Source organism: Pinus tabuliformis, chromosome 6 (assembly GCF_031772625.1).
Source record: "Pinus tabuliformis cultivar Carrire ecotype Pingquan chromosome 6, CPIR1, whole genome shotgun sequence".
Classification (NCBI taxonomy): Eukaryota; Viridiplantae; Streptophyta; class Pinopsida; order Pinales; family Pinaceae; genus Pinus; species Pinus tabuliformis.
Window position 1 is genome coordinate 2016348018 of NC_142292.1, and position 144179 is coordinate 2016492196.

General features: G+C 39.2%; 1 pseudogene; it reads right to left on the reverse strand.

The window, feature by feature from the left end:
- Positions 1 to 14861: 14861 nt before the first annotated feature.
- Positions 14862 to 77381, reverse strand: LOC149267340 (putative pre-mRNA-splicing factor ATP-dependent RNA helicase DEAH5 pseudogene; annotated as a pseudogene).
- Positions 77382 to 144179: the final 66798 nt, after the last annotated feature.

Sequence of the window (144179 nt, forward strand, 5' to 3'; positions counted from 1 at the left end):
AGTCCATCACAAGCTCTAACAAAGTGAGAAAGTTCAAAACAGAGTTTAAAATAAAATCAAATTCCAAACATTATGAAAGTGGGTTTTTTGAAATAAAAATTAAAGGCTCCATGAATATAAGTCATTGCTCCATGAATATAAGTCATTATTTCAATTTGAAAGCTCATTTGAGCAAAGCCGTGTCTAGCATGAGCAAGAGAAAGTGGGAGGAATTTGCCAAAAAATAGAGGCGCAACGCATTGGGTAACTGGCACGACGCACATAACTGTCCTGGTGCATTGTGTCGCGATCTTCAGTGAAAATTTACATGGGTGCAGCGCACATAACTGGAGCAGCGTGTTGGGTCTGATGCGCGGTGCATACAGCCAGCAAGCCCAAAAACTTCACCAACTCACTCCAAATCGCCCAAAACATGTGGATCATCATTTGTGCAAGTAGGTTGAGCCTCTATCACTGCTTTTCATCCAATTTTGGTGGTTGTTTTATGGTGATTGTATTATGGTGCTTGGCTAAGAAAATTAAACCCTACCTCTCTCTCCAAAGAAAATAGTGCTAGGGTTTGTATCAATTATTTGGCTGCCAAGTCATTCCATCCCCTTTCTACTCCCTCACTCCATTTTTCCTCATTTCCCTATTCCCTAAACTCATATATCCCGAAATTCACTAATCCCATATCCCCAATTCCCATTTCCCAAATCCCAAATACAAATTCCCAAACCCTAGTCCTATACCAAAAACTCTGAAAACATTCACTAATTCCCTATTCCCTTAACTAAACCATGTCTCAATAGTCCCTAAATCCCTCATTGTTTCCTCCCCCCATAGTCCCTCATATCATTGTTTCCCTTGGTGAAAACAGTCAAAAAACATCACAATCACTTACTTCTCATCAAGGCAGCTCCAAGACCGTTCACCCACTAGCAGAAATGGCATCTGATCCCTCATATGATTATGAAGAGGAGACACATAGTGACTCACCTACAAAGGTACATGCACCCAGGAGGCCTCATAGAGGTGGCAAGCATATTCGAGAAGAACCAACCACTCTTGCTGAGTTATAGGCTTGCCCTCTTGCCATCACTTATTTTTAGCACCAGTCCTGCTATGAATTTTGTGAGAAGGTTGCTAGCGTTCAGTTCCATCATGTGTTGGCTTGTTTGTTTGTGTTGCATTACATGATGGTCAAGCCACTGTAGCTGGTGTCACTTTCACATTAACATCAGAATCTATTTCACTAGCAACCGCATTCCTAACATTGGAGAGCAATGGAACAAGAGGCAACAAATTGATTGGCAGCATTATGAACCATACATCAAACCCAGTTATTTGAGACAACTCAGTGGAGTGTTTCCTTTCTGGTACCTCAAAGATTCTTATGCTCCTTTGATGAAATTGATCATGAAGTATTTCAGCTGTGAGGGCTGGTTTTCCTGTTTATGTGCTTGTCATATCAGGTTGTTGATGCATTTTACCAGGGTGAGGATGATGAACCTCCCCTACTTCATGTGCCGAAACATCTGAAGATGACCACTCTAGTGTAGCACAAGACTCCTCAGAAGCAATTCAACAGTATTTACCATTTTGCTCTCATTAAAATTGTGGTCATTCATCAACTTGGCTTACAGGGCATTACTTGGGAGGACTTCATTTCTCATGAGTTTTTCACAGCTCCTCAGGGGCCTTCAGAGACTTTTCATGAGACAGGTGGACCTTCTTGTCAGCATGAGGGTCATGAGACACAAACCGCTAGCATGCCTGTTTTTGTCACCTATCAAAAGTGCACTAAACGGTTGTTCGCAGCAGCTAAGCGAGTATTATCTCCACCCTGGGTGGAAGGGGTCTTGCTTCCGCCATCAGCACAATAGGTTCAGGACAAAGGAAAGAGGCCACTATAGGATGAAGGACCATCAAGTGAGCATGAGATTGATTTCATTCTCATTGAGGGTGATGATACTGATATGGGCCCACAAAGCACAAATCTCAAAGAAGTCATTCAAGAGCAGCAGGCGGACATCAATGCCTTGTCCCTCAACTTGGAGAGGGCCAAGTGGACAATAAAGTATCTGGAGCAAAGAAATAAGCAACTTGAGGATCAACAAGCTATGATGGAATTACAAATCATTAAAGAAAACCGGCAAGAAATCAAGAGGGCACAAGGCAAGTTGACACCCATTGAGCAAAAGGACGAGGACCGGGAATATGTGTTGGAGAAAGTGAATATTTATTTGGAGAAGTTACTGGAGAAGGCCAATAGGGAGAAAGCAATTTTGAGGTGCATGGCTCGCCATTACATGGCGAGGAATATGAGTTGCAAGGCAAGAATCAAAAAATTGAAAGCAAAGTTGAGAAGGGCATTGAGGAGGCGAAAGGAGCATGATAAACTTCAAATATTGGCTGAGGCTTCCTTGGCCCAACAAAATGCTTGATGGAGAAGACGCAACCCAAATTTCAAAAAATTTGGGGCATTTTTGAAATTTTTGAAATTTTTGGCACAAAAAACACGATTTTCTGCCCCATGCGTTGCGCCACCTAGCACTCGCTTCTGATAGGAGCCTATAAATGACAAAAGCTTAGCATTTTTGGATTTGGCATGAAAAAATATGCTTGCCTACCAATGGCCAAGAAATTTGGACAGGTTTTGAGCCCTCAAAAAGGTCAAAAACACTTAAAAAATGACCTCACTGCCCCTATTTTGACACACAGGAAGCAATGTTGGGAGAACTGAATTTTGGAGGGGCAAATGGAGGCCAAATCGAAATACTCTACTTGGGTTGGAAAGTAGATAAGTAGGCCTTTCCAACAAGCACACTTGGAGTGAATGTTGACACTGGGAAGGCCTTCAAAGGTGGCTCAAAATAGGTGCTACGCATAGAGAATCAGGTGCAACGCATAGAGGAAATTTGGCCCAGTTTGACCAGGAATGCTCTGTTTTTCACCTATCTTTTGCTAGTTTGACTTTTTCACTTGCTTAGTGTCAAATTTGTGATGTAATTTAATATACATTAATGGATCATGATGTAAATATGTCAAATTTTCACTGATGGAGGTAGATTCATCTGTTAAAAAGTTGTTTGAAACTGAATGAATCAATTCCCTTGTTTCTAGAGGCATGTTGTTCTGTTGCCTGATTTCTAGTTCTCAGTTTAGAATTAGTTGAAACAGCTCCTAGACATGTGAGCTCGATCACTAGAGGCTAGGATGAGCTATGGTTTGTCTATATTATGTTGTTTTTTAGTCATTAACATGGTTGGAATTTTGAGAAAGGCTTGAGCTTCATTGTACACTCATATCAGCATTTTGGCTAAGGAATTGAAACCAAGGTTTGCAGCACTCTTTTGTATCCATGTGGCAATTTGTCTTGGTACAATGATTTCTTTTGTAATTTTGAATTTTCTTATGTGTTATGTATGCCATTATTTATCTTGTTTCTTCTTAACTAAACAAACAAGAGTGTAAGTAGAATCCATTGAAATTGCAGTGCTCTACTTGAGGTTTATTTTAGTTTTTTGATGTTTTCAGTTGTTTGGAGAGGATCCATGACCTTCCTTTCCCTCTTCAACTCCTCACCTGTCTAATCCTTCCATCTCATTCAAATTGAAATGCCAAAAACAATTTCCTACCTTGCCCCATTTAGATCTCTGCAAGACTGAGCCTCAATCCCCACACCCAAAATCTACCTTTCCATCTGAGCGAACAAAAACATCATTTTTTTCAATCAAACTCTTTCACACACATACCTAGCCTAAGATAAGTATTTATATTAGTCATATCAAGCCCCAATCGATCATATTTTGCTTATATTGACCCAGAGAGAGCCCTCTCCCAACCTGGTAGGGCTAGCTACCAGGTTAAGCATGGTTTGAAGTTGGTCCTGGATCCTACCTTTCTCAGCTTGAGGTAAATCTAGGCACTAATAGTTGGCATTATGGTTAGAATACTTTGGTGATAATTCTTATGTGGCTAAATGATACATCTTGCTAGTTACTATTGGTTGGTCAAGAGAATGATATTGTAGGTTACAGGTTGCTGATGATGATGAGAAATGCTTATAGTGCAGATCATATATGGTGTATGATAGTTGTTGATGACTATCATGGTCTTGATTAGATTGCTAGTCTTTGATTTGTAACCCCACTATGCATGGGATGGATGATGTAACGCTTCTTACTTTTGAGTCATGTATAAACTTTTGGTATATCCCCACTTGGTGGGGTGGATGAGTCAAAATGGTGTATCCCCACTTGTTTGGGAGATTGATGTATGTATAGAGTCATGTTATGCTTTTGCAGACCTTGCATTTGCTTAGGGGGAGCATGGACGGATTGGTACATCTTGGCATGTACAAAGGGGGAGCTCAATTAGAGATTTCAGTAGGTACTTAGGGGGAGTATGGACAGCAGAATGTATAACAAGGATGAGAATATCTTGGTCCACCCTTTGCCCTTGATGTCAAAGGGGGAGAGTGACTTGGTGTGGTTGTTGCCATAAAGTCCAATGGGGGAGATTATTGGCATTATGATATAGGTGTTGTCCTTGATGGCAACTCACTCAGAGGTATGGTACAGGTGTTTTCCTTGATGGAAACTCACTCATATGACAGATCATAGTGCAGCTGGTCAAGAGCAAAAGAATTAATGATCAGAGAGAGGTATATGCAGGTTAATCTTAATGAAAGTGTGTATACACGTGGGTTAGAAGAACAAAAGGCGTGTATACGTAGACAAGCATGTTTACAGAAGGAAAGGTGCGTACATGTTGGGAATCTATGTTTTGGTCCATGGTATTTGGTCCATGGTATTTTCGTATTGGTCCATGGTATTTGGTCTGAAGTGTTGACCCCACGTATTGGGTCCAAGGTGTTATCACTGACAAAATTTCAATGCTAAATGTCTGCAAATAAGCACATGAACCCTTTTAGCAGTTTCGCAGCGCAAAATGTTTAGGTGGTTTCGTAGCGCATAATTCATAATTTGCACTGGCTGCGCTACGAAATTGGGAATTTGTCCAAAACCATTGCTCACCCATTTCACCTTTGTCCCCTATGGGTTCTGTGGGAATATGATATATGCATAGAAAAGCCTGTTTCGGCAAATTGATGGTGAAGTTTGTAATTCATCTGAGTTATGGCTACAGGTTTGCTTGCCTTCTAGTGAGAGTTTAAAGCTTGTTAACCAGGATAAAAGTCCTCAATCAGTTCCACTGTCAATGACAGCTGAGGTTAATAGAAAGGTGGCTTTTGAATAAGGTGCCAATCATAAGAAGGAAAGCATATCAAGATTTAGAAGATGCTGGTCGTGGTATAGCGCCTTAGAAGATTTATCATTGGAAAGAGAGGATTTTCAGACTTCTGCAAATGCAGAACAAGATCCCAGATGCACTAAGCTTTTTAAGATCCCAGCTTGTATACAAATGAAGCTGAGACATCCAAAGATGAAAGTTCTGGCAAATATGCATAGACAAATAATGTTCCCGAGGGAGATCTCCATACTGGTACACTGGCTACAACTGCCGTGGGTGAGGTTGATGTACTTAAAGGTCTAATGTCAGATCTTTCAGATAAGATCGAAGATATCAAGGCGATGATGTCAGCTCCACCGTTGTCTGAGGTTCTTCAGGCTCTTTATGATGATAAGAACGTTTCTCAGGATAAAAATGCTTGTATAAGTGTGAATTCCTCTCATGAAGTAGAAGCTGGTTATCGACTAAAAGGTAGTGCATATGTCATCTTCAAGTATACATGGTTGTGGGATCGTGTACGTGTCAGTGATGAGCTTTTGAAATGTTAAGATTTGGCAAACATTACTAGCTGTTCGTGCATTAGTTCTTCCGTCGACAGAGGACATAGACACCTGGTTGACATTTGTTTTTCTTTGCCGGAAAGGGGGTCGTATTAGTCAAGGTCATTCCACCAGCACATTGATGCAAACAGTATTGTGACTGTATCTGCTAGAGGCAAAGCAATGAATACGTAAGCAGCTTTTATTCTTGTATATTATACCCCATGCCATCCTCAACTAATTCAGAGCTCCGAGCCTCTGTCCTGCCATATACATATCCAGAAAGTGGCTCTGAACAATACGATTCAATGGGTCCAAATGAATATTACTATGATCCTTCTTGTTACTATGTCCCTTGCTTACCTGAGCATTCTGTTTCATCTTCTCATGTAAATACTTCTGATTACAGTGGTGATTGGTATCGTAAAGTCTATAAATTCAGATTTCCAAGGATGTAAAGTCTCTATCTTTCGGTTACTGCTGAGAAAGAATGGGTAGTCGAGGAGTTGTTCGATAAGAAGGACCACAAACGGGCAGACATCCATGTAGAAAATAGAGCAGTTACCAGAGAGGCGCAGAGGATTTGATCTATGGATGAACATACAGAAGATTTAGAGGATTTGATCCACCAATGTCTACAGAATATTGGAAGCCATGAATTGCTCAATTTGGCTCAGATTCTGGCCTTCGAGTGCCAAATTCAGCTAGAGAGACTCTGGAAAATGTTGGAATCCTCTTGGGAAGCCGAGAGAATAATTGGGTATGTTGACAGTCTTTCTAGTGAGCAGAAAAAGCTGCTCGTTGGGCGTGTCACTCTGCGTTTGTTGAGAAAAATTACTGCTTTCATGGACGCAGATGGGCTGTTAAATTCCAGTAGCTCTGATTGGGATGAAGAGCCTCTGTGCTCTAGACTATTACATTCTATTGGTAATGCCAGTGAAAATATGCCAAGAAGTTTACTTATGAAAATATATGAGAGTAAGGAGACAATATCTGAATTGGGTTATGGAGTATGGGGGGATACAGATGCTGCATTGATGTTGCTCACACTGTACGAAGTTCAGGATCAGGAATGGCATGAAGCTGCTAACGAACATGGGATAAATCCACTTCTTTATAGGAATTTCGTTGTGGGCGAAATGCCCACAGATTATTTTCTGTCACACAGATTCAGATTTCGTCCAGAGTTGATAAGAGAACACTTGTGTGAAAACAGCTAATTCACAAGCGACGGCATCTTGTCCAGCTAATTCACAAGCGTATATTTTCACTGCCAATCCAATAAGTCTAGGCATTGATTCTCTCCTAAGTTATCATTCACCAATTTTTATTAATGATTTTCATGAATCAAGAAACCCAACAGTTTTGTCTCCACCGGCGTTTATTGAGATACTGCAGCCAATCATAGCCAATTTATTCTAGTTTTGGATATTTTATCCTCGGACTACCACCCGCCTACGCCTAAAAGACTATTTCCTTTGTCTTTAAGGGAGAATACGCCTATTGTTTCAAATGCACAGCTTGTAAAAAGATCAACAAGACCTATTAATTTAGGATTAAACTCACTGCTTCATCCCTCCTTAATGGATTTTACAGTTTCTGAGCCAGAGTTTTTTAAAAGATTCATTAGAATATCAGAAGTTAGAGGTTTGTCAGTTACCAACTCTTTATTTCAATGAAACTGCAGCAGTTGAATGTTCTCAAGGTTTTTCTGCGACTGATGATGGTCCCCCTTCAGAAAGTACAATAATAACAAACGAGTATCTTGTAAAAAAATGGAGTTTCCTATATCAAATATTGGAGATGCATCAAAGCCTGAGATGTCCTCTATTTCTGGGAATTTAAGGAGCACTCAAAAGGTTTGACATCCATGAGATTTTCTCAATCTTAACAGGTAAAGTGTTCTGAGATGATGCACAATAAGCTGCAAAACTTCTTGGAGAATTTGAAACAAGATTTTAGGTCTGAACTGAAGGAAAGGGATGAAAGGATTTGTCTCTACAAGAGTCTGTGGAGTGATGCTGAAGAAGCAGTAGATTCTATGTTGTTTCAGATGAAACTGATCAAAATGGAATTTGAAATGGAGAAGCTAAAGATGAGAAACAGAGGAACACTGGAATTTAGCAATAGAGAGAGTGAATTTTCTGCATCTACAGATAACACACTCAAGTTGTGGGATTTTACAAAAGCCAATCCTTCTGGGTTATCCAATAATGCTTATACTCTGACCGATACTGGTCATACCAATGAGAAGACTGTTGTGGGGTTTTCTGTCATGGATGGATATATTGCATGTGGTTCAAAGACCGATTCTGTTTTTGCCTACTACAAATCTCTGCCTATGCCTATGGGATCACATAGATTTGGATTTGAAGACCCTATATCTAGTCGAGAAATGGAAGATGATAGTGGTTAGTTTGTTTCAAGTGTATGCTGGAGAAGGAAATCAAAAATAATGGTGACTGCAAATTCCACTGGCAATATTCAGTTGATAAGGATTTTGGGTTGAAGTTATGTTTTTGAAATTACACAGCAGTTTCGTAGCGCGCTACGAAACTGCTGTAGGTTTTGTTTTTGAACGCAGACATACAGTTTGATGGCAGAAATCAGAAATTTGCAAAGGAAACACCTCAGTGACATGAAAGGGATCAAAGGAAGCTGCTACAGCCATTCAACATACGCCCTGTATACCTTTAACAAAAGGTGAAAGATTTTAACCTAGGTTTGGAATTTTGGGTCATAAAGTCACTTTAATCTCGGTGATTAGGGTTTGGAGGGAGCTGCATATGAAAAGTTTCGGTTGGCACACCTGTTCATCAAAGAAGCTTCCAGCATGTCAGTAAACATATCAGTAACATGGTAATATCCTATATTCTTGGGTTATTAAAGGCTTAAGGTAACTACTGTTGCATACTTGGTGATGGGGGACCAAAACCGAGAATTTAGGGTTATTCTCAGCCAGCACAGAACAGATCAAAGCCTTCGGTGTTCAAAGCCAACATGGGACATTAATTGCTCATTTCATGCCATCTCAGCTGAACGAAGAGAAAGCCAGGTGTCAAAGCTGCAAGAAGGAATCTTCAACGAAGGAGATAGAATTAGAGTTATAATTAAATTAGGACTTTTTAGAACTTCAGTTAGTGCTGATTGTATTTAATAGGTTAGTTCAATAGCGGATAGGGGTAATCAATGGCAATCATCGAGCTCCCCTCATGCTGGAGGTGGAAGCTCTAAGCAGTTAGAAGTATGTGTCTATATAGGGGAGAATGATCTATGTAATAAGGCTTGGATGTTTTTGAAGAAACAGAGTTTATATTAGCTTATGTAAAGACTTGTTACAGTGATATAAAAGACTACTTTTTCTTCTCAGGATTCATACTTTGTTCAGATGCTCAAGATGTATGTGGCTTTGTTTTATCCTTTATGTTTTACAGCTTTATAGATACACAATCACTCTGAATTCACCTAGCTGCTCAGATTTCCTGTGTGTATTTATGAGTTGAGGTTCATTTGAGAAATGTTTTGAGTGTTTAAACATTACATGCCCTGACTTCCATGAATGAGTAGTTTTATGGTTTACTGAAATGGTGTTTGACTCCATGAGCCCAATGGAAGAAATCTTATGTTGTCTGTCCAACCAGCATGTTTATTAAGTCTTCATTTCAAGAGTTAGCCCTATTAGTGTTAATCATAATCAATAGTTTGTTTTGAGAGAGCCCTCTCAGACTAGGGAGGCTAATCCTTAGTCAAGAGTCTGGTCTAAAATAGTTACATAGAGTCTAACTGATAGCAGCCATGAGTACATGATTTTGTGATAACATTTTGGTGCGTCTGCCGGGAGCCTGAAGATTATTCATTCCCGAAATTATGAAGCTGAACTTCTGAAGGTAGCAGGAGCTCAGAAGGTTTTTGAGGCTGAAAAACTACCTTGGCGACTCCATTGTTGAATAATTCAAAATTCATACATTCATGGTGATTCCACTGGAGTCATGAAGGACCCAGAAGCTACCATTCTTAGTTCAAGGTATGCATGCATAGATTTTTCAGGAATTCATGGTTTCCCAAATCATTTTCCCAAGGATGCATATTTTCTAAGGAATGGTCCCAAATTCAATGGAGAAGATTTGAGTTTAACTCTGAAGCATATCTCAGATTTCTGTCATTTTGCTGAGCTTCTTAGAGTTAAACATGAGGATGTTTGCATTATGTTATTTTATGATTCACTTCAAGGGAAATGCAAACAATGGATTGAAAGTTTTCCTATCAAATCCGTTAAGTCATTTCAAGACTTATGGCTTATGTTTTTGGAGGAATGGATAGATAGGTCAGAGGTGGTGGCAAACTCTCCTTCAGTTCAAGGTTTCAAACAATGGAATAATGATCATAGTAATGGAGAAACAAATGAAAATTTTCCTTTGTCCTTGTCCTCATATCTAAAATCCTTTGACTGCAAGGCAGAGGATAAGATGAGATTTTTGGATGAAGTTGCTGAGGACATTGAGAAAGAAATTGAAGGTGTAGAAGGTCAAATTCAGGCATACAGTTTTCATGATCATGATCATTATTCTCAAAAGTTTTCTATGGCAGAACGCAAGGATACAATGCTGGTTCCTTTCTCTTTCACGATTGAGGAACTGAACACTGTGGTTGAAGATCATTTTGTACAGCCGGAAAGTTACAAGAAAAATCAAGCTGATCATGTATTCTGGAATCCTATAGCTGATTACATGGAAGAGTTTTACACTCCAGTATTTCAGTTTTCCTATAAAGACCAGAGACAATTCCAGTGGCAGCAGTCATCACACTATCATATTGGCTCTGAACTCCGATGCAGTCAAAGAAGTCAAATATCAGATAAAACAGAGGAATGGCTACATTGGAAATTTCATATTGATTGAGCAGAAAGAAGTTGAAATTGTTAGGGTAGGTAGGTAGAGGTAAATGCAAAATAAGCTCAAGGTCAACTGAGCATTTTTTCAGTAGAGGTAGTTTTCTTTCTCATACAGTGATCATCCAGTTAAAGCCCGAGGTGAAGGCCCAAGACGCTTGAAGAAGATGTTGGTCAAATAAATTTTTGTTCATCGAAAGAGGATAAGGCACTGGAACTGCAGGTTCTTAGTGTACCACAAGGGCACACTATCCCAAGTGGAGCCACTGTTATCACTAACAAAATTTCAATGCTAAATGTCTGCAAATAAGCACATGAACCCTTTTAGCAGTTTCGCAGCGCAAAATGTTTAGGTGGTTTCGTAGCGCATAATTCATAATTTGCACTAGCTGCGCTACGAAATTGGGAATTTGTCCAAAACCATTGCTCACCCATTTCACCTTTGTCTCCTATGGGTTCTGTGGGAATATGATATATGCATAGAAAAGCCTGTTTCGGCAAATTGATGGTGAAGTTTGTAATTCATCTGAGTTATGGCTACAGGTTTGCTTGCCTTCTAGTGAGAGTTTAAAGCTTGTTAACCAGGATAAAAGTCCTCAATCAGTTCCACTGTCAATGACAGCTGAGGTTAATAGAAAGGTGGCTTTTGAATAAGGTGCCAATCATAAGAAGGAAAGCATATCAAGATTTAGAAGATGCTGGTCGTGGTATAGCGCCTTAGAAGATGCATCATTGGAAAGAGAGGATTTTTAGACTTCTGCAAATGCAGAACAAGATCCCAGATGCACTAAGCTTTTTAAGATCCCAGCTTGTATACAAATGAAGCTGAGACATCCAAAGATGAAAGTTCTGGCAAATATGCACAGACAAATAATGTTCCCGAGGGAGATCTCCATACTGGTACACTGGCTACAACTGCCGTGGGTGAGGTTGATGTACTTAAAGGTCTAATGTCAGATCTTTCAGATAAGATCGAAGATATCAAGGCGATGATGTCAGCTCCACCGTTGTCTGAGGTTCTTCAGGCTCTTTATGATGATAAGAACGTTTCTCAGGATAAAAATGCTTGTATAAGTGTGAATTCCTCTCATGAAGTAGAAGCTGGTTATCGACTAAAAGGTAGTGCATATGTCATCTTCAAGTATACATGGTTGTGGGATCGTGTACGTGTCAGTGATGAGCTTTTGAAATGTTAAGATTTGGCAAACATTACTAGCTGTTCGTGCATTAGTTCTTCCACCGACAGAGGACATAGACACCTGGTTGACATTTGTTTTTCTTTGCCGGAAAAGGGGTCGTATTAGTCAAGGTCATTCCACCAGCACATTGATGCAAACGGTATTGTGACTGTATCTGCTAGAGGCAAAGCAATGAATACGTAAGCAGCTTTTATTCTTGTATATTATACCCCATGCCATCCTCAACTAATTCAGAGCTCCGAGCCTCTGTCCTGCCATATACATATCCAGAAAGTGGCTCTGAACAATACGATTCAATGGGTCCAAATGAATATTACTATGATCCTTCTTGTTACTATGTCCCTTTCTTACCTGAGCATTCTGTTTCATCTTATCATGTAAATACTTCTGATTACAGTGGTGATTGGTATCGTAAAGTCTATAAATTCAGATTTCTGAGGATGTAAAGTCTCTATCTTTCGGTTACTGCTGAGAAAGAATGGGTAGTCGAGGAGTTGTTCGATAAGAAGGACCACAAACGGGCAGACATCCATGTAGAAAATAGAGCAGTTACCAGAGAGGCGCAGAGGATTTGATCTATGGATGAACATACAGAAGATTTAGAGGATTTGATCCACCAATGTCTACAGAATATTGGAAGCCATGAATTGCTCAATTTGGCTCAGATTCTGGCCTTCGAGTGCCAAATTCAGCTAGAGAGACTCTGGAAAATGCTGGAATCCTCTTGGGAAGCCGAGAGAATAATTGGGTATGTTGACAGTCTTTCTAGTGAGCAGAAAAAGCTGCTCGTTGGGCGTGTCACTCTGCGTTTGTTGAGAAACATTACTGCTTTCATGGACGCAGATGGGCTGTTAAATTCCAGTAGCTCTGATTGGGATGAAGAGCCTCTGTGCTCTAGACTATTACATTCTATTGGTAATGCCAGTGAAAATATGCCAAGAAGTTTACTTATGAAAACATATGAGAGTAAGGAGACAGTATCTGAATTGGGTTATGGAGTATGGGGGGATACAGATGCTGCATTGATGTTGCTCACACTGTACGAAGTTCAGGATCGGGAATTCCATGAAGCTGCTAAAGAACATGGGATAAATCCACTTCTTTATAGGAATTTCGTTGTGGGCGAAATGCCCACAGATTATTTTCTGTCACACAGATTCAGATTTCGTCCAGAGTTGATAAGAGAACACTTGTGTGAAAACAGCTAATTCACAAGCGACGGCATCTTGTCCAGCTAATTCACAAGCGTATATTTTCACTGCCAATCCAATAAGTCTAGGCATTGATTCTCTCCTAAGTTATCATTCACCAATTTTTATTAATGATTTTCATGAATCAAGAAACCCAACAGTTTTGTCTCCACCGGCGTTTATTGAGATACTGCAGCCAATCATAGCCAATTTATTCCAGTTTTGGATATTTTATCCTCGGACCACCACCCGCCTACGCCTAAAAGACTATTTCCTTTGTCTTTAAGGGAGAATATGCCTATTGTTTCAAATGCACAGCTTGTAAAAAGATCAACAAGACCTATTAATTTAGGATTAAACTCACTGCTTCATCGCTCTTTAATGGATTTTACAGTTTCTGAGCCAGAGTTTTTTAAAAGATTCATTAGAATATTAGAAGTTAGAGGTTTGTCAGTTACCAACTCTTTATTTCAATGAAACTGCAGCAGTTGAATGTTCTCAAGGTTTTTCTGCGACTGATGATGGTCCCCCTTCAGAAAGTACAATAATAACAAACGAGTATCTTGTAAAAAAGATGGAGTTTCCTATATCAAATATTGGAGATGCATCAAAGCCTGAGATGTCCTCTATTTCTGGCAATTTAAGGAGCACTCAAAAGGTTTGACATCCATGAGATTTTCTCAATCTTAACAGGTAAAGTGTTCTGAGATGATGCACAATAAGCTGCAAAACTTCTTGGAGAATTTGAAACAAGATTTTAGGTCTGAACTGAAGGAAAGGGATGAAAGGATTTGTCTCTACAAGAGTCTGTGGAGTGATGCCAAAGCAGCAGTAGATTCTATGTTGTTTCAGATGAAACTGATCAAAATGGAATTTGAAATGGAGAAGCTAAAGATGAGAAACAGAGGAACGCTGGAATTTAGCAATAGAGAGAGTGAAGTTTCTGCATCTACAGATAACACACTCAAGTTGTGGGATTTTACAAAAGCCAATCCTTCTGGGTTATCCAATAATGCTTATACTCTGACCGATACTGGTCATACCAATGAGAAGACTGTTGTGGGGTTTTCTGTCATGGATGGATATATTGCATGTGGTTCAAAGACCGATTCTGTTTTTGCCTACTACAAATCTCTGCCTATGCCTATGGGATCACATAGATTTGGATTTGAAGACCCTATATCTAGTCGAGAAATGGAAGATGATAGTGGTTAGTTTGTTTCAAGTGTATGCTGGAGAAGGAAATCAAAAATAATGGTGACTGCAAATTCCACTGGCAATATTCAGTTGATAAGGATTTTGGGTTGAAGTTATGTTTTTGAAATTACACAGCAGTTTCGTAGCGCGCTACGAAACTGCTGTAGGTTTTGTTTTTGAACGCAGACATACAGTTTGATGGCAGAAATCAGAAATTTGCAAAGGAAACACCTCAGTGACATGAAAGGGATCAAAGGAAGCTGCTACAGCCATTCAACATACGCCATGTATACCTTTAACAAAAGGTGAAAGATTTTAACCTAGGTTTGGAATTTTGGGTCATAAAGTCACTTTAATCTCGGTGATTAGGGTTTGGAGGGAGCTGCATATGAAAAGTTTCGGTTGGCACACCTGTTCATCAAAGAAGCTTCCAGCATGTCAGTAAACATATCAGTAACATGGTAATATCCTATATTCTTGGGTTATTAAAGGCTTAAGGTAACTACTGCTGCATACTCGGTGATGGGGGACCAGAACCGAGAATTTAGGGTTATTCTCAACCAGCACAGAACAGATCAAATCCTTCGGTGTTCAAAGCCAACATGGGACATTAATTGCTCATTTCATGCCATCTCAGCTGAACGAAGAGAAAGCCAGGTGTCAAAGCTGCAAGAAGGAATCTTCAACGAAGGAGATAGAATTAGAGTTATAATTAAATTAGGACTTTTTAGAACTTCAGTTAGTGCTGATTGTATTTAATAGGTTAGTTCAATAGCAGATAGGGGTAATCAATGGCAATCATCGAGCTCCCCTCATGCTGGAGGTGGAAGCTCTAAGCAGTTAGAAGTATGTGTCTATATAGGGGAGAATGATCTATGTAATAAGGGTTGGATGTTTTTGAAGAAACAAAGTTTATATTGGCTTATGTAAAGACTTGTTACAGTGATATAAAAGACTACTTTTTCTTCTCAGGATTCATACTTTGTTCAGATGCTCAAGATGTATGTGGCTTTGTTTTATCCTTTATGTTTTACAGCTTTATAGATACACAATCACTCTGAATTCACCTAGCTGCTCAGATTTCCTGTGTGTATTTATGAGTTGAGGTTCATTTGAGAAATGTTTTGAGTGTTTAAACATTACATGCCCTGACTTCCATGAATGAGTAGTTTTATGGTTTACTGAAATGGTGTTTGACTCCATGAGCCCAATGGAAGAAATCTTATCTTGTCTGTCCAACCAGCATGTTTATTAAGTCTTCATTTCAAGAGTTAGCCCTCTTAGTGTTAATCATAATCAATAGTTTGTTTTGAGAGAGACCTCTCAGACTAGGGAGGCTAATCCTTAGTCAAGAGTCTGGTCTGAAATAGTTACATAGAGTCTAACTGATAGCAGCCATCAGTACATGATTTTGTGATAACACAAGGTATTGGTTCTACATGGTTTTGGACCATGGTATTGAGAGAGGGCTAATCCTATATAAGGAGAAGATCATTATGCCAAGAGGAGGAAGTGTGCAAGGATTGAATATCTGATGAAGTGTGAGATTTAGTATGCTGGTTATGGGTTTGTGATGCTTTGCGTGATCTGAATCAAGGATGCACCTATGCGGTTGATGATGGATGATGGATCAAGATCATAAGGCTTGGAATGTATTATCATTATGTAGTTTGATCATGGATATACTAGATTTGAATTATTAACGCATGTTTTATTGTATGAATGTTATGATCTGGGTATGACTGATGTCTCGAACAACTGCGAAGTTATGAGTAAATATTTGCAGATCTATACGCAGGTTGGCTTTGGTAAAAGCACGTATGTACGCTGGTTTGGTTCATGATAGTAGTGTATACATTATGAGATATGATATTTAAAGTTGCAGGTTGATCTGGTTATTGTTACAGAGTTCTGTGTTCTACTCAGTGTTCTGGTGACTATGTTTTGTTGATAGGGTTTTAGTGATTCAGTGTTGGGTGATTCAGAAATGAATGATGCAAGTGTATTACAGTGGTGATTGATTTTGTGCTTCATTGTTGTTGATGGGTCCAGTATGAAAATTGGCTGAAACGTGGCCTTCAGATTATGGTGCTGTGCTTTATGAGTATCCAGTATGAAAATTTATGGAACGTGGTCCCTGGAGGAAGAGAGAAGATCGTAGCCTTCTGTAGGCCGGCACCTACGTACTGGTAAACATATCGGCCAGTACAAGAGCCAGGAGGTTGGATCTCCCTTCCAGTAGTAGCTGGAAAACGAGTGAAGGTTGGAGCCTTCAGTAAGCCGGTGCCTACGTACTAGTAAACGGATCAGCTAGTACAAGAGCTAATGGGGTTGTAGCTCCCTTCCAGTAGAAACTGGAGAACGAGAGAAGGTTGTAGCCTTATGCAGGTAGAAACCTGCGTACTGGTATAAGACTATACCAATACATAAATATTGTAAAAAGAAGTTTCTTATTAAAAGAAGATAGAGACGAATTGCAGCAGGTGGTTTTCACCCACATTGGGTTTCCACCTTATATCATGGTGTTCAAGTGTGCTTCTTATGTGTGATGATCTATTCTGTTTTACTACAACTGTTTACTGTTCATATGGTTAATAATGTTCTGATGCACTCATTGAAGATCAACTAACTGAATCATAAGTTTACTAGATATACGCTAGTTGCATTAAACATAGTTGCGTATACACGCGAGTATCCTTAACTGAAGTAGCGTATATCAATTTGTTTATGAAAATAAAAAATATTATTGATTTGATAATACTAATTCACCCCCCTCCCCCCCTCTCAGTGTTATTTCCAACACCCATTGCCCTTGATGTTTAAGGGGAAGAGTGACTTGGTGTTGCTTTTTCCATCAAGTCCAAAGGGGGCGATTGTTGGCATTACGATACAGGGTTTGTCCTTGATGGAAAATCACTCAGATGAAAGATCACAGTACAACAGGTTAACAACAAAGAATTACATATCAGTCTACACAGAATGAAGAAAGTGAGATATACACAAGTTCACCTTGACCAAGTTGCGTATACACGCAAGTTCACTAACCACAAGTAGCGTATACATACACACACACTTTCGTAGAAGGAAAATGATGTATACCTTGGAAAACTAAGTTTTTGGTCTGAAGTCTTTGGTCCATGGTATTTTGATCCATGGTATTGGTCCAAGGTATCTGGTTTGAAGTATTGACCCTAGGTATTTAGTCCAAGGTATTGGTCCTAAGTGGTTTTGGTCCATGGTATTGAGAAAGGCCTAAAGCTATAAAAGGAGGAGAAGATCATTAGGCCATGGAGTGCAAGTATCGAATATCTAATGAAGTGTGAGATCTAGTGTGTAGGTTATTGGCTTATGGTGTTGTGCTTGATTCTGAACCGAGGATGAACCTTAGCGGTTGATGGAGGATAAGATCTAATGATGGATCGGGATCTTAAGGCTTGAAATGAATTATCTTTATATGGTTTGATCATGTTTATTCTAGATCTGTATACTGACGCATGTGTTGTTCTGTAAATATTATGATCTAGGTATAACTGAAGTTTGGAATAGCTGCAGAATTATGAATTAATATTTTCAGATGTATACGCTGGTTGGCTTTGAGAAAAGTGCATATACACGCATGTTCGACACATGGAAGTAGCGTATACCTTATAAAATATGTTTCAGTTGTTTCTGTTTGCTGTTTCAGAGTTCTGGGTTCTGGTTTGAGTTCTAGTTACTGTATTCTGGTGACAATATTCTGAATGATCAAATTGATGGGTTGTCAAAGTGATTGATTGATTCGGTTGTGGTTGGTTCAGAAAGTGATTGGTTGATGTAGATGTATTTGATGATTGAATTACAGTTATGATGTTGTTGATGGATCCAATCTGAAAATTTATGAAACGTGGTCCTTGGAGGAAGAAAGAAGGTCGTAGCCTTCTATAGGTCACAGCCTACATACTAGTAAACATATCGGCTAGCACAAGAGTTAGGGGGTTATAGCTCCCTTCGAGGAGAATCTGGAGAATGAGAGAAGGTTGTAACCTTCTTCAGGTAGAAGCCTGCATACTGGTATAAGTCTGCACCAGTAAAAAATTGTAAATAGATTTTCTTATTATTAAAAGAAGACGGAGACGATAGCAGAAGGTGGTTTTCACCCACATTGGGTTTTCACCTTATATCTTGGTGTTCATGTGTGTTTCTTATGTGTGATGCTTTATTCTTATTTTACTGTATTTTCTAATAAATCTTTGATACACTAGTTAACGTTCAATGCATCATAAATTGGGTAAATCAAAAGTTCTCTGCATATACGTTGGTTTCCTTAAGTACAGTCGCATATACATGCTAGTTCACTTAGCTGAAATAGCGTATATAAATCTGTTTGGAAAATTCGATTATTGATCTGATAATACTAATTCACCCCCCCTCTCAGTATTATTTCCAACACTTATCTTCCACGGCTTTCTTTAAACAATCCATATTATCTTCCATGTCTTTCTTTAAACCATTCATCTTAACTTCTGTTACTTTTTCTGAGAGTGAAATTTGTTGCACTTGGTCTCATAATTTTGATTTATCATGTTGCATTTCTTCCTCTTCTCCATGAGTCATGCTAGAGATTTGAGATTTCTTACTATTTGTTTCCATTTTATTTCTTTGGGGCATCAATTAATGATATTTATGCTTCACTATTCCCTTTGAATTCCTTCAAACTAATTTTTCAAACAAGACTTATGCAAAATTTAAAAAAAAATAAACACCTTTTTCACTTTGTAGGAGCTCAATATTGAATCTGATGTATCTCTAAAATTTTGGATCTCCAAGATTTGAAATTGTGAACTGTGGTAGCCCTTTGAGTCCTGTCTCCAATTCCACCAGTCTGATCAAAATTGGATTCTCCAAGAAAGCGTTATGCCCAATCTCCCAAGGTGTCTTGATTGTACAATGTTTCAGTAGATCAAACTTTTATGAAGTGCCACGTGTCACTATTTAAACCTTTGGACCTGAAAACAATCCTCAAAACACTAATGTCCATCCTCTCTCTGTAGCTTCTTACGAAATTGCAATCTAATACTCAGCGAGAAAGTTATGACGATTTTCACAGGATAACCTGTTTGGAATGTATTCCGAGAGCCTGCACAAATCCTAAGTGTCTTGAACCATATCTCCAACTATATAGCGAAACAAGATCTGAAATTTGGGCCCAAGATTAATTAATATTTGAGTTCAAATTTGTTTTAATTTCAGTGTCTGAACCTTCATATAAAACAACTTATAGCAAAAGTGCCACGGTGACTCATTTGAGATGGAATTCTAGAGCTTGCAAAAACCCTAACTTTTGTAGATCATATCTCCGAAAATGTAGCGAGAGAATATCTGAAATTCATACCTGAGGATCATGATGACCTGTTTTGGAGTAGAGAAACCCTAGAATCCAAAGCTCTGATACTAAATGTTATGAAACCATCTCACAAAAAGATAGAAAAGATAGATCAACGACTTCAAAATCAACCTCTTCGATGGGGAAACCTCCTTTATATTACACAAATGAACTATTTTTGGATGATACAAATGACAACACCTCCTTTCTATATATAGGAGTCTAAGCGGTCCCAATACAATCAGAGTCTACATAACAATAATATTATAGGGGCACAACAATAACAATAGTGTGCTTCTATGGGGTACAATAATAACAACATGGGGACTATATGGGCACAATAATACAATAAGGGGGTTGCACTAATAACAATAAGGATTTACACTAGTAGTATAGGGACCTAACAGGCTCTGTCACACAAGTTACGATATGAAAAATACATAATGTTGTAACTTGATGGAGGTGGTCCCAAAGGTAGAGTGAAATTGTGTGGGAAAGGTCAATAATGTATTGACAAGCTTGAGGAATCCTAACTGTATATGAAATTTTCAATGTTATACCTCAAGGAGACAACAAATGCAATGACAAATACATGTTCCTAGTTATAAAATAGTCAAAATTTCCTCAGAGAATCATTAGTGGCTTGATATAATGATAAAAAAAATATGAAAAACTCCACCAAGAATAAAATTACCAACTTAAAGAAGAATGGTCAATATGAAAGGAGACATTTTAGACCCAATTCCAAAATAGAAAAGAGAATTTTTTATTATAATGTTCATTTGTAATCCATAAAGAGACAAACATTGTATAAAACCCTCTTGTAGTAAGAACTTTGTTTTTAGATCCTAGAGCATCAGGCCATGAAATTAAATAATATCACCACTAAGTGAGTGCTCTTAACCTCCTCTTTCTCTTGATGTAACTTTCATGTTCTTTTCCCCTGAATTTTTTGTGTTGGGGACCCCCTCTTCATGTCAAATGCACTTCAATGCTTTAGTTATGAATAAATGTTGAACTACTACGCACTCAAATGAGTCTCAAACATGGTGTTGTTAGTCCCAATAGTTCACTTTCTACACTGAGGAAGAACATTGATGCATTCCTTTTTCAGATCTTAGGTAGGGGAAGATTGGTTTAAGCCCATTTTTTTATGTATGCTTATATTTTGATATCTTCTATAATGGGTTTTTAGGGATTTCAAGATGATAGAGTGGATGGAATAAGAGCATAACATTGATGATGAAATTGCACTAGTGAACCACAACACTATAATTGGCTTACACAATTGCAATCTTTTGAAGTTATTCATAACCCAACATGTGAGAGGGTATCCTTGACTCTTAGAGAGGATCATATAGTGGTGGGATCCTATAGAGAAACAATATAAGATACAATGACATGTGATATAGATATATGTGGAGGATATCTACGTTCTCACCGACCTATCAAGGTGAGGGACCTCGGTCATGGTAACGAAAGGATGTTTTGTGGGCGAGAGATCCATGGAGGAGTCGATGATAGAGTACTGCACTCCCATTGCATGAAAATCAAGTGGGAAAATCACTATCAAAGATGAATTAAACCTCCCAAGCCTTACAATCTTATTTATATTGACCCAAGTGGCGGGTATAGTGAGTCTACATTTGGCTTCCAAGAGTTAGGTGGACATTGCAGTGAGGTGCATTGCCCCAATGGTGTTAAATTGGTTTGAATTCCTACTAGTTAATTTGAAGGAACAAATGACAAAGTGAAGAACAAGGAAATAGAGTATGTTTAGGTATGGTGGCATCATTGTATCATTATTCTTTGAGGAAGTTACTATACTATAGCCATAAATTTTGACACCACGACAAGGGAGGTAATCATCTCATATGGACAATTGTAATAGATCTGACCTGTAAATATATAAGAATAGAAATATTCTCAGAAATAACAAGATCGATCCAATATAATATGAAAATCTTCTTTATTGATAAAAACCCTTGAGTTAGGGTAACACCATACATTCACTCCTTAAGGAAGGAGAACTCTCCACAAGCCATATGCTTGTTCATACAATATTCCTTGACATATCTCAATGGAGAGTCTCTAGCCTCTATATATGATTCATACATAAAATACCATGGGTCATTACCATGGATCTCTCATAACATATATCCAATACCACAAACTTACCTTATAACTATGGCCCATCCCATTATTACATTACTCCCTTGGGTACCTCCTTCTGTACCCCATACTATCCCCCCTAGGTATACTACATTCCAGCCCTGTTAAACATGTTTTGTCCTTGAAACATAAGAAGAACACAAATAATAAGATCTACTCAAAAGAGTAGTTCACTGGTACCATGCACATGCATCTAGCCATCTAAGATAAAGGTGAACCTTGGATTTAGCTGGTGCCTCACTCGCTTGAGGTGGAAGTTGACCCTGGTGACTCTTCTGTGTTGATGTTTTGTGGCTGGATCATCACCCTTCTCTATCTATCATGCGGGGGTTGTTGTCCTTGTTGCTAATTCGTTGCCATCTTGTAGGTTTTTTTCTTGTTGGGTGATGTGGGTGGTGATATGCTGAAGTTTTAACCAATGGTGTATCTTGCTTTAATTCACCACCTAATTGAGCTTGATTGGTATCTGGTACAAATTGTGGCACCTGCTGTTGTTTCTTATCTTTTAGTATTACTTCAACCACAAATTCCTCATCTGATGTGTCAAACCCTGGAACATCTACTGTTTCAGCCTCCTTGGACTCTACCTATTTATTGATGGAAATATCCTGTAATGTAATTTTTTCTTTTTGTACCAAAGCTTCAACAATTTGTTCTACACATTAATATCTATAGTACCAACAGATTCCATCGAAGGGTATCCCAAAACAACATCCACATTAGCTATATCTGAAGCATAAAAATCAGAATGCAATACATACTTATCCATAGAAATCTTCAAATCTTTATAAACTTGAACATCCGCATTATCAACCTGTCTGTGCTCCATTTCACTAGTACAAAATGGCTAATTAGTTACTAAAAAAATGACTAAAATTTGCATATAAATGACCATTTTTCAGTCGGTGATCAGTAGTAGCTAATTTGCAGTATCTTATAACGCGGCCAACTTTTAGTCATTTTTAGCTTAATCATTAATTGGTTTTCTCAATTTCATCATCTAGTAGTATAATTAGTCATATATTTGGTCATTAATTTAGTGATTGATTTAGTCATTAATTGCCACAATTAATGACCAAATACACAACAAAATATATTACTATATGATCATCCAAGAAAACCAATTACTGACCAAAGAAATATGACCGAAAATGTTGGTCATGTTATAAGATACTGTAAATTAGCTACTAATAGTCATATATATGCAAATTTTAGTCATTGTTTCAAATTGATTAATGACCAAAGAAATATGACTAAATTTTGGTCGTGTTATAAGATACTGTAAATTAGCTACTAATAGTCATATATATAAAAAAATTAGTCATCATTTGTAATCATAAATTCGTTATTTGCATTAGTCATTTATCTTGTTTTGGTCGTTTCATATTCATTAAACGATTAATTTACAAGTTTATATTCATTTCATTTACTTTCATTGATAATAATTATAAACAACTAATTTAGTTGTATATTCAATTTATTTGCGTTCACCATTAGTCAATATAAACTTCTAATTTAGTAGTTTTAGATTGATTTTATGTGTTCATTATTTATCAACATAAATTAATTAGTATGATTTTGCAACTAAATTAAAAAAAATCATACAATGTGTTATACACATTTTTGGGCACTGCAACCCCAAGCATAAAATGTCCATAAACCAAGGGCTCCTAAGTCCCTAAAAGTGTTGTTCTAACCCCTAAAGGAACAAGGTCAACTGATTATAGCTTCTCCCAGCAGTTCTCCATGAAAAACCACTCAAAACTAGTCAAAACAGGATCATTTCACCTGCTCCATAGGCAAAGTGCGTTGCATCTCACCTAAGTACACTCTGTGGGTGCATTGCATTTCAAAAAGCCCTTCTATGGGGTGCGATGGGTGAAAAGAGACAAATGGCAGTGTCAATCTGCGAGGTGGAAAAGCATGGAATCTTCCAGAAACTTCTCCTGTGACACTTGCCATTCTGAATTTGACCAAGGATGAGTAAGGGATCATCAATCTCCAAGTGGAAGCAAGAACTATTAGAGGGAAGACACTAATCAAATCACAAGCTGACTCATCTCCCTTACAGATATCTATATATGGATCCCTCATCCCAGAGATCCAGAGGCTGGAATTTTACATCTTGTAAGGAATTGTTGTTGGTTTCTTGAGGCAACATCATAGTGTTGGGTGATATAAGCTTTACATGAGGTGAAGAAGGGCTTACTTGCTGAGAGGATGATGCTGGGTCAGAACAACTGGTTGTAACTCTCTTGGCTCTTTCTTGATTATCAATAAAGCTATTCAAGTTTGCCTCCATACTCTTGTGTCATTTATGTTTCATGCATTTGTATGGTCAATTTACATCTAATCCTAGATTGTTTATGATAATAGATCCATGTTCTTTTATAGTGTTATGCTACTTTGATTCTACAGGTACTCTATGAAGCTGGGTGTACAAGGAAGCAAGTAGCAAAGGACTATCAAGAGAAAAGAATCGAACTAGGAACCAAGCACAAAACAGAGGTTGGTCTCCTTTATTCTTCTCTCATCTATATTTCATAAAGGAAAACGAAAGTAGCTTTACTTTGTTTGTTTCTAAGGTAGCTACCACACCTTAGTGGGATTAGCAGTTCTGCATAGACACTTTTCCCTGTAACAAAATGGTGACTCTGTTGGGGAGTGACTAGGTTGTTTGTCTATCTACATTCTATTTACTTTTTAAACTTACAGACGGAGCCCGAAGTTGAGCCAGGTAGCTTTCGAACTGCATTTTCTATGCAAATGCAAAGTAGATAAATTCCGCTTCAGTCAATCTCCAGGTTTTGTTTATGAATTAAACAACTGATTTACAAACTCTCTAATTGCCCTTGTGGTGGTGTTGGAAATAATACTGAGAGGGGGGGTGAATCAGTATTATCTTATTTGATCTTTGAATTATTTTAGCATGTCAGTACCATAAAATAATGAGCATGAAAAAACAGATAGTCACACCAAAGAACACAAGATGTAAGGTGGAAACCCAATATGGGTGAAAACCACCTGCTGCAATATGTCTCTATCTTCTTTCAATTTAGAAACTTATTTTACAATGATTTTTTACTGGTGCAGTCCTTTACCAGTACGCAGGCTGCAACCTGCAGAGAGCTACAACTCCCTCTCTCTCTCGTTTTCCAGTCTACTCCTGGAAGGGAGCTACAACCCCCTACTTCTTTTCATAAAGCATCAGATGATCAACAAGTACATAACAGATATAGATCACTACAGATATCAGATCAGCAACAACAGAACTAACCCAGAACACCTTATCAATAGAGAAATTCAATCAACAGAACATCTTAAAACAGAGACGCAGTTTTTCTCTCTGTGGCCTGCGACCAGACGCCGTTAACCTTCTGCTACTCTGCGTCCACACGCAGATATCCTTCTGCTCCGCTGCGTGCCCACGCACTGTTCCTTTGACTGCTCTGCGTTCTGTTGCTTCAGGGACGCACCCAAAGATACTATCGCGCCGCGTCTTTCACTACAGAGACGCACCTAAACACTATCGCGCCGCGTCCTTCTGCTTCAGAGACGCACCTGAACCTTGATCACCCTGCGTCCCCACGCAGGTCTCTCTCTACTGTGCTGCGTCTCGGCGCACTTTCCCTTTACAGTACCTGCGTCCCGGCGCACTTTCCCTTCACTGAACCTGCGACCCTTTAGATATAAATGATATGAAGGCTTCAGGACAAACCCAAACAGTCAGATCTACAGATCTGATCATGCGCCATAGAGATCACAGTCCATTAGAAGATTCGCCCTCTTAGATCTGGACTAGATCTCACCAAATAAGATATTCAACCCCAGACAATTGCTCAATCCAAATGAACTCCTTTGCTTTATATAGGCAAGCTCCTCCCCAAAACATGGAACAATACCATGAGCCGACACCATAGAAACATAAAACCGTCGGCTAGATACCACACAAGAAACCCCCACGTGCTTTTCTCTGCCTTGAAATGTGTGCACTGGGTAGACACACCCCCTGAACGGCTGGCCGGCGTCCCTGGACGCGGGTTCTGCATGGTATACCTGCGGGGACGCACTTTCTGAACCGATTGCCTGCGTCCTTCTTAATTTTTCAACAAACTGAGAGCCTTACCACTGGAGTTGCCATCAAGTACAACATCTGTAACATACAGTCATACCAGATAACATAATGCCAACAATCTCCCCCTTTGGACTTGATGGCAACCTCAACCTCGCAACCTCAACCTTACAAGCTTCAGCTTCATTCTCCCCGTTTGACATCAAGGGCAAAGGGTATGCTCCCCCTTAGCTCATGCTCCTCCAGATCTGCAACAAATAACCAGAAATCCACCATGAAAGAGATAGAGACATATTGCAGCTATTTCCAAGATCTCCTTCTCCATAATGCCAACAATGCATTATGTGCTCCCCCTGAGCCTTGTACCACCAATAAGAAGATGTTCAACAATAAGATGATGCATCAACAACCCCCAGCTTTTGCCTGAGGTATTCAAATGTGTCCCTGGGCAATGGTTTGGTGAGAATATCAGCAACTTGTTCCTTGGAAGGAACATACTCCAACTTGACTTTCTGTTCAAGCACTTGTTCCCGGAGAAAATGGTACTTGATTGGTATGTGCTTGGTTTTTGAATGCATAACAGGGTTCTTTGAGATGCTGATTGCACTTGTATTATCACATAAGATGGGGATTGGTGGAGTACAAGTGATTTGAAAATCCTGCAAAGTCTGCATCATCCAAAGGAGTTGGGTGCAACAAGATGCAGCAGCAACATATTCTGCTTCAGCTGTAGATAAGGCAACGGAACTTTGTTTCTTGCTGAACCAAGATACCAGTCTGGAACCCATAAAGAACGCACCACCACTTGTGCTTTTCCTGTCATCCACGCTTCCGGCCCAATCTGCATCTGTATAAGCATGAAGAGTAAGATCTGTATCTCTAGGATACCATAAGCCATAATTTTGAGTCCCTTGAAGATATTTGAAAATTCTCTTTACTGCCTGAAGATGAGTCTCCTTCGGATTTGCCTGAAATCTTCCAACTATTCCAACTGCATGCATGATGTCCAGTCGGGTACCTGTCAAATATAGTAAACTTCCAATCATAGATCTGTAGGTTGGTTGATGTACTGCTGCAGATTCATCATTTGCACTGAGACTACATCCTGTGACCATGGGTGTACATACTGGTTTTGCATCTTCCATGCCATATTTCTTCAAAATCTGCTTGAGATACTTGGTTTGAGATAAAAAGATTCCTCCTTCCTTTTGTTGGATTTGCAAACCAAGGAAATATGTCAGTTCTCCTAGCAAGGACATTTCAAATTCTTTCTGCATGACCGAGGCAAAGCTTTGACTCATAGCTTCTTCATTGCTGCCAAAAATAATGTCATCTACATACACAACAAGTATTAGCAATTTGTCATTTTCAACTTTTATATACAGATTGCTATCTGCTGAACCTTTTGAGAAACCTTGTTGATGAAGATATTTGTCCAACCGGTAGTACCAAGCCCTTGGAGCTTGTTTGAGACCATAGAGAGCCTTTTTCAATTGGCATACAAGATTTGGATCATTTCCAAGAATGAACCCATCTGGCTGTTCAATGTACACTTCTTCTTCCAAGTCTCCATTCAGAAAGGCTGATTTCACGTCCATTTGAAATACTTTGAAGTTTTGAAAACTTGAGAGAGCAAGGAACATTCGGATGGCCTCAAGTCTTGCAACAGGAGCAAAAGTTTCTTCAAAGTATATTCCTTCTTGCTGCGCATACCCTTTACAAACAAGTCTGGCTTTGTTTCTAATTACTTCTCCATTTTCATTCAATTTATTTTTGAAGACCCATTTTGTTCCGATAACATTCTTATCCTTTGGTCTAGGAACCAGCTCCCAAGTGTTGTTCTTTTTGATTTGCTCAAGTTCTTCATCCATTGCTTTCACCCAACATTCATCTTTGCATGCTTCTTTCACATTTTGTGGTTCAGTAGAGGAGAGTAATGCCAAATAGCTTGAGGCTTCTGCAACTGTTCTTCTTGTTTGTACACCTGCTTCTTTCTGCCCCACAATCTGAGATTCTGGATGATTCTTCTGAACATATCTGGATGGAGTTTTCTCTTCTATTCTTGTCTGCTCCTCTGGTTCTTCTTGAGGTTCTCCTTGGGGTTCTTCATCTTCATTATTCTGTCTTTGAGGGTAGCCTTCATCTTCTTCTATATCTTCATGATGTACTTGCCTAGGAATATATCCCTTCTCATCAACCACTACATCAATGCTGTCAACAATTCTGCCAAGTCTTTTATTGTAGCATTTGTATGCTTTGCTATGTGGAGAATAGCCAAGAAGAATGCCTTCATCTGCTCTAGGTTCAAGTTTGCCAAGCTGCTCATCAGTATTCTTGATATAGCATTTGCTCCCAAAGATTTTGAAGTGCTTTACCGAAGGAGTCCTACCACTCCAAAGCTCATGAGGAGTTTGAGTGTTGTTCACCCGGACATTTGTTTTGTTGAGAATAACAACCGCAGCATGTGCAGCTTCACCCTAGAAAGTTGCAGGAGTTCCTGATTCATCAAGCATAGCACGAGCCATTTGTTGGATTGTTCTGTTCATTCTTTCAACAACTCCATTTTTCTGAGGAGTTCTAGCTGTAGAGAATTCTCTCCTTATCCCATGTTCATCATAGAAATCGAAAAATTCATTTGAAGTAAATTCCCCACCTCTGTCGGATCTGAGGCACTTAATTTTGTGACCTGATTCATTTTCAACCAAGGCTTTGAAGGATTTGAATTTTTCGAATGCTTCATCTTTGTGCTTCATAAGTCCTAACCAGACAAACCTGGAGAAATCGTCAATAAATAATATCAAGTATTCCTCTCCTCTAGGTGTTCTTTTCCTGAATGGACCACATGTATCTGTATGTACTAGCTCAAGAGGAATGCTAGCTGATCCTTCTTTCTCTGGAAAGTTAGTCCTGGTTTGTTTTCCAAACTGACATGATCTGCATATGGTGTTGTCAGGAATTTTGATATCTGGAAGATCGCGAACTGCCTGATATTTGCATGCTTTCCTTATTTGTGAGAAGCTTAGATGTCCCAACCTTCGATGCCATAACCAGTGCTCTTCATCCTTGCTTAGATAGCATTGTTGTTGTCCTTCTTCAAATATGTACAGATTATTTGGAGTTCTTTTGCCTTTGAGTACTGTTTTACCTGTATCAAGATCACGAACAAGACATCCATTCGATTTGAAAATAACCTCGGTTCTTTGATCACACATCTGGCTGACACTTAGAAGATTATGCTTCAATCCATCAACATACAAAACATTTCCAGCTTTGACCTTTCCTTTTAACTGAGCAATGCCTTTTCCTTTTATAGTTGCAGGAGTATCGTTTCCAAAAGAGACTTTCTTTCCTTTTTCTAGAACAGAATAAGATTCAAGTTTTTCTTTATCACCTGTCATATGCTTCGAACATCCACTGTCAATGTACCATAGATTTTCCTATCCCTCTGCATAAAATGCTATTCCACATCTTTCTATTTGAGGTTCCTTTATTCTCCATGTTTTGGTGCTTGAGGCTTGCTCCTTTTTCTGCTGAAACCTGCTCCTGCATTCAGATTCTTCATGACCAAAGTTATTGCAAATAGAACATTCGACTTCATTTTCAAGAACCGAAAAGTTGTTATAGGTCCTTTTTGTCATCCCTGTCATACTTCTTTGTTTTTGAGCTTCCCTAGTCATGATTGTTTTATATGCAACACATTGAGCTGCTTTGTGACCAAAATTATGGCAAGAAAAGCATTGTCCATTGAAGAAGCTTCTGCGGTTATTGAATCTACCTGCCAACTGATTGTAATTTCTATTTTCATCTATTCTTGAACCAAACTGAGAAGATTTTACCTGTGGCTGGTTGTAGCTTTTGTTCACCCTTAAGATGGATTGCCCCTGATAGTTTCTGTTTGTATTTTGTCCCTACTTTACCTGATTATCTTCATTGTTCTTCTGCTCATTTCTTCTTGCCGCATCAAGATAACTTTTTGAGGTGGATGCTTGAGAGGTTTCTCCATTGTAACCCAAACCTGTCTTGTTTAGAGGAGACCGCTGCACATTGATAATCTCATCCAAAGTTTCAGATCCTTTGACAAACTTAAGATTAATAGCTTTTGCTTTCTCAATTTCTTTTCTGAGACCAACAATTTCACCTTCTAGTTTTTCAAGATGTTTTTCTTTTTCATCAATTTGAAATTGTAGAGTATCAATGATCACATTCTTTTCTTCTATACATCTCTTGAGTCTAGTAATTTCATCATAGAGGTTATTCACATCTACAGCATCCTCATAATCATCATCTTCAAATGCCATTAACAACTTATATTTATTACCTTGTTCATCTTCATCACTGTTTGATAAACCATCACTATCTTCATGGGTGTAGTAGCTTTTCTTATTTGCACTTTGTTTCTTGTTCCATCTAGCAGATTCCTTTCCTTTATCCTTATAAGGACATTTTGCAGCATAATGACCTACTCTTCCACGAGAAAAGCATTTGAAAGGTAGCTTACCTCTGAACCTTCCAGAACCCCTTTGAAGATTTCTGACAAAATTTGATTCTTCTTCCTCTTCTTCTGGAACATGGCTTGCTTCATAGTAATATTCTTTGCCTGATGCCTTAAAAGCAGCTTCCCTTCTGTCTGATGGACCTCCCTTTCTCATTTCATAAGCAGTTAGAATTCCATGTAGCTGAGACATAGTGAGAACACGGAGATTTTCCTTTTCTTCTATTGCAGATACTTTAGATTCAAACTTGGGGGATAATGATCTTAGAATCTTTTGAACTACTATAGCCTCTTTTATTTCTTCACCCAAATTTTTCATACAATTAACAATCTCATCTACCCGAAGAAAATAATTAGCCACACTTTCATCATTATACATCTTGAGAGTCTCATATTGAATCCTGAGAGTTTGAAGTTTAGCTTGTTTTACCTGTTCATCTCCTTCATAGCTCGTGACCATTTTGTCCCATATCTCTTTTGCTGATTTGAAGTGCATTACCTTCATGAATTCTGTTTGGGATATACTTCCTAATAGAGTACTGACTGCTTTTGCATTTGTTTCATACTTCTTTTTCTCAGCTGGATCTGTAGGAGTAGCTGAAGGAAAAGCATAGCCTGTTTCTACAATGTCCCAAACTTCTGTACCAAGAGATTGAAGATATGCAGTAACTCTTACCTTCCAATAGTTGAAGTTTGTCCCATCAAAAATCGGTGGCCTGATTGATGCTTCTCTCTCGTAGTTACTCATGATGAACGATCTACCTTCAAGCGATCAAGCTTCTCTGAAGGACCTGCTCCGATACCAATTGTTGGAAATAATACTGAGAGGGGGGGTGAATCAGTATTATCTTATTTGATCTTTGAATTATTTTAGCATGTCAGTACCATAAAATAATGAGCATGAAAAAACAGATAGTCACACCAAAGAACACAAGATGTAAGGTGGAAACCCAATGTGGGTGAAAACCACCTGCTGCAATATGTCTCTATCTTCTTTCAATTTAGAAACTTCTTTTACAATGATTTTGTACTGGTGCATTCCTTTACCAGTACGCAGGCTGCAACCTGCAGAGAGCTACAACTCCCTCTCTCTCTCGTTTTCCAGTCTACTCTTGGAAGGGAGCTACAACCCCCTACTTCTTTTCATAAAGCATCAGATGATCAACAAGTACATAACAGATATAGATCACTACAGATATCAGATCAGCAACAACAGAACTAACCCAGAACACCTTATCAATAGAGAAATTCAATCAACAGAACATCTTAAAACAGAGACGCAGTTTTTCTCTCTGTGACTTGCGACCAGACGCTGTTAACCTTCTGCTACTCTGCGTCCACACGCAGATATCCTTCTGCTCCGCTGCGTGCCCACGCACTGTTCCTTTGACTGCTCTGTGTTCTGTTGCTTCAGGGACGCACCCAAAGATACTATCGCGCCGCGTCTTTCGCTACAGAGACGCACCTGAAAACACTAGCGTGCCGCGTCCTTCTGCTTCAGAGATGCACCTGAACCTTGATCGCCCTGCGTCCCCACGCAGGTCTCTCTCTACTGTGCTGCGTCTCGGCGCACTTGCCCTTTACAGTACCTGCATCCCGGCGCACTTTCCCTTCACTGAACCTGCGACCCTTTAGATATAAATGATATGAAGGCTTCAGGACAAACCCAAACAGTCAGATCTACAGATCTGATCATGCGCCATAGAGATCACAGTCCATTAGATGATTCGCCCTCTTAGATCTGGACTAGATCTCACCAAATAAGATATTCAACCCCAGACAATTGCTCAATCCAAATGAACTCCTTTGCTTTATATAGGCAAGCTCCTCCCCAAAACATGGAACAATACCACGAGCCGACACCATAGAAACATAAAACCGTCGGCTAGATACCACACAAGAAACCCCCACGTGCTTTTCTCTGCCTTGAAATGTGTGCACTGGGTAGACGCACCCCCTGAACGGCTGGCCGGCGTCCCTGGATGCGGGTTCTGCATGGTATACCTGCGGGGACGCACTTTCTGAACCGATTGTCTGCGTCCTTCTTAATTTTTCAACAAACTGAGAGCCTTACCACTGGAGTTGCCATCAAGTACAACATCTGTAACATACAGTCATACCAGATAACATAATTCCAACAGGTGGCTCTAGTAACCTCCTTAGATCTACCCCTGTTGTTGATTTACTGATTACCACTTGCTTGGCCAAACTCCCTGAACTGAACTGCAAACTATGACCCGGAACCCAAGCAAAGTCTCGTCCCTGGCCAAGCGTACTCTCTATTCTGTGAATCTGAAATTCAGCCCACTTCCCGAGTGTAGTAGGTGCATTGCATTTAAAATTCACTGTGTTACAGGTGCGCTGATCGGACTAGGCATTGTTCCTGAATGTTGGGTTTTGTTCACTCTTTTCAGATCTATTCAAGAATTTTGCTGCCTGTAGTCAGTACACCTTTGTTTGAAACCCCTTTCCTTGCTGATATTCTGCCTCCATTGTGCAAAGAACTGTAAATGTTTTTATGTATTTGTTGAGTCATTTTCAGTTCTCCTTTGAGAAAAATTAACGTAATTGTACTGTCGTTTCTTGATTTGAAAGTGTCGCAAGTGTCGTTTTCAGTCATAGAAGAGAATCTGATTGCTCTTGATAGTCGATTACCCTGTTACTGTTGTATTTGATCTGAATTTGTAGTTTTTCTAGTGTCGAAAGCAAGTCTTCATTTCCAAATCGCAAAGTGTTGTCATTGTCTTCATTTTTTATTTTGAAAAGAAACTTGTTAGTAATTGTCGCTTGAAAAGTAATTCAGATTTGCGCATTAGCTTTCTTTTTATCATTCACATATTAAGAAGGCTGAAAACAAATACATGCATGTGCATTTGCATTTATACTGTTTGATTGGTTTGATTTAGGACAATGCATATAGTGTGTGCTCTTTGCTCTTTGTTGAAAGAATTATGTCTTTCTTTCCTTAGTAGCTAGGATTTTCATTGCACAAAGAAGATAAAAGACTGTTTATCATCTTAGATTGCATTTTAGGAATTGTACATCTACATCACGCGGTGAACCTGAAAGGTAAATTTCTTAAGCAAGATCAACTATAAAATAAATTTAATGAATCTAACAACGCTTTTGAACCTAATGCACAACATCTAGAGGTCTAGGCTAGAGACGTATTCCAGCATTGTAAAGCCTGGTAACTGTTGTTCTCATTGTTGGTTGGGTGATTCCTCCACTTTGAGACGATAAGTGACAGTACAGACTTGTGCTCCCATGTACCGTCGAGTATGTTTTGGGAGACCACAATAGGTTTAATCCTTTATCCATAGGAAGTCGTGTCTGCCGCCCTATCAATCGCAATGCACTGAACACAGCGTTTGGGAAGATTGACTGCCATACCCTAAAAGGTATTCTGTAGTTTTGTGACTGGTTTGGTAATCCCTCTGCCTAGATTTCTAGAGCAGTCCCTTTCATTCCTTTTCAGACTCCTTAACGGAAAAGTTCCATCTGAGCACTTGTCACTTCAGGCTCATTAAAAATCGAAGGCGACTAGAGTCATCTTTTGTTTTTTCTCGACTCTTCAAAATTGAAAAAACAAGTTGTGTCAAAAGAATCTAAAATTCATTTAATTCGGAAACATACTTCCCCTTTATTTTTAGTTGATCGAGTAATACGCAATCGTGGAAGAAAGTCAATTGAAACCCCGTCGTTCGCGGAGGCTTACGAGTCAACTGTCTTTGTCTCTGGAATCGAAACTATTACGGACAAACCGAACTCGTTTAGCCGGTTCCAAATCTCCTGGTAAAGTTAGAACAAGTGTTCCAACAACATCAGAGACTTCGGTTACTCCAAACATTTCTGGTATCCCTGCCTTTACAGGAGAATTTCAGCAGTCACCAAAGGACAGTAGTACTAATCCTAGTCTAAGGGTAAAAACTTGTATCACTGAACCAGTTCCATCTACAACCAGTTCGAAGAGTGTTGTTCCCCAAACATCTGTCGTTGCAGATTCTGTACCTTCTTTGGCACCAGAAATATTCTACGGACCTGACGGTCTACCTCTTCCACCTGGTCTGATTGCTATAGAAGAGATTGTGGAGGATCCTCCATCTAGTACTCCATCGCAATTTGGAGTCGAGATCACTCCGTATCCTTCTTCATCAGAAATTAGTCTACCGCCAGTGGAAGCTCCTGTAGAATCGCTAGGTAATCTTTTGGATAGAGTAGAAATTTCTGAACAACCGTCAACATCTAGGACTGTGTCATCCGACACAGCGATGACAGAACTTCCTGCTATCACTCCAACAATGCTCGCCGGTATACCATCTGTCCCAACTAGCTCTCAATCGCTAGAAGGAGCCCACTCAAGGGCTATTTCGACGGTATGGTCCGTTCCTGTTTGTTCATCCGGAACAGTATCCGGAAACTCTTATGTTGAGTCTCAGCAAATTGATCCATTGGGATGTCAATTTGGGCAGTCCGGTCCTCTAGGGAAAACCATTCCTTTAGGTACCAGATTACCGCCGTATGGGGGGCAATATACCCTTTCGTTGTCCCCTCCGGGAGGACAGCCATACGGGAGTTCACAACAAAATTCAAGTTATGCTGGAATTACGTCTAGCAGTTGGGTACCGATACTACCTCAACAACCAAGAGTTGTATATTCGATGCAACAATGTTTACCTATGTCAAATATACCAACTACGCCATCTACTGTGACGGTGTCACAAGTACAAGCACTGCCTGTTGTATGCCAACCTCAGGTTTCTCAGGTTGTAATGCAACAACCCCTTGACCCTGCGACTCAACCATAATCGCCGACTGGTGGAATGACACAGGTCCAAACGGGTACAATTACCCCTCATCTTGGTCAAACAGTTAGTATTGGACAACAGCACATGGCTTCACAACCATGGCTAGTACAATACCAACAACCACAATTCCAACCAGTATACCAAGGATTTGAGCAACAAATCTTTGCAAATAGTGGGCAGCCATATATTCAAAATGGTCAAAATCAACCATTCTACAATGGTCATGCCCACCAACCTTACCAAAGTTACCAGCATCAAATGCATTATGCTGGTATGCAAAGACCAACTGCCCAGGCGATTCCATCTTATCTTGGGTATGCTTCGCCTAACTTGAATCAACAGTTACCCTTCGTGGCAACTTTAGAGTTACTTGATTTAAATCGGTTAACAAATGATCCAATCGCTTACGCCCCTTGGTGGCCAGTGATTCCGCATAAACTTCCATCAGATATTCCTAAATTTAATGGAAATCCGGGTGAAGATCCGTCAAATCATGTGATGACCTCTCATCTGTAGCATTCATCAAACACCCTAAACGATGATTCGATTAGGCTTCACCTTTTTCAGAGGACGTTAACTGGTCCGACAGTAAAATGGTATATCGAATTGCCCAGAGCTTCGTTTGACAACTTCAGTACCCTAGCCACAACCTTTCTAACCCATTTTCAGTTACCGATAAGGTACGAAACGGGAATGGAACTTCTTACCAATTTCAAACAAACAATGGCCACTCACATATCTGATCATATACATGAGTGGCGACGTCGTCGTAGAATGGTAAAAACGTATGTTCCTAATCAGCTTCTAGCTGAATGGTTTATTAAGTCAGCATTGCCTTCCATTACGGAAGATGTAGCAAAAGGGGGAGTCATCACCGAAGAGCAAGTCATTGCTCGTGCGCAATATTTAGACTTGATTTATACTCAGTCTGGCATGTTCTACGATAAAATACCTGATGCTCCCAGACCAGAATTTTCAGTCCCCCCTCCTCCTAAAACAAGCAATGACTCTCATGCTGGCGATGGCGTGATAGGCGCAACAGACACGAAATCGACAAAGGCTATATATTGCCTCGGAACTTCCAGTCAAAATGAAAAAGAGGAACTTCTTGCCTCAGAAGTAAATGTCGTCTCGACAGATAAAGGTAAAGAAACCAAGCAACCATGGGGCAAGAACAAAAGCAAAGGGAAGAAGAAGAAACAGGAGGAATCATCACCTGAAAAATCTTCTACAAACCCTTCTGGAAATAGGAAACCAAATCGTCCATGCTTTATATGCGATGAGGATCATTAGACAGCAGATTGTCCACATAGAGCTGAGCTTAAAAAATTCTTCAAGAATTCAGAAACCTCGACAGTATTAACTAATCCGTTTCCAAATCCAGGAACAAATTTGGTTGACAGTGGAAATGCTTCCCCGTCTCAAGTGCTGATGTTGTCGGTTTCCAAACAGCAAAATGATGCTTTGATATCGACAAGGAACAAAGATTACGGGAATCCACAGCTGTCGAACAACAAGGATAAAGATCAACCAAGTAGTTTGACAACAACTTCGATGGAAGTTGCGTCGCCCATCATTCCTGAGTTGAAAATAAAACTGCCAAAGGGAGTAGTACACAAGTTGACATTTAATCATCGTTCTAGAGCGGCACAACATTATAATATAGTTGAAGATCTGGCCCAATCGCCATCCACTATGTCGACACTTGAGGTACTGCAAAATTGCCCATCCCAAAAGCAGGCTTTATTATCGGCCATCGGTGGGATAGACCCAAAGGATTCCAATCTTGTATCCTTTAATCATAAAGGATATGATCCTCAGTTTCCAGCTCAACTAGCTTTCCTCGTTCAAGTGAAAGCCCTCAACAAAACTGTTCATCAAACAATTATTGATGAGGGGGCATCTACATGTATTATGTCGATGAGTTGTTGGAAAACTTTAGGATCTCCAACCTTGTCGCGATCTTCGACGACATTAAAAGAATTTGACGGACGAACATATACCCCATATGGTATTCTAAGTAACTTGAAGGTTGAACTAGGAGGGAAAAAAGTAGAAATAGATGTTGAAGTAATCGACGGAAACCTCGATTACAACATCCTACTGGGAAGACCATGGATATATTCTATGGCTGCTGTTGTGTCGACCTATTTTAGGAAGATTGCATTTCCCTTTCAAGGAGGGATTACAATCGTCGATCAACAAACCTTCCTCCCCAATGGTTCTCAAGTTACCGGAAGCATTCCAACGATCCATAGAAGCCCCCATTCACTTCAAAATATCGGAGTAGGCCTACTAAAAGACCCTATATCAATGGGAACTTTTGCACTTCCACCTCCCATCAATCTGGTGGAAGTAGAGTCGGTAGGAACCTGCAATATGATATCTTCGATTAAAAAGATCTCAGAAAATGATGTCAACATGGATCATGCACAGGTATTGCCTCCAAGCCCAACAGAAATATTGTAGCAATCAATGTTCCTATCATGGGAGGTAAACCCAAATCAACGCTCATCAAGCGTTTGGATAGATAGGTCTAAGGAATATGGCACCCCTTCAGATCCTTGGTCACGAGTGCACGACACCGACGAAGGAATTGTTCAATCAATGGTAATTGAAGGGGCACCATGGGAAGACTACCACCGTCATTCCCTTCTTCCAGATTGTGAAGGAGATACTCCTAATGACCTTTATCATCCTTCAGTTTTTGATTTTCTATCAAATACTGTAAACACGGTGGATTCCGAACGAAACTTGTCCAACATTGAAGAGACTATCGCCATAAATATCTCGACCAAAACAGATATTGTAGAGAATATTTATGTTGGCAAATGATGTTCTCCTTCAGAGCTGGAAATATATAACGCTCTTTTTCGCGAATTCAGAGATGTCTTTGCTTGGTCATATGAAGAAATGCTAGGCATTGACTCGAGTATAGTTGAACACGAAATCAAGATGTATCCAGATGTCAAACCAGTACGACAATGGCTATGGCAGGTGCACCCCAAGAAAGCCACTGCCATCAAGGCAGAAGTTGAAAAACTTCTCCATGCTGGTTTCATTTACTGAGTTCCTCTAACCGATTGGGTATCAAATATTGTTCCTGTTATGAAAAAACAAGGAACGATTAGAGTGTGCGTAGATTATAGGGATGTAAATCAAGCTTGTCCAAAAGACAACTACCCTACACCCTTCATTGACCAGATAATTGATGAATGCACCAGATGTGAAATCTTTTCGTTTATGGATGGATTCTCCGGGTATAATCAAATAAATATCCGCCCACAGGACCAGTCAAAGACTACATTTATTTGTCCATGGGGCACATTCGCATATCGAAAATTACCATTTGGTTTAAAGAATGCAGGGGCAACATTTCAGAGGGCAATGAATTATGCCTTCCATGACATCAAAAACATCGTTCAACCATATCTTGACGACCTTCCATCTCATTCGCGAAAGCGGACTGATCATCCACAGCATTTAAGAGCAATATTTCTACGTTGCTGACACTACAAGATACGACTCAATCCACACAAATGTGTGTTCTGTGTCAGTTCTGGTTGTTTACTTGGCTTTGTAGTCTCAAAGAACGGGATTCGTCTCGACCCATATAAGGTTCAGGCAATCATAAATTTTCCTCCACCTACAAATTTGCTTCAGATTCAGAAACTCCAAGGGAAAGCAAACTTTCTGAGGAGGTTCATTCCAAATTACACTGAACTTGCTAAAGGTTATACACGTCTTTTGAAAAAGGAAGTGCCCTTCATCTGGGATCAGGTTGCGCAAGCTTCCTTTGATGCTTTAAAAGACTCCCTAATGAAAACATCATTAATGTACGCTCCTGATTATCAAAAAGACTTTAACCTCTATCTGGCTGCAGCTGATACAACCATCGCAATGGTTTTAGTTCAAGAAGAAAACGAAATTGAACATCATATATATGATTTGAGTAAGAACTTAAATGATACAGAAAGCAAATATTCTTATGTTGAAAAGCTAGCATTCGCAGTTGTTCAAGCAATACAGAGATTTCGACACTATGTCCTCTTTCGAAAAACTACCATTTTGTTAGATTGCAACCCCATGACTTATATATTGTCGCGACAGTTGCTGGGGGGCAAATATTCAAAATGGATAGCGATTCTACAAGAGTTTGATCTAGAATTTGTAAAATCCAAGTCAAAGAAAGCCCTGGTTTTCGCAGAATTATTATGCGATCTCCCATCGTTGTCCAACGATGAAACATACGAAGAAACGATCGTGGACGAAAATTTGTTTCTGATATCTTCAAGCAATCTGTGGTATGGGGATATAATCATTTATCTCCAAACCCAAAAATAAAGGCCCAATACCTACCGCTCTAAACAAAAACATATTCGATACCAATCAAAAGATTACATGATCGTCGGTGATACACTTTACCGTCATGGTGTCGATATAGTTCTACGGAGGTGCCTCACCCATGAGGAGGCCGAAAAAGTCCTGAATGATTGCCATTCAGGCGCGTGTGGGGGGCATCAATCTAGTTACACTACAGCGCAAAATTTTTTACGAGTAGGATACTTCTGGCCAATAATGTTCAAAGATTGCATAACCGCAGTCAGAAGTTGCCATGCCTGTCAAATTTTTGATAGCAAAACCACAAGACCACCCACACCTCTACAGCCAATAGTTGCTGTTGGGCCATTCACCAAATGGGGCATCGATTTCATGACATGTAACCCCACCTCGACCGGGGGGCATGGGTATATCATAGTCGCAGTTAACTATTTTACCAAATGGGCCGAGGCGATGCCCACATTAGATAACACAGGTGAAATAGCTACCCTTTTCTTTTTCAATCATGTAGTCGCCAGATTCGGCGTCCCACAAGCCAATGGACAAGTTGAAGCAATCAACAAGGTCCTGAAGCGCATGTTGCAAAGGATGATTGGAGTTCACAAAAGAAGTTGGCACCTAATCCTGTACTCAACCTTGTGGGCTTACCGAACATCGGTAATGAATGCAACCAGGTTTACACCTTTCCAATTGTTGTATGGCCTAGAAGCAATCTTACTAATCTTGTGTGAAATCTCATCCCTCAAACTCGCAATCGACCTTCTCCCTGGGACGTCAGAAGAGGAGGCTCGTTTCTTGGAACTAATCCAATTGGATGAAACCCGTCGTGATGCCGCTTTGGCTAACGAAGCCCATAAGAAACGAGTCAAGGCGCAGTTCGACAAGAATGTCAAACCCCGTGTCTTCTCAGAAGGTGACTTGGTCTTGCTTTATGACCAAGAATCTGATAAATTGGGGGCAGGTAAATTCAAGTCTTTATGGATGGGCCCCTATATTGTTAAGCGAGTGTTAGCAAAAGGAGCCTACGAGTTAATGGATTATGACGGGATTCCACTGGCACAACCTCGTAATGGGTTGTACCTTAAGCGTTACTATGCGTGATTCAGTATGGTAACCTATATGCTTTTGTTACATTTTTGTTTTCGCTAAAGTATTTGTTTTGGTCAAGTAAATCCACTTTTTACATTTGTCGCAGATGTCGAACCTATTGGAATCTTTTGTTGGATATGCCGATGGAGCAAGTCGTAGTTCGCGGAACCTATCTTCTGCGGCCTGGGCCATTTTTGACCCAAGCGGCGTATTAGTAAGTTTCATAGGGGTATGCATTGGTCGGTCAACGAATAACATTGCTGAATATAGCGCGTTGATAAAACTTCTCTCTGATGCCATCACACATGGCATACGCCGATTGGTCGTCAGGCTAGACTCACAACTCGTCATACTACAGCTCACTGGTATCTACTCCGTCCGAAATCCAGCTATCTATCGCATGTTCCTAAGGGTCAATAATTTGGAAAGGCAATTTGATTTTATTCAATATCAGCATATTTCCAGAACCTTAAACACATTAACCAACTCATTGGCAAATTATGTGTTAGATAGACATTTGAAACATGTATAAAACGAAGCATCTCATCAATATTTGCATCAGGATCATGCAAATTAACCAAAATAAAACTCCGAAAATCAAAAATATATATATAACTGTTTATGGTTTACACATAATGCTCTATAACCAAGAAAAAATTGGTCAAATGACCCAAAACTCAAAACGCTAGGGGGCACCCTAGTCTAATGATGCTCGTGATAACAAGTCACAGCCGGTGCAATCATGCGTAAAAGCCTAGTCCATCGTCTTGGCACACCAGTAGTATGCCGCTGCAACCTCAAAGGCAGCTCGTCAGTCCTCACATCTGGAATACAGAGAGTGAGGCCCTCGACCTGATCCTGTAATGTTGTGAGAGTCTCGGCCACATCGAGGTTGCGAAGGATAGCTCTTCCAACAGCCTCTCCTGCTGGGGCAGCAGCTGGCACTCTTAGGCGTACTACTGGTCGAACAGGACCGACATCTGCATGAACACATGAGTTTTGATTAGTCTTGACAAAATAAAGCACAAGGACATTATAAAAGAAAAACGATAAATAGGAATATGGTCAAAGAATTTACCAATGGCACCCCACTGTTCGCCAGCCGACAGTATCAAATCTAGGTCACCCCGGAAGTCCATACCAGCATATGGATACTCGGAATAAACCATCTCCTGACGATCAAACCACCCAAAGAACGTATCAGAAAATGAAATCTGAGACTGACCAGCATGCCTAGACATATGGTTGACCCATCTCTACATACGTGGTTCAGTCGGTGGAGGTAAACCGAGTGCAATATGTTGCAGCTGCATCAGTGGTATCTTTTCCAAGGTGAAGGCAGTTAAGATAGAACCATATCCAAAGTTCTTCAGTATCCCGCTCTTCACCTTGGTCAACTGTTCTTTCATCACAAGGAGTACTGCGTCGCACCAGTTGAACACCTTCGATTGGAGACATTCCAAGGCGTACTGCATATAAGATCGGTTGGCCACATGAAGAGCCGCACCACCAGCCATCCTACCAAAAGTGAACAGAATAGTCCTCAGGGACCTATCAGTGACATCTCGGATGATGATCTTGTCATCTTTACTCTGCTGAGATCCCTCTCTGCAATACCTGCAAACATAATCACTCACAGATTCACCTCCTCGGGCCGAACCTGATAAAGAGATGGGGGCACCCCGCCTCGATAAGCCAGTCAAAAAATAGATGTCCACTACAGTCAAGGGGATGGATTTGCCCCTAATCTGGAACACCTAGCTGGTAGGATCCCAAGCATCGAGCAAATACTGTAGCAAGTTGATTTGTTGTCTCATGCTAGAAATGCGGAAAAACTTCAACAGGCCACAGTTCCGCAGTGCGTTTACTGTAACCGGATCATGTAAAGCAAGCATGTCCTCTTCTTCATGCTCACGTTCTCGCCATGTAATAGTCATCTTGCTCCAAAAAATCTCTGAAAACAAACAAGAGAAGAGTTAGATCCTGATTTGGTGAGAAACAGACAAAATTTCCATCAAAAAACTGTGCATAAATTTCCTTCCTTGCGCTCATCGCACCTACAGTAGTGTTCTGGGTGCATTGCATGTCAGTTGGCCAGTAGACAGGCTAACATCCAACGCACCTTTCGATACACAAAGGGTGCGATGGAGCCAGGGCGAGTTTTTCAAACCCCAGAGGCTCAGAAAAACCAGAAATCAGGCTCAGAATGCAAAATGGAAAGCATGAAATGAAAGAGCTCAGGTTTAGCTCCTACCTGGTCCAGACGGCGCCGAAAATCGTCCACAGAATCTCCCGGAATCAGCTGATGAAAATCAAGGGGGGAAAGCACCTCCAAAGCTCCAACAAGCCAAAGTTCAAATGAAATGGTAAAATGAGAGGTAAAAGCACTTTTAAATTACTTTTTACATAATTCGAGTAAAATATTAGTGTTCTAACTCATTTTTCAAACGTATATTGTTCATTTCTAACTAGTTTGATGAAGCAATTGAAAATGCAGTACAATCTTTGAAAGAACAAAGCTATTTATGGTAAAGTCAAGAAAAGATCGTTGTATCGAGAAATTTTAACGCGGACTTCATGCTCGTTAAAAAATAAACATAAGCAATGAGCAAATGTTTCCCCCCAGCGTTTAAGCTTAATAAAAAAGAACCAATTCCCGGTAAATAATCATCGTGTATGTAGTACTTCAGCCTTTAAAGCCTTGGTCATGTTCCCATCATCACCTCCACTCTGTATTGGCCGATCATTCACCTCCATTTGATTGTTTACCCCTTTTGAGGAACAACTGCGAAGAGTGATCCCGCTAGCCATCCTTGTAACACTGCCATGATTAGAAAATTCCAAACCTTACTTGGAATCAGCTGCTACCCAATTTTGTCACTCGTTCCTCAAAGACGAGTCTCCTTTAAGCTCTTTTCAACTGACTCGTAAAATATGAAAAGATTGCCAAGCCATTGGCCTCTCCAGCTCGTTAAAGGGATCGGAAGTGCTATCCCTCCTTTAGATTTTAATCTTTTTGGAACTAAGGGATTATTACACAAAAATATCGAGCGCTTGTTTTGTTTGGCTCGTTAAAAAGTATCGAAAATTCATCCCTTCTGTATTGTTTTATACTTTTTTGGACTTAAGGGATTAGATGACGAAAAATGATTTTTGGAGTTTCCTTTACGTCCCTTTTCAGACTCTCTAAAATTGAAAAGGACCGAGTTATCTTTGTCGTTAAACTCGTTAAAACTTAATAGCGACAAACTTGTCTATAGCAGGCAAGAACGAGTTTCACTATCGCTAGGCTCATTAAAACATAGCGATGGGTTTGCCCGAAGGGAAAATTATAGAACAAGCATATGTTATCCTCCTCAAGCTTGACAAAAATAAAGAGGTACTGGTCAGCAATGATTGGGGAAAAATTGGGAAGAAAACTTGAAGAAACTTTGTTGGTAGCAAGTCGCTCTTGAACATGACACTTTCACTCCGCATCCAAGTCGGGTTTGGTTGTTTCATTCACCGGTCACATCACCATGGTCCCATCACACCATCCATATTTGGGGTTAATGCTACCAATCCATCATGTCAGTGTCACCGATATGTTCAAGAGAAGTCACTCAGAGAATTCACCTGTGTCTCACCCGCTACAATACATTTATGCTCCATTCTTTCATGACCGCCACCTTGAACCTTATATCACCATATCGTTTTCACCTCCATTAAAATCACTTGCTCCATTCCGTGTCATTGATGTGGGATTCATTAAGGCCCTCTTATGACGGATCGCTTCTTGTCGACATCAGCTCATTATCCAAGAAGTCGATCTAGGGACACCCCTTTCAATACTTTGAAGCTTGCATGCCTCAATGGCAAGTTTCTCACTTCCGGTGACAGGTTTACATCAAGGGCCTTCGATCAAAATATTTTGTGTGGTGTTCGACGCCAAGTCCTTTATTCACACCACGTGAATTGTACTGTAGTACCTTGAGGGTCATTATCATTATCAGTGATTCCTCTTGCGCCTGTTAACAGCTTACATCATTGGCTGGTAATCAGGCGATGTCTTTCCATGTTCGAATCCAGAACATCTCTCACATGGATCGACGTGTGCTTTGAGTGAAGATCGAACGAGATTGAAGACCCCAGATCTAGTTTCATCCATCCGGGCTGTGATATATATTTAGGGAAATAAAGACATCAAATGTACATCATCGCTGCACAGATAATCATCCAATCAAAGGGATGATGGCTCTACCAGAATCATCAGTCTACACTCAGACGATTGTCTGTCTTATGTACATGAAAATGAATTTATAAAGCTGAGCATGGGAATGCCCACCTCAGCTAGATCATGAAAATATTATGAAGATAATGTATTGTATTATATCTTATTACAGGTCTCCTCCCAGCTTGAAAGAACTTCGGACCCTCATGATAAAGCATTTCACCCGACATAAAAAAAGATTAATGACCTCATGCTTTAGGGGGCAACTGTTATAGACATTTTTGGGCACTACAACCCCAAGCATAAAATGTCCATAAACCAAGGGCTCCTAAGTCCCTAAAAGTGTTGTTCTAACCCCTAAAGGAACAAGGTCAACTGATTACAGCTTCTCCCAGAAGTTCTCCATGAAAAACCACTTAGAACTGGTCAAAACAGGATCATTTCACCTGCTCCATAGGCAAAGTGCATTGCATCTCACCTAAGTACACTCTGTGGGTGCGTTGCATTTCAAAAAGCCCTTCTATGGGGTGCGATGGGCGAAAGGAGACAAATGGTAGTGTCAATCTGCGAGGTGGAAAAGCATGGAATCTTCCAGAAACTTCTCCTGTGACACTTGCCATTCTGAATTCGACCAAGGATGAGTAAGGGATCATCAATCTCCAAGTGGAAGCAAGAACTATCAGAGGGAAGACACTAATCAAATCACAAGCTGACTCATCTCCCTTACAGATATCTATATATCGATCCCTCATCCCAGAGATCCAGAGGCTGGAATTTTGCATCTTGTAAGGAATTGATATTGGTTTCTTGAGGCAACATCATAGTGTTGGGTGATCTAAGCTTTGCATGAGGTGAAGAAGGGCTTACTTGCTGAGAGGATGATGCTGGGTCAGAACAACTAGTTGTAACTCTCTTGGCTCTTTCTTGATTATCAATAAAGCTATTCATGTTTTCCTGCATACTCTTGTGTCATTTATGTTTCATGCATTTGTATGGTCAATTTACATTTGATCCTAGATTGTTTATGATAATAGATCCATGTTCTTATATAGTGTTATGCTACTTTGATTCTACAGGTACTCTGTGAAGCTGGGTGTACAAGGAAGCAAGTAGCAAAGGACTATCAGAAGAGAGAAAAATCGAACTAGGAACCAAGCGCAAAACAGAGGTTGGTCTCCTTTATTCTTCTCTCATCTATATTTCATAAAGGAAAACGAAAGTAGCTTTACTTTGTTTGTTTCTAAGGTAGCTACCACACCATAGTGGGATTAGAAGTTCTGCATAGACACTTTTCCCTATAACACAATGTGCATGTTTATGTAATATAAAAACTCAAAGTTACATATGTTAATTACAATACTAAACAATATCAAGTGAAACTATAAATAATTTCAACCACAAATTATATTATATGAAATGTCAAGTATTACAATATGAGTTTCCAACTTAATATTGGTTGGACTAAAATTTACACATGAAATGTTGTTTCATTACTTCAAAACATTATCATTGTGTTTCCAAAGCATTGCAGGTGAATTCACCAACTTTGAAAACTTGACCATCAGTCTCTATGTGTGTCTTATGTGGGATATTGGCTCTAAGGGTATCACTAGACCAATTCTCTTCTCCCCCATTTTGCATTTGTCGCTACAGTGTTATTGTTCTCCTCTTTATTCAATCCTTGCTTCTTACCATCACTATTGAGTTTTTTTTCTGAAAACAAAAGAAGATACAGTGCAAAGTGTAAGCCATGAAAGACGATGAACACTAGAATATAAACTAAAGTAGACTATAAAGAATTTATACGACATATACCTCAACATTAGCAATGTCAAAGCCATTTTTCCCCATAAAAGCAAGAAACTTGAACAAGTTTTCTTCAATTGGGCGATAGTGGCCATTATGTGGCCAGATGACCTGTATAAACAAAGAAAATAAAATGTCACCACAAAGAAAACACCTTAGTAACTTAGTATTCAACCTTTAGGGAAATCATAGGAACAATCATGCCAACTAAGTTGCATGTTAAAAATGTCAAGTTGTAGATAACTTGTGAAAATAAATAATCTGAGATGTGATGTCTAATCCTTGTCATTTTATTCGAAACAAAATTTCATTCTCTAATGCATGAACTTGGTCAAGTATATAAACAACATGTGCTCAAATAACAACATGAAAGTAAACGTTTTCTGATAGTCATGAAAATATTTTAACACAAAACAACTAAAAGTATTTCAATCAATATCACGTAATACTAACTTCATCTTCAAGATTTAGTTGTTATTTAAATGGACCTCATACCAATTATTCTCAATTTCATAGTTAAAATACAAAAAAAAAATGTTCAAAATGCAATCAAAAAATGAAGATAAGATATCATGAAATGGACATTGCAATTATAAAGAAATTATTTATGTGTCCACTGATGTCTTGTTTGGCACTCCTAAAACATTTTCTTGCCAAAATAACCAATGAGGTGAAGGAATCACAACATTAAAAACCATAGGAATCCCTACTAGAAACATTTCCATAGTTGATGGCTCAGGTTCCTGAAGGATCTCCAACAACAATGAATCATATCCAAGTCATGCTCTGCATTGTCTCCCCATCATTTTTCCAAACACATTTCTTGTAACTACCCACACCAGAGTCCTTAACAATCAAAGGAAGGCATTGACATTTGCTTTTATCTTTTATATCTATAAACTTTGAATCTAAAAATATTTTAATACAAAAAAACTACAATACTAATATTATATTCAATTCTTAGATGTAGTTTAAATGGATATGATACCAAATATGTTAACTTTTATAGTTAAAATGAAAAATGGGTGAGTGAGTGAGGCTAATGGAGGACGAGTTTATGTCAATATATAGGCTTATTCAAGGGTAGATGTGGCTCTTCATGTAGGCCGACTTGACATTCTAGGCCAACTTGAACTTGGAAGTATTTCGACACTTTAAAGACAAAATATTTTTTTTCTTTTACAAGATACAATGTGCCCATAGGGTCTTCAATATATGATAATGACTCTTAAAGCTATAAAAAACCCTAGAATCACTCAATGGGTGTTTGACCTATAAATTGAAATAACTTGAGCATGAAACCCATGCTACAATAATAATAATTTATTTCCATTCTATAATTTACATGAATATGTTTCATACTTATGAAGACCGAACCTAGATACACATTTTTTCAACATTCCAATGATCATCACTTTGTGTGGCCCTTTAGAAACCAGTGAAATAATTATACATATTGAAGGCATATTTTCCAATTAGTACTCATAATCTGTCACAACATACTCTTACTAATGCACCATTGCAGGAAAATGAATTTCTTTGGGTACATTACATTCAGCCCTTGAAATATTGTCTGGATGGCTTGTGCATTAGAGACTAGAGGATTTCGTCTATTTCTTAAGATTTTAAATAACCTCAAGTTCTGGTTGGGTGAATTTGGTATTAAGATTTCACTTCATCCTCTCCCTGACTTCAATAAAGTGGCCTTTGAGGTCACTTTAAATTTGGGAGCACTGGGACTGGAGGTGAGCTTCATCTTGTTCCCATTCCTCCATGTGGACATGCTCATAATATCTTGGCATTTTACAGTTGCTTAACTTTCTTGCACTTCTTGCTTTTGGAGAAAATGAGTAAATAATATTGATCACCTATAGATATTTAAACTATTTGTGCCTTGGTACATGTTTTAAAGTGCATTAATGGAATAATCATGTTGGTGGATGCTTCCATATATTTATGATCTAAGCAATTGTTACCCCTCAAAATGCATGTCTTTCTGAGGCACTTTGCACAACAGTGTGATGGACATTTATAGTAGTTATTCAACATTCCAAGTAGTAGTATTTTATATACCTATTGAGGTATTTTCCAAGAGAGTTCAATTGTTGTAGGAAGGGTGTACACTCAGAGGGGGCTTAATACTCCCATTTTCTCCCTCATCCAAAGATAGAAGTAAAATCACTTGCCTTCATTAGATATATTTAAGGAAGGATTGGGTAGCACTATTCTCAAGACTTTCAATAGATATACAACCAAAGACATCAAGCCACAATACAGTGGGGATATAGTCCATTGGGATAAAAATAAATAAATTGCTCATTCTAGGCATAAGGTTGTTATTCTCATTGCTAGCTTTGACTTTCTCCATAATTGTTTTCATGTCTTGATGGGATGAGATTGTTAACGAGATCAAGTTTTAGACTTATCAATAAGGAATATACTTATTCTTTTCCCTTGAGCACTTTGAGTATATGTTTTCCGCAAAATGAGGTCTTTATGCCAATTCCTTGAGGAAAAATTGTCTTTGAAGCCTAGGGCTGACTTGTGTATTTTAATGATGAACAAGTATTTTTATACCTGTTTGGGGGCACCTTTTGGTTTTTTATTCAGTGGTTGGTTCAAAACAAAAGAATATTTATTAGGTGATTCTTTTTCATTTTATTATCTCATATATATTTATCAAAATGGCACCATGGATTAAATCTTTGGAGACAGAAAATTATGATACATGCACACAACTAGGAATCTTTCTTGAGGGTTAAATTGAACGTGTTTACAAAGAATGGAAACTTCAAGGAATATGTGGAGGTGGACATCAGGAAAAATCCAATGATAACTTACATGGAAAGGCATACCGTAGATGTCAAGCATATTGTGGGAAGAAATCTTTGGTTATTTTTGAAGAGTCGAAAGAAAAAAAAACCTAAGGACTGTATCAAAATTTCAACAGCCAATGAATAAAAAAGAATACCAAGAAGCTTGTAAACACACCTATCTCTAATGGTCAACAATTGCTTTCTCACATCCCGGGCTCTCCTTAAAGAGCGTGATTACGCAAAATTTTCAAAACACCAGGGACCTGAGATATTTTTTCCTTCCAGGCCTCATACATGGCTAATAATTTTAAGTGGTGCCCTTCTGGTTGGAAAAATTTTGCCTTTTTTTGGTTAGCTTGAACTTGCTTCTCTCAAGGCCAGTAGAAAATGTTTTGTGTCTGAAGCATTGTTATTATCGTCAAGATCTCATCGCTACAACAAAGATCAAAAATGTCAAGGAGAATCTTTGACAAAGGAGGTTCCAGTGGAAATTCAACCATTTTCCTCCCCAATTTGGTTAGAAGACCCTCCTCATCCAAAGCTCCTAAATTGTACAGTTGTTCCATTGTAGATATGAGTGCTTGAGGAGGAGGGGGATCCATAAAATCAAAGGAGAGGAGGTCATTGAGTCCCATGGCTTTCATGGTGAGTGTCATGAGTCCAAGATTAATCCTCTGTATTTCTAGCATAGTCGTGGGCAACATCTCATTGTGATATTCATTTTCTGTGTATAGACTATAACACTTACCAAGACATGTATGACCAGCACGTCCAACACGTTTCTTAGCTGATGCTTCAGAAATTGGTGGAATGACCAGGGAATCCAAAGAAAGTTTTGGATTGTATACATTCTTCTTAGAAAATCCACATTCAAAAACATAGTAGATTCCCTCAATGGTCAAAGAAGATTCTGCAATATTGGTGGCCACAACCACTTTTCTTTTACCTCGAGGAGCAGGCTCAAAAATTCTTGATTGCATCTCACTAAGGAAAGCACTGTATACCGGTAAGATTATGAGTTGTGCAAGATGCCTCTCACCTGTCTCTAGCATTGAATCCTCCCATGCCAATTCAAATCTGTGGGAATGGAATCCATCATGGTCCTCTGCTATTGTTCTCGAATCTCCCTTCGCTCCTTCACTGCTCTTTGTAGTGAATGATCTGGATTCTTCACAATCTTCACAAGTGAAACATCAATCGAGTAATGAGTCTGCCCCTGTTGGAAAGCACGCTCATCCTCATTCAACTCAATCTTGAGCTCCTCCTCAACAATACCCACGTATTGGTAAATCATAACATCACCATCTTCATCATATATAGGATATTCCATCACATCCAAGACCCTGAATGCAACTAGCTACTTTTATTCCCACTTCTAGGGAGATCTCATTCTCTTTAGGGGCCTCCGGGAAGGCATGTTTTCCTCCTCATTCACAATGGTGATACATGAAAGTTTGGTCCTCTTTGTACAAGGCTGATTGGAATTGAGAGGATTGGCCTTCGGAGCATCATCATCACTTCTTTTCTTCATTGGAAACAGGTCCTCACCGGTTTTTTGATCTACATCCCTTAAGGAAAGGCTCATTTTCTGTCGTGATATAGAAATTAATTTCACCCAAACAGTTTGATCTCTCTTAACGACTTCCTTTGCATTAACCACCCACCTGCTTACAATCTGTGAAATATGGACCAAACTCTATTTCCCTCGAAAAGCATTCAACGAAATAAATAACCATGTATCCATTACCCTGGAAACCCCACCCTCATAAACCCGAAGTAACTCGGGCTCCCTATTATAGTTGTTCTGCTCCTTATTGTAGTTTGGTCTAACAAAGGGCTAGTTTGAGAACCTTGGAAAGGGAAGGTTTCGAAGGAAGTGATGTCTCCCCATGTTGAAAAAAATAAAATTTTCACCATGTTGAAGAAGACCCTAGACCTTAAAGTTGATAAAATGAGTCAAGAAGAAAGCATTTTTGGTCCTCCATTTGAAAGTGATGAAGAAGAAATTGAAGAAAAATTTCCAAGTTCAATGGAACATAGCCTAATGCAAGGGTGGATCAACAAATCTTGTATCATTTCATGTCAGCATTTGATAGAATAGAAGATGTTTTTTATTAGCAGATACGCAGGCTTATTCACCACAAAGTAGTCACAAAAATTCCAACTTGCAACCATCCATATTTTGACATCTCATTGTTTCACTTGTTGATGAAGCACATACAAAATGGATAATGGATTGATGAAGTATTGAAGTGGTTGCAATGGCTACCTAACTTCACCTAACAGCTTAATAGAGCACCAATAGTGCTTTTCTCAATCTATTGGTGCTCTGTTATGATTTTGGCAAAAAAAAAAGGAATTAGATCCATTTCCACATATATCCAAGACGATAAAACTTTTACACACTAATATTAACCTTTAACAAAATATATAGGCAAATATGGGTTCTTCAACATCTTACATATGGATATGGATGCTTAACCAAATTACCACTCTAGGGTCATCAACTTGGGTCTTCAACAAAATACCCATTATCATTAGTTTTGTCATCATTATAATAACTTGCAAGATATGTTTTCTATGGTATAGGAATGCCACGGGAGGTAAAACTTGAAGGGTTCTAATCGAATATTTAGATATAGCTATAGTGAATTTCTCCAAAAAAAATGTTCATGGTGTAGAAATAGTTAACGAGTTGACCTAAGCTAAATCAAATTTCAGTAATCTGAAGAAGTTTTTAATGTAGGAAGAAAAGTATGATGTGGGAACAAACATGTCCAAAAATTTGTACATGGTTAAACCATTTCCTATCCGACCATGTATACAATCAGTGTTGATTCTTCATCATATATTCAAACCAAAAGTCTGTTTAGCTATCATACATTCAACCAATGATGGAAGAAACTGTAGAATTTTGAAGAATTTTTCTACAAATCAGCTAGCTCTGATACCATGTAGAACTTTTTCTAAAATCCGGCTAGCTCTAATACCATGTAGAAATTTCCCACCTGTAGATCACCTTGTAATGCAATGTACTAAAGCAAAACACTTGATCTACTTCTACAAACAATTTAGCGGAAGCTTAATCAACCTTTAGCAATATCAATAAGAACACATATAACTGATAAGAAGGAATCAGTCACACATAACACAGAAGAATTTACCCGGGAAAAGCACCTGCCTAAAACCCCATCTCTGTATTATCATACAAGGGGAAATATAGTTTGAATTACATAAAGCCTTAGCTTGGAAGCTATCCAGCTCTCAGTACAAGCCCTCTGCTGCTAATAGACAATCAAATGCTTCTCACAAACCTTCTCCTCTGCCCTCCAAGCCTCCTATTTCCTTGTGAAATTTTCCTTGGGGTCCAGTGCTGCCACCTGTGTGAATTGGCCTCTTCACACACTCACTAACCTCTAATCTAACTACACGAACCTAAAGGAGATAAATCCTCATCATGGTTGAGCTTCCTTTATAGGAAAAATATTCATCCAACTGATAGTACACTCTCCCTTCTCTGATCTCAACTGGGTCTCTATCTAAACTAACATGCATCAGCTATTCAGGAGAGAATACTCAGTTATCTGAAAATAATAGTTGTCACATGCATGCAAGCATTAACAAACTATATCTCATTATTTTAACAACTTGTTAAAATAATCTAACTAGACTTGACTAAGTTAAACTATGTCAACTAATCCTCTCAATATAGAACTGAACCTTATCTCCTTTAATCAAGGGATAAATTCCTAAATCTAGAGAGAAAATAATTGCATGATCTCACAAAGACTTCAAGTTTAATTTTCCATAACTAATTAACTTATGGAGATTAATTAATTAATATTTTAAACTACTGGTAAGACAAAATTCGTTTTTACTTCCTATATATAGACCAGGGATTGCTTTAAATAGGAAAGGACCCAGAAATGCTATTTTTAGAAGTTTCTATTTTTAGCAGTTTCACCTTGTTGGCCAAACTACTATTTTTAGAAGTGCTATTTTAGCAATTCTATTTTTAGCACTTTCTACATTTAGAATTTCTTGTTGCACACTTTCCTTTCCTTATTGTTTTTCCTTTTTACCCTTCTTTTCTTTCCTATTGAATAGGAGGATCAATGAGATACCTCGGGCCAATTGAGCTCCTCCATCAAAAGAATCTGTGGTCAAATTGTTAGAGGTATGTAATTAATTTAAGAGTAGGGTAATTGTTTTATTTTTAGCAGTGACTGAATTGATTTTGAAAGTATATAGATTCAAAAAAAAAATAAAAGAGTGTGAACTAATATTCGTCTCAACGACCTCTTCTACCCTAACAATGTCCCAAGAACCAGAAGAAATGAAGGAGATGCAAGACAAAGGAAGTTGGAAGACCGTAGAGAAAAGAAAGAAAGCTACAACACCAATCTCGCCAAGAAAGACGAGGAGCCAGACAAGTAAAAATTAAGAAAATTGTAGTTCCGATAGACCAATTTGGTCTGAGTGGACCTTAACCATCATCATCATCATCATCATCATCAATATTCACTAGATTTGATAAATAACTGCTCTGCCTATAAATGACCTCCTTTGCCCAAATGGTGGTCACAAGATTTGATAAAGACTCCACGGCAGAGTTGTAGATTTTCACAAGTGCAGTCATCCTCTTTACATGAAGATATTACCGATCTACATAGTGACAAATACAACTGTAAGAACATGGCACTGTCCGTATCTCTACAAACATGAATTGAAAAGATCTGATCCATAAGCTAATTGACAATTTCAAGAAACTTTTGGTACGGTGATTTTCCGTTTGATTATGTGAAAATCCAATTCCTATCAGTTCCTTAAGCCTTTTTTCTTGGTTGACATCCAATATAAGATCGAAGAAGTTTACTATCAGACTTTTTCAGTTTCTTGGTGGGAATTCATTAATGAATTTTTTTTTGAGATGGTAAATTTTCACTGTTTGAAATTTGTTATATTTTTCAATGTATAAATCTATCAGAAATTACAAAACACAGACTTACCATTACAAAAATTCTTCCCCCAAATGTACGGTTCGTTCAGATCATCATTGGTGATCTGGCTGGTGGACGAAACAAGCCTCTAAAACTGTAGACAAATTTTTATCAAATCAAGGAGCCTGACCTTCCGACCATCATTGGCGATCTGGTGGGTGCCCCAAATGAACCTCTGAAACTGCGAAGGGATTTTCATCAGACCGAGTAGCTTGTTGTCCAGATCATCCTTGGTAATCTGATGGGTGCCAGAAACGAACCTCTGAAACTGTGGAGGGATTTTCATCAGATCGAAGAGCCTGTCTTTCAGATCATCATCGACAATCTGGTGGGTGGCTGAAACGAGCTTCTAAAACTGCGGAGGGATTTTCATGTCGAAGAGCCCGTCCTTCAGATCCGAGACCACGAGGTGGAGTGTAGACACCTGTAGGAATTTTGTTCTTCCATCCAAACCCTTGATGAATATTTGATACATGACGATAGACGGTCTCAAGTTTGAACCCTGCAACGCTGAATTCGAGATGTTTTACTACCGATGGGGAAGCAAACATAATGCAAATAGATCTTATCATAAATTATCTATGTTTTAACTGAAGAAGACTCCATGTCTACCAATATCCATATATCCATGTAAATATATTAGGTTGGTTGGGTCTACTATGCTGTGATGAGTCAATCAGTTTAATAGACAAACTTTTATGAAAGTGCCCATCATAACTATCTATTAATTTAAATAGAAAATGATTAGAGTCGATTAGATTCATAGACAAACTTTTATGAAAGTGCCCATCATAACTATTTATTTAAATAGAGAATGATTAAAATGTTCTGGTTAAGTGGATTAAAATATTTATAATAGGATGCATTTATGTTGTTCTTAAAATTAAAATTGTGTAAAAGAATTTTTCTCTACTAACAATAATGTTGGGGTAAAGTTTTAATTATTTATTTTGACACTTGTAATTTTACAATTTGATTTTTATTTACAATTTAATTTTAATAAAAATTAAATATCATGCAAATTGATTAATTTATATTTTTTTAATAACGAAAATCTTATTATAATTTGGTTTGCAAATTAAAATGGTGTAATTTTTTTTTATCTATTAACAATGGTCTTGGTGTAAAGTTTTATTTATTTATTTTGAAACCTGTAAATTTACAATTTGATTTCCATTTTCAATTTAATTTTAATAAAAAATAAATCCCATGCAAATTAATTAATTTATATTTTTTCAATAACTGGAAATCCTATTATAACTTAGTTTGCAAACGAGAAGTGAGGTCATACATGTCCAACTTCTATCTATCAATGCATCCTAACTCACCATTGCTATTCAAGGAAAACCCTATCACCTGGAATGACCCATTGGTGGTCCATAAAGGGGCGGGTTTTCATGCATGCCACATGCCTCTATGTCTTGGTCCATTAACATGTTTCCTTGTGTTTCCTTAATTTATATTTCAAATAATATATTAAAACCAACATAGATCCACCTTAAATATGGATACATGAGCTGAGAGGGATCCAATTTCTTCACGTGATTTTTTTTTATAAACAGACATTATTTGAATGTTTTGTATAGTTATTTAATCTGTTTTATTTTTAGAGTTTTTAAATTTTTTATTTTGATTGACATGGGCAATATTTCAACTTCGATGATAGACGAACAACACTACACAACATCATACTAGACTGTAAAATGAGACTCTCGACTCAATTAATAGTTAATTTTTTTATTATTTATCAAATTCTATGTTAATACGATTTTTATTTAGTGCAAGATTTGCTAGCCTTACATTGATCAAAACAACCCTTGATTCTCTTGCTATTTCCTTTTCAAGTAATAGTTTCCTAGTTCTATAAGGGCCATACACCAAAACATCGGAGGACTGAGGAACTTGCACTGCCAAAATAAATCATGCCTCTATAATGGAAAATAAAAAGCTCATAAATTTCCTATTTAACCTATTCTAAGCCTCCAACTTAGTCAAAGTTTACATCGATATCATCTTTATTTATAACATAGCAATCTATCACAACATGTAAGAGAAATGAATCGCAATCCAAAAAACACAGTGCACAATTAAAATGACTAACATAAATGACTAATTTGTATTATTGTAGTACTTTTTAAGTAGTCTTATTTTTATTCCTAAACTAAATCAGTCATTCACGTCTAGCCACTTTTAGTTGCATTACTAACTATCTAGTAGTATATTTTAACCCGAGACTAAATTAGTCGGTTTTAGTTGGGTCACTTAAGATTTCTCGTTTTTGGTAGTATTTCACTTGGAATAGTTGTGGTGACTAATGTTTTTAGTCACCTAGTCACTAATTGCACCATTTTCTACTAGTGTTTGTTTTGTTGGAACTTGCAATTTTTTTGCCAAATTAACATTTATAACATTTTGCTTGCAACTAGGATTTATAGACACAATGATTTTCTCCTTATGCATACATCCATGAACTTGTAATAAGGAGATACCAGTATAAAATATCCCCACATGTTTCACATTATCTTGTTTTCCAGCATGAGACCATTTTTCTAGCAATAATTTTTCAAATTCTTCATCGGGCCAGTTTAACCACTTCTTCTTAAGTGATTCCCACCATGTGGCTGCCTCCTCTTTCAACTGAGCCACTATGAAAGTTTTCCAACTTGTTTTCCATAATGACTTATGTGTTTCTATTAATTATTCAATAGTAGGGCCATCATCTTTTCGTGTAAAATATTTCTTGCTAGAAGCCATGAAGAGGGTTTTGAAAAAAATCACTTACTTGGCGAAAATTAAAATGGCTACAGTTCGGTCAATATTGCTCAGAGTTCTTATTATGACATATTTTCGGAAATGGAACGACCATTCTGCATCTTTTCATGTGATAGAAAATCCTAATCTAGGCACTAGAATTTTAGATTCGCGCTGCAACTGTCCCACCGTCACAAAAAATATGAAAAAAGAGCTGATTTTAAGTCAGTGATATCTCCCTCATCCAGACTCCGATTTGACCGTTTTTTTTTTTTAATTGGGCAATTTTTCAAGAGGATCTTAGATTTGCAAATTAGTTTATCAAAATTCCCCAAAAAAATGACCAAAAATAATTGGAGATACAATGTCCACAAATTTTCGCCAAAACATTTCTACAACACAGCCGATTTTTAAATTAGTGATATCTCCCTCATCTAGACTCCGATTCAGCCGATTGTTTTTTTTCAAATTGGGTATTTTTTCGTAAAGAATCTAGATCTACAATTTTTTTCTTAAAAATTTGCACCCAAAATTACAAATATGATCTGCAAACTTGCTGCCCCAAAAAATTCCTGCAAAAAAAAAAAAAAAAAAAAAAATCTCCGCTTTGCCCAAGAACATGCTCTGATACCACTTGTGATAGATCTGACCTGCAAATGTATAAGAATAGAAATATGCCTAGAAATAACAATATTGATCCAATATAATATAAAATTCTTATTTATTGATCAAAACCATTGAGGTAGGGTAACACCATACATTCACTCCTTAAGGAAGGAGAACACTCCACAAGTCATATGCTTGTTCATACAATATTCCTTGACATCTCTCAATGGGGAGTCTCTAGCCTCTATATATGATTCATACATACAATACCATGGGTCATTACCATGGTTCTCTCAATACCATATATCCAATACCACGGGCTTACCTTATAACTATGACCCATCCCATTATTACATTATTCCATTGGGTACCTCCCTCTTTACCCCATACTATCCTCCCTAGGTATACTACAACAATTGAACCAATTTAATGTTGATACTAGGGGGTGGAGCACTGAATCAAGTATATGATGATGAGTACTTTAAATAGGTTATATGAGCAACATATATGGGTCAATGATTATGAATATGCAGGAGTGGCTTTTTGTAGAGACCCTAACTTGATTTTTCCCCCTCTCAAGTAGTGAGGAGATGTGGGTAAGCGAAATGTTTTTTGAAATTTTATTTTTTATGATTTGATTAGTGGTACAATGCACTAAACGTTAAAATTTTTGACGGCATAGATATCGTACCATGGAGACCAAGTGGTGAGTCTCCATATGATTGGCAATGATGGACCAAAGTGGTGGAGCCATTAGTGGCCTTAGAGGATTTGAATGAAGAGGATACTAACCACAATGATTTAAGGTAGGTTCAATAGAACCTTGAGGGGCTTATGATGGGTATACCATTCACCCAACTTGAGGATGTACCCTGACACATCCAGGACCACACTGTAGGTGTGTCCAACAGGATGGATCAACTTCTCCTCTAGGTGGCTTGGATGGTTTTTTGGCACTGGGAAAACAAAGACTATGATGATGATTAGATGTAGAATACTACTATATGTATGATCCTTTTTTTGAATATTTTTGGACATTAGTGTATTAGTTACAGGATTATGAGCCTAGGTTGCGAGCCCAATTTTGGCACTATACTATTTTGTGTGTTTTGGGAAGATGTATGCAAACTAAGTTCTACATATATACATATGAATTTCATTCTTTTATTTATGGATGTTTTCAAGGTGATGCATTGGATCCCATGTGTTTTATGTACATGTGTGTTTATTTATTTTGATGTTAAATATGTGACATGTGCCACTCCAATACATATTTATCCAAAAAATCATTAGATGCATTAGAACTCCTAAGAGCATGTTGATAAATGATATAATCAAATGAACGCTCAAGAAAACATATCCTCATATAATGATAAAATAGCACTGGATGATGGACATGATAAATGTGATTCAGTTTATCATACCATGTCCTGAGGGTCCAAATTGACCATCAAATGACAGACACCTAGAGCTATGGCCCTGGTTAAGAGTTCAATGAAAACACTATATTCCACTATGTTATCATTTGCCGAGCCTAGAAAGATGCCTCTTAAACTCAAAAGTTCGTCAGTGAGTAGAAAAAGTGTGCATGTTGTGGAAGCAATGTTTTCGGAAATATGGCTGGTTCCATTAGAATATCCTACATAAACCAAAACGGATATGGATATTTACAATCCAAGTACCAAACATGATATGCAGTTGATTGAGATTTGACACACATCCAAAAAAAATGTAATAACATACACTAATTACATATGTATAGGGTGCCACACCCAAAGGTCTAATCATATTACTTTCTGAGATAGATCCCATTGCAAGGCTCCAAAAAATGTTCCCATCTTAGTCTTTGAGTACACCCTACCCCCCTTCTTTAACATGTGTTTAACAATGTATGGACCGAGCCATATGGGTTCTAACTCTCCCACACCTAATTGACCATGTATCTAGTCATAGAACAAGACTAAGTGACCTTCGGAAAAGACATGAGGATGAATAGACTTGTCATATTGGAGTTTGATATGCCCCATTGGCCAGAAGAGCATCAGAAGGTTATTCATTTATTTGATCCAAATAAAGGCGGCATTCTTCCTTGATTAAAGAGAAGTTTGACAACATGTTTCAATGAGGGAATCTCACATTGGATAGCATCTCTTCCATGACATTAACGAGTTAGAAAGGAGTGAATCCTATGGAGGTCTTGGAAGAGGTTTGATAAGTCTAAAGGGCTAAAAAGAGCATTAGGTGAAAATTAATTTTGTGATTCATGACCATCTATTGGATCATAGTCTTCAAGGAAAAATTGATGGAGTCTACTTAATTGTTAGCTTGAGGATAGTAGGGATTGCAGTTCTCATGGAATAACCCAAACTAGGTTGCTAATTCAGTCATGATATGGTTGAAAAAGTGAGTTCTCTAGTCATTCACAATCTCTTTAGGGACACCGAGCCTAGTGATGATGTCGTTGAAGAAAAATAGAGCCATGTTGGAACCATGATTTGAATGGGTATGCATAGCCTTGGCCTATTTGCGAAAATAATATGTGCCCTCAATGACATAATTATGTTCAATGAATGAGGTAGGCTTACACTGCATAGAATTAATACCCCATTTATAAAAGGGACCAACAAAAAACATGAAATGGAGGGGACAAGGATGGGCACACATTTTTAGATAAACATATGACAAGGATGGTACCTTTGGACCATGATCATAAAAACCTTGAAGCTTGAAGGCCAAATGTACCCAGTATGCAAGACTTTGTAAGAAATGGGCAACCTAGAAAGATGGTCACCACATGCCCCCACATGGTAGTCATTCAAAACATGTTCAACCTCTTTATGAGTTACGCATCGACATAACACCAAGTCAATCCCATGGCCATATAGGGTATCATGTAATGAGGTATTTTCTAGATTTATGTTGTATGCATTGACAGTCATCATGGGATCAATCAAGCCAAAACTTTTGAGTCTATAGATAGAGAAATATATGCCCATACTATGGCTCAAATATGCTAATAAGTGATAAATGATAAATGACACTTTTGTTGTCTTGGAAAAAACGACAAAATAACACATCGGGCGTCAATAACCAACACGTACTTTTCAATGAAGATCCTTCACTCCACCCGGATCAATGGCGGAGGAAGCCTTTCGACCCCCCCTTGGCCATTTCCCGTCAACGCGAGGGGGAGGGTCTGAAAAGCAGTTTTCATGGCTACCACTTTTTCAACGTGGTGCCTCCAAAATGTTTCAGACCCCCAATACCCAAACCACAAACCATTATGAGACCCACCGCCCCCGAAATCTGCTTGCAGTTTTTCTTCCATCTGACTGTTGACTTATCTCGCACCTTGTGCATCTGTTATCCTCCATCCAATAATGAACCTCTAGGTCATCCATCTATTTTCACTTATCCATTCACCGCCCGCCACGTTATAATATCGTTTCCCATATGCTCCCAAGTTGTTGTTGTCCCTGATTATCCGTTTAAACATCCATTAGGCATTAATTCACATTTCACCTACAAATTGAATGCCTACGACTAGATCTAAACAGTCACTTGAGCCCAATTGAACCTATAAATACTTCATGGATCAAATCTTTGCCACTTTTCACTTCCATCCATAAACCAGAAGCACCATTTGTCACTCTGTGTATTTTCTCCACTATCATCAATTGTAGGTTAAAAGCAGCTTTTGAATGTCCCTTGCAGTAGTGATGGCTCCTAAAGCAAAGATACAGAAGACTGCCGAAGAAGGAAACCCCTCCACAGTCTCCCTTGATCTGGCTCATATGCCACTTTTAGACTCCCTTTTCAAGATCAATGACTGTGAATGTGAATTTGATTTCTATGAATTACATTCATGGTTAAAACTAAAATATATCAATAAGGAGGATTCCATTCACTTCTGGGAGACTCTTCTACCATTATTTTCTTTTCCTAAGACCCATCAATACCCTGATCTAATCTCTTGGCGTCAAGCCAAGTATGACCCTGTGCAAAGAACAGAAATGACTTAAGATGGAAAAATCCTGATTACTATTGAGGGAAATGTTCCCCTAGGGCTTTTGGGTTGAAACCCTAGCAGACTGAAAGTTGTCTATACAGAGAAACACACATTCTCACAGCCATTATGCTATTATAAGCAAATTCTATGATAAGGGGGTGTACCTTAGGTCCTACGTTTGAGAAGGTCCTTTAGGGTCCAAACCCTTCTTCAAGTTCCTCTTGGTCCTTTGTCCTGCAAAACAACCAATTCCAAAGAACACAGTAGTATATGGACAAAACCTTATAAAGAAACCATCTTCATGTTATAAAGAAAAGGTAGTTAGTTATGAACTTTAAACAACCATTCACATATGAATTCCAACATGAATATCATAAACATAAAGAAGATTTATATCAAGAACCAAGACATGTGTTTCTTTTATTATAGACAAATAAAGTACAGAAAAAGAATAATTTCACTTCAGTCACCCTTCACAGGCTCCAAGCAAAGCTTCCTTCTGAATTCGTCTAGCCTCAAGCCTTTAACAAACTCCTTCCATGACTTACTCCATGATGTCACAAGTAGTGGATGAACATCAACACACAAGGAAACAAGGGTTTCCTGTACAAATGGGGGAAGTGCAGAAGGCACAAGGGTCTTCAGACCTGGTCAGGGGAAAAATCTCAGCATAATAACCTTTCTCTCTCTTCTCTCCTCTCTTAGGCCTTCCCATTGAGGTCTTTTTATACCTCTCCCAAAGTAGTTTTTTAGTTGGGAGTTGGTTGGGAACAGTTGGGCCATGGGCACTAACAGGTGATCAGCAGGTAAAACCCGCGATCTCCACTCGAAATTAAGGAGTTTTATATTTTTTTAAGTGTTTTAATACATATACGTGGGTTGGGTATATGCCTACCCACGTATACACGCATTTAACTCAGGGAAATGTCATGTATAAGGGATAAAACACTGTTTTTTAAATTTTGGGACCAGGTATGGAAGGAGCGGTTGCCCTAGGCCATGAGTGCAGCATCACAAACCATAAGAGTGAGATTTGGAGCTATAACAAATGCCCCCTAATATATGAGGTCAGAAGGGGTACATGATGGCTGAAATGTATTAAGCAAGTACATGGAAAGGAAATCTATCAAAAACCGAGGAGGACTTCACCAGAATTCAGCCTGCCAAGCCACAAAAGGAGATCAGAAAGAAACATTTTCTGAGGTGGGCATACCCATGCTCAGAAAAAGTAAAGCATGTCGGCATATCAAATACAAGCGGATCCACTAAGTATACTAGTATAAATGACTGGAAAATACATAATGGATCATCTGATCATGATGAACAAGTATATGTCCAAATATCACATATAAGACTGTCAATGATGCTGAAAGATGCAATGGATCACTGATATCAAAGAGTGATCCCAAAAGGTACCAACTGAACATGATGGAATAGGATGGTACTACACTGCAAACTCAGGTGCCAGCATATAGAATTTCACCATGACTAACTACAACATATAAGGTGGAATGGTATCAACTAGCAGCAACAGGAGAAACTATCAAGTGAACTAATGAATGCTGATACAACCTGAGGTCTTCACCGACCGTCGTGGTACATTTCTACACCATGGGAATAAATGATCTGAAGTCAACCATGTGAGAAATCGTTTGATTACTGGTCATTGATGTATACCGTTAACAAACGTGAGACTACTCACCGATAATGATAATGAGCGTCAAGGTACCCAGTACAATCTAACAAGTGTGAGTAGATGAACTAGAGTCGAACACCTATAAGAATCTATCGATCAAGAGACAATGATGGTTTCCCACTGTCGATAGCGAAGGATTTACCACTAATGACTGCAAACCCCAAGGTACTGCCAAATGGACTCTAGATCTTTTCCCTAGAGCAATGAGTGGGAGTCGATAAGGAAAGATCCGCTAAAAGGAAGGCATTAAGGCATCCTTCATCAATCTAGTGCGAGTGTAACCCATAGGCCAATAATGTGGAAGGAATCAGATGAAAGAGATGTAGTAACCCAACCGAAGTACGTTTCCGGCGTACACAAGATGTGGCTAGCGCACGACAGAAACCCTCTGAACCAACCAATAATGAAAGCTGGCATAGAGGCGAGGTATCCACCAATAGGGTCAAATGGAAACCAAGGTATTGGACGAATCCCAATGTGTGATAATGTAAGCTGATGTCGAACACAAGGGAAACCACTTAGTCAAAGGCCCATGATACTGATCGATGTTGACCACAAGGTGACCTATCAATAATGAAAATAGGGCCAGGGTGCAGCTCTAGACCTATCCTCAGAGCAATGTGTCGTCGTCGATAAGGACAAGACCCACCAGCAAGAAGTCAATGGGGACCTTCTCAAACCGGCATGAGTAAAGGACCAATATAACTGATGTGATGATAGACATGATACTGAAAACCAGGGATGGCTGACTGAAAAATGAGTCAAAAGACACCGCAGAGAGGCCGACCCAGGCTAACTTCCCTTGAACAAAAGCACGACTCAATGTGACTATGTGGCAGCATATGATGACTCTGTATAAGTTTGTCATGCAGGAGGCACGAACAAACCCTCCATATGATTGGAAGAGATAACCAATCAGGGGAGAACTAACTCAATAACAAGGTTAAGGCATACCTAAGTCAAACTAAATCCCGCCCAAATGGAGGAGACTTTGCTTTGAGTGCTTTGTTCAAGGGCGACACAACTGACTCTAGCTGCCAACAATAAATGGAAATATTGTCTCGTTCCCGCTCTTTTTTGGAATATTTAATTTTTTTGTCTTTTTCTGTTAAGCTTGAAAAAGAATAAAAGAATGCTATGGTATAGTGGAAAGAACGAGTGTCGGTGAAACAGATGATCTAGTTCCTGGGAATGGAACGTTCCTATGCTCAATGCAGGGAGGTGAAAACTGGTCAGTGACACTCAAAGGTCTGTTCCTTCCACGGGTCAAGGTGTGTCAAGCTGTAGAAGTCAAAGGTATGCAAGGTTGATTTTGCAGTCGTCATGGTCAAAAGTTGGCTTAAGCATGAGTCCAAGTGAAGTCGGCTCTAGGCCAAAAGGTGCAAGTGGTCGACATGCAATGTAGTAGTACAACCCGACATAAAGGAGCCTGTAGGGTATAAGGGCAGAATAAAGCGAAGAAGCTAAGAGGAATGAGTCTTCAACGCATAAGTCATGGAGGGACTACAGAGGACTCCCGAGCCTACTCAAATCGGAGCAGCATGGGCAACAAATGTCAGTGAGGTGCTAACTACGATGCCCATGTAAAGGATGGCTCTACCATCGTGTCATGATTTAAAGAATCGGCGAGTGAAGATGGCTTACGAACCATAACACGATGGGGTTGACCCTATGATAGATGTATCAGCAAATGGAGGCTAGTATGCATAATGCAACGAAAAAATGGTGTCCCTAACCTATATGCCAGTGAGAAAATGATACCTGCCATGACGGTTCAGCAGTCATGGAACCGTCTCGAAGCTGTCGAAAAAACGTCCAAAATGTTTTGAAAAACAAACCATTCTCGACATTCCAAGCTCCCAAGTTAAAAGTCACATGAGGCCAAACAAAATAAAATTTTGAAAAAATTTTGCATTTTCAAAACCTATAAAAAGGATTTTGGACTCACCATTTTTACCATTTTAGTTTGAGAGCAAAGAGTTGGAGCAAAAGGAGCAAACTTCCTGTACGCCAAATTCAACTGTTCAAATTATTCAAAAACCTCTAGGTAACTCTTATACTTAGCTTGCAATTGATTGTAACTAGCTTTAAGATTTTTAATTAATGTTCCACCATTGAATTTTTTGCCAAAAATTTCACCGCGGCGTATATACAAGTTGGTAATATGAAACCCATGTACACGCGGGCCCTATATGCGACTGTGTGCACCGGGACCCACGTATACGTCGCGAACATTTTTAACCAAAAAACTAACGGTTGAAAATCATTTTTTGCTCAGAATTCCGGTCATGTGGCAACAAAGAGAGCATGCCGTGGTGGATAATGAAGTCATGAATGATCCTGAAGCGTTGGATGCCCTACAGGGATGTGGTTTGCTTAAATTCTTCAAACTACCGAATATGAAGGAAAACACACGTCTGCTTGAGATGCTAATTGATTATTGGGACATCGAGGAGGAAGCCTTTATGATTGACCAAATGCTGCTCAGGGTAGAAGTGGAGGATATCTATTTTATCACGGGCCTTTTCCGAAGGGGAGAGGTAGTACATTCCCGGGGCAGGACACGGAGCAGTCTCATGATAGAGGACTACGTACAGATATATTGCCCGAGGCATCGCAAGAAGGTTGGGATCCAGATTTCCATCACACATGTGGCGAGTTTATCACTGAGGATAATCTTGTTCACTATAGCTTGAGTGAACGGATCGTCCTCTCTGCATCAGGCATCACGGCTAACCATGAGTGTGGCAGTTGACTATCTCACTACTGTGTTCGAATGGTGTACTCCTCTTCTGGCCAACATGAAGAGCCAACTCACTTCTATCAAGAGGGATAGAGCAAAAACTTTGGATATGGGACTATCCTGTGTACTTTCTTTTTCGAGAAGGTTCCTGCACTTCGCCCTAGGTTAGCAGTTTCCATCAGCACCCCACGAGATCCACGCATGGGCCGGTGGGCTGATCTAATGAAACATCTGGGGGGTGGGGGGGTCCCAAGGACTACCTTTGACGATGACTTCTTCACCTGGTGGGATCAGCGGATCATCGCCGTAGACGACTACCCCTATGCTGGGCTAGATTTCTGAGGAGATCCTAATCTAGCATTACCACCGAACATAGCATGGGGCGAGATTGGTAAGAATTTTTTGATTTTATGATTTTTTTGGATTTTTCAAATATAATGATGAATTTTGAAAAATATTTTTTTTTGATGGGATTCAAATGACTAATATGATGATCATGTTCCAGATATTGGGCCAGTACGACCAGATGGGTTCCCGCAGCATGGACGGCGTGGATGAGGAGCCGAAGAGGCGGCTGCTGATACAGAACGAACTCTACACAACGTCCAGCGACACTTGGTGAGACTGAGCTGCCGAGTACCGATGGCTACCATAGAGGTCCTTCCGGAGGATATGCAGCGTCAAGTGGTTGGCATGCCACATGACTAGGTTCGCACTTTTGGGCGTGTGGCCAATGTGATAGTTACCTACTTAGCCGCTCATCCTGAGCCGGGGCATTAGATATTCCGGACATGATTATGGGCATTTTAGTGCCAATTTTCTATATTTTTGGACAAACATATGTACACTCGAGATGCTTTATGATATATCTATATATATATATATATATATATATATATATTATATATATATCTATACAGTTCGACTTTTTGATGCTTGATTTTATTGTGATGAATGATTGATGTGCCAGTCTAATGCTCGATTAGCGATAGAATCAGCTAACCAATTATGACATCTTGGAATGTGAAAATAATTAATATATGTAAATGGTCTTTGCAACAACCTCACCCTTAAATACTAACGATACAAACATGGATCCCTTACCCGATAAATGTTATTTAATTGTGACACTATCAATTGAGAATCAAGATAAACTACCAACGAGTCGATCCCATGAGAGATTGCCTCGGATAATAAATTAATAACGGTAGTATACTCAGCCATATTGTTTGAAGCAGGACCGATGCATACGCCTCTTGATACCATCAATTGACTAGCTGGATAGTAGAGTACCCAAGCTGCCGAAGCGAGATTCCTAGTGTGCCGACTAGCACCATCGGCGAACCCAAAATAGACCAAGTCATCCGTCAACACATGCCACAACAGACCAGAAAGTGTTGATATCAAAAAACGCTCGACGATATATGTACAAATATACATAAAGTACAAAGAAGCCATTTCCTAATTCCTACTTAAGCAAAGTACTTCTTTAGGTAGAGCCCGTTACGGGGCTCCGCCAACTTGTTTCCCTCAAAATCGATTAACTCATACGACCCTTTTTCTAAAACTCATTTAATAATGAAAGGACCGTGCCACATAGGCTTAAACTTGCCTGCCCCCAAGGTGTCTTTATCTTGGTCATAGACCAAGACAAGGTCACCTTCAGAAAAGACTCAAGGACGGACAGATTTATCATATTGCATTTTAACCCTTTTCTTATGAGCCTCATTCGTCGTGGCGGCATCTCAACGCTGCTCATCGAGATGTTCCAAGTGAAGTAGGCGCTCTTCGAGACTCTAAGTCTTTGGAAGGAGCTCAACAACTAACTTAAGAGATGGAATTTCACATTCAACCAGAAAGATAGATTCAATCCCATAAACCAACTGAAAAGGTGTAAAACTAGTAGCAGTCTTTATGGAGGTTCGGTATGCCCAAAGAGCTGAATACAACATAACGTGCCAATTGGACCGATTTTTATCGATTGTCCATTGGAGGATCGTCTTAAGAGTTTTATTGACTGCCTCGACCTGTCCACTGGCCTGAGGATAATAAGAAGATGAATGCTCCTGCCGGAAACCCAATTTGAGGGCCAATTCAGACATCAGATGATTCTGGAAATGACTGCCATGATCAGTGACAATCTCCCTCGCGATACCGAATCTTGAGATAACCTGATTAAAAAGGAACAACGCTGCCGTGTCACTATCATTTTTATAAGTGGGCATGGCCTCGGTCCACTTCGTAAAGTAGTCTATAGCCACGATAATGTACCTGTGATTCGCCGCTGAAGGTGGATTACAAGTAGTAAAATCAATACCCCACTTAGTAAAGGGACCGACGGTGACAACGGGAAAAAGAGGAGCTGGATGTGCACGCATCTTCCAAGTAAAAATTTGACAAGGGTGACAGCGTTTGACCGCTTCCACACAGTCTTTAAAGAGTGAAGGCCAAAAATAGTCGGCACGTAAGATGCGTTGGGCTGTGGCAAGCCCTGATAGATGACCACCACAAGATCCACTATGGCAGTCATTTAGCACTGACTCTGCTTCCTCTAAGGTTAAACAATGTTGAAGGATTGAATCAACCCCTCAACGGTATAATCTGTCACCGATGATAACATAATTTTTAGCCAGGTGACGTAATTTTCGACGTTCACCCTTGGAGAAAGTAGAGGGACACTTCAAAGTCTGGAGATAAACAATGATATCTCCATACCAAGGGTCGAGTGAAGAGATGAGGAATAAATGTTCGTCGGGAAAACTTTCCTCATGAACAGTATCCTCTCCACAAGGTAGCTCAGAAATGAGCTCAGCGAAAACCATGGATTTCTTAGACTTGGCAAACAAGAATTCGAGATCAAATTCTTGCAAAATGACTATCCATCGATTATATTTGCCCCCAATCACTCGCCTACTGAGGACAAATTGAAATGGAGTGACCACCGCTAAGACAAAAATTTTGCGTAGCAGGATATAATGACGGAGCCGCTGGACAGCATGGACAACTGCCAAGGCCAACTTCTCAACCGGAGAAAGCGAAGTTCAGGACCTAATAAGCCTCGGCTCAAATAATAAATCACATGCTCTGTGAGAGCATCATCCTCCTGAACGAGAACCATACCAATGGTTGATTCTGCTGCAGCGAGATATAAAAGGAATTCTCTACCATAATCCGATGGACTCAAAAGCGGGGCAGAGACTAATGCCTTTTTCAAAGCATCGAATGACCACTGTGTAAATTCATCCCACACAAATGGAACTCCTTTCCGTAGCAAACGCATGAACCCTTTAGTGATCTCGGCATAGTTTGCTATAAACTGTCGAATTGAGGACGGGGGAGGCAACTAAACTATTGCCTCAACCTTGAAGGTATCAACCCGAATCCCTTCATTTGACACAATGAACCCTAACAACCGACTAGACGTAACCGCGAAAACGCATTTGTTGGGATTCAACCGGATTTTATAAAAACGACATCGCTCGAAAACCATTCGAAGATGACTAGGGTGATCAGTTCTCTTTCGAGAACGAGAAGCGAGATCATCCAAGTATGCTTCGATGACATGTTTGATGTTGTCGAAATCATATGACATGGCCCGCTGAAAAGTGGCTCCAACATTTTTAAGACCAAAAGGTATCTTTCTATATGCAAAGGTTCCCCAGGGACATATAAATGTTGTCTTATGTTGATCTTCAGGACGGATAGAAATTTGATTATAACCTGAAAAACCATCCATGAAGGAAAAAATCTCATTACCCGCACACTCGTCAATAATCTAATCAATGAATGGCGTGGGGTAATTATCTTTTGGAAAAGCCTTATTTAGGTCCCTAAAATCGATGCATACTCGGATTGTTCCTTGCTTTTTATCCATAGGGACTGGATTAGAAACCCAATCAGTAAGAGGAACAAGGTATATGAAACCCACCTTTAGTAGCTTCTCAACTTCAGATTTGATAGCTGCTACTTTCCTAGGGTTAACTGGCCAAAGCCTTTGACGAACCGGTTTGGCATTTTCATATGTCTTGATCTCATGTTGAACTATAGAAGGATCGATGCCAGGCATTTTTTCATAAGACCAAGCAAATACATCTCGAAATTCCTTGAACAGGTTGGTGTAAATTTGAATTTCCTCAGGGGAGCATTCAATTCCGATGAAGAGATTCTCGATCACGTTAGGGTCCCTAGAGGTGTTTATATGTATTACTTTTGAAATCACCAACATATTACCTTCGGCACGAACTTGTGCTGGAGCCAAAGGATTTGACACCATATAAACATCACTAGTAAAGAGATCAGAGAATCTAGACTCTACTTCCTACAATGGAGGAAGAAAGTATGAACGATGGTGTAAGTCTTCCCAAGGTCGATCTATACCCATCATTGCTTCGAGGATTGCTTCTTCATAAGGTAAAACTGAATCTAAGTAGTCCAAGACAGAGGTAGAACCAAGGCTCCAGGCCGGGGCCACATCACCATGTAACTCCTCTTCGGAAAAAGGAGTAGAGTGGTCATCTGCAGAGTTGACGCTAAATTGATATCTAAGCTCAGCTACAGATATAGGGAATGACATTCCATTTACTTGTCCTTCAACTAATGTGGTCATAGGTGAAGGCAAGGTCCAAGGGTCTGAAAAATAATGAGTTCGGAAGAACTCTTCGCGAGGAGACTCCTTAGATGATGAAACAACATTGATTTTAGTGAAAGGAGAGGGAAGATCAAAGGTACCCATCAATGAGGAATACATACCCACTCCTAAATTCTCAGTAGGCGGACGAGGGTTATCCACTAAAGGAATAGTAGAGTCAGAGCTTGCTTGAGGATCGACTGGACAATAATCCAATTGATCAACCTTAACAATTTTCCCCTCATGAGGAAAGCAAATGACACAAAACAGAGTCGAAACGACGACGTCCATTTCGTATACCCAGTTCCTTCCTAAGAGGAGAGTATAGTCTAGGTTAGCATCTATGACTTCTACTTCAATATTGACGACCCTCCCCCCAACACATATAGGAAAGGCTGGGATAATCCCATCCGGCTTATGAGAATGACCATCAAATGCAGTCAAGACGGTAGGTGAAGGAACAACCGAAGGTGATCCAATAGCCTTCCAGAATGACATCGACATGACGCAGAAGCTCCTTCATCAATAACGGTATGAAAAATGTTAATTTTCCGGTATGTAGACTTTATTTGGAAAGCCATATGATGAGGGAGTCGCTTTTTGATATTTAACATATCAAAAGTGAGCACTAAAGAGTTAGTTGGATCGACTGCCCCAATCATGGAAAGTAAAGTACTTCGAGCTAGACACGACTGGAGAACCTCTAAAGTGGACATGGCGCACAGACTCTGAGCCAGATCCTCAACAATGGAGTAATTCTGGGCGGCCCTAGCATTAGGATTAATAGTCGCACGTTTAGCGAAACCTTTCGGTATCCATGGTATAGTCTCGACAGGGGGTCGCTCAATATGAAGGTTGGTATTTCCGGGAACAGTCCTGTCCTTGGAAGTTTTGGCTTCACCATAATCACGTGATCGAGTAGCCACATGGACGTTAGAACCCATCATGAAAACATTTGATGATTTTTCCCCTTTCTGGTTTCCCCCTACGGAGGTACCAGGATTTGAACTCGCGCCAGCAAGAAGTTGTTGCCCTTGGGGAAAAAGGTTGGTTAACACAGCTTGAGAACTAGAAATCCCTTGCTGCCCTAACAAGCGCTGAGCATCTTCAATCTTGGGGAAAAGGTGAGTTAAATGGTCTCCACTACACAACTTGCATGGAAACTTGACTTTCTTTCTACACTCATTTCTACCACCACCAGCATTATTGCCAGATTTATTTGCGTCAGCCTTCCCATCCTGATTCTTTTTCTTACCTCGTCCTTTATTTTTCCCATTGGAATTTTGATTTCCTTCGGGGTTATCATATCGGACGGCATTAATCGAAGCGGTTTGTGAAGCTAGAGGGTTAGACGATGTGACTTGGTTGTTAGAAGCAGTTTGTAAAGACAACTGCTGCAATTGGTTCAACAAGTTCACTGCATTTGTGTCTACCGACCCAACGATACCATCCGCATGGGGACCTGGCTTCGACTTAGCTATGTCAACCTTGGACCCAGGAGAATCTCGCAAGTATTTTTGTAGGATCCCAGACTAAGAGTAGATCAACTCTAATTGTTGGGCCCTAAAAATGGCTTTCTCCTCAGAATAGACTCCAGACATGGAGACATCCTTGGAGATCTCGGGTTGTAATGATTTCAAAAACCATACGAGACAGTACTCTAGAGGGATTTCAGCTTTAATGAGCCTCTTTCTCCATCTCCATTCTTGAATATGGTCAGAAATGTGAGTTGCCTTATCTTGACGAAAAGTGGCCAGAAGTTTAGTTCCAGCATCATAACGGACAGACAACTGGAAATGATTTAAGAAAATATTAGCTAAGTAAGCGAAAGATGTAAAGCTGCCCCCTGGCAACTCTATATACCATTTGGCCGCATTACCAGTCAAGGTGCGTTGAAACAGTCTCAACCTAATGGAGTCATCGAATAAGGGAGTTCGATGAGCACCACAAATGGAATGTGGTTCCATGGTCTCCTGGGTCTTCACCGCTCTTCCCTTCGAATTTTGGAATGTTCGAAGGGAGTTTGGTTGGGACCGGAGGCCAGGCCAGATTATACTTGATTGGATTGTTTGTTAACTTAGTGAGATCTGGCAAGTTCAAAGTTGCCAGAAACGGAAGCCTAGGAGGACCTTAGGGATTCCACCCAGACTGGGCGGGGCTCCCAAAGTTCTGAAAAGATTGGCTTGGATTTTGGAAGGCACCAGGCTGCCCGAAGTAACCAGCAGAACCGGCTAAACCAAAAGGCAAGCCTTGTGATCCAGCAAAATTCAGAGTTTGACCAACTCCGGCCGCAAAGCCTCCATAACCAGCAAAGTTTCCTCCTAAAGGATTATAAGGAGTTGATAACCCCTGATACAGATTCCAAGCCGAAGCTGAGGGAGGAATACTTTGAAACGAACTAACTGTGGAGTATAGCCTATTCCCCTGTTGGCCGAAAAATGGATTCCCAGCCCCCGCACCACTAACCCCAGGGTTAGTCCAACCTTGGAAAGGATTGCTACTTTGTCCTATAGAAGAAAAAGGAATGGATCCTATTGTCGGGTTGGAATGTGCTATATGACCACTTTTGAAAGGAAAACCATGGAATGAAGCCGATCCGCCCATCATGGACGTGGCGGCACTAAACGGAACTGATGGAATACCCTATGAATGGGTGCCAAATGGGAAGAATCCAGAACCAAAAGCATTGGTTTGGGAATTTCCACCCGTGGACAGAATGGAGGTAGACCCAACTAAAGATGTGCTAGAAAAAGATCCAAACAAAGAAGAAGAGGAGATGAAAATCATTCCTCCCCCCTGCACTGATGTTGGAGTCTGCATAGCCATAGCACTTGTAGTAGAAGCCATGCTTCTAGTAGTAGTCATCGATGGTAAGCACGTAGCGTAACCTGGACTTGACGGTGTGTGCGGTATTGTAATACGTTCGGATGACTAGATGGTAGGGGAGAGTTTGAAGCCGCTAACGACTCTGAGAGTTCTTATACCTCTATGTTATTCTCCGCTTGAAAGAGAACTCGAGAAAGAACTGGAGTGTTCCTCTCTTGTTCTGCGGAAGTGCCAGGCCTTGCTTGAACACTAATGCCCTCGAGAGGAGGATCAATCCCCAATGCGTCAACTGTCGTGGGACAAAACCCACTAGCAGTATTACCTCTGTGCCTTCTAGGAGAAGGCTCTAAACATGGTGGTGAAAGACCATGAAGTCTTCGAGACCGTCTAGGTGATCAGTCAGCCACTTTGAATTTTTTGTTAAGATCTAACTAAAGACTCAAAAAATTGAAAGCTAGGCCAACTAAGAGCATAGAGCACACACTATAAAGTCCCTAAAGATAACAACCAGTCAAACAGCTTCCAAGTATTTCCACTCTAGTTGATTAGGACCGGACACGAAAATACAAGAAAGTGAATTAAGGGGCCTTCCGAAGACATTCTTGGATAATGAGGGCCCAGTCCTATCAGCGAAGGTATCAGAGGAAGTTACGCTGACCTCCTAACAATAGCCTGCGCCGATGCAAGCCCCCAAGCTTTGCAAGCGTGCCCTCCATAGTACTGTTGAGAGTGATGCAATGGCGACCTCAGGTGCCACGGGATTCCCCTCCGCAACCACCTATGTAGATCCCTAGGAGTAGCAACTATGGATACCAACTCATCGTAGAAGCTAGGCGGAACAGTCGTGAGGTAAGTTCGGACAAGTAGGAGAGGGGGTATCTCTCTTCCCTGTCTTCACAAACCCTCATGCTTAACTCCCAGATCCGGAGCTTTCCTGGTCTTCCTAACGCTATTGGATTTTCACTCGCTATTCAGACTCCTACATTTGACGTTTAAATGGCCTTGGAGAGTTAACTCTCCACTTGCCTAATCCAAGGCCCTAAAATCCTAAAACTTGTTGGTGTATCTAACTTTAAAAAAAAAGTTTTAGTGAATTTTAATTAGTGCTTGACTTTAAAATAGGTTGTTCTTTAAGTCACGGGATAATGAAAGTGAAACTAGTGGTGTTTTTGACACAAAAGAAATTAATAAAAACCTAACTACATGCACATGCACCTGTTTTCGTTTTTTGATGAAAAGCAATTTCTATAGGGTTCAGAGGAACTTCTAATAAAACAATTTTTTCTTTTCTTTCCGTTAATCCATGCTTCACACTCACAAAAGTTAACAAAGCTATGTATGCCTAAAAAGATATGCAAATCTATCCTAATGCAACAAATATATGCTGATGCAAGATTCAAAACTACTCTCAAAACAAGAAATGAAAGTTGCTTGCTTATCAATTTTTATTTTGCCACTTAAAATGTCTAGTTGGAATATGAGATGCTACCGTTCATTTCGTCTAAACACTAAAAACAAGTTTCAAGACAAACATAAAGCACTTTCATTCACTAAAAGGAAACCAAATGAAAACAAAGTTCAAGAAAGCAAAACTAAGTTTTTCAAAAAGTTTTCTTCAAAAACAACAACAAAAAAGTCTTTTCAAAAATGCTCTCAACAAGACTGAAACTTTGTGATTGAAGAATAGGCAACAAAAACTTTTGCAAGTTGACACCACACAATGGATGAAAACTCAACAAAAAGAGATGTGTTTAAGGATGCTCTTAACAATCAAAAGCAGCAATGAAAGCTTTGGCAACAAAAACCAAAAAGATCAAAAAGACAAATTTCAAGAAAGTATCAATCAACAACTTTCATGAAACAAAGAAGTGGATGGTCACAAAAAGTGGTTTTGTCAAGCAAACAAAAAGTCAACAAAAGAAAGATTTAACAAAAAGATTGAGATCAATCTTTCTCCCCTCATGAATCAGAGCAGCCAAGATTCCTAGCAAGAAATCTTGCGTGCTTTAGCAAAAAATGATGACACTTGCAACAACAAAAACAAGACCAATACTCCTTAGAATCAGAGAGAATTTGGAACAAGATGCTCAATGTAAAACTAACAACTGATACTAGAAATTGACTATTTCAAACTGAAACAAACCACCAGACAGACCTTTAGAGAAAAAAAAGATTTAAAAATCTTGAAAATTGCAAGATATACGCGACTGTACTTATGTACAGATTGCGTGTATACGCGACTGTGCCTAAGGAAACCTGCGTATACGCGGGTTCACTTAAGGAAACATGCATATATATGCTTCTGTAACTAAGAAAAACAGCGTATATAAAAGATTTCAAGAAAAATAAAAAAGAAACTGAAGAAACTGGAAAAACTTAGAATTCAAGAACAGACCACACAACAACAACAAGCAAATAGGCACCTGAGCCCTGATTGGCTTGAAAACACCCAAACTAGGAACAACAAGAGTGTTGTCCCCAGTGGAGTCACCAATTCTGTTGAGGGACATGTTCCCCTAGGGCTTTTGGGTTGAAACCCTATCAGACTGAAAGTTGTCTATACAGAGAAACACACATTCACACAGCCATTATGCTATTATAAGCGAATTCTATGATAAGGGGGCGTACCTTAGGTCCTACGTTTGAGAAGGCCCTTTAGGGTCCAAACCCTTCTTCAAGTTGCTCTTGGTCCTTTGTCCTGCAAAACAACCAATTCCAAAGAACACAGTAGTATATGGACAAAACCTTACAAAGAAACCATCTTCATGTTACAAAGAAAATGTAGTTAGTTATGAAATTTAAACAACCATTCACATATGAATTCCAACATGAATCTCATAAACATAAATAAGATTTATATCAGGAACCAAGACATGTGTTTCTTTTATTATAGACAAATAAAGTACAGAAAAAGAATAATTTCACCTGAGTCACCCTTCGCAAGCTCCAAGCAAAGCTTCCTTCCGGATTCGTCCAGCCTCAAGCCTTTAACAAACTCCTTCCATGACTTACTCCATGATGTCACAAGTAGTGGACGAACATCAACACACAAGGAAACAAGGGTTTCCTGTAGAAATGGGGGAAGTGTAGAAGGCACAAGGGTCTTCAGATCTGGTCAGGGGAAAAATCTCAGCATAATAACCTTTCTCTCTCTTCTCTCCTCTCTTAGGCCTTGCCATTGGGGTCTTTTTATACCTCTCCCAAAGTAGTTTTTTAGTTGGGAGTTGGTTGGGAACAGTTGGGCCACGGGCACTAATAGGTGATCAGCAAGTAAAACCCGCAATCTCCGCCCGAAATTAAGGATTTTTATATTTTTTAAGTGTTTTAATACATATACGCGGGTTGGGTATATGCCTACCCACGTATACACACGTTTAACTCAGGGAAATGTCACGTATAAGGGATAAAACACTATTTTTTGAATTTTGGGACCAGGTATGGAAGGAGGGGTTTCCCTAGGCCATGAGTGCAGCATCACAAACCATAGGAGTGAGATTTGGAGCTATAAGAATTACCATCACTACTCAGAGCATAAACCAGATGCTAATGATACCTCCATCTGATTCCCTCAGCCATTTCTCACCTGCAGCTCTCATGAACCTCTACAATAAACTCACCTTCCCACAGAGAGCTCTCATCTTTGAACTTTTTCTACCAGAAGATGTCGAATTACCTAAGAGAAATCCTCCATATTCATCTTCCATGTTCCCTGAAGCTACTAGACACATTATCTCTTTGTTATCATACCTCCTAGGTTATGAAAATGACCAAGTTGTTGATGAATCCATCCTTGGATTGTTTTCCATATTTAGCAAATAATATCAACCTGCCTTCATGTATAATTATAGCCACTTTCTAGCTAATAATATAAATGAACAATTTATGAATTTGACCACACAAGGAGTATTTACATACAGTTCAATTATAATTCATCTAATTTTGTTTCAACAGGGATATCTATTTCCTATTCAGCTGAATAGACAAGATGAGAAGGGAGTGAATCAATCAGTGATTCACTGGATAGAGCTAGTAAGAGCAGGATCATTAAATTTTACATTCTCCCAGTTCATTGATTCCTTCATACATCTAGTTCTCCAATTACTCAACAGCCAGGAAGAAACCAGAATTGGAGAAGAAATTAAAAAGACACTGCACCTATCAAAGCAAACCAAGACTGGTGACTGGTACCTATACCAAAATTACACTGAGATTAGGATCTATGGTAGTGAGTTGGCTCCATACAAACTGTCTAAGTATGTGCCAATGAAAATATTATCACTAGAATACATCAGGAAAATGATAAATATGGATGAATTCTATTTTGTCTCATGAAAGAAGAAACCACAGTTTAAACTCCAAGCCAAAGTAGGGAGTTTCATCTGTAACACTAGGTCTACAGGTATAAAAGTAAACAGATTTCTAAAGAACATGAACCTCTAGCCAAGCTTCACTTGGTCTTATGATCCTTTCGGGATTATTTCAACTCTTAGAGTGCAATTGAAGGAAACACCTTACAACCATACTCCCACGCCAGAATTGGAGAAGTTCATGAACCAGGAGTAATGGTCTAAAGGTACTCTCACAGAAGCTGTTGAACAAGTTATATGAACACCTAAAAAATAAACTCCAGTGACATAGAGTACTCAGCATAAAAGAGCCAGAGAGGAAACTCAGTCAACTACAGAACCAGGTAAAGAGTACTATATCCTACAAAAGAAGTTGAAAACTGGGCTGTCAATGTCATGAGGAAGCAAGCCACTAGAGATAATTGATCTTAGAGAATTGGAAGATGTTTCATCAGCAGGGACCACTGATCTGAACCCTCCCTCTACTTCTTCAACTCCTTCTTCAACTAAACCTATGGATATTATCCAATCAACTGAGACTAGCTCATCAGGAGATACTAATATCTTCTCAACATTTTTGGAATTCAAGCAAAAGAATGAAAGTCTTAAATCTCAAGTTTACAATCAATTTTGGAAACAAACATCCACTTCTCAGCATAGACTTCTCTCTACCTTCGACAGTGAAAGAGGAAGGATGCAAATGGCATTTTTGCAGGCTCGGATTCCATTTCCTAAATCCACAACAGACTAAAATAAGACCATATTCTCATTTGATGTGAACCAGATACATCCCATTGGTCAAATGGATTTGCATAGGAAATCAGGTGAGATGTTATTTTCAACAATGACTACAACTGCCCTGTCTCTTTCCAAGCTCATAATTGCTTTGTCCAATGTACAGTCACAACTTAAGGTTGAAAAGTTGTCATCCTTATCTAAAGATAACAAATTAAAATCTTTAGAAGATATCATTATCAAGATTGGATATGATCCCTAGGACTGTAAAGAAATTGAAGAAATATTGCAAAAGAATAATGTTGAGATTGCAGCCTTGAAGAAACATTTGAAGCTGCCTTCAGTTGAGGATCCACAAAACAAAGAAATGGTAGAAAATGAACACCATAGGGAGGATATGTTAAAGATCATTATTGAGCAAAACATACAAATCAAGAAAATGGAGGAGCAGATAGAACAACTGCTCAAGGAAAAAGAGACATCACAGCTTGTTGTGGCCTCAGTAATAAAAATTCCAATGATAGGTATAGATTTAAGCTCATCTCCTACTAACATTGCTTCATCTTCAGCAATAGGTGAAACAACAAGGTTATCATAGGATCTACAAGCACATAAACAACAAAATGAGAATTTACTCCAGAAGTTCCAAGCCCTAGAGTCACAAAAGGTGAAAATTGATACCTTGTATGTAGAAGAAATGCAAAATTTACATAAGTTATAGCTCAAGGTTAAACAGTTAGAAAGTAAGACTCTAATGGCAGACACTTTGGCCCAAGCCAAAGAAGATATCTGGTTAGATATTAGCCACTCTATAATCGAAGTATGGCCATCCATACAAATCATTTTTGAGTAGTAAGAACTGATTTTCTAAATGCAGGGTAGAGATAGAGAGCCAAAAGGTAGCGTTGGGCACAAAACCCAAAGAGGCATCAGGAATGATTAGGGTACTGAATTCTAATACTAGGCAACAGTTACAAGAGATAAACACTCTAGATAGGACAGCTACTATTTTGGAAATTAAGAAATTCCTAGTGAAGAAGAATCTGTTAACTCAACTAAAAACAAAGTGTGATGCTTTGAACACTATAGTCAGGAGGTTTCACTCTAAATTCACTATATTACATAAGAAAGGTTTACCAGAGATAGTATCATCAAATGACCAGCTAGTAAAATTGGAGGAATACTGTGAAAGGCTTTATACCATTGCAGCAGACAGTAGTCAATTTGCAGGGATAAAAAGGCAAATTACTGGCAAGGATTTTTTGGAAGCTCTAAGCTTATACCTCTCCATTAAATATGAAATTGGTCATGTTTTTCTCACCAAACCCAATTTTGAGAGATATATCGAAGTTGATGAGATACTTAGAAGGATGGGAAATCTCGAGATACCTAGTGAGAAAAGGTGGGATCAATTGTGTGAAACAATTGATTAACTTTTCATTCCAACAAGAAGACAACAACAACGAATTTTGAAGGAACAATCATCAACAACTTCCTATCTAATAGGGACACATCATGTAGTATTTTTTATTTTCCTATCTTCATTCAAGCTATCTTGTAATCAATTTAGGATATTTTGTCTAGAACTTGTATAAATAACTCTCTTCTATGATTTATTAAAGGTGGTATCTTTCCATAAGCAATTTTGTAAAAGCATTGATGTACAAGCTATTTCTAGATCACTGATAATAAAGCAAACGATTCTAAATTTGATCTCATACAATTTCGTTTTCTTCTATAAGTTCTTCGTGTATTTCATTCATTATTTTTATTCTTCGTATGTTTAGTTTTACAGATATATCAGGTGATAATAAATGTGTTACAGTTATTGTTAAAATACCTTTCTGAAGTTATTATCATAAAGAGACTAAGATATTGGATTGCTTGTCTAAAACGCTCCTTCTAAATCATAAAATTGTCAGCATATTATGTAATCTTAAGCATAGTTTGTTTAACTTTTGAATATTGGGCAAAGGCTTTCCCACTTATGATAATTTATCTTTCTGTCTGAAATCTAACTTAATCATACCTCCTTACTATTCTTTCTAAACACCTTATAAATTCAAATCATTGTGTGAAGTCAAATAGCAGCCCTTTGATTATCTATTAGTACAATCTAAAAGAGTTAATACATCATTCTTACAATTTTTTCTATGTATTGGTCCTCCATAAAAATCGAAACCAAAACCCTTCAAACAAATATATTAGATGCTAAGGAATAATTAATTGACCATTATCATCTCATAGGAACAACACTAGGAATAATTAATTAAACCTTTGTTTTATTATTATTCCTTCTCAAATTTGACCCAATCATAAAAATTAAATAGATAAATCATTATTTTTCTTATTTTTCTCTAAGAATAACTAATTAATCATTATTCTTTGTTAAATATGACTAAATCCATTAGGAATAATTGAATAAATCATTATTTGTTTATTATTCCTTAACGAATTCCTTGAGATGATATATAAATAATTTGTGTATTTATTATTTCTAAATAAAATTTTAAATACTTTTTCGCTCCTAAACAAATTAAAAACAATTATTCCAGGTGGTTATTCCAAGAATGGGATCAATAATATTTTATTATTGCTCATTATTAGAGGATAACTCAATATTTCGTTATAAATAGAAGGGTTTTCCATTCATTATTCACATTTGATTATTTTCATTGTTGTAACTCTGATTATTTTCATTATCACACACCATATTTTTTTGGGTTTATGCATTGTAGAGGAGAGAGACTCTACAAGAAGTTGAAGACGTTTGAGTATAACCAATAACCCATCCCATAGAGGGGTACTAGTAACATTTATTTGTTCTCTTCATAGGTATTATTATAAAATTATTCTTTACATATCTAGTTTCCATTGTTGTAACACTCATTTTTGTAACTCTGATTATTTTCATTGTCGCGCACCATATTTTTGTTGGGTTTATGCATTATAGAGGAGAGAGACTCTACAAGAAGCTGAAGAAGTTTGAGGATAGCGAAGAACCCATCCCATAGAGGGAGAATGGTAACATTTATCTGTTCTCTTCACAAGTGTTATTATAAAACTATTCTTTACATATCTAGTTTCCATTGGATGTTTGGGGTTATTACTATTTCTTTCATTGTTTAACTATGATTGTATCATAGATCAAAATTTTGGTAGGTTTTGCTTCTATCAATAGCTACAGATCTACAATGTTTAGCAGTCATTTTTATTGTTGAGATTTTTTGTCATCCACAATCTTAAGTGGGTTATTTTCATACATCATTGAGAAGAAAACACTACAACAATGATCACCGTTTCAAGAAAAGTGACAAGTAAGGTCATTCAAGTATGTATCCACAATTCACTTGATGTGACAAAAATCATAATACATGTCCCCCTAGAAGGTTGCCCCATTATTTTTTAGCCCAAATGGTAGTTTCTTGTATGTGAATGTATCGCAAGGACAAAATAAATATATTTTGTTTTGATCTTCTTGTTTGATTTGTATCTAGTAATAGCCAAAGAAACCATCCATGAAGGAAAATATATCATTGTCTATGCATTCAACAAAAATATGATCAATGAATGGAGTTGGCTAGATATCATTTAGATGGGCCTAATTTAGATCCCTATAATTAACACATACATGAATAGTACCTTTTGTGTTAGTTATAGGAATGATGTTGGAAACCCATTCCATCAAGGGAAACAAATAGATGAATTTATCCATAAGAAAATTCTCAACTTCCACCTTTATGGTAGTATCTTTGTGAGTGTGGACTAGCCAAAGTTGTTATTTAACATGATGGGCCCCTTCATAGATGATGATTTCATTATTTACAATCCTAGGATAGATGATAGGAATTTCTTCATAAGGCAAAAAAAACATCATAGAATTTTTTGAATTTTTTTCATAAGTAGTGATCTCATTAAGAGTGCAATCCACTCGAATCATATTTCTTTCCATGACCCTAGGTTTCAAAAAAATATAAATGGGTATGACAGGTGAGATTTTCCCAAAGTTCCATTCATAGAGCACATCCTATGTCATGTTAAGATATCACACCCAATTTACATTTCATGACAAAATGAGGTTATGCAATCATCATTCAAGTGTTGCAAACAAGGGAGGAAAGATGAGCAATGATGAGGTTCATCCTAAGGTGGATAAAATATCACCATGGCTTCCAAGATGGCATCATTAGATGACATCATATTATCAAGGAAGTCATAGGATCTAGAATGATCAATAGCCCATGCGAGTAAGGAGTAAGCATCAAGGTCAACACCACGAGAAGAACTTGGCTTAGGGTTAATAGCCACCATTTGAATAAATTAATAGGCCAACTTAGTAGGGCTAAAAATAATTTTATCACCATACATTTCAATGTATGTAGGAGAAGGGATTATCTAAGGATCATCACACCAATCAAAATCATAGGTGATGGATGTGATCATGCTAACATTATTAGCAGACTGTGATAGTTCAAGGGGAAACAAGGAAAGAATTCCCATTAACAAATAGTCTTTAAACATCCTTATGTAACTCCCCACCTCACATTTACCTACTTTCACAACCTCTCTAGGGTAAAATGTGAGCTTGAGTGCTCTTATCACATGAACCGAACTCCAAGTTCTAGTTATAGAATTTTGGCTTGTAATCTAACCACAAAATGACATCCCTCAGAGACCATAGACCACCTAGGAGGTTGCAAACCACACCAAGTGGTCAATACCTAAGTTGTAACCCTTTCTCCCTAACTTAAATCCATAGTTTCACCGTTGACACACCCTGAATGTGGTTATGAGGCTATAACCACACTCATAAGCCTTATTTCATGTGGTCATGACCTAAATTCCCTAGTGCTATGCCAACGGTTCCGAGATCTAAGCCACTTTTCAAGGCTAGCCTCTAGACAACTACCCAGAGCTAATTAAGATGATGACAATTCCAAACATTCAAACTCAAAGCAAGAACTTGACCTATACTTCCTAGTACACATTAGACATTTCGTGAAATAGATGGTAAACATGTAAGTTATAGGTCATGAATATATATTTGATCTTAAATCTCTGAACTTCATCTGAGAATCACCAAGATGGTCTAATTCCCTCTCAAGTAGTTGCAACAATACTTGTTAGAACATGCATTCATCAACCATTCAAATACTTATCAAATCATGAACAAGAGCCATAACTAGAGCACATCATAGAACCATGCTTATAACCGACATATAACTAGAATATTAACCATGGAAAGTCATCCATCAAATTAAAATAATAACAGGTACAAGTTCTTTTGGATCATAATAGTAAAATAACTCTTATTAACTTGTGAAAAATCTAATGAAGTCGAGGACTTCCACATACCACCTGAAACCATAGATTGGGCTTAACCAAATATTTATTTTAACCAATCACCCTCGTGCCATATTCCAAGCATGAATGTGGGATCTCATGGGATAGACCAAGACATAATCAGGTAGGGAATCCAGATGTTAAGCCTCCTCCACCCTCAAGCTACTATGATCTCACCTAAACCGATAATGAGATCAATGTTATGAAACCAACTCAAGAAAAGATAGAAAAGATAGATCAACGCCTTAGAATTCAGCCTCTTTGAGGGGGCAACCTCCTTTACATTACATAAATGAACAACTCTTAGATGATTCAAATGACAAAACCTCCTTTCTATATATAGGAGTCTAAGGAGTCACAACATAATCCAGCCGACCTAACAATAATAATATAAAGCCACAAAAATAAAAATAGAGGGATTCTGTGGGGCACAGAAATAACAATATGGGGGTAATAGGGGCACAACAATATAAATAAGGGGTATAAATACAATAGTAATGGGGTAATCACTAGTATTATAGGGACCCAACATTCCCCTCTCCTTCAAAAAATTGTTGTCCTCAACGCTTGCGTAGTTCTGGATACTTCTGCATAAAATTCTCATCCTCCCATGTGGAATCTTCAGCGGATGAGTTCTTCCACTTGATAAGATACTCTGAAATTGCTCGATTTCGTAGCTGTCGAGTTCTTGTTTCTGTGACTACTTCCGGTTCCAATATAATTTTTCCTTCCTCGTCAAGTTCTGGCAATATTGTTTGAACTGGGAGCTTGTCATCTATAACCTTGTTTAAACATGAAACATGGAAAACTGGGTGCAATCGAGAAGCTGCAGGAAGCTCCAATTTGTATGCCATAGTACCAATCTTTTGCAACACCTTGTATGGACCATAATACTTTGGTGATAATTTATTATCCTTCTTAGCTTTCTTTAGGGACATTTGCTTATATGGTTGTAGCCGAAGGAATACCCAATCACCTACATCAAAACTTGTTTCACTGCGATGTTTATATGCCTGTTGTTTCATTCTATTTTGTGCCAACACGAGGTTATCCTTTAAGAGTTGGAGGACTTGTTGTTGATGTTCGATGTGATGTTCAACTGCCTGAACCTTAGAATTTTCTCTTAAATATGATGTGATGGATGGTGGCTGATACCCATAAAGTGCCATAAATGGGGTCATTTTTGTTGCTGTATGGAAGGAAGTGTTATACCACCATTTAGCCAGAGGCAACCATTTGACCCATTGTGTCTGTTTATTAGATACAAAGCAACAAAGATATCCTTCCAAACATTTGTTTACTATCTCAGTTTTCCCATCAAATTGAGGATGATAAGATGAGATATGAGCTAACTGAGTACCAAGACAAGAAAATAATTCTGTCCAAAAATTTCCAGTGAAAATGGGATCTTTTTCACTTACAATAATCTTTGGGTTTCCATGTAGCTTTTGAATTGTTTCCATAAATGCAGTAGAAACTTTACTGGCTTTAAATGGATGTGATAATGCACAAAAGTGTGCATACTTGGTAAGTCTGTCAACTACCACCATGATGACACTCTTTCCCTCAGACTTGGGTAAACCTGTGATAAAATCCATTGAAACCTCCTCCCAATGTTGGCTTGGAATGGATAAAGGTTGTAATAAACCTGGTGTCTTAATTGTTTCAACTTTATTTTGTTGGCAAACCAAACATTCTGCCATAAAATTTTGAATATCTGATTTAAGGCCATCCCAAAAAAATTCCTTCTTAACCCTGTGGTAAGTTTTTAAAAATCCTGAGTGCCCTCCTAAGGGAGAAGTGTGCAATTCCATAAGAATTTTTTGTTTTAGCTGGGAATTCTTACAGAGGTATAAGCGATCTTTGTACCATAACGAATCATTTTTCCAGCTAAATGTATCAGACGTATTGGAATCTTGTTGTAGCTTTTGAATAAGTGCCCACACTTCTTCATCATTCTTCCATTCCTCCCTTGCTTCGTTTATCCAATCTGGTTGGATAATAGAAATGGTGCACAACAATGCTTCCACATCCTCGTCCTTTCTTGAGAGTGCATCTGCCACCACATTTTGCTTCCCTTTTTTGTAGATGATTTCAAAGTCATAACCCAACATCTTTGTGACCCACTTTTGTTGCTCTTCAGAGGATAATCTTTGTTCTAAAAAGTATTTAAGGCTATCATGATCCGTTTTTACCTTGAAGTGTCTTCCCATTAGGTAGGGTCGCCATTTCTTAAGTGCATGGAGTATTGCCAACATTTCCTTCTCATAAATAGCTTTGCTTAAAAACTTTCCCTTGATTGGACGACTTTCAAAAGCAATGGGTCTTTCATCTTGCATTAGAACAGCACCAATTCCATTTCTTGAAGCATCACATTCCACAATAAAGGTTTTTGTGAAGTCTGGTGTAGCTAAGACCGGTGCTTGGCACATTGCCTCTTTAAGATGTTCAAAGGCCTTTGTTGCTTCCGGAGTCCATGAAAATGCATCTTTCTTCAATAATGTTGTTAGAGGTGCTGCTATTCTCCCATAATTCTTAACAAACTTGCGATAATACCCTGTCAACCCAAGAAATCCTTGCGAATGCTTTATGGATGTGGGGATTTTCCATTCCTTAATGGCTTTAATTTTGCTAGGGTCTACCTTAACTCCTTCATGAGATACAATATGACCCAAATATTCCACCTCCTGGACTCCAAAGAAACATTTGGATCTTTTTGCATATAATTGTTTCTCCTTCAATAGTTGTAGCAACCTGTCAACATGTTCAACATAATCCTTCCAAGACTTGTTGTAGATTAGTATATCATCAAAAAATACTAACACAAATTTTCTAAGGAATGGTTTTTAAATTGAATTCATCAAACCTTAAAATGTTGAAGGTGCATTGGTAAGGCCAAAAGGCATGACCAAAAATTCATAATGACCCTCATGAGTTCTAAATGCCATTTTCAGAATGTCTTCAATCTTCATTCTGATTTGATGATATCCCGAACGAAGATCCAACTTGGTGAAGTAAATTGATCCATGCAATTCATCCAGTAATTCATCAATGACAGGAATGGGGAACTTATCTTTAATAGTGAGCTTGTTGAGCTCCCTATAATCCAGACACATGCGCCATGATCCATCCTTCTTGTGCACCAATACTACTGGAGCAGAGAAAGAACTTTGACTCAGTTGAATTATACCAGCCTCTAGCATTTCTGCAACCATACATTCAATTTCACTTTTTTGGACATAGGGATATCTGTACTGCCTGATGTTTGGAGGAACACTTCCTGGAATCAAATGAATAGCATGATCATGATCACACATAGGTGGGAGACCTTTGGGAGTCTCAAATACCTTGGAATGATTGTCCAGGACCTTTTGGAGATCTGGAGAAATAGATGATTCCGATGTGGAAACATCTAGCAAACATAATTGTGCAATTACACCTCTTTTATCCTTTTTTAGAAGCTTTGTCATACCATTAGAGCTGATTATCTTTCCTGGTTTCCCTGCAATACCCCTTAATTCAACTTCCTTTCCTTTCGTAGAAAATTTGATGAAAAGTTCTTGAAAATTAAAAGCTATTGTACCCAAGGATTGTAGCCATTGGACTCCTAGTACAACATCAGCACCTCCCATTGGAATGGAAAGCATTGGGCTAGTCAATACATATTCTCCCATGGATAGCTTGATATTATGGCACTTTCTAGAGCAATTTATTGTTCCTCCGCAATCATCACTTGACACTCTGGTGCTGGATATAGGAAGCAATTAAATTCTTTTTCTACCCTACAATGAATAAAATTGTGGGTGCTTCTTGAATCAATCAACACTATTACCTTTTTCTTCTTGATTTGTCCTTCTATCTTGATGGTTTGAGGAGTGGTAATTCCCGCCAATGCATTACAAGATATGGTTGGATTTATTTTTTCTTCATCTAGGCCTTGTTCCTGGAGTATATCCTCTTCTTTTGACCTTTCTTGCTCCTTTTCTTCTTCCTCTTCACAATCTATGTAGAATAATTTCTTCTCAGCACACTTATGACCTTTAGTGTATTTGCTATCACAACTGTAACAAAGCCCTTTTGCTCTTTTTTCTTCCAATTGTTGTGGTGTCAACCTTATAGGTTTTGGAAGACTAGGGGCAACAACACTTCCGTCTTTATAGTTGTGAGTGGTATGCTTCCTGGTTGCCATAATTTTGCTTTCCATTTTTCTTGCTAACCTGAATGCCTTCTTTAATGAATCAGGTTCCCAAAGGCAAACATCATGTTGGATATTATCCTTAAAAGACCCTATGAACACATCAATCCTATGCTCCTCTGGAATATCTTTTACCCTTATGTTCAATTTTTGGAACTCCTCAATGTGCTCCATTATTGAACCCTTTTGTTTGAGACTTATCAATTGGCTAAAAAAAGTGTTGCTTTTTGTATCCTCATAATGTGCTATCAATTCTTCCATAAAAATTGCCCAAGTGATAAATTGTTTATGAGAACAAAGCCATTGATACCATACAAACTGATTTGGTTCCAAATATACAGTTGCCATACGTACCTTTTGTGTGTTTTTCACATTATTGAGATCGAAGAACTGCTCCATCTGTAATATCCATGTGGCGAGATCCTTGCCATCAAACTTCCTCATATCGAGTTTTGGAATATGGTGGGTCTTCGATCCAACATTAGAGTCTATGGAATCATGATTAACATTTCTTTGGTTCACATCATGAGTTTCCTTTACAACCTTTCCACCATTAGTATGTATTTCATGTAGAAAATTTGTCAAATCTGTCTTCAAATCTGCCATGTCTGTCTTCAAATCTATCTTCAAATCATCCATCCTAGCTTCCATGCCCTTTATCTTAGATTCCACGCCATTTATCTTAGCTTCTGTTAGCTTTTGTGAGCGTGACATTTGTTGCACTTGTTCTTGTAATTTTGATATATCATGTAGCATTTCTTCCTCTTCTTCATGAGTCATACTAGAGCTTTTAGGTTCCTTACTAGGTATTTGCATTTTCTTTCCTCGGGGCATCAGTTACCGATAATAATGCTTTACTATGCCCTTTGAATTCCTTCAAACCAAACTTAAGCAAAAATAAAAAATAAAAAACTACACACCTTTTTTCACTTTGTAGAAGCCTGATATTGAATCTGATGTATCTCTGTAATTTTGGATCATCAAGTTATGGAATTGCAACCTGTGGTAGCCTTCTACGTCCTCTTTCCAATGCCACAAGTTTGACCCAAATTGGTTTCTCCAAGGAAGATTTATGTGAAATCGCCCACAGTGACTTGATTATAGACTAGTTCAGTAGATCAAACTTGTACGACGTGCCACGAGTCACTGTTTCAACCTATGGATCTAAAAAATTCCTACAAGAAACTACAGTCCGTCCTCTTTCTGTACCTTCTTACGAAATTTCAATCCAATCCCCAGAGAGAAAGTTATGACGATTTTCCCCAAGTGACCTGTTTTGAATGTAATTCAGGAGTCTGCAAAAAGACCAACTTTCTCAGATCATATCTCCGCAAATATCGCGCGAAAAGCTCTGAAATTCGGACCGAAGGTTCAGTGTGATTTATTCTCAAATGGGTTTTTTTGCGACTTCTGAAACGTCACAGAAAAAATTTATAGTGAAAATGCCATGATGACCTGTTTGGAGCAGCGAAACCCTAGAATCCAAAGCTCTGATACCAAATGTTATGAAACCAGCTCAAGAAAAGCAGAAAAGATAGATCAACGCCTTAGAATTTAGCCTCTTCTAGGGGGCAACCTCCTTTACATTACATAAATGAACAATTCTTGGATGATTCAAATGACAAAACCTCCTTTCTATATATAGGAGTCTAAGGAGTCACAATATAATCCAGCCGACCTAACAATAATAATATAAAGCCACAAAAATAACAATAGAGGGATTCTATGGGGCACAGAAATAACAATATGGGGCAATAGGGGCACAACAATATAAATAAGGGGTATAACTACAATAGTAATGGGGTAATCACTAGTATTATAGGGACCCAACAATCAAAAACCGAAATTGAGCTTGGATTCCTCGGAACTTATTCACCATACTTAGAGGAATTTTCCTGTCTCCACCCACCTATCAAGGACTTCCTGGAGAAAACCATCTCCACCCGTAACCCATGGGAATTTTCCTGAGACCACCTCACCCAGTTCCAAAAACCTTCCTACAATCCAAAGCTCAACCAAGAATGAACCCCATCATACCATGGCTATTCTGGAAATGGAAAGGAAAGGAACAAACCATTGTCAAACTAGACAAAACCCATGTCAGTGATAGCAAATGAACCAAATAAAAAAATCATGTCCCATGCATTCACACATCAGCTAGGAAGTCACACATGCAACTTGTTACCTGCAAAATCATCATGACGTTGTTGATCCAACCTTCTCATTGCTTTCCTTCACCTTCCTTTACTTTTCTTTCTCCAAATCCAAGTGAATGCCAAAATTATCCAAGAATACTCTATATGTGCAAGAGTGCATGAGAGAGAGAATGAAATGATAGAGCCAAACTTAATTGAAAAAAGTTGTGAACTAATCATCAGATGCATTTTTATCATTGATGTCTCTTTTTTCTTCATTTTACTTTTAATTTCCTCAGCATGCAAATCTGTGTTTCTTCAACTTGCTTTTCTCCTATTTTCATTTATTTCCATAAATATATGTCAATTATTGCCTCTTTTCCTTTTCTATTTCCTTTACCAATTTCCATAGCCATAAATAAACCAAAAATGATTCCCCCTATAGTGATTTTCTAACATTAAGCTTGGAATATGTTTCCCATAACATTGGTCTTGTTTTGTCTTTATTATCCTTTATTACAAGAAACTTTAACCTTGGGCTGTTACAAATCCCTCCACCTTAGGGGAACATTGTCCTCAGTGTTATATGACACCTATGACCAAAAATCCTCTTAAAACAAAACATACTACCTGTGGAGATTTATAACATAAATCGATGCAGTATTTACAATGACATCCTGCTGAAAAACAAAATAAACATACCACTTATTAGATCTTTGTAACACAACTCATTGTCGTATTTACAGCCATAGATATATATACACATACAAACACTCATTTTCTTGAAACAACAAATAACGAAGGATACAAAGCCCGTATCTAATTAGCCATCTCCCATGTATCTTCATTGGACCCAAAGTGTTTCCAATGAAATTTAACTTTCTCAATTGCTCGGTTTTAGAGCATGAGTTATTTCTGCTGCAATATGTAGTAAGGTTCTAGCTAGCATTCTCCCTCTAGTTCCACGTACTATATAGACCAATCAATCACATGATCAACAACTTGCACATATCTCTTAAGGAATGAAACATGGAAAACATCATGGAATTTCATTGTTTTCAGCAGTGCAAGTCTGTAGGCCACTGGCCCAATCCTCTCAAGTATCTCAAAAGGTTCATAATACTAACGTGAAATCTTAGCACATGATCCAATCCTCAAAGAGAATCTCTTGGGCTTTATGTGAAATCTCACATGCTCCCCAACCTGAAACTCCTTGGATGCTCTATGCTGATTTGCATAACTCTTCTGCCTATCCTATGTTTCCTTAAAATTATTCTTAATAACCTACATATCCTGCTCTATCTTAGCCAACATATCTAGTCGAATTGGTACTTTGTTAACTATACCACTCCAACTGATAGGAGTATTACAACTCCACTCATAAAGAGCCTCAAATGCACTCATCCTCAAGGTCTCCTAATACCCATTATTATAATCAAAACTCTACCAGTGAAAGATACTCTTCCCAATTCCTATGTTGATGCATGGCATACATCCTCAACATGTCCTCAAGAATCATGTTAAACCTCTATGTCTATCCATCTATTTGTAGATGATAATTTGTACTAAAGTCTAAATCTGTCCCCAAACCTGCAAACAACTCCTTCCAAAACTTGGAATTGAACTTGGAATCTCTGTCTCATATGATCTTCTTGGTAACACCATGTAATGTGACCATCTCCTTGATAAAGATAGGATATACCTGAGTAGCTGAATTCATACACTTCACTGTAATGAAGTGAGCTACTTTACTCAACCTGTCAACCACAACCATGATGGAATCATGTTGTTTTGATGTACTTAGAAAACCTGTAATGAAATCCATGGAAATGACCTCCCATTTCCACCATGGAATCAGAATAGGTTGCAATAAACGAGTTGAATTCTTACACTCTTCTCTTACCTGCTGACAATCCATACATCTAGCAATAAACCCAATTACCACCTCTTTCTTCAATTTTAGCCAATCATAGAACTTCTTAGCTTTTGTCAATGTCTTCTAATATCTCGGGTGACCTGAATATGGCTTGACATGAAACTCCCTCAAGATAAGCTTCTTGAGCTCACCGTTATCTGGCACATAAATCGTATTCTTGGATCTAACCAATCCATCTATCGTGAGGGGATACTCCTCATCCATACCATCTTCACCCTCTTAGTGCAACATCTACTTTAGCTGTTGGTACCTATCATCATGTTGTCCTGCCTAGAATAATTGCTTCTATAAACGAGTTGAATTCTTACACTCTTCTCTTACCTGCTGACAATCCATACATCTAGCAATAAACCCAATTACCACCTCTTTCTTCAATTTTAGCCAATCATAGAACTTCTTAGCTTTTGTCAATGTCTTCTAATATCTCGGGTGACCTGAATATGGCTTGACATGAAACTCCCTCAAGATAAGCTTCTTGAGCTCACCGTTATCTGGCACATAAATCGTATTCTTGGATCTAACCAATCCATCTATCGTGAGGGGATACTCCTCATCCATACCATCTTCACCCTCTTAGTGCAACATCTACTTTAGCTGTTGGTACCTATCATCATGTTGTCCTGCCTAGAATAATTGCTTCTATAAATCTATTCCATAAGAGCTCACAACGGAAATATGATTTACCTACACTCTCCTATTAAGAGCATCTACAACCCTATTCTTCTTTCCTTGATGTATCTAATCTCAAAATCAAACTCACTGAGGCTAGCAAAACATCTAGCTTTCTTGGCATTTAGATTATCTTGGTAAAACAAGTACATTAGTCCACTATGATCACTCATCAGTAAAAACCCGGTGCCAAAAATATAATTCCTCCACATCTTCAAGGCATGAATGATAGTTTCCATCTCAAGTTCATGAGTCACATAGTTGTGCTTATGATCATTCAACTTTCTTGACTCATAGCATACCACCTATCCCTCTTACATCAAGACTCCACCAAGTCCTTTCTTTCAAACATCTATACCAACCACAAACTCCTTATTAGGATCTACAATCTTCAAGACTGGAGCATTTGTAAGAAAATGCTTCAACTACTTAAAGATACTTTCACACTCCTTATCCCATTCAAACTTATTTCCTTTTCTCTACAAAGTTGTAATATGATAGGAAATCCGCGAGAAGTTCATAATGAACCTCCTGTCATAACTTGCTAGTCCCATGAATGATCTGACATCATCCTCATTCCTAGGAGTTGGCCATTCCATGATAGCTTTATATGTTATGTGTGCCCTACTATGCCTTCCTTGGAAACGACATGTCCCAAGTAATGAACTGTAGTCTAAAAGAAACTGCACTTAGTAAGTTTGGTATACAACTGCTGCTCTCTCAGTAATCTCAATATTGTTGCTAGGTGCTCTGTATGTTCTTCCCAATTGTTCTAATATATCAATATATCATCAATGAACACTATCACAAACTTGTCCAGATAAGGACACAACACAATATTCATCAAACACATGAAAGTGGTTGGAGCATTAGTAAGACCAAAAGGAACCACCACAAAATCATAATTCTCATACCTGACAAGAATGAAATCTTATAGATGTCTTATGCTTTGATGCACACATGATGATATGCTGATCTCAAGTCAATCTTTGAGAACAATTCTACTCCCTTTAGTTGATCAAACATATCATTAATCTGTAGCAAAGTATATTTTTTCTTGTTGGTCATGTTGTTCAACTACCTATAGTCAATGCATAATCTAAGAATACCATCCTTCTTCTTTACAAAACAAACCGTTGCACCTAAAGATGACATACTTGGCCTTATATATCATTTTTCAATCATCCCTTGAAGTTGTAACTTCAATTCTACCAAATTTTGAGTGCACATCTTGTTAGGTGCCTTTGATGTCGGTGTTTCTCCTAGTACCATCTCAATGGAGAAATCTACTTCCATATGAGGTGATAACTCTAATATATCTACCAGCAAAAATCTTGAAATTGCTGTAAAGCAATATATCTCTTCAAGAATTCATCATCCTCAACATCCTTCCCCTTGTCATTGGAAACATGAACTACAAATAATACACAACTTTTCCTACAACTACATTATCTTGCATTGTTGTAACCATTGTCACTAATGTAGGCTTCTTTCCTTGCAATATTCTCTTCTCTCCATTGTCATCTAGGAACTCAATAGGCTTCTCATAGCATTCTACCTTGGTCCTATGAGTAAATGACCAATCCATACCCAAAATCATATTATATGATCCCAAAGGAAGCACATTTAGGTGTGTTGATGTAGGCACACCATTTAGCTGAAATGCACAAGCTCTCACCTAATGATGAACTCTTTTCCTGACCCTGATAACTAGATACATGAACCAAGACTTTGCATCCACTTCTTTATTCAAGCCACAATTTTCAAACAACTTAGGAATAACATAACTATAATTACGTCCAGTATCAATCTAATGGAAACAACTCGATCAAAGAGCTTACCTTCCATCTCAATAATGAATACTTGATGATCTGCCTACATGTTATCAAGTGCTACATAGATCTAAGGAATGCTCCATGATGAGCCTTAGTATTTCAACAAGAATGATGCAACTCCCAAGGCTACCAACTAAAATTATCAACATGGGGTTTTTAAAAACTTAAGAGGTGTCGTCAGTAAATGTGAAACATGTAATGTGTCCTTATTTCATTGATCTGATGCAAGGAATTGAATATCATGGAATCAAGCCTAACCTAATTACAGAAATGAAAATTCTTATCTATTTTTAGGAATGGAAATATTAATCTAATTTTCACAAATGTAAATTTTAACATACTTGCATGGATGTAAATGCTATTTTTTTGCAAAATGTAACTATTGCATGAAAAGGAAACCTAGTCTATGGAATGGAAATAACAATGTTGGAAATGGAAACCCTAACTTAAGATGTATGAAAAAAAACCTAATCATGAAATAATTCTTCAATCAATACATTCAAAATATATTTTTTCAACATATTTCATAAGTTACATCATGAAGTAATCATGAAAAGCATCATTATGCTCTTCAAGTCATGAATATATCCACTAACCATAACTACAAAGGTGAATTGCAATGATGAAGAGGCAAGGGTTAAAAGGTATTTTGCTATTAATCAATAATGGTTCAAAGCCTAGAGGTCATTATTCAATCCCAATGGGCAAAACCAAGGTTTTGGAGCAAATCTGGCTAAGTTTATAAACGCTACAGGAGTGCTACAAGAGGTGCTGCAAGAGGCCTTGTTTTTCTATAGGAGTGAGGTAACTTACCGAAATCACAACTAAATCAAATGAAAATGGGATGGGAATTTTGTTTTTTATCAATTAATATGTAATATTAATCCATTCCAAGTGGAATCATTCCAAAATACCATTGTTAACATGTGCTAAAAAATAACATAAAATTACTATAAAAACTATAAATTCAAGAACTAGTGAGCTAGTTAACCTACCAAATAACTAACCTAATAAAGTGAAAACTATATGGGGTATTTTTTTTTTAACATGAATTTTTTTATGACCCAATACGATTGGAATCAACTCAAATTAATCTCATTAACACGTTCTAAAAAATAACATAAAATTACTACTATTTTGTTACAAGGGATTTCCATAAATTCTAGATTTGTGAACTAGTAGACCAATCCAAGTAGCTCAATGATGAATATGAATTTTAAAAGATGTTCTAACGATGCATAATTCTTGTGAATTTGTAAATAACCTACAAAAAAATCACTTTAATCATTTAACAAGTGTAACCTACAACAAAAGAAGCATGAATAGTAAATGCAAATATAATAGATGCAAGTGAAAAATACATTTAAATGAAATACATAAATAGTACAAGAGGACTCTGAGGCTCCTGAGATGGCCAAGCCCAAGGAAACTCAAATTTGTATGTAGGAAAAAAATCTTTATAAGCTAAAAATTGGACCAAACTTCATTATTTGAATCCATCCAAGTACATCCCTCCTAGAAATGAAAGTGGAGATGCTAAATAATAATGTTTCTCCTCAAAAAGACTAAGAAATACATGCCTCTAGAGGAAACATCGAATTGGTACTTATAAAAATATATGAGGAAGCATTTTACTTGAAAGGAGGTAGCTTTCCCCTCCAAAATCCCTCAAAAAGTGGATCTTGATCCCAACGCTAGGAATCTTCATTAAATGACATGGAACACACTCCTAGATTTTCTTAATCAGTGGAGCTCCATATTTTCTCAATAATTTCATGATATTAAGCTCATTTATTATCCAATATTTGTCCATATTATAGTAGAGAGAAAGTCCTTGTATTATCTCATTCAAAATCTACTCCATATTCTCTCAATATTCTACAGAAAATAATAATATTAGGCACATAATATTCAATTATCTCTAAACCTTCCTAAGAACATATTAAAGATAAAAAACATTAAGTGTAGAAGGAGATATTTAATACAACCTTAATGTTCCTAGGAAAGGTTAGACGGGCCTTAATTTGTGTCTAATTTGGAGGTCCATCACTCTGACAAACATCCCCAACTGTCTGCACCTCTTGGGAACTGTAGTTCCGAGGCCTACCACCCTAATACAATGGACAATATTTACTACGATAATTTTAACCACAAATCCAACATTGCAATGGTTCTCTTCCACTACCTTTATTCTGCTGAGATACATTTCCTTTCTCAGTTGTACATAACTTATTGTAAGGAGCCACATTTTCTTTCTCACCTACATCTTGAGGTATTCCCTACTTTTCAGGCCATTTTCTTTTAGGCTTTTCATTCTCTTTCCAATACCTCTTAGGCTCAGACTTATGCTTCAACTAATCATAACAATGCTTCAATTTCCTGATGACTTCCACTAATGATCAAGGCTCGTCATACTCAATCTAATCCTTGAATGCTAATGGTAGTCCATTGATGAATATTTGAACCTTCTCCTTCTCATCCTTGAGGTAAGGAACATACCCCACAATCTCCAAAAACATAGTCATGTACTCTTCATCTATTATAGAACCCATCTTCACCTCATATAATTCTTTAGCCTTTCCATCATAGTATCTCTTGGGAAAGTATTTCTTTTTGATGATTCTTTTAAACTCATGCCAACTTAAGGCTTCTACCTTGCTACCTTTGACATGCTTCCCATCTTCCCTCCAGATAGTTTTTTTTCCTTTGAGACTAAAAATAACTTCTTGGCTTTCATATTCTCTATATATTCATGCATATCAAAGATATTCTTCATCCTAATCATCCATGCTTCTACATCTTCTGGTTTCTTCATCTCTCCATCAAATGTAGGAGGCTTGGCTTTCTTGAAGTCATTTGGAAAGTACTGCTTCTCACTCCTCTTATAAGGATGATGGAAGTGATGACAATAATGTCTCTCTAAAATAGAACTAGAATAGAACCTGTAAGCACTACTTCTCCTATCAGGTGTAACCAACCATTTCCCACCTATGACTATCTCATCCCTATCCAACCTGCATCCTCATCGAGAAATACTACCATATGCCCCATAAGTCATTTCCTCCTATCCATGACTGATTTGTGGCTATCCCTATCTCCTCAAATTTGATAAGCTCTAAAGAATCACTACATTAACCTCAACTTTGTTTTCATGAGCTCTAGAAATTATTTCTTATGACTTAATTATCCAATCATTATCTACCTTGCAAGTTATTATTTATGCCTTCAAACTTCTTAGTGTATATGTTACATCAAGAGAGTACTCATCCCTTTTATTCCTAGATGGTATATAAGGAGATTCATGTGAGTTGTAATAAGACATTTTGATCTTCATCTCTGATCTTCTTCTTCGTGTAAATATACCATGTTAGATAAGCCAAATATAGACATAATTAAAATCATACCTTAGTGAAGTTCAGGGGAGGTTATCTCATCTACACAAATCAATCTATATTAACACGATATATATATATATATATATATATATATATATATATATATATATATAATGAAATCGGCTTACCAACATATCACATCATGCATGATAACTCAAATTGTAACATCGACTATATACATGACAACCATAGCAACTGGAATGGATGCACACGACTCACATGCATGCATAATAATGACATCTAGCCCATCCAATCTAAGTGTTTGAACTTGGAAGCTCTGATACCAATTTGTAATGCCCCACCCCATATCTACCCACTTTCACAAGCTCTCCAAGGTAAATGTGAGGTTGAGTGCTACTATGGCATGAACCAACCACCAAGTTCTAGTTATGGAAGTGGGCACTACAATTACACCACAAATTAACATCCCTTATAGACCACAGACCACTTAGGAGGATGAAAACCACCCCAGGTGGTCAATCCCTGAGTTGGAGCCCTTTTTAACTAACCTATATCCAAAACTACACCCTTGGCACACCTTGCATTCTATCATGAGGCTATAACTGCACTCATAAGCCTTCTTCCATGTGGTTATGACCTAAATTCCCTAGTTTTATGCTAGCGGTTATGAGATCTGAGCCACTTTTCCAAGCTATCCTCTAGAGCATTACACATAAATTCTTGTAGCTTTCCAGAATCATAATTAAGATGATGAGAATGTCAAACATTCAAACTTAAAGGAAAAAATTGACCTAGACTTCCTAGTACACATTAGAAATTTCATCAAACATATTGTAAACATGTATGTTACAAGTTATTAATGCATATCTAATATTAAATCTCTAAAATTCATCTTATAATCACCAATAACGTCTAATTCCCTCTCACGTAGCTGCAAAAATTCTTGTTAGCCCATGAATTTGTCAGTGATTCAAATACTTATAAAATCATGAACAAGAGCCATAACTAGAGAACTTCATCAAACCATGCTTATAATAAGAATATTAACCATAACAAATCAACCATCAAATCTCCATAATAACACACACACATGATCATAGATCATAATACGAAAATAGTTCTTATTAACTTGTGCAAAAGCCAACCAAGTGAGGCACTTCCACGTACCACTCCACCATAGACTGGGCTGAACCAAATATTTCTTTCAACCAATCACCCCTGTGCCATATTCCTAGCATGAATATCAGATCTCATGGGCTAAAATAAGACATAATCAACCAAGTAATCCATAGGTTAAACCACCTCCACCCTCAAGCTATTGTGATCTCACCTAAACGGGTTCTGAGATCAGAAAACCAAACTGAGCTTCGATGTCTTAGAATTTCCTCACCATACCTTTGACGAATTTGGCCCTTTCCAATGACCTATCAAGGGCTTCCCGAAGAAAACCATCTCCACCCCCAACCCTCAGGAATTTTCCTAAGACCACCTCACCATGTTTCAAAACCTTCCAGTAATCTAATGCTCAACTAAGAATGAATCCTATTGTACCGTGGTTAACCAAGAAATGGAAAGGAAAGGTTGAAACCACTGTCAAACCAAGGAAAACACATGCCAATGACAGTAAATGAAACAAATATACAAATGCATGTACCATGCATTCACACCTCATCTAGGAAATCACACATTCAACCTGTTACTTGCAAAATCCTTTTGCTGAAGACGTTGATCCAACATTTTCCTTGCTTTCCTTCACTTTCCTTTGCTTTCCTTTCTCCAAATCAACGTGAGTGAATGCCAAAATGCTCCATGAATACTCTAAGTGTGAAAGAGTGTATGAGAGAGAGAATGAAAGGAGAGAACCAAAATGAATTGACAAAACTTGTGAACTAATCTGCTGATGCCTTTTAATCATTAATGTCTCTTTTTTCTTCATTTTCCTTCAAGGGCTTCAATTGGGCCTCATATTTGTCATATTTTCCTTGCCTTATTTCTCAATTTTCATATCATTTTCTAAAGTCTTTTTTGAAATTAAGTTATGTTAATGGGTATAGTATGGACTTTAGTAGTATTATATATGCATTTATCATTTTACTATTTTATGAACGAATTTGATTAACAAAATTCTATTTGTAACAAATGGATCCTCAATATTGACAGGAATCTATTGGCTCGTTGATATTTGATGTTGTTTCCTGTAATGGTCGGAGAATACCGCGCAAGCCTCAAACTATTACACCTTATTTGGAACGAATGAGTTGTAGATGACTCCTTGACCTAACTTCTTGGTTACATTAAGATCATTCTAACTTAAATGAGAAATCATGATAATATTTAGATTCTTAGGACATCTCATTATTAAAAATAGATTCTTTGGTCTTTATCCTTTGTTGTTATGATATAAAAACTGGTGTTGAACCTCGAAAGGGTTGTTCAAGTTGTAATATTATTTTTTGATACAAACTCAGACTTGCGATTATTTGTAACTAGTTTCTCTGCAATTTGAATGGAAGTATTTATTATTGAGACTTAGTCTACTATGTTGATTTTCCCACAAGGCAGTTCGATTTTGGATTTGGGCCCGATCCTAGGAACAATGTTGTCTTCTCTTGTACCATTAAAACTAGCATTTGATTTCTCTATTCTATCTATTTCCATCTGTGTAATGGTTTTTAATTTCTCGCTATTGATTTGTTAAATCGAATACATTTTCTTGAATCAGGTTTATTGGAATTGTCAAACCCCTGGCGATGCTATCCTTCTGTAAAGTTCATGTTGGCTTCGCGGATAATACATTTCAGCCTCTGAACTAGTTCCCAAGGCATCTCACCTGGTTGCATCGCGATCTCTTTGAATCGCACAATCGACTACGCCTCAGATTTAGGCTTGCTAAATTCCCTATTTAATGCTGCTTGGATATCTACTACTCCAGCATTCGGGTTATCATTAGAGTACTTAACATACTAGGTTAGCGTGCGATCTTTCAAGGCGCTAACTAGTGTTACTTTCTTTATATGATCATCTGTAACACCTTGAGATTCCCATACAGCCCTCACAACAAAGCAAAATTGGTCCAGGTCCTCATTTCTCAAGCCTTTGAACAAAGGCAACTTCACTTTATTTGCCATACTAAACCGTGGTGGAGGCAGAGCTGGTACGGACGAAGTTGGAGGTGATGGTGGTGAAGTTGGTGATGGTGTGGGCGGAGGAGGTATTCACGGGAATCCTTGTCTTATTAACTGAATAGCGCTTCACGGAGAGAGCTTCGCTATTCCTTCTTCATCTCTTTGTGGAGGTGAAATCAAGGGGCTATACTCCAGACCCTTATTTCCTTCATTTCTGTAATTTTTTCCGCTTTGCGTAGTCCCGAACATCAAGGTAGCTACTTAACCATTTTTTCACACAACAACATTTTAATCCAAGTATTCAAAGATTTTACGTACTTACCTCGTGGTACTTTGAAAAAGCGTCGCTCCGCTTCACTATAGCTGACTAAGGCATCGACCACAAATTCAGTCAGAAATCCTCCTATGACGCGATCAAGCCAACGGCCGACAACATGGGTGATCTTATCCTCCGATGCTTCCAACCTTCGTACTAGATCTAGGGTCCAAACAATAGGACCGTTAACCCTCCACCTTCCTTGGTTGTCCACTAACTTCGTGATCCACTCATACATCTCAACTGGAAAGGAGGCGAAAAAGATTTCATGGATATCCATATATAGGTACCTGTCTAGCCATTGTTCTTTTGTTAGTCACAGATTTATGTTTTCTTGTGCCACGAACTTGTGGATCCTTTTGTCCAACCAGCCTTCGATTTCTCTCTTAGTTGGATTCCAGTGATACGACATCACCCATCTCTTATGCAGATTCCGGTCCTAGCAACGGAACAATTTGTTGGCTTGAGGTTGCCTGACCCACGTTTAGCATTACTCAGCCAAAAAAGTCCCTACACTACTAGCCCTTTCGGCATCAACCCACGGAGCACAGACTGGAGTCTCACCCGAAGAAGTATGGGGGGATGGTGGAACCAAGTTTCTGCACCCTTGAGATGGTTGTGATGTCGGTTTATTTCGGCTATACCTACCTTCGCGTAGGTTTCTTAGCCCTCTATTCCACCCTTTAGTACCTTCAAAAAAGGGTATAATTGGCTTTCGCCTAGCCCTAACCAGTGGCTCAGGGGCAACGAACTACGATATCTCCCAAACTAAGCTAAGTATCTTACTTATCTTATTAAGCAATCTTAGTTAACTTCGCATAGACAGATGTTCTTATTTGCGTTCACTTAACCAACACATTTACATACATTCATGCATCATATAAGAATTATAAGTGAAATTCACACCCAACATAACAAGATGCATAAACAGGAAATAAAGACGTAGAAATTTTAGAATACTTCTCTTTATTGATAAGTCTGCACAATTACAGACTTGACCTACCTTGCACACTCAGCTGCAGGGGTCCTCGTACTCATCTGCAAACTTCTACCCTAGGCCTCTGCGCACTCAGCTGCAAGCCTCTACCTACGCTACAACCTAAGACTTCTTGTTCTAAGCTATGACTCTCTTCGTCGTATTTTTTTTATTATTATTCTAACTACTTAGAGCTTAGCTCTTTTTATACAATCCCATGGTCCACGAACCATGGGTAGATCTCTTATAGCTAACATTAAATTTCCAAAATAAGGGCGAACAACCCTATGACTCTTTAACACCTACGTGCTTTGTGACCATAAAATATGGAATCTTTACACTTGGATTACAAAATTTGACCAAAATATGGGCTTTTAGCCCCAAAACTGCCCTTGGGGGATCCCGCACCCAACAGAGTGGATTGTGAAGTTGGCAGACAACCAAGGGAGCTGGAGGCTTGATGATTTGATTGTCTGGATGCTGGAGTTAGTGCAGAGATTAGAAACCTCTGAAGGTAAGATCACGCGCGCTATCGATCATTGGCTCGATCGTATCATAGGAGGATTTGTAACATAGTTTGTGGTCGATACTTCATTGAGCTATAGCAAAGCAGAGCGATGCTTCTTCAAAGGACCATGAGGTACGTATTTAAGGTCTTTAAATACTTGGATTAAGATGTTATTTTGTGAAAAGAGGGTTATGCAGTTACCTTGATGTTTGGGGCTACGTGAAGTGGAAGGACTTTCAGGGACAGAGGAAGAAAAGGCCCTAAATATAGCCCATTGATTGAACCTCCTCTGAGTGACGACGAGGGAGTAGCATAGGCTTCTCGGCAGAGCGATGTTTAGTTAATAAGACAGGGGTTCTTGCAAATACCTCATCCACCCATATCGCCTCCATCTTCACCTCCACCGCTTACACCCTCGCCCACACCATCACCACCTCCACCACTGTTGAATATGGAGATCACTGTAAAGCTACCTGTGTTCAAGGGCATGGGAAATGAAGATCCAAACTAGTTTTGGCTCATTGCAAAGGCTGTATGGGAAGCTCAGGGTATCACAGATGATTAAATGAAGAAATCAATGTTGGTTAATGCTTTACAGGACTGTGCACTAATGTGGCACATTATGTACTACACTGATAACCCAATGTCCACATTGGTAGATATCCAAAATGTGCTTAATAAGGAATTCAGTAGACCTAAGTCTGAAGTGCAATCAATTGTGGGATTCAAAGAGATCATGTTGAAGCCTGGTGAGACACCATGGGATTTGGATCAGATATTGAAGTGTACAATCTGCGAGGCTAATATGATCTGACTGATGGGCAACACCGCAAATGGTTTGTGGCCTCACTCCTGCCTCATCTAAGGGTTACGCTATCACAACAGAAGATTGGGACCCAGGAGGAAGCTCTAGAAATCACGATGAGATTGAATGAGACACCAATGCAAGATGGTAATCTGGGGGTTCAACAGATTCATGCACAGTTGCAAAACCTTTGCCTAGAAATGTAGAGTCTAAAGAAAGATAGAACAGCTCGACTTGAGGTGCATGAAGAAGTTTGGTTCCTGAAGTGAAAAAGCTAGGGGCACAAAAACATCACTGTCTGGTTTTCACAAATTATGTTGTATCAGGGGGACCAATGCCTATGAGGCTAGAAGATGCAGTAGGGCCAAGTACATGGCCCATGCTATGGTCTGCTATCTATTAGGTAGCGAGGAAACATGCGATAGATAATTGCCATTTGCTGCAGAAATTCGTACAGACACCACAACAACTCTTCTACAACTTCTGTCAATCAGTGGGTCATTGTTATAGACATATTTGGGCAATGCAACCCCAATCACATATGTTCATAAAGCAAGGGATTCTAAGTCCCTAAAAGTGTTTTTTCATAGCCTAAAGGAGCAAGGTCAGCTGATTACATCATCTCCTAGAAGTTTTCCATGAAAAACTGCTCAGAACTGGTCAAAACTGGATCATCTCACCTGCTCCATGGCCAGGGTGCGAGGCATCTCACCTTGTACACACAGGAGGTGCGATGCATACTAAAAAGGCCTTCTATAGGGCGTGATGAATGAGAATAGACAAATGGCAGAGACAGTTTGCTAAGTGGATGATCAAGGAATCTTCTAGAAACTTCTCATATGACACTTGCCTCTCATAATTCGCCCAGGGATGAGTAAGAGATCAATGAAATCTCCAAGTGGAACCAAGAACTATTAGTGGACTGAAACTAATCAAAAATCTAGAGCTAACTCACACCTCTGTAAATATCTATATATGGATCCCTCATCCCAGAGATCCGAATGTTGGAATTTGGTAATTTGCAAAGAGGTGCTGCTGGTTTCACTTTGAAGACATTGTTGGGTGATCTTGCTTTGTGTGAGGTGAAGAGGGCTTTCAAGCTGGGAGGATGGCACTGGGTCAGACCAAGTGGTTGTAATCCCCTCCTCTACTACTTTTACTAATAAAGCTATCTGAGCTTTCCTCCATATTCTTGTGTATCTCTGGATATTGTGTTGATATATGCATTTGTATGGTCAATATATATCTGATCCTATATTGTTTACAGTGAAAGATCTCTATGCTTTGATGGTATTATGCTATTGTGAATCTACAGGTGCTCTTTGAAGCTGGACAAGTAAGGAAGCAGTGGTGAGATTCTGTCAAAGGGGAAAGGAAACAAGCAAGGAGCCAAGCGGAAGACTAAGGTTCATACTCTCTGCTTCTTTCTCATCTCTCTCTCATAAAGGAAAAACAAGTAATTTTAATCTGTTTGTTTCTAAGATAGCTACCCATCTTAGTGGGACTAGCAGCTCTGAATAGAAACTAGATTTCCTGATAACAAAATGGTGACTCTGCTGGGGAGCGACTAGTTTGATTGCTTGTCTCTATTTGTTTGATTCATAAACCATAGACAGAGCCTAAAGTTAAGCCAACTAGCCTTCGAACTGCGTTTTCTATGCAAGTGCAAAGTAGATCAACACTGATTCAGTCAATCTCCAGGTTGTTTATGAACTGAACAATTGATTTGCAAACATCCTAAGTGCCCTAGAGGTAGCTTGAGTAACCTCATTAGATCAGCCCCTATACTTTGTAGTTACTGACTATCATTTGCTCGGCCTAAATCCCTGAACTAAACTGCAAACTATGACCAAAAACCAAGTTAAAGTCTCGTCCCTGGACCATCGCACCTTGTCTTCTTGGAAATCTGGATGCATCGCACCTCCCGTGTGCAGTAGGTGGGATGCATCCCTGTTTCCCTGTGTTATAGGTGCAATGATCAGACAAGACTAAATCTGCCTCTAGATTTTGGTTTTTCTTCACTCTCTTCAGTTTTATTTAGGAGTTTTGCTGTCTGTGATCAGTAGACCACTGTTGAAACCCCCTTTCTTTGCATCATCCAACCTCCATTGTACAAAGAATTGTGAATTTTTTTATGTATTGTGCGCCATTTACAATTCTCTTTTACAAAGAAGTAGCTTAATCGAACTGTCATCTTTTGATTTGGAAGTGTCACAAGTGTCGTTTTCAGTCAAAGAAAAGAATCCTATTGTTCTTGATAGTCAATTATACTGTTACTCTTGTATTTGATCTAAATTAGTAGTATTTCAAGTGACGAAAGCAATTTTCAATTCAAAATTGTAAAGTGTCATCTTGTCTCCTTTTCATTTTTTGAAAAGAAAACCGTTAGTACTGTCGCTTTGAAAGAAGGAATAGTTCAGATTTGTACTTAGCATTCTTTTTTTCATTCACACATTAAGAAAGTGAAAACAAATACATTGCATGTGCATTTGCATTTATACTGCTTGTTGATTGTGATTTAGGACAGTGCATCTAGTGTGTGCTCTCTGCTCTATGTTGAAAGAACCTCGTTTCTCTTTCCTTAGTAGCTAGGATTTTCATTGCAAAAAGAAGATTAAATGATTGTTTATCATCTTAGATTGCATTTTAGGAATTGTATATCTACATCATGCGGTGAACCTGAAAGGAAAATTTCTTAAGAAAGATCAACTATAAAATAAATTCAATGAACATAAAAACGCTTTGGAACCTAACGCACAACATCTAGAAGTCTAGGCTAGAGACATATTCTGGCATCGTAAAGCCTAGTAATTGTTGCTTTCATCGTAGGTTGGGTGATTCCTCCTCTTTGAGACGACAAGTGCCAGTACAGAATTATGCTCCCACGTATCGTCGAGTATATATTGGGAGACCACAATAGGCTATATCCTTTATCCTCAGGAAGCTGTGTCTGTCGCCCTATCGATCGAAATGAATTAAACACAACATTCGGGAAGATTGGCTTCCATACCATAAAACGTATTCTGCAGTTTTGCAATTGGTTTGGTAATCCATCCGTCTAGATTTCCAGAGTAGTCTCTTTTGTTCCTTTTCAGAATCCTTAAAGTAAAAGTTCCATATGATTACTTGTCACTTCAGGCTCATTAAAAATCGAAGGTGACTAGAGTGATCTTTAGCTTTTTCTCGACTCTTAAAAATTGAAAAAGAAAGTTGTGTCAAAGTGTCTAAAATTCATTTAATTCGGAATAACAATTTCCCCTCTTATTTTGAGTTGATTAAATAATCTGCAATCGTGGAAGAAAGTCAATCAAAACCCTGTCATTCGTGGAGACTAACCTGTCAACCATCTTTGACTCCAGAAACGAAACCATTCCGGGCCAAGCGAACTCATTTAACTGGGTCAAAGTCTCTTGTTTTGTTTGAAACTTGTGTTTCAACATCCCATGAGACTCCATTTACTCCAACCATTTCTGGTATCCCTGCCTCTACAAAATAAGTTCCGCAGTTACAAGAGGACATTGGAACTGATCCTAGTGTAACAGTAAACACTTCGACTCCTGAACCAGCTCCATCTAGAGTTGATTCGGAAGGTGTTACCCCTCTGGCATCTCTCGCTGCAAAATGTATACCCTGTTCGGCACCAGAAATATTTTACGGACCTGACAGTCTGCCTCTTCCACCTGGACTGATTGCTATAGAAGAGATTATGGAGGACCTCCCATCTAGTATTCCATTGCATTTTGGGACTAGGATCCACCTATATCCTTCGACTTCACAATTTAATACCCCTTCATTGCAAGGTCATGTAGAATCGCTAGGAAATGTTTTGGATAGACTCGATATGTCTGGACAACCATCGACATCTAGGACTGTGTCGTCCGATACAGTAGTAGCAAAACATCCTACCACCACTCTGATGATGTTCACTGGTATACCATCTATCCCAACTAGCTCTCAACCGCTAGAAGGAGTCCACCCAGGGACTGTTTCGACGGTATGGTCTGTTCCCGTTTGTTCATCCGGAATAGTATCTGGAATCCCTTATGTTGAATCTCAACAAATTGATCCTCCACAACCGTATCAATTTGGGTAGTCTGGTCTCCAGAGGCCAATCATTCCCTTGAGCACTGTATTGCTGCCATATGGAGGGCACTGCACCCTTTCATTGTTCCCTCCGGGAGAACAACCATATGAGAGTTCACAACCAAATTCAGGTCAAATTGGAATCATATCCAACGGTTGGGTGCCAATACTGCCTCAACAACCAAGAGTTGTATACTCAATGCAACCGAGTCTACCTGTGTCGAATATCCCCACTACACCAACTATTGTGACAATGTCACAAGTACAAGCATTGCCTATTGTATGCCAACCTCAAGTTTCTCAGGTCGTTGTACAACAGCCTCTTGTCTCTGTGACACAACCGCAATCGCCAATTAGTGGCTCCTTAACTGGAGCGACTCATGCTCAAACGGGTACTATTACCCCTCATCTTGGTCAAATGTCGAGTATTGGGCAACAACAAATGGTTTCACAACCATGGCTGGTGCAACATCAACAACCACAATTCAGACAAGCTTATCAAGGACTTGAGCAGCAAAAATTTACAGGTAATGGGCAGCCGTATATTCAAAATGGTTATCACCAATCGTCTCAAATTGGTTATGCCCAACCACCTTATCAAAGTTATTAGCATCAAATACATCATGCTGGTATGCAAAGACCCACTGCTCAGGCGATCCCATCTTATCCTCGGTATGCTTCGCCGAACCTGAATCAACAGTTGCCCTTCGTAGCAACTCTAGAGTTACCAGATCTAAATCGGCTAACGACCGATCCAATCGCTTATGCCCCTTGGTGGCCGGCGGTTCCTCATAAAATTCTATCAGATATTCCTAAATTCAATGGAAATCCAAGTGAATATCCGTCGAATCATGTGATGACCTTTCATCTATGGTGTTCCTCCAACACTCTAAATGATGATTCGATTAGGCTTCACATTTTTCAGCGAACGTTAACTGGTCCGACAGCAAAATGGTACATCAAATTGCCTAGAGCTTCATTCGATTCAGCGCCCTTGCCACAACCTTTTTAACCCATTTTCAATTACCAATAAGGTATGAAACAAGGACAGAGCTTCTTACCAATTTCAAGCAAATGACGGCCACTCACATATCTGATCATATTCATGAATGGCGACATCATCGTAGAATGGTAAAAACATATGTCCCTAATCAGCTACTAGCTGAATGGTTTATTAAGTATTTGTTACCTTCTATAATAGAAGATGTGGCAAAGGGAGGGGTCATCACTAAAGAGCAGGTCATTGCTCATGCACAGTATCTAGACTTGATCTATACTCAGTCTGGCACGATCTATGAAAAAATCCCTGATGCTCCAAGATCAGAATTTTCTGTTCCTCCTCCTCCTAAATCAAACAAAGACTCTCATGCTGGTGATGGCGTGATAGGTACGACGGGCACGAAATCGACAAATGCTACATCTAAGAAAGCCTGCAAGATTTCTGATCAAAATGCAAATGAAGAACTTCTAGCCTCCAAGGTTAATGCCATGTCAACTGACAAAGGCAAAGAACCGAAGCAACCAAGAGGTGTTATAGCTCCAAATCTCACTCTTATGGTTTGTGATGCTACACTCATGGCCTAGGGCAACCCCTCCTTCCAGACCTGGTCCAAAAATTTAAAAAACAGTGTTTTATTCCCTATACGCGACATTGCCCTGAGTTAAACGCGTGTACACGTGGGTCTGTCATACCCAACCCGCGTGTATCTATTAAAACACTTAAAAAAATAATAAATTCCTCTTTTTCGGGCGGAGATCGCGGGTTTTACCTGCTGGATCACCTGTTAGTGCCCGTGGCCCAACTGTTCCCAACCAACTCCTAACTAAAAAACTACTTTGGAGAGGGTATAAAAAGACATCAAAGGGAAGGCCAAGGGGAGAGAGAAAAGAGAGAAAGATTATTATGCTGAGATTTTTCCCTTAGACCAGGTCTGAAGTCCTTGGTGCTTTCTGCACTTCCCCCATTTTGCATAGGAAACCCTTGTTTCCATGTGTATTGGTGATCATTCATCCTTGATATCATCATTGAGTAAGACTTGGAAGGAGCTCCTGTTGGAGGCTTGAGGATGGAACGAATCCGGGAGGAAGCTTTGCTTGGAGCCTACTGAAGGTGTTCAGGTGATATCTTTCCGATATATGTACTTTATTTGCCTTTATATATAAAGAAACACGTCTTTGTTCCCGAAACAATCTTTCTTTATGCTTATGAGATTCTTGTCTTGAATTCTTATGCAAGTGGTTACTTAAAGATTTTTATAACTAACTCTATAGCATAAAGATGGTTTATACATAAGTATTTGTACATGTACTGTTGTTTTCTTTGATTTGTTTGTCTTGCAGGTCAAAGGAAGAAGAAGGGAACTCCAAGAAGGGTTTGGACCCTAAAGGCCTTCTTGAACGTAGGACCTTAGGTACGTACCCTAAACATTAGAATTTGCTTAAAAGTAAAAATGATGGCTGTGTGTGTGTGTTTCTTTGAATAAGCAATTTTCAGTCTGGTAGAGTCTTAGCCCAAAGGACCCTAGGGGTACTTTCCCTTCAACCAGAATTGGCGACTCCGCTGGGGACAGGCCTAGAGCCGCACCCTGGTCCTATTTTCATTATTGATAGGTCACCTTGTGCTCAGCATCGATCAGTATCATGGGTCTTTGACTGAGTGGTTTCCCTTGTGTTCGACATCAGCATACATTATCACACATTGGGATTCATGCAGTACCTTGGTTTCCATTTGACCCTATTGGTGGATACCTCGCCTCTGTGTCGGCTTTCATTATTGGTTGGTTCAGAGGGTTTCTGCCGTCCGCTAGCCACATCTTGTGTACGGCGGAAACGTACTTCGGTTGGGTTACTACATCTTTTTTCCTCCGATTCCTTCCACATTATTGGCCTACGGGTTACACTCGCGCTAGATTGATGGAGGATGCCTTAATGCCTTCCTTCTGGCGGATCTTTCCCTATCGACTCCGACTCATTGCTCTGGGGCAAAGATCTAGAGTCCATTTGGCAGTACCTTGGGGTTTGCAGTCATTAGTGGCAGATTCCTCGCTATCGACAGTGGGAAACCATCATTGTCTCCTGATTGATAGATTCTTACAGGTGTTCGACTTCAGCTCATCTATTCACACTTGTTAGATTGTACTGGGTACCTTGACGCTCATTATCATTATCGGTGAGTAGTCTCGCATTTGTTAATGGTATACATCAATGACCGGTAATCAAACGATTTCTCACATGGTCGACTTCAGATAATTTATTCCCATGGTGTAGAAATGTACCACGGCAGTCTGTGAAGACCTCAGGTTGTATCAGCATTCATTGGTTCACTTGACAGTTGCTCCTGTTGCTGCTAGTTGATACCACTCCACCTTATATGTTGCAGTCAGTCATGGCGACATTCTATATTCTGGCACCTGAGTTTGCAGTGTAGTACCATCCTATCCCATCATGTTCAGTTGGTACCTTTTTGGGATCAGTCTTTGATATCAGTGATCCGTTGCATCTTTCAGCATCATTGACAGTCTTATATGTGATATTCAGACATGTACTTACTCATTATGATCAGATGATCCATTATGTATTTTCCAGTCATTTATACTTGTATACTTAGTGGATCCGCTTGTACTTGATATGCGGACATGCTTTAATTTTCCTGAGCATGGGTATGCCCGCCTCAGAGAGTGTTTCTTTTTTATCTCCTTTCGGTGGCTTGGCAGGCTGAATTCTGGTGAAGTCCTCCTCGGTTTTTCGGCAGAGTTCCTTTCCTTGTACTTAGTTAATATATTTCGGCCATCATGTTCCCCTTCTGACCTCATACATTAGGGGGCATCTGTTATAGCTCCAAATCTCACTCTTATGGTTTTTGATGCTGCACTCATGGCCTAGGGCAACCCCTCCTTCCAGACCTGGTCAAAAAATTTAAAAAACAGTGTTTTATTCCCTATACGCGACATTGCCCTGAGTTAAACGCGTGTACACGCGGGTCTGTCATACCCAACCCGCGTGTATCTATTAAAACACTTAAAAAAATAATAAATTCCTCTTTTTCGGGTGGAGATCGCGGGTTTTACCTGCTGGATCACCTGTTAGTGCCCGTGGCCCAACTGTTCCCAACCAACTTCTAACTAAAAAACTACTTTGGAGAGGGTATAAAAAGATATCAAAGGGAAGGCCAAGGGGAGAGAGAAAAGAGAGCAAGATTATTATGCTGAGATTTTTCCCTTAGACCAGGTCTGAAGTCCTTGGTGCTTTCTGCACTTCCCCCATTTTGCATAGGAAACCCTTGTTTCCATGTGTATTGGTGATCATTCATCCTTGATATCATCATTGAGTAAGACTTGGAAGGAGCTCCTGTTGGAGGCTTGAGGTTGGAACGAATCCGGGAGGAAGCTTTGCTTGGAGCCTGCTGAAGGTGTTCAGGTGATATCTTTCCAATATATGTACTTTATTTGCCTTTATATATAAAGAAGCACGTCTTTGTTCCCGAAACAATCTTTCTTTATGCTTATGAGATTCTTGTCTTGAATTCTTATGCAAGTGGTTACTTAAAGATTTTTATAACTAACTTTATAGCATAAAGATGGTTTATACATAAGTATTTGTACATGTACTGTTGTGTTATTCGATTTGTTTGTCTTGCAGGTCAAAGGAAGAAGAAGGGAACTCCAAGAAGGGTTTGGACCCTAAAGGCCTTCTCGAACGTAGGACCTTAGGTACGTACCCTAAACATTAGAATTTGCTTAAAAGTAAAAATGATGGCTGTGTGTGTGTGTTTCTTTGAATAAGCAATTTTCAGTCTGGTAGAGTCTTAGCCCAAAGGACCCTAGGGGTACTTTCCCTTCAACCAGAATTGGCGATTCCACTGGGGACAGGCCTAGAGCCGCACCCTGGCCCTATTTTCATTATTGATAGGTCACCTTGTGCTCAGCATCGATCAGTATCATGGGTCTTTGACTGAGTGGTTTCCCTTGTGTTCAACATCAGCATACATTATCACACATTGGGATTCGTGCAGTACCTTGGTTTCCATTTGACCCTATTGGTGGATACCTCGCCTCTGTGTCGGCTTTCATTATTGGTTGGTTCAGAGGGTTTCTGCCGTGCGCTAGCCACATCTTGTGTATGCCGGAAACGTACTTCGATTGGGTTACTACATCTTTTTTCGTCCGATTCCTTCCACATTATATGCCTACGGGTTACACTCGCGCTAGATTGATGGAGGATGCCTTAATGCCTTCCTTCTAGCGGATCTTTCCCTATCGACTCCGACTCATTGCTCTGGGGCAAAGATCTAGAGTCCATTTGGCAGTACCTTGGGGTTTGCAGTCATTAGTGGCAGATTCCTCGCTATCGACAGTGGGAAACCATCATTGTCTCCTGATTGATATATTCTTACAGGTGTTCGACTTCAGCTCATCTATTCACACTTGTTAGATTGTACTGGGTACCTTGACGATCATTATCATTATCGGTGAGTAGTCTCGCGTTTGTTAATGGTATACATCAATGACCGGTAATCAAACGATTTCTCACATGGTCGACTTCAGATCATTTATTCCCATGGTGTAGAAATGTACCACGGCGGTTGGTGAAGACCTCAGGTTGTATCAGCATTCATTGGTTCACTTGACAGTTGCTCCTGTTGCTGCTAGTTGATACCACTCCACCTTATATGTTGCAGTCAGTCATGGCGACATTCTATATGCTGGCACCTGAGTTTGCAGTGTAGTACCATCCTATCCCATCATGTTCAATTGGTACCTTTTTGGGATCAGTCTTTGATATCAGTGATCCGTTGCATCTTTCAGCATCATTGACAGTCTTATATGTGATATTCAGACATGTACTTACTCATTATGATCAGATGATCCATTATGTATTTTCCAGTCATTTATACTTGTATACTTAGTGGATCCGCTTGTACTTGATATGCGGACATGCTTTACTTTTCCTGAGCATGGGTATGCCCGCCTCAGAGAGTGTTTCTTTCTGATCTCCTTTCGGTGGCTTGGCAGGCTAAATTCTGGTGAAGTCCTCCTCGGTTTTTCGGCAGAGTTCCTTTCCTTGTACTTACTTAATATATTTCGGCCATCATGTTCCCCTTCTGACCTCATACATTAGGGGGCATATGTTATAGCTCCAAATCTCACTCTTATGGTTTGTGATGCTGCACTCATGGCCTAGGGCAACCCCTCCTTCCAGACCTGGTCCAAAAATTTAAAAAACAGTGTTTTATTCCCTATACGGGACATTGCCCTGAGTTAAACGCGTGTACACGCGGGTCTGTCATACCCAACCCGCGTGTATCTATTAAAACACTTAAAAAAATAATAAATTCCTCTTTTTCAGGCGGAGATCGCGGGTTTTACCTGCTGGATCACCTGTTAGTGCCCGTGGCCCAACTGTTCCCAACCAACTCCTAACTAAAAAACTACTTTGGAGAGGGTATAAAAAGATATCAAAGGGAAGGCCAAGGGGAGAGAGAAAAGAGAGCAAGATTATTATGCTGAGATTTTTCCCTTAGACTAGGTCTGAAGTCCTTGGTGCTTTCTGCACTTCCCCCATTTTGCATAGGAAACCCTTGTTTCCATGTGTATTGGTGATCATTCATCCTTGATATCATCATTGAGTAAGACTTGGAAGGAGCTCCTGTTGGAGGCTTGAGGCTGGAACGAATCCGGGAGGAAGCTTTGCTTGGAGCCTACTGAAGGTGTTCAGGTGATATCTTTCCGATATATGTACTTTATTTTCCTTTATATATAAAGAAACACGTCTTTGTTCCCGAAACAATCTTTCTTTATGCTTATGAGATTCTTGTCTTGAATTCTTATGCAAGTGGTTACTTAAAGATTTTTATAACTAACTTTATAGCATAAAGATGGTTTATACATAAGTATTTGTACATGTACTGTTGTTTTCTTTGATTTGTTTGTCTTGCAGGTCAAAGGAAGAAGAAGGGAACTCCAAGAAGGGTTTGGACCCTAAAGGCCTTCTCGAACGTAGGACCTTAGGTACGTACCCTAAACATTAGAATTTGCTTAAAAGTAAAAATGATGGCTGTGTGTGTGTGTTTCTTTGAATAAGCAATTTTCAGTCTGGTAGAGTCTTAGCCCAAAGGACCCTAGGGGTACTTTCCCTTCAACCAGAATTGGCGACTCCGCTGGGGACAGGCCTAGAGCCGCACCCTGGCCCTATTTTCATTATTGATAGGTCACCTTGTTCTCATCATCGATCAGTATCATGGGTCTTTGACTGAGTGGTTTCCCTTGTGTTCGACATCAGCATACATTATCACACATTGGGATTCGTGCAGTACCTTGGTTTCCATTTGACCCTATTGGTGGATACCTCGCCTCTGTGTCGGCTTTCATTATTGGTTGGTTCAGAGGGTTTCTGCCGTGCGCTAGCCACATCTTGTGTACGCCGGAAACGTACTTCGGTTGGGTTACTACATCTTTTTTCATCCGATTCCTTCCACATTATTGGCCTACGGGTTACACTCGCGCTAGATTGATGGAGGATGCCTTAATGCCTTCCTTCTAGCGGATCTTTCCCTATCGACTCTGAATCATTGCTCTGGGGCAAAGATCTAGAGTCCATTTGGCAGTACCTTGGGGTTTGCAGTCATTAGTGGCAGATTCCTCGCTATCGACAGTGGGAAACCATCATTGTCTCCTGATTGATAGATTCTTACAGGTGTTCAACTTCAGCTCATCTATTCACGCTTGTTAGATTGTACTGGGTACCTTGACGCTCATTATCATTATCGGTGAGTAGTCTCGCATTTGTTAACGGTATACATCAATGACCGGTAATCAAACGATTTCTCACATGGTCGACTTCAGATCATTTATTACCATGGTGTAGAAATGTACCACGGCGGTCGATGAAGACCTCAGGTTGTATCAGCATTCATTGGTTCACTTGACAGTTGCTCCTGTTGCTGCTAATTGATACCACTCCACCTTATATGTTGCAGTCAGTCATGGCGACATTCTATATGCTGGCACCTGAGTTTGCAGTGTAGTACCATCCTATCCCATCATGTTCAGTTGGTACCTTTTTGGGATCAGTCTTTGATATCAGTGATCCGTTGCATCTTTCAGCATCATTGACAGTCTTATATGTGATATTCAGACATGTACTTACTCATTATGATCAGATGATCCATTATGTATTTTCCAGTCATTTATACTTGTATACTTAGTGGATCCGCTTGTACTTGATATGCGGACATGCTTTACTTTTCCTGAGCATGGGTATGCCCGCCTCAGACAGTGTTTCTTTCTGATCTCCTTTCGGTGGCTTGGCAGGCTGAATTCTGGTGAAGTCCTCCTCGGTTTTTCGGCAGAGTTCCTTTCCTTGTACTTACTTAATATATTTCGGCCATCATGTTCCCCTTCTGACCTCATACATTAGGGGGTATCTGTTATAGCTCCAAATCTCACTCTTATGGTTTGTGATGCTGCACTCATGGCCTAGGGCAACCCCTCCTTCCAGACCTGGTCCAAAAATTTAAAAAACAGTGTTTTATTCCCTATACGCGACATTGCCCTGAGTTAAACGCGTGTACACGCGGGTCTGTCATACCCAACCCATGTGTATCTATTAAAACACTTAAAAAAATAATAAATTCCTCTTTTTCGGGTGGAGATCACGGGTTTTACCTGCTGGATCACTTGTTAGTGCCCGTGGCCCAACTGTTCCCAACCAACTCCTAACTAAAAAACTACTTTGGAGAGGGTATATAAAGACATCAAAGGGAAGGCCAAGGGGAGAGAGAAAAGAGAGCAAGATTATTATGGTGAGATTTTTCCCTTAGACCAGGTCTGAAGTCCTTGGTGCTTTCTGCACTTCCCCCATTTTGCATAGGAAACCCTTGTTTCCATGTGTATTGGTGATCATTCATCCTTGATATCATCATTGAGTAAGACTTGGAAGGAGCTCCTGTTGGAGGCTTGAGGCTGGAACGAATCCGGGAGGAAGCTTTGCTTGGAGCCTGCTGAAGGTGTTTAGGTGATATCTTTCCGATATATGTACTTTATTTGCCTTTATATATAAAGAAACACGTCTTTGTTCCCGAAACAATCTTTCTTTATGCTTATGAGATTCTTGTCTTGAATTCTTATGCAAGTGGTTACTTAAAGATTTTTATAACTAACTTTATAGCATAAAGATGGTTTATACATAAGTATTTGTACATGTACTGTTGTGTTCTTTGATTTGTTTGTCTTGCAGGTCAAAGGAAGAAGAAGGGAACTCCAAGAAGGGTTTGGACCCTAAAGGCCTTCTCGAACGTAGGACCTTAGGTACGTACCCTAAACATTAGAATTTGCTTAAAAGTAAAAATGATGCCTGTGTGTGTGTGTTTCTTTGAATAAGCAATTTTCAGTCTGGTAGAGTCTTAGCCCAAAGGACCCTAGGGGTACTTTCCCTTCAACCAGAATTGGCGACTCCGCTGGGGACAGGCCTAGAGCCGCACCCTGGCCCTATTTTCATTATTGATAGGTCACCTTGTGCTCAGCATCGATCAATATCATGGGTCTTTGACTGAGTGGTTTCCCTTGTGTTCGACATCAGCATACATTATCACACATTGGGATTCGTGCAGTACCTTGGTTTCCATTTGACCCTATTGGTGGATACCTCGCCTCTGTGTCGGCTTTCATTATTGGTTGGTTCAGAGGGTTTCTGCCGTGCGCTAGCCACATCTTGTGTACGCCGGAAACGTACTTCGGTTGGGTTACTACATCTTTTTTCTTCCGATTCCTTCCACATTATTGGCCTACGGGTTACACTCGCGCTAGATTGATGGACGATACCTTAATGCCTTCCTTCTAGCGGATCTTTCCCTATCGACTCCGACTCATTGCTCTGGGGCAAAGATCTAGAGTCCATTTGGCAGTACCTTGGGATTTGCAGTCATTAGTGGCAGATTCCTCGCTATCAACAGTGGGAAACCATCATTGTCTCCTGATTGATAGATTCTTACAGGTGTTCGACTTCAACTCATCTATTCACACTTGTTAGATTGTACTGGGTACCTTGACGCTCATTATCATTATCGGTGAGTAGTCTCGCGTTTGTTAACGGTATACATCAATGACCGGTAATCAAACGATTTCTCACATGGTCAACTTCAGATCATTTATTCCCATGGTGTAGAAATGTACCACGGTGGTCAGTGAAGACCTCAGGTTGTATCAGCATTCATTGGTTCACTTGACAGTTGCTCCTGTTGCTGCTAGTTGATACCACTCCACCTTATATGTTGCAGTCAGTCATGGCGACATTCTATATGCTGGCACCTGAGTTTGCAGTGTAGTACCATCCTATCCCATCATGTTCAGTTGGTACCTTTTTGGGATTAGTCTTTGATATCAGTGATCCGTTGCATCTTTCAGCATCATTGACAGTCTTATATGTGATATTCAGACATGTACTTACTCATTATGATCAGATGATCCATTATGTATTTTCCAGTCATTTATACTTGTATACTTAGTGGATCCGCTTGTACTTGATATGCGGACATGCTTTACTTTTCCTGAGCATGGGTATGCCCACCTCAGATAGTGTTTCTTTCTGATCTCCTTTCGGTGGCTTGGCAGGCTGAATTCTGGTGAAGTCCTCCTCGGTTTTTCGGCAGAGTTCCTTTCCTTGTACTTACTTAATATATTTCGGCCATCATGTTCACCTTCTGACCTCATACATTAGGGGGCATCTGTTATAGCTCCAAATCTCACTCTTATGGTTTGTGATGCTGCACTCATGGCCTAGGGCAACCCCTCCTTCCAGACCTGGTCCAAAAATTTAAAAAACAGTGTTTTATTCCCTATACGCGACATTGCCTTGAGTTAAACGCGTGTACACGCGGGTCTGTCATACCCAACCCGCGTGTATCTATTAAAACACTTAAAAAAATAATAAATTCCTCTTTTTCGGGCGGAGATCGCGGGTTTTACCTGCTGGATCACCTGTTAGTGCCCGTGGCCCAACTGTTCCCAACCAACTCCTAACTAAAAAACTACTTTGGAGAGGGTATAAAAAGACATCAAAGGGAAGGCCAAGGGGAGAGAGAAAAGAGAGCAAGATTATTATGCTGAGATTTTTCCCTTAGACCAGGTCTGAAGTCCTTGGTGCTTTCTGCACTTCCCCCATTTTGCATAGGAAACCCTTGTTTCCATGTGTATTGGTGATCATTCATCCTTGATATCATCATTGAGTAAGACGTGGAAGGAGCTCCTGTTGGAGGCTTGAGGCTGGAACGAATCCGGGAGGACGCTTTGCTTGGAGCCTGCTGAAGGTGTTCAGGTGATATCTTTTCGATATATGTACTTTATTTGCCTTTATATATAAAGAAACATGTCTTTGTTCCCGTAACAATCTTTCTTTATGCTTATGTGATTCTTGTCTAGAATTCTTATGCAAGTGGTTACTTAAAGATTTTTATAACTAACTTTATAGCATAAAGATGGTTTATACATAAGTATTTGTACATGTACTGTTGTGTTCTTTGATTTGTTTGTCTTGCAGGTCAAAGGAAGAAGAAGGGAACTCCAAGAAGGGTTTGGACCCTAAAGGCCTTCTCGAACGTAGGGCCTTAGGTACGTACCCTAAACATTAGAATTTGCTTAAAAGTAAAAATGATGGCTGTGTGTGTGTGTTTCTTTGAATAAGCAATTTTCAGTCTGGTAGAGTCTTAGCCCAAAGGACCCTAGGGGTACTTTCCCTTCAACCAAGAGGCAAGAAGAAACGGAAGAGCAAAATGAAGAAACAGGATGATTCGTCTCCTAAAAAATCTTCTGCAAACCCTTCTGGGCAAAAGAAACCTACTCAACCATGCCTCATATGTGATGAGTATCATTGGATGAGAGATTGTCCATATAAAGCTGAAGTTAAGAAATTCTTTAAGAATTCAAAAAACTCAGTTGTATTGACTGATCCGTTTCCAAACCCAGGAACCAATTTGGTTGCTAGTGACAATGCTTCCCCATCCCAAGTCCTTATGCTGTCCATTTCGAAATAGCAAAATGATGCTTTGATATCGGCAAGGAATAAAGATTATGGGAATCCACAACTGTCGAACAACAAGGCTATTGATCAACCTAGTTGTTTGACAACAACTTCAACCGAAGTTGGCCACCCATCATTCCTGAGCTAACGATAAAGCCACCAAAGGGAGTAGTACACAAATCGACATTTAATCATTGTGCCAAAGTGGCACAGAATTATAATATAGTAGAGGACCTGACCCAATCATTGTCCGCTATGTCGACACTTGAAGTGTTACAAAATTGCCCCTCCAAAAAGCAACCTCTATTATCAGCAATAGGTGGGATTGGCCCAACGGATTCCAATCTTGTGGCCTTTAATCATAAAGGATATGATCCTCAGTTACCAGCTCAACTCACTTTCCTCATTCAAGTGAAAGCCCTCAACAAAACTGTTCATCGAACAATTATTGATGAGGGGGCATCTACATGTATTATTTCAATGAGTTGCTGGAAAACTTTAGGCTCACCACCCTTGTCACGATCGTCAATGACGTTAAAAGCATTTGATGGACAAACATACACTCCATACGGGATTTTGAGTAACTTACAAGTTGAATTGGGGGGAAAAACAATAGAAATTGATGTTGAAGTTATCAATGGAAATCTCAATTATAACATCCTACTAGGAAGGCCTTGGATTTATGCTATGGCCGCTGTTGTGTCAACGTACTTCAGAAATATTGCATTTCATTTTCAAGGAGGAATTACAATCATTGACCAACAAACCTTTCTCCCAAACAGTTCACAAGTTACAGGAAGCATCTCGATGATCCACGGAAGCTCTCAATCACTTCAAAATGTCAGAGTAGGCCTCCTAAAGGACACTGCCTTAATAGGTACTTTCACCCTACAGCCTCCGAGTAATCTAGCGGAAGTGACCACGGTGGGAACTTGCCATATGATATCTTTTATATCTAAAAGATTCGAAAGATTCCTGAAAATTTTGTCCGCATGGATCATCGCCATTTTAGAAATCTTGTAGCGATCAATTTTCTTTGCCTCAGGGGCAAACCCAAATCAACGCTCATCGAGTGTTTAGATAGATAAGTTTAAGGAATATGGCACCTCTTCAGATCCTTGGTCGCATGTACATTCTACAGATGAAGGAATTGTTCAGTCAATGATCATAGAGGGGGCACCATGGGAAGATTACCACCATCGTTCCCATCTTCTGGATTACCGTGAAGATTATTCCAACAACCTTAATCATCATTCAGTTTTTGATTTTCTATCAAATATTGTAAATACGGTGGATTATGGGGATAGTTCTTTTACTATGTCAACCTCATTAAAAAATGAAACAACTCCCTTTCCAAGTTGAGTCTTTCAAAGATTTCGAAGGTAAACTTTCATTCCAACCACCGCAATGAATGCAATGAAGCTTGGGGGGCATGCATCTCGATTTGCGTCATTATGTTGGGGGCATGCGAACTTATAACCCGCATAGTTTCTTGTTTCAAGCTTGTGTAAACATGAAACCAAATTTGAGCATATGTTGTCGCGTGGTTCAAGATCATTAAAAATGAACCAGGCCATCAACAGTTTTACGCGAAGTTCAATCTCGTCAAAAAATAAACCTAGCAACGGGCAGTTTTATGCAAAGTTCAAGCTCGTTAAAAAATAAACCTAGCAATGAACATATGTTCCACCAGAGTTTAAGCTCATTAAAAAATGAACCCACTTCTAGTAAATAACCATTTTGAGCGCATTATCATCAGTTTTTGAGCCTTGGTCGTGTTCTTACAATCACCTCCACTTTGTTTTAGCTGATTATTGGCCTCCATTTGATTGTTTACCCCTTTTGAGGAACAGCTACGACAAGTGATTCTGTTAGCCATCTTCTTTACACTGCCATGATTGGAAAGTTCCAACCCTCACTTGGAACCAACTGTGACCCGAAATATCACTTGTTCCTCAAAAACGAGTCTCCTTTAAGCTATTTTCATCTGACTCATAAAATATGAAAATATTGCCGAGAAATTGGCCTCTCCAGCTCGTTAAAGTGATCGGGAGTTCCATCCCTCCTCTAGATTTTAATCTTTTTTGGACCTGAGGGATTATTACACAAAAAGATCGAGCATTTGTCTTGTTCGGCTCGTTAAAATTAACGAAAAGTCATCCCTTTCACATTTTTTTATACTTTTTCGGACTTAAGGGATTATATTACGAAAAAAGAATATTGGAGTTTCCTTTCCATCTCTTTTCAGACTCTCTAAAATTGAAAAGAACCGAGTTATCTTTGTCGTTAAACTCGTTAAAGAAATAGCGACAAACTTGTCCATTCAGACAAGAGTGAGTCTCACTGTCGTTAGGCTCATTAGAACATAGCGACAGGTTTGCCCGAAGGGAAAATTATAGAACAAGCATATGTTATCCTCCTCTCTCTTGACAAAAATAAAGAGGTATTGGTCAGAAATGACTGGGGAAAATTGGGAAGAAAACTTGAATCAACTTTATTGGTAGTAGGTCGCTCTTGAACATGACACTTTCACTCCATCTCCATGATTGAGTCGGGTTTGGTTATTCCGTTTGCCGATCATATCACCATTGGTCCAATGTACCATCCACTTTTGAGGTTAACACTACCAATCCATTTCAGTGTCACCGGTATGTTCAAGAGAAGTCGCTCAGAGAATTCACCTACCCAGCTTGTGTCTCATCTGCTACAATACCTTCATGCTTAATTCTTTCATGACCACCACCCTGAACCTTGTATCATCAGATCATTTTCACCTCTACAAAATCATTTGCTCCATTCCGTGTCATAGATGTGGGATCCATTAATTCCCTCCTACGACGGGTCACTTCTTGTCAACATCAGCTCATTATCCAAGAAGTCGAACTAGGGACAACCCTTCCAGTACTTTGAAGCTTGCATGCCTCAATGGAAAGTTTCTCACTTCTGGCGACAGGTTTACATTAATGGCCTTCGATCGAAGGATTTTGCATGGTGTTCGACATTGACTCATGTATGCACACCACGTGAACTGTACTGAAGTACCCTGAGGGTCATCATCATCATCGGTGATTCCTCTCACACCTATTAACATCTTACATCATTGGATGGTAATCAGGCGATGTCCTTCCATGTTCGACATCAGAACATCTTTTCACATGGATCGACTTGTACTTTCAGGTGAATATTGAACGAGTTTTGAAGACCCGAGATCTAGTTTCATCCATCCGAGCTGCGATATATTCAGGAAAATAAAGACATCAAATGTACATCATTGCTGCACAGATAATCATCCAAACTAAGGGATGATGGCTTTACCAGAATCATCAGTCTGCACACAGACGGTTGTCTGTCCTATGTACATGAAAATGAATTTATCAAGCTGAGCATGGGAATGCCCACCTTAGCTAGATCCTGAAAATATTATGAAGATAATGTATTGTATTGTATCTTATTACAGGGCAACTATTATAGACATATTTTGGCACTACAACCCCAATCACATATTTCCATAAACCAAGTGCTTCTAAGTCCCTAAAAGTGTTGTTGCATACCCTAAAGGATCAAGGTCAGCTGATTACATCATCTCCAAGAAATCCATGAAAAACTTCTCAGAACTGGTTAAAACTGGATCATCTCACCTGCTCCATGGCCAGGGTGCGATGCATCTCACCTTTTACACACAAGAGATGTGATGCATACTAAAAAGGCCTTTTGTAGGGTGCGATGAGTGAGAATAGACAAATGGCAGAGACAATTTGCTAAGTGGATGATCAAGGAATCTTCTAGAAACTTCTCATATGACACTTGCCTCTCAGAATTCGCCCAGGGATGAGTAAGAGATCAATGAAATCTCCAAGTGGAACCAATAACTATCAGTGGAATGACACAAATCAAAAACCCAGAGCTAACTCACACCTCTGCAAATATCTATATATGGATCCCTCATCCCAAAGATCCGGAGGTTGGAATTTGGTAATTTGCAAAGAGGTGTTGTTGGTTTCTCTTTGAAGTCATTGTTGGGTGATCTTGCTTTGTGTGACGTGAAGACGACTTTCAAGCTGGGAGGATGGCACTGGGTCAGACCAAGTGGTTGTAATCCTCTCTTCTATTACTTTTACTAATAAAGCTATTTGATTTTTCCTCCACATTCTTGTGTATCTCTGAATATTGTGTTGATATATGCATTTGTATGGTCAATATCTATCTGATCCTATATTGTTTACAGTGAAATATCTCTATGCTTTGATGGTATTATGCTGCTGTGAATCTACAGGTGCTCTTTGAAGTGGGACAACTAAGGAAGCAGTGGCGAGATTCTGTCAAAGGGGAAAGGAAACAAGCAAGGAGCCAAGCAGAAGACTGAGGTTGGTACTCTCTGCTTCTTTCTCATCTCTCTCTTGTAAAGGAAAAAAAAGTAACTTTAATCTGTTTGTTTCTAAGATAGCTACCCATCTTAGTGGGACTAGCAGCTCTGCATAGACACTAGATTTCCCAATAATAGTCATGATGAGAGAAATTGCCATATTTACGAATTAATGATGGATAGAACACCTGCATAAAGGGTGCAGGCATAAACGCGGCCTCTGGGCCAAGGCACTAGTGGAGCGTGAGGAGGGTATCATGGGAGTAGATGAGGCCGAGGTGGAGGAGGACCTGGTAGAGGTCGAGGGCAGGTTATTTGTTACAATTGCGGAGGACCAAGACACTATGCATGAGACTGCCCAAATCCGACGCGACTTTCATGCCGCTATTGTACTCAGTTTGACCATGTGATGGAGGATTTCCCTATATTGTTAGCTAAGATACATGAGAAGGGGGCGTAGCCTCAACAACCAAATCAAAACCTACAGATGATGAGGGTTGAGCCTCGCGAGGAAGACCCTAAGGTAAACATTTTGTTGCGAAGTGGAGCGACGGTCGGTGAAGATAAGGGGAAGCAGCCTGAAGAAGGTGAGTGGGTCCGCAAAGCACCAGAAAAAGAGACCAGGTTTGATCTAGAGCACGCAAAAGAAACCTTTATGGAAGCAAAGAAAAGTTTTGTTGAGGTGTCTACCTCAGGGAGTCAGGAGAATCTGGCTAAAGAAATGGACCCATCCATGATCACCACGTTCTTGGAGACCTACATGAAACTACTACGTGATAGCAAGGCTGTGAATGGACTATAGGAGTTGATCAATAGGTGTGCTAGGAAGGAAAATGCTACTGATGGACCATGCATAGCTAGAAAGATTGGTAAGAATAAGGCAAGAACTGGACATGAGATGAGACTCACCAGAATAGAAAATGGACCAAGTTATCTTAGACCTAGGATCGGACGCGAACGTTTTTCCTAAACAGACATGGGAGAGAATGGGGAGACCTATGCTACATTGGTCTCTGATTCAGTTAAGGATGGCGAGTCAGCATAAAATCATTCCAATGGGGAGGTTGCAGGGGGTAATAGTTAATATTGAGGGCACGAGTGCACTAGCTGATTTTGAAGTGATATAGATTGTGGATGACAACAATCCGTATCCTGCACTCCTTGGGATAAATTGTGCCATTGACATGAATGGGGTAATCAATATGAAGAAGAAAAAGATGATATTTGAGAAGATATCACTCTGCGTAGTTCTACCTCTGGACCCTGCAGAAGGACTGCGCTATACTGAACCGGTCCGCGATTATGGAAGTGATGACTATTTGGACCAAGTTTACAAGATAACGACGTGAGACTAGGACTAGGTGAATCTGACAACAGATGGATGTATTTCATGGGACTGCGAAAGTTCCTTCACATTAGATTCACACAAGGAACTGGAGCACTGGAAGAATCGACTACATGAAGTATCTACATTGCGCTATAATATGATGACCAAGTCATTGCATTGTGTATCCTCAAAGGTAAGAAATCTACCTTACTATGATGGTTTAACTGATGTTGATCACTTTTTGGATGCATTTGAGAGAGAAGTGCCAGAGATGCATCATTTCCAAGCCTTGGACTGGGTGCTGCGTGCTACTCCTACAAGATGGTGGGGCACACACAAGGACAATTTTGATGATTGGCGCATATACAAAAAAATGATGAGAGTGCGGTTTTGTCACCCACAAGTGTGGCTAACAGAAAGGTATGATGGGAGAAATGATCTGCGCTACGATTTGACCAAATAGACTAAAATGTAGGGAACGAAGCCTCAGTCGGAGTGGGTACATATGTTTTGTCATAATTTGGATGTTATACCAATGAATTGGTACTTGGAGATGGAACTACGCCATGGCACTGAAGAGTGGGATGTTTTTCGCCAAGTATTTTTGATGACGTTCAGCTCTGAGGATGGGTTTGAATGTATCAGTGAAGCATTGCAAGAGGTTAAGGAAACGATCTTCAGGATACCGCAGGATCCTCTAGATTTGATTCAACTTGTTTGGACTACCCAGCTGAGCCACGCGCTGGAATGCTACAATGTAATAGTTGAAGAAGAAGAAAAATACCCAAGGAAGACTAATATTCCGGAGACTGAAGGTTACCGAAAAGTTGAGGGATAGCAATTAGAGAACCCATACATAACCGAGCCACACAAAACTAGACAAATGAACATTGGCACGGAGGTAGAGCTAAAGTTTGCAAAGATTGGAGACTACTAGGATGATGTAACAGTTGATAAGGTCACTGAACTACTCTGCGAATATTAGGATTTTTTCCCCACAAAGTTTTTGGATTTGAAAGGGATAATAAGGGACTTGGGTGTCATGAAGGTCACTCTAAAACCAGATGTGAAACCAGTTAAGCAAAGACCTTACTGCCTCAATCCGAAGTATAAAGAAAGGGTTTACTTGGAGTTGGATAAAATGCTTGCAGCAGGTATTATTGAACCAATGAAAGAATCTGATTGGGTGAGCCCAATAGTAGTTCAGGAAAAGAAGCAGAAAGATGAAATAAGGATATGTGTAAACCTCAGGAAGCAAAATGATGCTTGCATGCATGATCCGTTGCCAACTTCATTTACCGATGAGGTACTGGATAATGTATGCGGCCAAGAAGCATATTCATTCAATGATGAGTTCCTCGGGTACCTTCAGATCAAAATCATGCTCAAGGATAGAAGTAAGATGACCTTTGTGACCGAATGGGGATGCTTTTAGTACGCTGTAATGCCTTTTGGGCTGAAGAATGTGCCGGCTATCTTTTCGTGCATAGTCATCACAGCGTTCAAGGACTTCATTCATAAATTTTTGGGGGTATACTTTGATGATTGGACAGTGTTTGGATTGGTAAAGCGCCATGTGGCAAGTCTATGATTGATGCTAGATACATGCCAGAGGTACCATATCATGCCTAATCTGAAGAAATTCTTGTTTTGTGTCCCTTTTGGGATCTTACAAGGTCATGTGGTATGCAGACAAGGCTTGATGGTAGACCATGCAAAGATCGCGATCATAATCAACTTGGAGGCGCCAAGGAGTGTGAAACAATTGCACGCAACGCTGGTGCATATAGGATACTATAGGAAATTCATCAAGAGCTATGCCCAGATCATCACATCAACGGAAAAACTGTTAAAGAAGGATGTTACGTTCTGTTGGAATGAAGAATGTCAGAAGAGCTTGGGTGTGCTAAAGGAGAAAATGTTCACCACGTCGATCTTGGTCTTCATGGATTGGAAGAAGGAATTTCATGTGCATGTGGACGCATCATGTATTTTCCTGGGAGTAGTACTGACACAGGCTAGTGAATGGGACTTGGATCATCCTATAGTGTTCGTAAGTAGGAAGTTGTTGAAAGCTGAGAAAAAATATTTCGCGACAGAGCATGAAGGATTAGCTATGAAGTATGCACTCCAGAAGTTCAGGCACTATCTGTTGGGCGGAAATTTTAAGATGCATACAGACCATTTTGCATTGAAATACCTGGTCAACAAGGCTGCGTTGTGGGGGAAGATATGCAGGTGCCTGTTATTGTTCCAGGAATATGGTTTTGAAGTCATTGTGAAACCACGATGATTGAATGCAGGACCGGATCATGTGTCGTGCATCGAAACTGGAGAAGAGCATACTAATTTGGAGGAAGGACTGTCTGACGTGCATCTCTTTGCAGTCACATCATGGACAGTCACTTTGAAGATATTATATAGTTCCTGACAATAGGAATGGCTCTAGAAGGATATACAAGTCAACAGAAGAAGGAACTAGTGGTGCGCACGACAGAATTTTCTGTCATTGCAGGGTACCTGTATAAAATGGGATCAGATGAAATATTGCAACATTATGTGCCAGAATTTGAATGAAATAGCATCCTCATTGAGGCTCATGGAGGAGCCATAGGACATTATGTGAGGAAAGCAACAACACAAAAGATTCTATGTGCTGGGTTATTGTGGCTGACACTACATAAGGATTCAAAAGTGTATTATAGGGCATGCGATGCATGCCAAAGGACTAGCAGAGCCTCAAGGAGGGATGAGCTACCATTGAATCTATAGATATCATTGTAGCCCTTCAAAAAATGGGTGATTGACTTTGTGGGACCAATTCAACCTCTAGGAAAGAAGATAGGTGCGCGGTACATCATCACCACGACTGAGTATTTAACCAGATGGGTGAAGGCGCAGCCTATGAAGGACTATACAAGCATGACAATAGAAAAATTCATATTTTAGTACGTGTTGACAAGGTTTGGTTGTCCAAAAAATTTAATGAGCGTTCGCGGTGTGCATTTCCTTAATGAGACGATCGACGCGACAATGGAGGAATTTCATGTTTGCCATCAGAAAAGTAAGCCTTATCATCCGTAGGCTAATGGGATAGTGGAAGCATCTAATAAAATATTGGAGAGCATGCTAACAAAGGTTGGTAATGCTCAAATAAATCACTGGGATGTGTGCATACATGCGCTGCTATAGGCTTATAGAATGACTTGCAAGAAGTTGACTGGACAAACACCGTTCAGGTTGGTTTATGGCATAGAAGCTATGATGCCGATGGATTACATTGTACCTATTTTGCGCATGGCGGTATTCATAGGAATGGAAGATCGCGGAGCCCTAGAGGAGAGGCTCACATAGCTAATAGAGCTTGAAGAGGATAGATTTCTAGCTGGATTCCATCAACAAGTTCAAAAGTAGCGCGAAAAGGCATGACACGATCGACACATCAAACTGTGCACCTTCAAGGTAAATGATTTAGTTTTATTATATGATAGGAAGTTTGATAAATTTATAGGAAAATTTAGGATGCATTGGCTGGGGCCATATGTCATCAAGGAGATTACCGATGGTGGAGTAGTTCATTTGGTAAAGTGGAATGGAGAGCCGTTCTTAGGAAAGGTGAGTGGTAGCCAATTGAAGCCATACACCAACGATCCAGCTAGATGACTACAAGATGGAAGCATAGTCTTAGCGCTCCAGGCAGTTGAAAGGAGGCACAGGAATATAAACTACACTGCACGGGTTGTGGAGCTGTGTGGTTGGGAAAATGTGCGGAATGAAGGGATGTCACTGTGTCAGCAGGAACGCATGGAGAATTGTGCTATCGAAGAAGGGACCACGCGGGGCAGCCAGAAAGTGACTGTTATGGTCACTGTTCATGATTTGACGATGAAAAAATGGCTAAATGAAGAATGGAGGCACATTTAAGTCAGAATTTAAGGGCAAGATCTTTGAAAATCTTCTGCCAATCTAGCATTTATGAATGAATTTTGGGGGGAATGGTTGGATTTGAATTTGACAATTCCTATAAATTATAGGTGGCTTCCGAGCAAAAAACACTTGGAATTTTGAGAATTGAGGCATTGAGCTCTCAGGCACGTATGAACTAGGAGAACTTTGAAGGTTTGATAGCGAGTTTAGCATTTGAGAGGTTGGCAAAGGAAAGGCAGGAGTTTTTTTCCTAGCATCATTTTAGCACCTGTAGAAACCGTGAGTGCCGGAGAAGCAATGGAAGTTGAGGGAGCTTCCCTAGAGGTGGCAATGGTAGCTGAGGAAGCTTCCCCATAGATAGCAAGTGTTGAAGTAGCTGTATAGGTACCCAAATCATCGAGGTCACCCAGGCTAAGGCCTACGCCGACCAAAGAGGGTTCGAAAACAAAGAGATATAGGAAAAAAGTGACACCGTTGGTGCACGCATCACCCAGAAGACACTAGTAGAAGGAAAAGTCCACCACATAGGAGAAGGGCAAGGTAGTTGACCTGGAACCTGAAGAAGACATTGAAGATATCAATATGGGTGGGGAAGACATTGAAATGGGGGCAGAGGACATTGACGTTGAAGGGTCTGAGTCTATATCTAAATTTCCTGAATACATTCCTCCACGTCGAGGCAAGGCAAAGGTCCCAAAGGATATTGATGAGAGGAAAGTCACACTACATACACCATTTCTTCTAGACAAGATCACATTTGAAGGACCGCGCCTGGCGTGTGTCCCCCATTTAAAGCTAGAGGATTTGGATTTGAATGATACTGAGTGCTTTCCCCACTTAGTGACTGATCCATTCATGCATCATGTCTTCTATAAGGACACTGATGTGACCATGCTGGAGCCAAGGAAACGGATAAAAGGGATGGACAAGGCAGGACTACTAAACATGCTATGAGTGTCGCATTACAACCGCATGCCCATAACCATGATAATGATCAAGATGTTGCTATGCTTGGTGCATGATGGGTGCATGTGGTTGGAAGAACCAATACCATCACTGACATGCTGATCCATAGGATCACTCAGTTACCACATTTAGGACTAAATCCGGCCATGGAATTTGGTGGAAAGACAAGTGACTGCGACCTTTCCGAGCAAATGAAGGACAAATTTAAGCTCATCAAGAAGTCATGTGGCTACTCCATTTCTAGTATAACTAACCCCGCTGTCAAAGTAGCCACCCAGATCCTGGCTGGGAAAATTATGAGGAAGTGTCACGCAGATGAAGTGTCAACACCGGTCGTATCATTAGCGGCCTAGTACACAAAGGGTGTACACTTCAACTAGGCACACTACCTTTGTAAGGAGTTCCTCGAAAACTACAGAGAGGTGCAGGATCAGAGAAAAACGTTTTGCTATGCATGGCTGATGCTATCCAATAGTAATGCTTGCATGGAAGTTGCTGGAGGATAGTCAGTTTCCTTTGGTCACACAAGATTTACCGGAAGCAACGAAGTTCGCTTCACTCTGGGCCACCAAGGACCCCAAAAGGGTCAAGGATGGAAAAATCTTTTGGATCTTGATGGAGATGAGTATCAACATGGCCATCAACTGCAAAACACAGTTGTCACCAATTATCTTCGAACAGTTGGAAAAGTATGTGGAGTTCAAGGTGGACTTCCACTGTGTCTCCATGTGAGTGCGAAAGGAACCTAATCAAAAGTGGCATTACCTTCCATACCTGGCCAGAGACAACACAATTATGGTGGTCCTTGACTACTGGCTAGCAGAGTGGTGCATGACCTCAGACTTCACAGATGGGTCTAGCAAGTCTCCAGTGAAGTGTAAGAAGGAAGAGGTCGGACAAAAGATGGAACAGTTGGACGAAAAGAGGACGAAAGAGGTTGAGGACAAATCCAAAGCGGAGCACACTCCCATAAAGCAGATAGAAGGGCAGGAAGAAGAGGAGGAGTGCGACTCCGATAGGAGTCAGAAATCTCCTTCCCTGGAGACAGAAGAGGAAGAGCAGTGATCCGAACAAGGAGGAGAAAACCTAGAGACTACTCTACTCTGGGTTAAGTCCAACAAGGAGCAGGAGAAAGTAGGGCCGCGAAATAATTCCAAGGCCAGCAAAACGTCCCACAACCCAATCACCTTGACATAAGGTGATTTGAATGACATTGGTGATGTGGTGAGGGATGCGACTGCGGAACTGTTGCAGCAGTTTGAGAAGCAACAACAATAGGCCTTGGGTGCCATTCAAATAGGTCTATGTGATTTGTAGATCCAGGCATCATAGGTACAGACTAGTGTGGGGTGAAGTAGCATGACATCAACTAGTTTGGCACCTGGAACTTCAGAGGCAGCATAAATGGTGCACACGCTGGATCCCCGTGCCATAGTGTTGTTGGATGGAGCATTGACTGTAGAAGCAGAAGCTAACAGGGCCACTGTCAACACCCTCAAGAGGGTTGGGCTAATTTTTTTTGTGCTTCCAACTGAAGCCCTTCACACCTTAGAAGATGGTGTGGTGGCAGAACTTCGGGTTCGGGAACAATGCACCCTGAACATTATCATTGAGCAGAAGGTTAACAATGCTCAGTTGGCTATACAAAAGAATTATGCCATTGATCTTCTTAAGGTCAGCATGGAAAAGAATGAGCACATGACTAAGGTGGTTGCTAAGGCATGCAGGACTGTTCCAGAGCTGGATATTCCTGAAGATGCGCCACTAGATGTGAGGATTCAGAAGCTCACTACCGGAGTGTGTGAAGAAAGAACAAAGTTGGCTAAGGTTCAGTTTGAACTAAACCTTAAAATTACAGAGCTTGAGTTGAGGGCCCAGCCTTTGACTCCACTAACAATTATAGAGCAGCGCGCGGTCGCTGGCACAAATGTAGTAGCAGCTGTAGATGCCACCGTGAAGGAGTGCACTGTGCTCTTCGAGCAGTCGCTTGAAGTTGTCACCACCCTACAACGGTATCCCAATGTGCAGAGGTTGGAAACAGAGGCATGGGAGCTGCAATAGAGATATGATGAGGTTAAAGTGATGATGCACACCATTGCCATTGCAAAATCACTAGCTAAGCTATAGGAAGAAAAGGTGCTCAAAGAACACGTGGATGCAACTCAGTGCAAAGAGGCATTACTGAAGGCCATATTGGGGCCTTCGCTAGAGGAAGCCTATTTACTCACTATCTCCATTGAAGGAAAATTGACCAGCCTATAGGCGACACAGTAGAAAATATAGGCAGACCATGTGGGGCCAGTGACGAAGTAGTTGGTCGAGCACGTAAAGTAGGCGGTAACACAGTTCACCTCTGAAGTTGTAATGGTATAGGTGGAGCTGGGACATCTTCATGACAAGATCTCTGCACCAACATAGTGACTCGAGGGAGAGTCACCAGATTTGTATTAGGGGCCTATTGGGAACGGGTCCCCTAGGGTCAATTTTTGGGTTAAAAGCCCAAGTTTTGTATAAAGAATGTAAAGTCTCCGCATTTTGTGGTCATGGAGCACGATGATGTAAATAGTCAAAAAGGGTTTCCACCCTTAGTTTAGATAATTTGTGTCAGCTTGATGAGATCTGGCCTTGGTGTGTGGGCCATGGGAATGTATAAAAATGGAGTCTTAAAAGAGTCTAAGGCAAGTTTTTGGTGGAGTTATAAGTAATTTTTTGGGTCTCTGAGAACTAAGAGCAAAGAGTCTTAGTGTAGGAAGAGGCTCTGCAGCTGAGTGTGCAGAGGCCTAGGGTAGAAGTACGTAGCTAAGTGTGTAGACCCCTATAGTTGTGTGTGCAGGGAAGTTAGAGTCTGTACTAAGGATATGAACCATCAGTAAAGAGAATTATTCTGGATATATCTGTGTATAAGTTATTTTACTTCTGTTATGAAAGTTGTGATTATGTCATGTCGAATACAGGGTTTATGAATTAGTGTTATATTGATGCACGAATCTATGTATTTTACTTTGTCATATGAATGCCAGTAAGAATATTTGTTTACGCATGATAATAATAATTCATGTTGAAGTTGACCAATACTTAAACTAATCGGGGTAGACACAGAAGTAAGGATAATTACAGAGGCACGTAAGAACCTGAATTGGCTATTTAGGGTCCGTGAAGGACAATCGGAGAATTTTGCAGAGGCTTTAAGGACAAATAAGAGAAGTACATTGATAAGCCCTAAAGGGCTTATCGATCTGTTTGAGGTAGAGTGGAGGTCTAAAAGTGACATCGCTACCATTTTAGGGTGAGGAAACTTGGTTCCTGCATGCCCCCATATTGCTTTGGGTGAGACTTCAGTTCCCGCTCCGCGGATTGATTTCGAAAGGGCCAGTAGTGTAGGGATTTTATTGGCTACTTAATCACTGAACCTCAGTCAGGGCCCATCAAGCCAACAAATTATGGAAGCTAATATTGATGGTATAGAAGAAAAAATGAAAAGCGACATGGATGATTTGAAGAAATACATGGAAGGTTTGAAGGAAGGTTTCACAAATTTTCTACAAGAAATGCTTCCTAATGGTGAAAAGGTAGTAGAGGAAACTCATGATGAGAACAAAATAAATGTTAATCATGATTTCATAGACTCTAACACTGGAAAGAGGATGCAGAGGACTATGAAAGGGAGAAATTTTGGACCTTGGATATCTGAAATTACAAGATACAACAGATTCAATATCGAGCTCTTACAAAGCAAAAAACAAAAAGTGTGTAGTTCTTAAAATTTGCATAAGTTTTGTTTGAAAAAAATAGTTTGAAGTGATTTAAAGGGAATAGCAAACCATAATTATCATTAATTGATCCCGCGAAGAAAAAAATGGAAACACCTAGTAAGCAACCCAAAATCTCTACTATGACACAATGCAGAAGAGGAAGAAATGCAACATGATGTATCAATATTATGAGGCCAAGTGAAACAAATTTCTCTCTCACAAAAAGTAACAAAAGCTAAGATGGAAGCTAAGATCGATGGTCTAGAAGAAAAAAAGAAAAGCGACAAGGATGATTTGAAGAAATACATGGAAGTTTTGAAGGAAGGTTTCACAAATTTCCTACAAGAAATGCTTCCTAATGGCAAAAAGGTAGTAGAGGAAACTCATGATGAGAACAAAAGAAATGTTAATCATGATTTCATAAACTCTAATCTTGGAAAGAGGACACAGAGGGCTACGAAAGAGAGAAATTTTGGACCTTGTATATCTAAAATTACAAAGTTACAACTGATTCAATATCGACCTCTTACAGAGAAAAAACTAAAAAGTGTGTAGTTTTAAAAATTTGCATAAGTTTTGTTTGAAAAAAATAGTTTGAAGTGCTTCAAAGGGAATAGTTAACCATAATTATCATTAATTGATCCCCCCAAAAAAAAAAATGGAAACACCTAGTAAGCAACCTGAAATCTCTACTATGACACATGCAGAAGAGGAAGGAATACAACATGATGTATCAATATTACGAGGCCAAGTGCAACAAATTTGTCTCTCACAAAAAGAAATAGATGCTAAGTTGGAAGCTAAGATTGATGGTATAGAAGAAAATATGAAAAGAGACATGGATGATTTGAAGAAATACATGGAAGGTTTGAAGGAAGGTTTCACAAATTTGCTACAAAAAATGCTTCCTAATGGCAAAAACGTAGTAGAGGAAACTCATGATGAGAACAAAAGAAATGTTAATCGTGATTTCATAGACTCTAACATTGGATTGAAGACCCACCATATTCCAAAAATCTATATTAGTAAGTTTTATGGAAAGGATCTCGTAACATGGATACTACAAATGAAGCAATATTTTGATCTCCATAATCTGCAAAACACACAAAATCTACGCATTGTGACTTTATATTTAGAACCAATTCAGTTTGTATAGTATCAATGGATTTTCTCTCATAAAAAAATTATCACTTGGTCAATTTTTACAGAGGAAAGATAACACATTATGAGGATACAAAGAGGAACACCTTCTTTAGCCAATTGGTATATATGAAACAAAAGGGGTCGATGGTGGATCACATTGAAGACATCCAAAATTTGAATATAAAGGTAAATGATATTCTAGAGGAGCATAGGATTGATGTTTTCATAGGGACTTTAAAGGATAACATCCAACATGAGATTTTTCTTTAGGAACCTGATTCATTGGAGAAGAGATTCAGGTTGGCAAGAAAAATTGAAAGAAAAATTATGTCAAGAAGGAATTGTACCCCTCAAAACTATAACGATATAAGTGTTGTTGCTCCTAGCTTTCTACAAAATACAGGGTTGACACTACAACCATTGGAAGAAAAAAGTGAAAAAGGGCTCTGTTACAGTTGTCATAGAAAATACACTAATGTTCATAAGTGTTTGGAGAAGAAATTAATTTACATAGATTGGGAACAGGAGGAAGAAAAGGAACAAGAAACATTAAAAGAAGAGGATATACACCATGAACCAACCCCGGAGAAAGACGAAATGAATTAGACCACATCTTGTAATGCATTGATAGGAATTACCATTCCTCAAACTCTCAAGGTAGAAGGACATATCAAGAAGAAAAAGGTAATAGTGTTGATTAATTCGGATAGTACCCATAATTTTATTCATTGTAAGATAGCTAAGGAATTGAATTTATTCTTATATCCATCACCAAAGTGTAAAGTGATGGCTAAAAATGGAGGAACCATAAATTTCTCTGGAAAGTGTCATAATATCAAGCTTTCCATGGGAGAATATGTATTGAATATTCCAATGCTTTCCATTCCAATGGGTGGTGTTGATGTTGTACTAGGAGTCCAATGGTTACAACCTTTGGGTACAGTAGATTTTAATTTTCAAGAAATTTTCTTGATTTTTTTTGGGAAGGAAAGGAAGTTGAACTAAGGGGTATCGCAAGGGAACTAGGAAAGGTAATCAGCTCTAATGGCATGATAAAGCTTCCAAAGAAAGAACAATGGGGCGTAATTGCACAATTATGTTCATTAGAGGTTCAAACAATGAAATCATCTATTTCTACATATATCTAAAAAGTCTTGGAAAATCATTATAAGCTTCAAGTAGTGGAAGATAACATCGAGAATCAACAACAAGTTCTCCAACTCTTAAAATATAACCTCAATTTGGCACAGAATTGAATGAAACAACAGGCAGATCAACATTGCAGCAAAAGAAATTTTGATGTAGGCGACTGTGGAGTACTAAAGAAGGTATGTTTTTGGTAATTATTTCAGCATCTTTTCATTAGAACTTACAAACCTTTTGCATCATGAACTAGGTAAATGGTAAGGAATTGTAATAAAACCTGTGAGATTAATGTGAAAAACGAAAACACTGACAATTGTCATTTTCTTATGCAAGAAGAAGGAAAAACGAAAGACTGTCGTTCCAAAGGAAAGAACAAGGCCGAGTTAACCACTGTCCCTTTGACGGGGAACCATATGCAAACAAGGAAAACCAAATCAAAGCATATTAGCCCTGGAAACGAAATGGAGATATCGGCTCGACGCAAGAATGAAAAGAGATAACTGAGAACTAACGGTTCGGCAAATCCCTTAGGATCCTTTGATCCTGAGGGATCACTGCTTTAACTATTTTTGCACCTAGACATGTATGCCTTCACCATTATGAAAGGGGCAGCACTGTTATCCCGAGGGATCTGTTATGTTTTATGTAATTTCCCTTAAGATTGAAACTTTCATCATCAAGTCTCGTTGAGAACAGATCTACTGTAATTCTGTCTTATGCATTAATATAAACTTGGTTGCTATTTCATCTCTGAGTCTGGAATAACTTCAAGCGGTGTACCCCTGGAGGCTAAGGGCCCGTCCCTGGAGGACCCTTGCTCCTGTACTATTACTTTTTGTTTATGCGTGGTTTGCTTATCAGCGTTATTCGGTAATTTGATATGTTCTGTTAGTTTACATCACACGCTATGTTATGTTTGATTTATTGAAGTTTTTGAAGACAGAATCATTGTATTAATTTTGCAATGTATTACTCTTATTTTAAGTGCTGATATAATATCGTCAGTCTTTACAGAATATTGTTGTTGTTCAATTACAGAGTCTCTGTGTGTACACTTATTTCATTGGTATTACTGAATTCATCTTAGGGATTATGTTCTTTGCAATTGTTGAATCTATAGACATTGTTGTTCCATTCTGAAATAAAGTCATAGTCTTTATAACTAAGATTGATAACTGGATTACCAAGATCAGATTACTAATAAGGTGTGCCGTGTGCATGTATGAGTGGTTTTCAAGCACTGTTCTATAGTCCATCATTAATCAGTGTTGTTCCATTTTTGTGTGTTGTTCGATTCGTCCTTAAAAGTGAAGGATTGCCATTTGATTCTTGTAGGACACGATTATTGCATTTGATCCTGTAGACTAAGGTGTTACTACTTGTTAGACTTAATTGCTGTTACAATTTTCTGTTTGTTGTTCCATTTCTTATTTGTTGTCCTATTTCTTATTTGTCGTTCCATTTCCTGTCATTTGCTTTATTGTGTGGTGTGAAGAACGGTCTAAGGCTATAGTGAGCATTTACATTTATTGTCTGGCTCCCAGGTCGATGATCCGTTCCATGATTTCCTTTAGTTCCATCAGTTTACAAAGGGATGAGTTATTGCTACTAAACCCTTGACTGATAAATTGCTTAGTTTTTTGAATGCTTGGTTTAATCTTTAAAAGTAGTTTGTTGTAAACAAGCATCGGTTCAGTCTTGTATTTTTTAGCACTGTACTACTAGCATTACTCTGGAAAATGATAGCCTTGAACTGAGACACTCTTTGAAATAACAAAACGTTCCTGGATTGACAAACTAATGTGAGGTAATTAGAGGTGAAAGAGACCCTTTTTATAGCTCGACATTTTGGCGCCATTGCCGGGGAAAGAGTGTAGTCATTTGTTTGTTTTCAGAGTAGTGTAAGAACCTGCTAGGGAAGAATTAGGTTTAAAAAATGGAAGGTAAGAACCTACGTGTGGAGCATGTAACAGCCCTGCTCCCCTGCTCGCTTTCCTACAGATTTGTTGCTGTTCTGTTTGGGTAGAACCTGGCAGTTGATTTGTGTGCATGACTAAGCAGAAAAAGCCATAAAATAATTTCAAACCTATACCCAAGCCAGAAAAAGCTAAGGGGCCGGTGACCCTTGGTCGGTCAACCTTCATAGACGAAATCTTCAAGAAAGCAGAATCTCAGCCTTCAGTAGGACCCAGAAAAGTTATTTCTAGACAGCCTACTAGTTCCCTTCAGGCCACAGGATCACCATCTGTAGCCTTTGCTGAGGTGCATAGTCAAATTGAAGAGCAAGACTTTCAAGAATTGAAAATTCTACTCCATAACTATTGCAAGAAGGGAATTTTAGCAATCTTTGTGAAGGAGGAGGAGAGACAGGGGAAAATGAGGAACCAATGTCTCCTCTTGGGACAACTCAGCCATTGAATAGCCCAGACAAGGGAAGTGTTGAAAAATCATTTTTGAAGAAACTCAATCTCCTCAGAAATTAGGCACTCTCATTATCCCAGATAGAGGAAGCGCTATTAAAATCATTCCTCTTAAAGCCATTCCCTCTCATCCTAGGAATACCCTCCTAGATATCCCAGAAGGTTATTGGCATATATTTGACCAAATGGCTCAAAACCAGCCAAACACCCAAACCTCTACCTTACAATACCCCATAGTGGATACTGCATCAAAAGTGCCTACAAAAGCAATCTCTCTTCAACATATCCCTACATTCCACGGTCTTGCATCAGAAGATCTGGATTCATTTCTATTTGAGTTCGATGTGCTGTGTAGGGGATATGATTACACCACCGACCCCCAGAAACTGAAATTATTTCCCTCTACATTAAAAGGGGTTGCCTTAAGATGGTTTATGGGATTAGGTGGCGGGGTTATAAATAACTGGGATCAAATGAAAGAATATTTTCTAAAAAAGTATGAGGACTATTCCAGGTCTAGAGAACTGAAGGACGAAATATTCCAGATGGTAGCTAGACCAAATGAAACATTAGAGGAGTATGTAGAATGTTTTCAGTCTACAAAGATCTCCTTATGCATCACTACCTTTACCTGATAATGTGTTGAAAACAACATTAATTAGGGGCATGAAGGAACAATGGATTGAAACATTAAACATTATGGGAAAAGGAGATATTTATCAGGAAAATTTTGCCGACATTATTGATTTATGTATCAGGAGCTCGAGAGGTAGCACAAGATTAAAACCAGCAGAACATGATCAGTTTGTAAGAGATAATAGAATTTCAACAGAAGGAGTAACACGTGTAGAAATTGGAAATTTATTGGAAAATTTTAAAACTGATATACTAGGGACACTAACTACACAACTTGATATTATGCAGGCCAAACAGAAGCAAATGGAGGTAGAACAGAATTTGGAAATATCTGTCCCCGATGCAGGAAGAAACATATCCATAAGGAGTGTCCACTAGATGCAGTCCAAACATGCGCCATCTGCACAAAAGATCACCTTATGGAAAGCTATCCCTCACTTCCCAGATTAAAAGCAGTATATAAGGAAGTCGAAGAAGAGCCAGAATCGGTGTATCTGCTAAACCAATGCTGTCAGTGGAAACCGCGATAGTCTGGTATGTTTTTGGACCCAACTTCTTCTTTTTAGTCTCCACGATATAATGCTCAACAATATAATATGTGGCAAAATCAACCTCAACCCCCATTTCCAAATTGGTCACCACAGTCGTTTCTTTCATCAACCCTGTGGGCGAATCAGGCAAGCCAATTTAGTTGGCCGAATTTTCCCTATGCCCCACCATATTGGCAAAGTAATGCATACCCAACACAATGGACTCCCTCTACTTCACAAAGTCTAGCCTGGCAGACGAACTGGTAATGACTAATGCACCAGCCAGTAGGAACCATTCCGCTCCCTCAACCTACACTTCCAGCCTTACAACAAAATCCCCAGTCTAATTTGTGACCACAACTCCCAACCCAACCCAACTCGAATCCAAATAACAGACCAGTCCAATCTGTCCAAATAGCAGAAACATTAGAAATAGGAGCCGATCTGAGGGAGTGTAATGATCTTCAGCTAAGATCTGGGCGTATTACTGAGACTGAGGGAGATAAGGCAGCCCATGTTGAAAATCAATTACCCAGAGAACAACTATCACAAGAAGAGGATGTGAACAAACAACAAACTCATAACCAAGAAACCACATCCTCTCCCCCATTCCCAGAATGATTAATCATACCTCGACCCACACAATATCCTGATTTTGACATTCTGGGAGAATTACAAAATTTGTACATAAAAATTCCATTCCTCCAAGCCATTCAAGACATTCTGATACATGAAAAGACTATCAAAGAATTGTGTGTAAAGAAACCAAGGAGGAATATAGCATACAATCCAAGAGTCCAAGTAGTTGGCGCTCTATCTGACTTATTATTAGGAAAAGAAACACCCATTAAATACGAAGACCCAGGAAATCCAACAGTCACTGTACAAATTTATGGTCAAACCTTCCCCAATTCCTTAGTTGATCTAGGAGCTACAATTAACATCTTAACAACTACTACTTGCCAAAAGCTAGGCATTACATCTGTAGAACCTACCTCTACCTTACTAGAACTAGATGACCGATCTGTGGTTAGGCTAAAGGGCACACTACATGATGTCATGGTATCTGTTGACTCCTGGGAATATCTGACTGATTTTCTGATAATAAATCCTAAAGTTCGACTTGATGGACACCCATTGATTTTAGGTAGACCTTGGCTTGCAACTGCCGATGCCTATATTGGTTGCCGACAAGGCAATATGACCATAACGAGAGGAGCGAATATCAAGAACTTAGCTTTATATCCTCCAGCACAGCCGAGTGTCACAATAATCAAAACTAATAAGCACCCTGTATCATACCTTACTGATAACATTAGATCTCCATTAACTATACAAGAGGCACTTGATTTTAAAGACCAAACAGAAGACGATGCCATTAATAATTTTATTAGTCAAACTGAACTCAGATCCCGCACACAATGTCACATGATAGAGGCAGCATTTGATAACGAATTAGAAGAAGATCCTCTTAAAGATACGCATGATCAAACAATACTTGTTACCTGTGTTGCAAATAGTAAAATTGTGGAAATCGAACTAGGAAAACCTTAAACATTAATGCCAACCTTACCTCCAAACAAGAAACGAAGCTCATCCATTTGTTGAGGAAATATAAAGAAGCATTTGCATGGGACTACCCTGATATGAAAGGAAGTGACCACCAATTATGTACACACCACATTTACATAGAAAAAGATGTGAGACTTGCTCGCCAGCCTCAAAGGAGACTTAATCCTCATCTAAAAGACATGGTAAAAGCTGAACTTCAAAAACTTTTAGATGTCAATTTCATCTACCCTATATCCGATAGTAAATGGGTCTCTCCACTTGTGGTAGTACCAAAAAAGAATGGGAAATGGAGAATTTGTGTGGACTACAGAGAACTAAATAAAGAAACACAAAAAGACCACTTCCCTCTCCCATTCATTGATCAAGTATTAGACACTTTGGCAGGAAAGAAATTCTTTTCTTTCCTAGATGGCTTCAATGGATACAATCAGATCCAAATTTCCCCTAAAGACCCAGACAAAACCACTTTTACTTGTCCTTGGGGAACATTTGCCTACAAAGTTCTACCTTTTCGCTTATGCAATGCTCCTGCAACATTCCAAAGGGCTATCCTCAACATTTTTGCAGACTTAATAAATGAAGGACTTGTAGTATACATGGATGACTTTACACCGTATGGAGACGATTTCGATCCAGCATTGGATACACTGGAAAACCTCCTACAACGTTGCATTGCTACCAGGCTTTGTTTAAGCCATGAAAAATGTTATATGATGATGACTGAAGGACTTATTCTAGGACACTATATTTTAGCAGTTGGCATTTAGGTAGACCCAGCCAAAATCCAAATAATTTTTCTTATTCCCACTCCTACCACTCAAACAGAGGTACGCAATTTTCTTGGATTTTCTGGTTATTATAGGAGGTTTATAGAACATTTTTCGCATATTGCTACACCCTTGTATGCACTAACAGGTAATGTTGATTTTCTTTGGACAGAAAAATGTGAACGTGGTTTCCAGGATTTGAAGAAGCTTGTGTCCACAGCCCCAGTCCTTCGAGGACCAAATTGGGATTTTCCATTTCAGATATCATCATATGTCCCAGATACAGCTATTGGAGCGGTCCTTGGGCAGGAAGAGGATAAAAAACCATAAGAAATTTATCATATTAGCAAAAATTTATCCCCTGTTGAACTAAATTACACTATTACTAAAAAATAATTTCTAGCTGTAATGCATGCTGTCAATAAGTTCAGACATTACATTACTGGATATCTTGTTATCTTGTATACAGATCATTCTACCATAAAATATTTAGCAAATAAGCCTATCACGAATTGCAGAATAACTAGATGGATGATTTTATTGCAGGAATTTGATATTACAATCAAGGATCAACCTGGAAAAGAAAATCCTATAGCCAATTTTCTCTCAAGAATGCCAAAGCCAATTGATGCAGTAGCAGTTGAAGATCAATTTTGAGACGAACATTTGTTTGTTGTTGCTGTTAAAACACCCTGGTATGCTGATTTTGCCAATTACCTAGCAGTAGGTAAACTGCCGAAACATTTAACCCTAATGAGTAGAAATAGATTGTTCAGCGAACTGCCTGATTTTCTTGGATTGGGGGCTACTTGTTCCACATAAGGGCAGATATGCATATCAGGAGATGCATTCGAGAGGATGAAATCTTTGACATTTTAAAAGCCTGCCATGACGGACCATGTGGAAGACATTTCACCGATCGCAGAACTGGACATAAGGTGCTGCAAACAGGGTATTATTGGCCTACAATTTTCAAAGATGCAAAGAAATTAGTCCAAGCTGGTGACAGTTGCCAGAGAGCAGGACGCCCTAGTCAGTCCAATGAGATTCCCCTGAATCCACAGCTAGTCATTGAACCATTCGAATGATGGGCCCTTGATTTCGTTGGACCAATTAACCTACCCTCGAACCAGAAAACATATATTTTGTTGGCAACAGAATATGTCACCAAATGGGTTGAAGTAGAGTCATTGCCAAGAGCTACAGAAGATTCTGTCATACAGTTCTTGTTCCATATATTTGTGTGTTATGGCCTTCCAAGAGATATAATTACAAATGGTGGACCACAGTTTGCTGGGAAAAAAATAGCTGCAACACTCAAAAACTATCATGTCCACCATAAAACCACTACTCCATACCACCCACAGGCAAATGGTCAGGTAGAAAGCAGCAATAAAATAATAGAAACAATCCTAACAAAAACCATTGCGTCACATAGACGCGATTGGGCTTCCATACTACCAGAAGCACTGTGGGCTTACAGAACAACATGGAGAAGTACCACTGGTTACTCACCTTATCAATTAGTGTTTAGAAAGCAACCCATTTTTCCCATAGAATTCGAAATCCAAACATTGC